This window comes from Zalophus californianus, chromosome 12 (genome assembly GCF_009762305.2).
Source record: "Zalophus californianus isolate mZalCal1 chromosome 12, mZalCal1.pri.v2, whole genome shotgun sequence".
Taxonomy (NCBI): Eukaryota; Metazoa; Chordata; class Mammalia; order Carnivora; family Otariidae; genus Zalophus; species Zalophus californianus.
In genome coordinates this window covers 4,377,685-4,483,562 of record NC_045606.1, presented here as the reverse complement: position 1 = coordinate 4,483,562, position 105,878 = coordinate 4,377,685, and the positions used below count along the sequence as shown (strand labels likewise).

Here is a 105,878-nt window from a genome sequence, read left to right as displayed (position 1 = left end):
ACAGATAAAGGCTGTCCATCATTTATCATTTCTTGAGCATACAGCCGCCATCTCCTATGACTCTGCCTTGGGCTGTCCCTGGTCACCGGCACTGGCTCTGCCTATGTTCATTCAGGGGAATGAACACTCCCCACCAGGGGAACGTTCTGTCCCAGCTCCCGGAGTCCTGAGGCCCTGTTCCTCCAGGTGCCCTCGGTGCAGACTGTCATAAAAATGTGCCCTGTGCTGGCTTCCTCCCATCTCTGTCTGACTTCCCCATCCCTCCCGAGTGTTCTGTGGTCACAAACAAAATAAACTATTTGTGTTTGAATCTTTGTCTCAGGACTAGCTCTGGAGGGAACCCAGACAAAAACGGGCACAGGACTCGAGTTAGGCAGCAACGTTCTGGACGGGAAGACTTCCTTTAACATTATGCGTTAATATTCTTCTAGCCCAAATCTCACCATGATTTTTTAATGTACCAGCAAATGATTTGAATGTTCCTCTTGAAACAGAAATATGTGAAAGTAGCAAGGATTTCTTTTTTTTCTTTTCTTTAAGAGAAAACTTCTACAGGAACTCTTGCCCTTCCAAGAATCCTAGCTCCTTATAAAGTGATAATGTGGGGCTCCTGGGTGGCTCAGTCGGTTAAGCGTCTGCCTTCGGCTCAGGTCATGATCCCGGGGTCCTGGGATGGAGCCCCGCATCGGGCTCCCTGCTCCGCGGGAAGCCTGCTTCTCCCTCTCCCACTCCCCCTGCTTGTGTTCCCTCTCTCGCTGTGTCTCTATCAAATAAATAAAATCTTAAAAAAAAATAAAGTGATAACGTTTACAGAATGAAGCACTGCCATAGACATGGATGGACGAGTCAGTAGACCAACCACAGGCTCAAGAAACAGCAAGATGAGAAGAGGTCTTTTCTCCCAAAGTAATGTTGGGAGAACTGGTTTACCAGTTGGGGGATACGTTAGAACCCTCCTCTCTGCGTCACTCTGATATAAATTCCAGGGGGAGTGAACATCTAAGAGTCAAAGATCTAAATGTATAAAAATACCACAGAGAAATAGGGGCCCATGTGTCTACAGTCCTGAGTGGGGGAGACACCAAACCCAACACGGAAGAGCCCAGAGGAGCGAAGTTGGGATCGCCAGATTGGAACACCCCCAGCGGGGAGACTCTGAACATCAAGAAACAGAAATCACGGGCAAGCCGGGAGAAGGATGGTGGTTGTGATGAAGCGTGATTGTGGTGCGTTGTCAAGTGGGGCAAAGCAGATGACAAATAGGATATGCGGTTTTCCTGCCCGATGGTTAACACATTTGCAGGCCCTGGAAACATCTCGAAGGTCTATGTTGACAACCAGTGTTGACAGCCATCTCTCCCAGATCGAATACGGAGGAACGTTTTGCTCTTCAGAAGCTTTATCATGTTTCCTCAAGGAAGATGTGTCAGTTTGGGGAGCACTCTTAGATGGGTTCTTCCCTGAGAGCTAGTGTGCCTTGTGCATCCAGAGACGGACATGTGCATGCATGCACGGAGAGCGGTAGGACATCCTTAGAACACAGAATGTTCTGCTGACTGGTTCAACTAAAACATACATCTGAAGAAAGGTGTCAATCAAGGGAAGGGACGGTGTTTCATGAAAGGCAAGTACAGGCAAGACAACCTCCGAAAGCCGAAGGAGCCATGAGACCGAAGGAAAACCAGTCCGGTCTGACAAGGGATGGTCTAAGAAGGAGACTTCCAGACAGAAGCGTGTCTTGGGCAGCCGGCTGCAAGGTGAGTGGATCTCTGCAGCCCACCTCCTGTAAGACCGGCTTTTATAGCCCTAGAGGCTAGGGTTCTGCTGGGGGACCCCCTGGGAGGAGATGTTGTAGGATAGGTGTGAGCGGTAGTCACATCTCCAGGGCAGCTCACAGATGTTATGTCCCAAGGGTGTCCTCAAGTGTTATTACCTGTGTGGTTATATAAAAGGAAGAATAAGGAGGGGTCTATGCTCAAGAAGACTTCAGGCAACAGAGCGGTGGGCATGGCATTTCTGTCCAAGATGGTGTCAGGCTGGTTGGCCCTGTTGGCCAGCAGGGCAGCACAGAGTAAACCCTCCAGGGGTGTATGTTGGCCGGCACACACCTGCAGGGAAGGGGGTGCCCTGATGTCATCCAGCTAAGACCCTGGGCGGACCCCACCTCCACAAGAATTTTCCACGAGTCCTTTAAATTCCTCTGTACCTTTGTCTACTGGCAGGGTAGTTGTTGGTCAAAATGACATTACCAGGTCTCTTTGTTTTTTTGTAAATTGGACACTCGTGCACTCCGTTCTCTCGAACACTCTATCTGGGTGATTCTATCCAGTCTTATTGCTTCGCACACCATCTAAACACTTGACACTCGTAACTTCATTTCCTGTCCCGACCTCTTTTGTGAGCTGCAGACTCCTATATGGAAAAGTCCACTGCACATCTCTACTGAATGGTATGTGCGTGTGATACCTATAATTTAATTCCCCAGCTCTTAGTCTCCTTCATCCCCTGACCCAGAGTAGCTCTTCTTTCTCAATCCATGATGATCGCCATCCCCCCAGTGGCCTCATGTCCCCTAAGTCATCATGATTCCCTGCTCATCCGCTTCCGGCAACCTCCTGACACCCGTGCACGCACAGGCACACGCACACACATAAGCACATATGCATGCACACACGCACGTGCACACACACAACTCCCTTCCCTCCCCCGGCCCATCCAAAACTCTCACCGTGTTCCTTGGATTGCTGCTCTTTCCTGCAAATCAGGAGAGTAGAGACATGTTTACTCTTGTCGCCCGCTGATCCATTTTCCAAGGGCCAGAGTGATCTTAATGAAGACACACGAAGCTCAGGTCGGGCTTTCTAAAATCATTTCAGTGCCTTGCACTGCAGTTGGAGCAAATAAAAATTAGGAACCATGGCTCAAAAGACCCCCTGCTTTGTACAGTCCTTACGGAGGGTAGGCTTCTTTCGGGGCTTGCAGTGGTCTTTCTAGCCTCGTTCCCCATAGGACGCCCTTCCCTTGCCCCTCTCCTATGAGGATAATCACTTCCTTGGGGTCAGCTGATTCAGGCGGCACATGGAACATTAGTATGTGGCCCTGACTTGCTCTTCCTTCTCCTTTCTTTCCTCTAATGGCTCTTGTAGAGGTTTAGAGTCTCCTCACTGTCACTCTGCTTCCATCCAGGGTCCCGGTCTTAGCCATGAATCCTGGGTCCCCACCCCACCTCCAGCCTCTCTAGGGCCCCGGGGGGGGGGGGGGCGGCAGAGCACAGAGAGCTCTTCCATCCTCCAGCCTGTGACAAGTGCCTCAGGCCAAGGCCATTCTGTCCTCCCTGTCTGTGCCCCGTCCTTCCATGAATGGCTGGAACACGGCCTCACGCCCCCTCGGCCCTCTGTACCTGCCGGGCCCCAAGCTCAGAGCAGCTGCAGGTGCGCTAAGGAGGCCAGGCCCCCCGCCCCACTCCCGGCAAACCTCTCTAGCATGTTCTTGGTGACCCCTCTCAGCTGTGTTTTATGTCCCAATAAAATTCTCTCAACTGTGTTTTTTCGGTGAATCTGTCACAACCTCGTCCACAGTATTGTTCCCTTAACCATCATTTCGGGAGTTGAGGAGGGAAGAGCTCAGGCGTGCAGGCTCAGTTCGGGGGCTGCGGAGAAGGCTTCCCATGGTGCGAGGTGGGAATTTATGGGGTGACCTAATGAGGCCGAAAAAATGAAACCGGGGCTATTTGGGGGAAAGGTGGGAACCTGGTGTCCGGCCAGGGGTAAGAAGGACCCACGCTGCCGGGACTGTGGATGAAACGAGCTGGCTTTGAAGAATGAGCTTTCCAGATAGGTTTCTCCAGATTTCCTTGACCTTTATCACCAGCAGAAATTAATGTTTAACCAGCCCAAGAGGCTGGAAAAGCAAGGAACAGGGAGCCATCTGGATCTCAAGCTACAAGAGTGACCTGTCTGAACACTGCTTGGCCACGTTTTCCTCAACCCCCAGAGCCAGCGAGTCTCCTGAGGGAAAATAGACTCAGAAGGAAGTAGGATTCCCAGCAAGTAAGTCCCTGGCTTCATACTTAATCCAATGGTTATTGTTGGAAACTGCAACCGTGACTCTCGGTCCCAAGGTACTGAATGTTTGCTTAATGTTAGATCACCTGAGGACTGGACATCACTATTGGTCAAGTGCTGTTAGGGCTGTTGGGGCCACGGACACTGACCCTAGGTGCTCACACGCACACAGTCCCATGTGCAGCTCGTGTGTGGCCGGGTAGGAGGTGCTGGGGAGGATTTCCTGCCTGTCAGTTGAAAGCAAAAACAGGACAGACACGGGCGCGTCTTATCCTTACCCCTCGCTCCCACTGTGCCCTTGGGTCCTTTGTTCCTCTGGGACTCTGTTTCTTCCTCTCTACAATGGGGATTTTTCTAGCAGCCACCCTGTCAGGTAATTGTGAGGATTCAATCTCGTAATGTCTGGAAAATAAGTGGCCCTTGAGCGGTGATGGAGAAATGGCGACTCTTCCCTTACCTGTAACATCTGGAGCATCAAATATAAATCAGAGTCTACCCGTGCAGTGTGATTTGAGGAGAACTGAAGGGTCTGCCCTGTCATTTTGCCGTGCTGATTACAGTCCCATCAGAAGATACCATTCTTGAGAGGATCATTGCTTCTCCACCAGGCTGGAGTTAAAGCAATGCTTCCGAGGGTTTCGTGTGTGCTGGGATTCACCTTCTTCGTCTTTAATGTATCCACATTGGACACACGAGAAACTGAGTCAGGAGAGGTGAGGAGGAGAGTCGTGCAAGACCTCCTGGCTCGTGACCGTGAAATTGGCACTTGGATATCATTATGGCACAGCCTGGCTCCTGCCCTTCTGGGAGAGCATTGCATCTTTAAGGCACTTACCGTGTCCTGGGCGCAAGAGTAATCCCACGAGCCCCTCAGAGGGCAGGGAGTGGGGTCTGGAGGGCAGGACCGGAGATGCAAGACTGTTGGCAGGAGGGGGACGGGAAGTGTGGAGGTGAGGCATGTCGAGGCACAACGGGAAGGTGGCAAGTGCAGGACTGGACACAGGGTCGAGGGCTCTGGGCTTCCAAGGTGGCCTGAGGGCACAGTAGGCATTATCTAGACATGTTTCCCCGTGGGCAGCTTTGGGGGCCCAGTGCTCTCAGTTCTGAGGGTCCCTTACCAGAGCACGCTGAACCGCTAAAGGTCGTCTGCCCTGCTCTCAGGCAGCCTAGCGATCCAGAGTGTTGGGTCCAGGAGGTGACAAGTGGCGCTCTTACTGCCGGGGTAAGTCATTCCAGGGTTCAGCCTTGCACTTGTTCTTAGGGCTCAGCTGCATGGAAATGTGGGAGAGAGCGGGGGCACCCTAAGAACTCTCGCTCTGGACCTCTCACAGAGTGGATAGATGACATTTTGGAACCAGGAATGTGTTGGTGCTGCTTGAAATTTAAATCATGACTTCCAGACTTTTAAAAGTGACTCAGTAGCACGTGAAGAAATACAGCCATCTGCACGGAGCTTCATCACACCCCAGCCTCCACCGGCAGGAGAGAGGCTCAAGGATGCCAATCGTAGCTAAGATTGAGGAGGAACAACGGTGTGTTCACATTTAACAAGGTCATCAACAAGTAATCTCTTAAAGGAGTTTATGGCTACATGAAATGAGAAAAGGTTCAGTCCACCAAGAAGATGACAAAGCTCTAGACACAGAGAAACCTGGTGGAAGAATATAGATATTATTTATATTTATATATATATAAGGTGTATACCTTAAATATATTAAGCAAATCTTGGCACAACTGTGGGGAGAGATCGACAAGCTCACCATCACAATGGAAATTTTCAACACATCATTGGCGATGATGGTCAACTGGATGATTGATCAAGGGAACAAAAATACGAGATTTGAGAAATTTCAGTAAGTCACCACCTTGGAGTATTGGACATAAATAGAACCCCTCACCAGATAGCTAGAAAATACGCTTTCTTCTCAAGTGCACGTGAAATGTGACAAAAATTGAGGATGTAACAGGCCATCGCCTAAATCTCAACACCTGTCAGAGAATCGCTATCATGCCAGCAAGTTCTCTCCCTCCAATTCAGGTCAATTCCATTCCATTCAATTCCGTTCAGTTCAGTTCAATTCAATTCTGTTCAGTTCAGTTCAATGCAGTGCAGTTCAGATTTTTTTTTTAAAGTAAAAATTGCTATTTATGTCTGGAGTTCTGTTTTTTGGTTTTGGTTTTTTTTTTTTTTTTGAAGAGCTACCACGTAACTGACACATCAAGGAAAAAATATAATATAAATGAAATACTACTCAGAAATAAATGCCTATTTTAAGCCTGAGATACGTATTGGAAGCGGTACATAGAAGAAAGCATGTAGTTTTAAAGGCTCATATTAGAAATTGAAAAAGGACAGAAATTGAGACCATCACTCAACTAAAGGTGCTAGAAAAATAACAGAATGAGGATAATTGAACACAGGCAATCATAAAGATTAAGAGGAAAAATTAATGAAAAAGAAAATAAAGGTAGACGAAGGCAGATCAACAAAGCCAAAAGTTTTTCTTTTTTAAAAGTAATAAAAGAGAAGTAGTTCTGGGGCATCTGGCTGGCTCAGTTGGTTGAGCATCCGACTCTTGATCTCAGCTCAGGTCTTGATTTCAATATTAACTAAAGACGAGAAGAGAGGAAAATAAATAATATCATAAGAAAAGGGGACATCATTAGAGGGGCGCCTGGGTGACTCAGTCGGTTCAGTGTCCAAACTCTTGGTTTCAGCTCAGGTCATGATCTCAGGGTTGTGAGAACCAGCCCCACATCAGGCTCCACACTCAGCGTGGAGTCTGCTTAGAAGATTCTCTCTCTAGCTCTCCGTCTGCCCCTCCCCGTGCTCATGTACTCTCTCTCGCTCTAAAATAAAACTAAAAAATAAATCTTAAAAAGAAAAGGGGACATCATTATAGATTCAACCAAGCAAAATGATAATGAGTATATTATTAAAACAGACAAACCCTCGTCATTAAATGTAAAAATTGTAAGTTATATTACATTTACATTTGAAATAACAGCAAGGAGAAATAGAAATCCTACTGAATAATCCTGAAAAATAAATAAATTGATTTGTTAAAAAATATTTCCTCAAACATGGCAGGAGGGGCAAATGATTTTTAGGTATGATTTGTCACACTCTCTCAGTGACTGGGTAATTCCAAATTTCCAAATTATACAAACTGCTTCAGAGAATTAAAAAAGAAGGGATTATCCCCGGTCTATGAGATTATAGAATCTGACTCTAAAACTAGAGAAAAGCCATATTAGCAAGAAAAATTACAGTTTTATTCATGAGAAGGAAGTAAAAATTCTGTGCAAATGTTTAGCACACCGTAGTTTTAACCAAAGAATAAAAGGGTATTTGAAAATTAGAAAATGTGCTAATGACATTTATCATATTAACCATTTAGAGAAGGAAAACTATCTGATTTTCTTCTCTTTTGATGCAGAAAATACTTTGATAAGATTAAACACCAATTTATTATAAAAGTGGGAATAGAAGAAAAACCCTGTTATTAATAGTGAAATGTTAGAAGCATTCTTTTTAAAACCAGCAAAATGAGGATGTTTACAATTGCTTCTGTTCAGTGTCACAGAGGCCCTAGAACAGTGCCAAGCACATATGGAATCTTTTTCTTTTTTTGTAAATATTTATTTATTTGAGAGAGAGAGAGCAGGGCAGGGGTGCGGGGGGTGGGGGAGAGGGATAAGAGAATCCCAAGCAGAACCTGTGCTGAGCATGGAACAGACATGGGGCTCGATCTCACGACCCTGAGATCATGACCTGAGCTGAAACCAAGAGCCGGACACTCAACCGACTAAACCACCCAGGCGCCCCAGAACAAATATATTTTTTTAACAAATATTTTTAATAGTAATGTAGTGACATTTGTCAGTCTCTTATGGTTAACTGATTGACTGAATCATTTAAGAAATCCTTCCTGCTCAACGTCCTAAAAATGCATTTCTGTTGTCCTAAAAAGTTTGCCTTTCACAGTGAAGCATTTAATCTATCAGAAATTTATTTTTGTATATGGATTAAGGAACAGGTTTAACTTCATTTTTTTCCCAAGTAGGGGACCAGGTTCCCAAGTAGGTGACCAGAACCGCTTAATAATCTATTCTTCCTCTATCGATCTGCCATTCCACATTTGTCAATTGTCCATATATTTGCAGGATTTTTTTCCAGGCTCTCTATTCTGTTTAATTGGTCAGGTGTCTGTCCTTGCATCAGAATCATGACATTTGTTTATAGCTTCATCTGTCTTGATAAGTGTAGAGCAAGTAATATCCTTCTTTCTCGAGAGTTATGCTGGCTCTTCTTAGACTTTGGCCTTGGCATTTATATTTTAGAGTCAAATAATCTGTGTTGGGGTTCAGATGAGAATGGCATTGAATCCACTAATCACTTTGAGGAAAATGGAAATATTTACAATATTGAGCAGGAATTTATTCCCATTTATTTAGATCCACTTTAATGGCTCGCATAAGCTTTTATAGATTTCTTCATCCAGGTCCTGCAAGTCTTTTGTTAGGTTTTGTTAGATTCACTCGGATTGTCTTGTTCCTAATGTAAGTCCTGTCTCGCCATGATTGCTGTGGGTGGGCAAATCAACCGGCCGCCGTCACCCCTCGCGGGTGGTGGAGGCCGATGCAAGCCCAGCCTCTGGAGCCTGAGGTCTTAACTCTGTGCTGTGTCTTCTCTTTGTTTTTTATTTTTCCTTTTAAATAATTGATTTATTTTAGAGAGAGAAAGCAGCAGGGGTGGGAGAGGGGCAGAGGGAGAAAGAGAATCCCAAGCAGACTCCCCACTGAGCACAGAGCCCAACAGGGGCTGGATCTCACAACTCCCGAGATTGTGACCTAAGCCGAAACCAAGAGTCAGACACTTAACCGACTGCGCCACCCAGGCACCCGCTGTGTCTTCTTTTAAAAACTGATGTTAGGCAGGGCAGTTCGTCGCCTCACACCTTTCAGTGACTTTGCTTTCTCTCCAAACACAGGCTTAGTCCCCGGCTTCAGGCCTCCTGCCTGGGCTGTCCCCTCTTAACCAGCTTTGCAGCACTGGTCACAGTGGACAGCTGTGGATTTCTCTCTCTGCTCATTCTTCCATGGTGTGCCTCCCCTCCTGGAATGCCACCCAGCAAGCTGATTTGCTGTGTCCAGCATGAGTGCAGCCTGGCCTGCTGGCAACGAATATGCTTACTATGTGACCTTACCCTGTTTCCTAACCTCCCTGGGCCTCAGCTTCCTCATCTGTACAAGTGGGATGAGAATATCTACCTTGTGAAGTAGTTAGGAGGGACTGAATGATTTTATGTGGAAATGCCTGCAATGAAACCTTTATAAATGTATTTTTTTTAAGATTTTATTGATTTGAGAGAGAGAGAGGCGAGAAAGAGCTTGAGCTGGGGGGAGGGGCAGAGGCAGAGGGAGAAGCAGACTCCCCTGCTGAGCTCCATCCCAGCACCCCGAAATCATGACCTGAGCTGAAGGCAGATGCTTAACCCACTGAGCCACCCAGGCGCCCCAAATGCTAGATATTGTTATAGTGACTCTTTATGGAATGGAGGATTTCACTTGATTCTCACACCCCGTTGTCCAGAGGTCCATGCTGGGGTCAGCCCCTCACCATACCTCTGTCTTTCTCTGCAGAGCCTCCCTGTCTTCATCCAGGGTTTACCAAGCAGTGTGCTGGGGGTGGGGGAGCTTGTCAGACCCCAGAGCCCTTGCCAGGGCCCTGTGCGTGCAGCCACCTGCTGCAGACCCAGCTACGTTTGTCTGTCTTCCCGCAGAGTGCCTGGTCCTGCCTGCCTCTTGTCTGCAGTAGCCCTTCTCAGGGCTGGGGGACAAGCAGCATCCCAGCCTCCTGCCCTCACCCAGCCACTGAGGGAGGGAGGGAGCCGCGCACCAGGCGCTGGGCTCCTCCACCAGCCCTCCATCAGCCCCACTGTCCCCCTGCTGCAGGCCCAGCCCCTCCCCTCCAAGGCCTCTGCCCCTGGCCAGCATGCTGCGTGTGTGTACGTGTGTGCATGCGTGTGGGGAGAGCAGAGGAACCTGCATGCCCCTCCTGACCTGGGTGGACTCTGCCAGGCCCCCTTTCCAGGTCCCCGGGGCTGTGTGCACACCTCAAAAGAGAAATGAACCCTGCCCTGCGTCCTGCACTGATCAGCCTGCTTGAGGGAGTGAAGGAGAAAGGAAGCCCAAGAAATTTTGCCATTTGCAATGCGCCTTGAGGCATTATGCTAAGTGAAATAAGTCAGAGAAAGACAAATACCATGTGACCTCACTCATATGTGGAATCTCAAACAGAGATCAAATAAAACAAAACCCAGACTCCTAGATACAGAGAACAGATTGGCAGTTGCCGGAGGGTACGGGGGCAGGGGATGGACGAAGGGGGTCAAGGAGTGCCAACTTCTAGCTATAAAAGAAGGAAGTCATGGGGTCGTAATGGGCAGCGTGGGGGTACAGTCGATCATATGCTATCAACTTGGAGCGGTGACAACGGGGTGCCTAGACTCAGGCTGATGATCATTTCACCACACTTACAAATGTCCAATCGCTATACCGTGTGCCTAAAAGTAACATAATATTGTATGTCAATTATACCTCAATTAAAAAAATAAAAAGCCAAGTGCATTACCGCACACCGGTTATAAACCACTGGAAAATCTATCTTCAATAGGTGTTTTTAAAAATGTTCTCCTCTAAAAACAAAACAAAACAAACAAAACAAAGAAATTTGTGTCTTGAATGCTGGTAGGCTTCGGGGTTAAAAGAACGGGATTTTGAATCACATGAATTGGGTCAAATTCTCACCTGCCTCTGCTGCTGTCTGATCTGGACTAATGGGCTTGGCCTCCGCGGTCTCCGCGGTCTCCACGGTCTCCGTGGTCCTGCTCTGCCCCCACCCGGCCCTCGAGTCTGGGGTGAGGAACAGGAGAGCGGGAGGTGGGAGATGCTGCGGGGGAAATAAGCAGAGCGAGCTGCTCTGATTGGCTTTGGGGAGGAGGACACTCTGTCTATATAAATGACAATCACATCCTCTGTGCCTTTTAACTGTCACGGAGGAGAAGAGAGAGGAGAGAGAGAGAGAGAGAGCAAGCACCTCGGGGCTGCCTGTGAGTACCGCTCTTTGTCCTTGTAGCCTGGGGGACCAACCCCACTGGAGAGTCCAGCTCCTGGATGGCTGTGACCCTGGGGTCTGGGGGCCAGAGGTTTGCCTGTTGCTTTCAGCCGGGTGGCTTTCCTCTGGCCGGCTTGGGATGGCTCGGCATCCAGCTGTGGGCTGGTGGGGCACACTACAGGAACTTTTTACAGACATAGGTGCCAACCGAAGTCACCTGCCTTTGTGTGTGTGTCTCTCAGCAACAGGTCAGGTAAAGAAGCAGAAACTTCGGATCGTTTTTTTTAGCCCATGTTCTCTGAGCCACGATAACAACATTACAAAGCAAGTGGAGATGAGCTTCCGGGCTGGTTCCTGGTGCATGTGGAGCCCCCGGAGGCCGGGAGATGGGGTGGGAAAGGAGGTGGCTAGGAACCAGGGGGACCCAGGCTGCATGGAGGACACAGAACGTCCCCTGCCCGGGCTCCTGCCCTCAGCGTGCAGGAGAGCTGACGGTCCTCCCGAAAGATGCTTGTAAACACCTGCTCTGATGTTTGTGAGGGGTGGGGCACACAGTAGGTGGTCAGTAATGGGAGCTGTAGGATTAACAAGCCAGTCACCTGCAGGTGGGGATGTGGGAGGGGGTTGAAATGCTGCTCAGAGCTTCCCCTGCCCCAGGGAGTATTGTTCTCTCCAGTTTCCAAGGGAAGTTCAAGCAGGTGATCTGGGCTCCACCCGCCCCCCCCAATCTTATTTCTCTCTTAAAGGCTCCAAGAGCTGGGCGCTCCCACTTGGTTTCTCATTAAACGGGCAGCATTTTTCCCTCTGAAAGAGAACCGAAAGCAAAGGTGCCCGTTGCAGCATCAAAGCCGGCCTCTTTGGGTTTCCCAGGCTACCGGAGAGAAACAGACCCTCTCTGCCGGGGTGGGAGAAGGGGCAGGCTGTGCAGTCCCGGGGCAAAGACAGAGGACATCCTGGAGTGGTTGAGACATAGGCAACACAAGGAGTGTCTGGGTGGTTCTGAAAGGGAGAAAATTGTGTCCTTTACCGCAGCCTCTTTCTCTTCTTCTGGACATGCGGTGGGGGCACCTCTGCGCATGGCCAATTTGATGAAAATGCTTAAAAACAACAACAATGCTGCCAAACCCTTACACATCGAGATAAGTAGCTGGGAGATTTATTTACATCTGTTTTCCCCTCTCGAGGATGTGGATCATTCTGAAGGTTTTACCCTGTAACCTTGGAAACTCAGTCTGGAGGCAAGTTTGGGGAAAGACCCCAGGAAAATTAGACTTCGTGCATAAGAGAGGTCCTGAAGTGTCTCAAGGTGCTCATCAGCATTTCTGGAGGAGGATGCTCAGGGCATAAGGGGGCAGAGCATAAGCACAAGGCCTCAGAGGAGCCGGTCTGGTCTTCCGAGTGCACAAACCCACCAGGGAAACTGCCTGTAGCCGTGTGGGCTGAGACCAGCCCCCTGCTTCCCTGAGCCCATTTCCTCATTTCTAGAGCGGGGATAGTATTGCTACCTGGCAAGGCTGACGTGGAGATTGGGAGGGACACCACTACCCTGTGTAGAGTGACTATTTAGCATTTGCTTGTGTTTGGAGGAGGTGCGGGAGGCACTTCTCCGGGCCATGGAGGACAGCGGAGTTGGTCTAGCCTCTGCCCGTTTCTGCCCAGGTGGGGGCTCCGGTCAGAACTTTCACCTATGCACCTGCTCTGCCGTGCGGCGAACCGGCAGCGCCCAGAGCACACTCTGGGTTGCAGGTGCTGCCTCCCCAGCCCAGAGCAGAGCCTCCTCTGGGTGGGCAGAGGCGGCAGGTGGCTCAGGAGTGCGTGGCCACCCGGGGCTGTCAGAGGAGGAGGGTGACTTCAGCATCCGAAACTCCGGCCCCCACTGCTCCCCATTACCGGTTGTATAGCCTTGGTCGGGGCAGCAGCCCCTCTGAACCTTGGTCAAACGGCGATAATAATACTCACAGGCAGGATTCTTGAGCTACGGCATACAACAAGCCTGGAAGTTAGGCATCTGGTTTTTCGAACAACGGGATATGGCAATCCTGAGTCAGTGTGTTCCTGAGCTTTGACCTGGGGAAGCCTCAAACACAGATTTCTTAGCAACACTGGGAATAGGCCAGCAACCACCTCCAAGGAGTAAGAGGGAGTCCACAGTCAATATTGACCACTGGCCTGATTTATGAAAAAAAACGGAGACTCCCCAAAGAGTGTGCCAAAGCCAACTAAACAGACTCATGATGGCAGGTGTTGTGTATTTGAAATAAATGATAAATCAATATGTGAGTTAACCACAGGACGTGACTGCTATTATGAAAAAAGCAACCAACTAGAACATAATTTAATAGTCTTGAGTCTATGGAAAAGGCAGAGATGATGGTGGCCTTTTGTGACCTACTAATATGACTACAAGAGAGCAAGAGAAAGGGGGTGAGAGTTTTAAAGGGAAGGAGAGGTGCTTTCCAAGCAAAGAAAGTGTCTTCTGGAAGAACATGAAATAAAAAGAAAACGGGGTGGGGGGGAACATTAAAAATCGGAATTACTGGATGGTTTCTTGTATAAAGTTGCAGAATAGCAATTACCATGAATGAAAGTGATAAAAATTTTTAAAATTTTAAATTTCAATTTAAAATAAGTTTAAATTTAAAATGTGAGCAAACGGTAACAGCCAGCAGAGATGGGGTGTTCGTGCTTGCCGGGCCGAGTGGCAGGTGACATGTTCGAATCATTCTGGTTCCTCTGGAAAGGAACTGACAGCGTGCGAAAGAATGGAAAATCTTACACCTCTTAATTCCATTCAGGAATTGACATCTTTGAGGGACAAATTCAATAGGAAAACAAAGTGACGTGCCTCGTGACAGCAGCAGCAGACGAGGGACAAGCACCCTGAGATGTCTGCCCGGCAGGTGTTAGTAAGGTACATGTGTGCCCTCTATGAACATAATGTTGCTTACTGTACTTGGGCAAATGGGAAACATAAGTGCAAAAAGAGGTACCAAATAACACCCATTCCTTGGTGACCACTGGCCAGATTGTCCGAGATCAGGCGTAAATCGGAATAATATCAACAAGTTGGTTGCCACCGTATTTTTCTTCTGAAATTGCTTAAAGTGTCAATTTCCCAGGCAGCTTCACGTATCAGGATGTGTTTGCAGGGATGCAGGTAGAAGCAGCAATCTGTTCCCATGGGAGTAAAAGAGAAATCGTGACACAGATTTCTCTATGGGTCCTGCCCGTGAGAATTGTCATCCCGGAAAACACTGAGGCTCGGTCTTTGTCCCGGGCGGGGATTTCCTCCTGTTTGCCCTGCACTACCCTGGGGTTCTGTCTCTGCCAGATGACCCAGCTGGGTCAGGACTGTGTTCTAACGTGATGATTTCCTAACATCAGTAGCAAAACAAATGTCAGATGCAGACAGCCTTAGAGTCCAGGGGGCCTTCTGTCTGCAACATCTCACTGCCTGGTCTACAGGGGAGGAAGCAGACAGCCTCTCGGAGCAGAGCCGGGACTCAAGCCCTTCTGTCTACTCTGAATCCAGAGGCACGTTCTTTCTCCTCCGTGAGGCTGCTAAGAGGAAGAGCACAGTGCTGTGCAACAGCAGGCTTGGATCCGATTCTGTTCAGTGTAGCAGGGAACCTCTCTAATGCTAGCCAAGCTGGTCAGACAGGAGGATGCTTCCTGGGTGTCCAGCGCGGACCGGGTAGAACCACCCCCCCACCCCCCCCGCCCATCAGCTCATGCCTTTGCAGGTTAATGATTATGCACCCTGTTTAGAATTTTTGGTGTAATGGCCATCTTCCAGGCTGGAGGTGGGGACGTGGAGAGGTCAGGTGGCTTGGCCACAGGCATGTCCAGCAAAGAGCTGGAACCAGCCCATTGTGTTCCCCTTGGTCGTGACCCCCAGTGAAGCAAGAGAGGCCTTGTGGAAGCTGCCTGGACCCGTATGGCCCCTCGGGGGCGTCTGGGAACTCGCCACTGGAGGCTCAGGGAGAGACCGGTTTCCTGAATTTGGTCCTGTCTTTCTCAGGGTTTGTCAACCCATACCCTGGCCATGGTTGTTGGGGATGTGCCAAACCTGTGCTTGAGTCCAGTACATTCAGGAGGGGCCAGGCCAGGGTGCAGGGTCCAGCTGTATCCCTAGCCTCTCGGTGCCCAGGGCCTTTCCGTTTGTTCGAGGGGATGGTAATGGTCCTAACAAGGTTATTACAAAGGTTAATAAGAATACAAGCCACGAGCTTCACCTGTGAGCTAATATAAATGCTGAGCGATGAGAGTTCCTATTTCAACAAGGTCACCCCAATGCACATGAAAGTAACTGGTAACTGAGTGGAAGACAGTGGTCCGTGTGCAATGTGAGGTACCAGCCTCAATTATCTGAGTTAGAGGGAAGGGCGCTTTGGCATGAAGGACAAAGTGCTAGGAAAGCTTTGCTATCACTTGCTTCACATCTGGGAAGCGTCGTGACATCTCTGGGTCCTTACATTTCCTATATCCTACCTGTAAAATTAGGGTGGTGAGCACTTGGGCATAACAAAGCTTTAAATGAGCTGGGAAGCCCATCCTGGGCTTGGGTCTCTAGTCCTGCCCCTTCCCTAATGACCCTGCTCCCAGGCACCTGGATCCTGTAAGTTTTGCCAGTGGGAGGCACTGGTGGGAGATTGGAGGACAGAGGTGTCCGCCTCCATTGTGACACTGGCTGAGGCTCTTCCCGGTGTCAGCTCTGCCTGGGCAAGCCTGACCAGGTCTCCACTTTGCACAATGACCTGGGTCCCACCTCGAGGAGAACAGTCTGCTCCCCACATCCCTCCGATCTGGGTGGGAAAGGGGCATGGAGGCTCCGAGGGGTTAACTGGCCTTCCTCTGTTACCGGAAGTCACCAAGTTAATAAGCAGTGAAGGTGAGGTGCAAACCCAGGACTCTGAATTCAGAGTCCACACTCTCTCCTGCGTGTGCCCCGCCTCCCGGGCACACCTTCTACCCTGGTTGCTTCTCCTCCCACCTGAGTGAGTCTATGGAGTTTCTTGGTAGCTTTTAGAACTTGTGTGTGGAGGGCCTTACTGACATAAGGTCTTCATGCAAGACTGACTTGTTAAGACATCTTTCTGGAGGAGTGTGGGGCTAAGCGTGTAGAGCAAAGTCTCCAAATCACAGGCTCCGAGAGGAGCAGTTGTAGGAAAGTAGGTCTGAGCCCTAAGCCCTGCCCCAGTCCCGTGCCCACCTCTCATTGTGCAGTCGGACGCGTCCGTGAGCACAGCCCAGAGTCCCAGGGGTTGAAAAGAAGCTGTGAGATTTTTGATTACTGCTTCAATTTCTTTGCTGGCTGTGGATCTGTTCGGGTTTTCTATTTCTTCCTGTTTTAGTTTTGGTAGTTTATATGTTTCCAGGAATGCATCCATTTCTTCCAGATTGCCTAATTCGTTGGCATATAGTTGCTCATAATATGTTCTTATAATTGTAATTGTTTGTATTTCTTTGGTGTTGGTGGTGATCTCTCCTCTTTCATTTGTGCTTTTATTTATTTGGGTCCTTTCTCTCTCTCTCTCTTTTTGATAAGTCTGGCCCAGGGTATATCTATCTTACTGATTTCAAAGACCCAGCTCCTAGTTTCACTGACATGTCCTACTGTTCTTTTGGTTTCTATTTCATTGATTTCTGCTCTGATCTTTATTATTTCTCTTCTCCTGCTGGATTTGGGCTTTATTTGCTGTTCTTCCTCTGCTCCTTTAGGTGTAGGGTTAGGTTGTTTATTGGAGACCTTTCTTGTTTCTTAAGAAAGTCCTGTATTGCTAAATACCTCCCTCTTAGGACCGCCTTTGCTGCATCCCAAAGGATCTGAACTGTTGTGTTTTCGTTTTCATTTGTTTCCATGAAATTTTTTTTTAATTACTCTTTAATTTCCTGGTTGACCCATTCATTCTTTAGTAGGATGCTCTTTAACCTCCATGTATTTGGGTTCCTTACAAATTTCCTCTGGTGGCCTTTAAGGAGGGTACTTGATGGAATGAGCGCTGGGTGTTATACGCAACTGATGAGTCACTGAACTCTACCTCTGAGGCTAACAATACACTCCATGTTAATTAATTGAATTTTTTAAAAAAAGAAAAAAGAAGCTGCGTTTGCAGTACAGTGGGATTTCCATTTTGTAAACAGATGAGCTTGAGAACCATAGATGGAGAAAAAGGTGAAATCATGTTTCACCAAAGGAGAAGGAGGAACTGTTGCTGCTGGTTCTCCTACCCCACAAAATGAGGTACTTTTGCTCAGTTAATATATTTATTTTGATTAAAAAAAAAATAGACTGGTTTTTAGAACAATTTTAGGGTTGCAGGAAAATTGAGGAGGGAGTTCTCATGTGTCTCCTCTGCCCTCGCCCTGCTGCCCCCATCCCCCACCACCATTTCCCCTAGTTTTTAAAAAAATTTTTAGAAGATTTTATTTATTTATTTGACAGAGAGAGACACAGCGAGAGAGGGAACAGAAGCAGAGGGAGAGGGAGAAACAGGCTTCCTGCTGAGCAGGGCGTCCAATGGGGGGCTCTATCCCAGGACCCTGGGATCATGGCCTGAGCTGAAGGCAGACGCTTAATGACTGAGCCACCCAGGTGCTCCTTCCCCAAGTTTTAATAAAAAGTTTTATCTGAATGCCAACTCTGAGGGGCACTTAACTCATTATCCCATGTAATCGCCCAAGAGTCCTTAGAGGTAAGCTTTTTTACCAGGAGCCTTTGTGCGGGGCTGGGAGAGAGTCAGAAAGGGCAAGGATGTGCCTGACTCTAGAGGTGGCCATGCCTCTGACTGTGGCCTTTTGGGGGCTTGTTGAGATTCTTCACACACACACTATATAGTCACTGAATGAAATGCTAATTTAAATGACGCACAGCTCCTGAACGACTTGTTAACTAGAGTCTTACACATTACAGAAGAGCGTAGAGGATTTCTTTCAAGGCGAGCTGAGAGCTGCACCCACAGAGGAAATGCTCACCAAGAAACCAGGTGATTCAGGGGAAAATTGGCCCAATTACTTTTGTGCCTAGATTGCGCCTGATGTGCTGGAGGGAAAGAGACAAGGCCCCAGTCCCCGGGGAGGGGCGGTGGGCGGGGGAGAAGCGTGTTTTGAATCCTAATTATGGTTCATTTTACCTGGAATAGTGTATTAAAAAATGTAAGCACTTTTCTTTTTACCAAGTTAGAAGAGGAAGGCCAGGAAAGGCTGCAGTGTCCAGTGTCCCAGGGTTTGAACAAGACCATGGCTGCCGAACCCTGGCAGGCAGGACCACAGACAGGGACAGGGCACTGCCTTGCCGTGGGTCCCCGGCCTTCCCAGAGGGACTGACTACTCACCCCTGCCCCCCGACGCCCAAACTGTGGACTTGGTCCGTCCAGCCAGTTCAGCTGTGTCATCACTGAGGTCCCACGGGCGCTCAGCCACATGACGACCATGACCTGTGAGATACCGTCCGAGGCCTGGCTTGGGTTCTGGCCAAACCACTGTGGTCAAGGTTGGTCCAGACTCTGGGGGTACTGCTGCAGCCAGAGGACAGGAAGCTCAAGTCCAAGGTGAACACTGAGGGCTAGGCTGGGCAAAGCGAGTCGTTAGTGAGGCTGGAGGGCCAGAGGCTCAGCATGAGCTGACATGAGGGGCCCCGGCAACGGTGGGTCAGGATTCCATAGGGCCCATTATCTCTTTTTTAAAAAATATTTTTCTTTATTTGAGGGAGAGAGACAGAGAGTGAGCATGAGCAGGGTGGGAGTGGGAGAGGGAGAAGCAGGCTTCCCGACAAGCAGGGGCTCGATCCCAGGACCCTGGGATCATGACCTGAGCTGAAGGCAGACGCTTCACCGACTGAGCCACCCAGGCGCCCCAGGACCATTGTCTCTTGTGGCTTTTCCTGTGGCAGATATGTGATGGGCTCGTGGTTATGGCTGTCTTAAAGGTAAAGAGTAGGGTATAACAGGGCATATTTCAGAAATGAAATGTTTACAGGGCCAGATATTCCATTCGTCCATTCATATATTCACTCATTCATCCCTCTCAGTCAGCAAGCATTCGAGGTGCGCAGTGTGGCCCCGGGTCAGTGCTTGGTCCTGAGAAAGCAAAAATCAACAGTTGAGGACTCAGCTCGGGGAAGCCCCAGTTGGCAGAGAATGTCAGTGGAATGATAAATCACAAAACCAAATAAGCCCTGGGCCAGGCAGGAGGGACGAGGGGGTGCAGGGCAATTCAGACCTGCCTGAGCTTGTGGGGTCAGAGCTGTGCCCTGCCCTGCACTGACTGAGAAGCCAGGGGGTATGTGGGGTGCAGAAGTCCAGAGACGAGACAGGGTCCCTGCACCCACGCAGCATGACAACGGTTGCACGTAGATCACCGGGACTGGCCTGCCCGGTGATCAGATTATGTCCACAGAAGCTCTTCGGAGGGCCTGGGGAGGCATCCGTCACACACTTTATCACTGTCTACATCTTCCAGCCAATATTTGCCCAGCTTGGGGGCATGAGATATCAAACAGCTACAAAATGAAGCATGAGATTCTCTGAGGCTTCGACCTTAAGAGCCTTCTGGAAAGGCCTTTGTGGGAAATAATAGGCAAATTAATGGCAGAACAGCTAGAACATAATAAGCCAGTCTTATCTTACAATTTGGGAATATTTCTTCGGAGGGTGAGTTGGTGTGTGTGTGTCTGGCCATTTTTCCTGAGGCATCCGATGTTGGCCATCCGTGTGATGTTGTTCCTGCTGGAAAGGAGCAGTCGATTCTCTGGGAGCCAAAGCATGTTTCTTTTTTTTTTTTTTTCCTAAAGATTTTATTTATTTATTTGAGAGAGAGAGACTGAGAGATAGAGAGCACGAGAGGGAAGAGGGTCAGAGGGAGAAGCAGACTCCCCGCTGAGCAGGGAGCCCGATGCGGGACTCGATCCCGGGACTCCAGGATCATGACCTGAGCCGAAGACAGTCGCTTAACCAACTGAGCCACCCAGGCGCCCACCAAAGCATGTTTCTTAATTGTGCCCAGCTCCTCATGCTGGATCTTCTGCGAGTTCCCTGTGCTAACCCACAGCAGGGCACATAGAGATCGCCCGAATGTTTACTCCACAGGGCATTTTTTTGAAGATTTACTTATTTATTTTAGAAAGAGAGTGCAATGGGGAGGGGCAGAGGGAAAGGGAGACAGAAACACAGCAGACTCTGTGCTGAACATGGAGCCCGACGCAGGGCTCAATCTCAGAACCCCAAGATCATGACCTCAGCCGAAACCAAGAACCGGACACCCAACTGACTGCCAGCCCAGTGCCCCATCCACAGGGCATTTTTAATAGTCATTCCCATGGTACAAATCATAAAGGAAAAGATCATGAGACTTGATTACATAAAAATTGAAATTCTTATAGGTCAGAAGAAAATTATCAGCAAAATTAGGTCAAATAAAAAATGAAGAAAATGTCTGCAAAATATATCACAGGCATAAGGGCAAACCTGTTACAGTAGAGTTTTCACAATTAAATAAAAGCAGTGGACGAGCACTTCATAAAAGTAATCCACATGGCAAAGAAGCAAGAGAAACCTATCGAACCTCATTAAACCTAGTAAAACAGGATCATCGATACCTGTGAGGCCGGTAAAGCTTAAAATGAGATTGCTCAAACCCGGTGTTGGCAACAGCATGGCAAACGGAGCATTGTTACACACTCCCGCTGGGAGAGCACTTTGGAATATTCAACGATTGAAGCGTACTGTGAATATAGCATGTGTGAGCTGTGAAATACGAACAACTGTGAGAAAGAACATGCTGGAAAAGTATTTATTAATGTGGGACATGCACGTAAAATTGCTTAGTTGAAAAGCAAGCTAGCAAAAAAAGACCTGCAAATCCCTACAGTTTTAGTTGCATTTGAATCGTGTCAACTTGAAATACTTTGATTTGGGGTTTTTAATAAGCAAGGTTTACTCTCCGTGCAAAATTCGAAATAATCAGTCACTCTGAATGAAAAATCAGTTTCGAAGCTTGCAGGCCCAGGGAATTATAAACCAGAAGTTATGCAGATAAAGCTTTGGGGCTTTGGGCTAAAAGCCTTTGGAAAGTCTGGCTGTGATATCCTGGATAAGAAGCAGAGCACTTCTTGGCCCTGAGCTTATAAGCATAAGTGGGGACTCCAGGCAATCACAGGTTTTTAGCATTCACTGTTGCTACAATTTAGAGTACTTTATGTTTCAGTTGCTGTGACTCATGCATTCACTAGATGCCAAATGTATCCCCAGACAATAACACGGAGTTGAGGGTTTGCTCTACCAATAGATCTTGAAGCAACCTGGAAACGTCTAACTCGTACCAGGGAGCACTCTGAAGAAAGCATCCTGGAGACTCGAGAGAGCACCGAGGCCTGGAAAGGCATCCTCAGACTGGCTCACCTCTGCCAAGATGCTCTCCTTGAGCAAACTTCAGTCTTGCTTCTGTGAGCCGTCTTCATTCGCACTCAATTTGGCATGCTGAGCCCGGGTTTGGCAAAGAATCCTGCCAGCCAGCTCATCAGGGAAGGCTCTACCCTTGATGTCCAGTCAAGCTCTTCTTTCCCTTCCCTGGACCCCCAACCAAGTTGCTCTGAGTCATGTTCCGTCTTCTCCCTATCCTACCTGTTGGCTCTGAATCCCCACCTTCCCCTGTTGCATTGGGAGCTAAATTCAGTCTCCCTCCCCTGTTGCAATAGTCTTGAATAAAATCTTCTTGTTGTGTTTAACAAGTGTCTGGTGAACCATTTCTCTTTCATACCTTTTACCTCATAAATATGGTTGAGAAAAATCCACAGAAACCCAGCACGGACAGTGGGAATCGATGGAAGATGTGCTGGCATTCCAACACCAAGTTCATCACCTGTGTTACATACAGAAGGTGTAGAATCACCCCCCACCTAGCACGTATCCTCATGGAAAAGTCCATCGTGAATTATGAACCTTTGAACTGTGGGGAGAATTCAAAAATGCACCCCTTGCTTAGCACCCAGTGGTCCCTTACAAATACAGGAAGCATTCTGGAAGGACATGCGTCAGAATTCTGAGTGGTGGGATTCCAGGTGAATACCTTTTCTTTGTGTTGTCCCAGTTCCCTGTTTCAAAAATACAGCTGGTTCTTATTATTCACAGGTCTCCCACATGCAAATTCACCTACTTGCTAAAATTCGTTTGTAATCCCGAAATCCATACTCGTGGTGCTTTCCTCACCATTCACAACAGGCACACATATATAACACGATGACACACGTGACCTCATTGTGCTTCTTCCCAGCTGAGGTGGCCCCAGCAGTCAGTTTGCTGGTAACTGCCCCAGTCCAGTTTAGAGGTTGTCATGTTTGCTAACTGATTTATTTTCTCTCACTGTGAAGGTTCTGCCACCATGAACTCCAGTGAATTCCGAAGGAGAGGGAAGGAGATGGTGGATTTTGTGGCTGACTACTTGGAAGGCATCGAGGGGCGCCAGGTCTACCCCGATGTGGAGCCCGGCTACCTGCGGCCCCTGATCCCCACCACTGCCCCCGAGGAGCCAGACACATTTGAGGACATCCTCAATGATGTTGAGAAGATAATCATGCCGGGGGTAAGTCTGGACCCAAGGCTGCAAAACAGAAGGGTTAGCATTAAGGTGGCACCTACTGGGCATTGGGCAGGTCACACGTGTTATGCTAGGTAGGGTCCTATGCTAGGCATGGGTCCTCACAGCCACCTTGCTGGTGAACCAACGGAGCCAACGGAGGCCCAGAGAGGTTAGGTGTTCAGCCTGAGGTCACACAGCTAGTAAGTGATGGAGCCAGGACTGCACCCTGGGTTGTGTGGACTCCCAGGGCAGTGAGTATGCTTTCCCCCATAGATCCCCAGGTCAGACCCCACCCTGAGCCCCTGGTACATGCATGAGCCCTCATAGGACCTTTGGGGGACACAGACCCCTGGTGGCTTGTTTCAGGTAAGTTCCTTGCTCCAAATAAAGCAGGCCCATTTCTAACATTCTTGTGTTTAGCAAGGCACATTGCATGCCTGGAAGAAATTATTTATTTTACTTGAGAATGGGGGGTGTGTGTGACCCTGCTTCTGTGCAGATTCTGTCCATGGAGGCAGACCTCTTTATCTGAAGCCACTGAGTCACAGGGCCACCGGCCCGGGGCAGGGCTGTTCCTCCAGACCAGAGTGCCTCTTTCAGACCTGCTGCTCACTTTTCCACCTCCCAGGGGTTCCCCTTGACATTTGGGCTTGGAGCGAAGCGCGGGATTCTCGTTCTCGCCTTTGAGATTGTGCAAACACACTGAGTCGCTCTGCACTAAGGCACTAAGCCCCTCCAGGGGAGATGTGGTTAAATGTCAGGCAGAGGGGGTGGCAAAACACTCCGGGGCTGGGTGGCTCAGACCACAGACATTTATTTGCTTCTCATAGTCCCGAGATTGGGAGTGCAAGATCAAGGTGCCAGCAGATTTGGTTCCTGGTAAGGATGCTCAGCCTGGCTTGCGGACGGCCACCTCTGGGCATCCCTCACATGGCCTCCTCCTTGCCAGGGCCCCCAGAGGCCCCACTCCTAATGTCATTACAGTGTGGGTTAAGGCTTCAACGTAGGAATTTGGGGAGCACAAACATGCCCTCAATAACGGGGGATGTGGGAGATGATAGAATTTGGAGTTTTCTGGCAGTGTGAGAAGCGGGCATTGCACATCCTGGGTCCCTGGCTCCCTGGATGGGTTGCAAGGGACAGTAGATGAGTCCTCGGGGCTCCTGTCTGCAGGTGTGTGGAGTGAGCACAGGAATATCCATCTCGAGTGTGGTGTGAGCATCAGCCCCTCCTCCCCCCATTTTCTCCCCTCCCCCATCTTCTTCCCAGACTCTGAGATGTTCCCAGCCAGTCCTGCTTTCCCATTCCCAGCGGGCTTGCCAGGCTCCAGCCTCCCTAACCGGGCATGTCCTTGTACATCTGCTCCCTGCCCCCTAGCCCCCCAGTGTGACCCCACTGCTGCCCCAGTCTGGACCCCCCCACAGCAAGTCTGGGGACAGAAGAGAGGAGGGATGTGGGGGGTGATGGAGCTAAGGTTGCTGGAGGGGCGCCTTGCATAGGAGATAGAGTTGGTGGCAGGAAGACCAGCTGAAGAATCCATGAAATCGGGTTTGGTTGTTGTTGTTTTTTTTTTTCTAATATGGATTTTACTTTTTTAGAGCAGTTTTAGGAAAAGGAGCCTTCTAACCAGGGAGATGGAGCCTCCGTTTTTGCTCTTTCTCTGACAAGTGCACCTAACCAGAATTTGATACAGTGTTGCTTTTTCGAGACCTCACCTGCCGTGGCGGCAAACAGAGGGGACCTGGGTCCTCCTCACGCGGGGCTGGGCTCCCTCACACCCCGATGTCTCCACACAGGTGACCCATTGGCACAACCCCTACTTCTTCGCCTACTTCCCCACGGCCAACTCTTACCCAGCCCTGCTTGCAGACATACTGTGTGGGGCCATCGGCTGCATCGGCTTCTCCTGGGTGAGCTTGGGGTGACCCTGGGGGATCCTGGCAATGGTGGGAGATGATGCCGTGGGGACAGGGCTCCTGTGCCTACAGGACCTGAGCAGGTGGCGGTGGCACCTGTGGGAAGGGAGAAGGACTCAGCCTTGGAGAGAGTGCCTCATAAGGGAACTTGGAATTCAGGGAGATAGAACAAGATCAAGTCTCCTTTCTGGAAAATAGCCCAATTCTGCATAGCAGCACTTCTTTTTTTTAGAGGTACTTGGTATGAATTAAAATCACAGCCGAGGCCCTGGAGTTTCTGCAGCCCACGCCTGGGCATCTGCATTCCTCCCGAGCATTCCGGAGGATTTCTATGTACTATACTCTGCAGCCGCCCGGGGCTCATTCCATCTGTAGCCAGGAGAGGCCCCCGCCCGTCACCCGCGTGGAGTGGTGCGGGGCAGGCGGCTCTGGAAATGGGGCCAACTCCTGCCCCCCATGCCAGCCGTCCCAGCACCACCTCATCTGGGGGTAAAATGCCAGAGGAGCGGCCAGGCTCGACTCCTCCTTGTGGCTCCCTGCTCCCAGACCCAGAGCTACTGGAGGGATTCCCTCCTCCCTAAATGCAGAGCTCTCAGAAGTAGAGCGGCGGCCTGCCAATGGCATCAGGGATCCCAGGGCCTCCTGGGTCCAGAGTGCCACGTGGCTCGTGCCTTGGAGCTGAGTGGACTCATGGGTGCTGCCTCGTGCTGCCCAAGGACCCAAGGCAGGTGGAGGAGGTGTTGGTTAATGAATGCTTAGTGCTGAGCAGCAGGGACCCAGCATCTCCCTGCTCCCCCCAACCTGCCTCGCTTGCTCTTTAGACTGAGACTGCCGTCTGTCTGTCTGTCTGTCCGGAGTTGCTGGGGGATGGAGTCAGCCTCCCAGGAAGGGTTGGGGGGGTGATCCCTGGCTCTCTGAACTGCTCTCTGCCGGGTACCAAGAGCGGCATGAACACGGACAGGGTGGCCTCGGTCACCTCTCTTTGTCTTTGCTGAGCACCCCTTTCTGAAGGACACTTTCTTTCACGAGCTACTGCAGCAGATTTCATTAGCTCGGCTAGTCCAGAGCCTTCCTGTCCCTTCGGGGTGACTCGGCTTCTATCCCACGATGTCTGTTCTTTCTGCGGACACTCTGATTTCTCTGGAGCCTGGGAGGGCTGCCTCCCTGCCCCACGGCTGTGCTGGCCAAGACATGGGTTCCTAATAGTCAGTGCAGTTCCCACGCCTGGAGCTGGTCTTGGCTAGGATGGGGTAGGACCCTCCCCCAGGGCAGACTAGCAGGGAGAACATTCTGCTCGTTCTTACCAGCCATGCATCATGAGCTGGTGTGCATCCTTGGGTGGGTACCAAGCCAACCTGTCCTCTCCCCTGTGCGACGACAGAGGAGCGTCCAATATTGCAGAGCACCATCTCGAGCCCAGAAAAGGCAAGGTCAGCGACCTGCCCCGGGGGCTTCCAGGGGATTCGGGCCACCTGGAACCCACCTCCCGGACTGCGTCCAGTCTCACTGCTGCACTCACTTGTGACTATAGGAGAATCCACCAGTTTGTCTTTCTGGATCCTTCTGTATATACACGGATGTGGCTGGACGGGGCTGCACGTGGTGCTGGTGGAGCGCAGCCCAGTGCACTGGGGTCATTCTGGGCTGTACCTTCCATCCCGGCCATTCTCCCGTGAGTCCTGGTGAAAGGGCACAGGTCTGAATCTCCTTTCAGCTCATTTCAGGCGTTTGAACAGCATCTGGGACTGGGAGATTTTAATCTGAGGTTCAGTGGAAGAGTAAACCCTCCTGCTGCTCCCCAAATCCTGCAAGACCTGGCCCTTGTTTTGACACCAGCCTCCAGGGATGTGTGGCAGAGAAGGGGGGGAGGGGAGGGGGAGGGTGACGTTCCCAGGGACCCAAGTTGGTGGGTGGGGGATGGGGAGGTCACCGTCCCTCCTGGGGCAGATCTGGGTACTGTGGTTCCCTCAGTTCTTCGAGGGTGAGAGAGAAGAGGGATGACATGTGTGCTAAGCGCTCTGCACAGCACATGCCCAGACTGGGCCCCCCGTATTGCTTCAGAGCTGCCAGAGCGAGGGGTCCTGCTGCTGCGCCCAGTTGGCGGGTAAGAGGGGAGTGGGGGGGACAAGTCTCAGCTGATGCTTCTCCCTGGGACCCCTGGGCGGGAGAGCATGCCACCACATTAACCCCACCCAGGGATGGGCCTTTTGAAAATGTTTAAGCCTTTTTACGAAACTGATGCTGAGATCCTAAGAGACAGAGCGTACCCGTCCATGACAAGCCGGCAGGTGGCTGATTCCGGTCTTCTCGCCCCGCTAGGCCGCGAGTCCGGCGTGCACAGAGCTGGAGACCGTGATGATGGACTGGCTGGGGAAGATGCTGAAGCTGCCAGAGGCATTTTTGGCGGGGCAAGTGGGAGAAGGGGGCGGAGTGATCCAGGTAAGCAGCAGGGGAGGGGTGTCCAGCTTCCCGGGATGCTGGGGGTGACGTCCCAGGGCCACAGCGGCAGGTGGAAAAAAAAGAGGTGCTTGAGCTTCCTGTGTGTCCTTCTGGGGAACAAGCAGCCGGGAAGCCTCTGGATCTGGATCTGGGTTCTGGCGCTGTCTGTCCTTCCCTCTCCCAGGCTCCGTAAATCAAAGTGGCACCTGAGCACTTTGCAGGCATTAATTCGTTTAATTCTACAGAAGACTAGGAATTAGGGGCCGTTTTAACACCATTTGACAGGCAAGGGTACTGAGGCACAGAGCCGTGGGGTGACTGGCCCACCAGCCCCCCCCCAACCCCCTCTGCTGGTAAGTTCTAGAGCTGGGCTCTGAGCCCACATCTGTCTGACTGCAGAGCCGTGACTGCCACCACCCTGATCACTGTCCCTCGAGCAGTGAGTGCAACTGTGGCAGAGTCCTTCCACAGCTTCTAGAAAGTTCTATGTCAGTGAGAACCAAGGTCACTTGACGTTGCTGCCTTTTCTACGCACTGTGTCATTCTCTTCTGTGGATGTGTGTTGTTGACAGCAATGATGTCCCAGGCAGCATCAGGGACAAGTCAGGAACCAGGGACAGTCACTTCCCCCCGGGGGCCTCTGGACAAATGCACCAAGGAGATGTGGGCTTTGTGCTCTTTTTATTTCGAAGCATGGACGATGGGCTCTGTTGAACCCACCACCCTCCTTGACATCATTTTCCTGGTGTCAAGTATATGTCATTGAAATTGGGGAAGCACCGTTGATTTTAAAGGCTCCGAGACTCAGTTAAAGCAACTGTTAATCTGCCCATGGGCCAGTGAAAGTGCTGCGGCCCAGATTGTGTGCCGTCACCTGGCGGGTGTGGCCAAAGTCAAGTAGGAAGCAAGCCCCCACTGCCCGGTGCTGGCCTGCTGCTCACCCAGACCGGGGCTTCTGACTTCCGTGCGTCCGTTTTCTGTTGCTGTTGCTGCAAATTTTGGTGGCTTAAAACAGCACAAACCTGGGGCGCCTGGGTGGCTCAGTCGGTTAAACGTCTGCCTCCAGTTCAGGTCATGATCCCAGGGTCCTGGGATCAAGCCCCACATCGGGCTCCCTGCTCAGCGACGAGTCTGCTTCTCCCTCTGCCTCTGCCCCTGCTTGTGCTCCCTCTCTCTCTTTCTCTGACAAATAAATAAATAAAATCAGAAAAACAAACGGCACAAACCTATCACCTTACAATTCTGTAGCTCAGGTGTCTGACACCCGGGAGGCTCCAGGTGAGCATCTTGCCTTGCCTTTTCTAGTTTCTGGAAGCTTCCCACAGTGCTGGGCCATGGCTGCTTCCCCATCTCCAAAGCCAGCAGCGTTCCATCCCTCTGACCCCTCTTTCTCGGTCACGTCTCCCTCTGACCACAGACGAGGAAGGTTCTCCACTTTCAAGGGCCCACTCAAATAATCTAAGATAATCCTGTGTCATGGCTCTTAATCACCTCGGCAAGATCCCTTTCTCCACGTAAATACTCACAGCTTTGGGATTAAGACCTGGACATCTTTGGGAGGCCTTATTCCGCCAACTGCACGCACTTTGCGTCAGAGTCACGGAGGGAGTCCTAGACCTGACGCCTCGAGGTTGGACCCGACAGGTCTTGGCTCAGGAAGGGGCATTCCCGTGTCCAGCTCGGGTCACTCTGAAGAGCCACGTGCCGGGACTGCTGGCTGACTTCTCTGTGGCCAGCAGGCCACCATGGCCAGGCTCGGAGCCCTTCCCTCTGTCCTCTCCTGCCTCCCCGTCTCTGATTCTCGAACCTTCCATCCTCCGACGCTGATTCTGAGCAGGTTTCAATTTGAGGCTGTGAGCCAGCCTTAAACGTGAACACAGTAGAACAAGGATTTCCTCACAAGGGCAAACCATCTCAGCTCCCTGGACACAGGGCGAGGCTGTCCTGTACCTGCTGGCCTCGGGGAGGGAGGCTGTCCCCTCCCCTGCTTCTCACCTTGGAGGAGGTTGGCGACTTTGCAAACTCCAGAACATCCAACCTGGCTCTCCAGAGGCCATCATGGCAGTCCTTCCTCTAAGGACGGGCAGAGTCCGGGTACTGACAGAAGAGCAGGTGGCCACAGGGGGGCAGAAGGAGAGCAGAGTTTCGAGGAGGGGACTTTGGCTTTGAGTCCTACTTGACTCAGTTTCAGGCCTGGGGAGAGCTCACACTCCCAACCGCCTGGATGCTGGCAGCAACTTTACTTTTCCTTTGTAATTCCACACGGTGTGCCCAGATCCACTTTTCTCCTCTGTCCCATTCACTCTGAGCCCTCCTCACACCCTTCCGCCCCCCGTTGGGTGAGCCCTATTAATCTGGGACTTAGCTCCTTCTTCCCCCCGGGGAAGTCTTGCTTCTGCTGCACCTGTCACTGTGGGCCGCCCTCCCAAAAGCCCTTTGTGGGTTTTCCAGGACCTTCCATTTTCCACAAGGAGGCCACCTCTCCTGTCATTTCCAGCTTTCTTGGGTTATTTCCCTTTTTTGGTCATTTTCTCCTCTCTATTTTGGAGGGAATTGCTCATCGTTGTCTCCAAACCACTGTTTCCGTTTTCCACATTGCCCATTTATCCCTTCAAGATCCACTTTGGTTCTGCTATTCCTCTTTACAAAAGTGTCGTCCCCTTTCCATTCATGAAAACCAGACCCCTGGGGCTCCTGGGGCGCTCAGCTGGTTAAGCATCTGCCTTCGGCTTGAGCCATGGTCCCGGGATCCTGGGATCGAGCCCCGCATCGGGCTCCCTGCTCAGCGGGGAGTCTGCTTCTCCCTCTCCCACTCCCTCTGCTTGTCCTCTTGCTCTCTCTGACAAAAGAGAGAGAGAGAGAGAAAAAAGCAGACCTTGACAGTAAAAATGGAAAAGATACAGGACTGTTTGGGGGCAGACTTCTGGTATTGTTTCAATCCTTGCGCGCGCGCGCGTGTGTGTGTGTGTGTGTGTGTGTGTGTGTGTGTACAAGGTTGGGATAATACAGTATTTTCTGGATGGTATTTTACCCACTATTTTGTTGGGAGCATTTCCCATCCTTTGAGGATATTATTGCATTATTTTCTACGATGGGTCACAGTTTATGTAAATAATACATGACATACATTGTATCAGATTTTCTCCTTTATAACATCTCAGAGGATACCATTTAGGGCAAGTGCAACAATCTTCTAAGGAAATTATCGCCTTCCTGCTGAGGCTCTCTGAATGAAGACTATATCCACCCTTCATGCTCCACAAAAAGTCAAAAAAAAAACCCAACAAAACCCCACAAAAATAAAAAGAGTGTTTCTGGGTCATTGGATCTTATGACTAAAACAGTTTCGCATTCGGCTCTTTTCAGCCAGCCGAGATGATTCTTCTAATTTGATGCTTCTCAAAAATCTTACAAATACCCGATAATCTCAGGCGTGCCCTTTATACCAACAGTGACTTTTTACTGAATGCCCTCTCCGGGCTAGGCTTATTCCTGGTGCCTTATGCGATTCTCTTTCAACCTGCAAATAGTTATGAGGGTTGACTGCATTATCAATGATTTTTCTCATCGCTGAGGAACCTGGAGCCAAGAAAGGGAGCATATCGTGCCCAAGAGTGCAAGCTGACTAGAGGCAAGGTGAGGACGAATTCCACCAGCTCATCTGTGACTCTTGGTTTGGGTTAGAGTATCCAGAGGTTCATCTTGCAATTATCCTTACTTTAAAGACAATCCAATTTTGCAGAGACACCGGCTGCCCCAGCATCGGTTGCGAATCATCCTGGCATCTCTCGGCCCCTGGGGGTCAAATCCTCCTTCGAGCCCAATTCCCTCAGTGTTGCTGTGTGAGCATGGGCAACTGTGTCTGTTTTCGGCAGGAAGCCCACCCTTCCCAGCTGACAAGGCTGATTGTCTGCAGTCAGCGAGGCCCCAGACAGCACCCCGGGTTGGTGACCGCCAGAGGGCCAGAGCTGTGGGGGGACGCTGCGCCCCTCCGGGCCATAGTCCCAGCTTCTAGACGTCAGCACGGTGACGGGCAACAGAGTCAAATGGCAAGTCATCCTCTGAGCTGGACAAACCGGGCCGGAAAATGGTCTCTTAATTGGGTTTGAAAGCTCTTGTGGAAGAAAAGCCAATTGCTCGCCGCGTGTGGGGTGACACTTGAAACAGCCAGAGGAGGAAAGGGCGGTTCTGGCCCCTGAGTCACTTGTCACCAGCATTCGCTTCTGCTTCGTAGCCGGCTTGCCATGGCAACCTTTGTCCCTGCTGCGGTAAAGCTAAGATGTCATTATACAGCCTCAGTTCCAGAACAGACCCCGGCTCCTCCCTCCCTGGCAAAGCTCAGCTCAGCTTTCCACAAAGGGCCAGAAATCTGCCTGAATTCTGACTTCAGGGCTGGAGCCCGTGGGCTGCCCGGGAGCCCCTGAGCTCCGGCGACTCCACTGAGGATTTCATTCTTTCATTGGGCATTGTATGGGTTCAATCACTTTTGGCTGCGTGAAGGAGCACGGACAGAGCGGAGAGGCAAACCCCGTGATGAATTAGCACGGCGATTCAAAGCCTTTCCTTAGCAAGTGGTTCAGGGGAGAACAGACCTTTGGGGGTCAAGGCCTCGGGCAGAGGGTGGGAGGTAGGGAGGGGGCTGCAATCCCACGTGGGTGTTGGGGACCGAACAAGGCAGATGATTTCAGCACTCAGAAGCTGTGTCTTCCGGGAAGCGTCTCCTGGTTCACTTCCAATGAGAAGGAAGGAGCCAGCGGATCCAGGACACACACGTGGGGCACAGGAGGAAGCCCAGGCCACTGGAGTGGGAGGTCCAATGCCTGCCCTCAGGGAGCTTGGATTCCCTGTGAGGGCCCATTTGGCCTTGTCAGCCCTGTTTCTTCACTTTGCTGTGTGAGCACAGGCAACCAAGTCTGATGGCAGCAGGAAGCCCACCCTTCCCAGCTGACAAGGCTGATTGTCTGCATTCTCTGAGGCCCCAGACTGCCCCGCGGCGGTCACCAAGCCCACGTCTATTCTAATACCACTTCTACAGTGATTGCTCAAGACAAGATGGCCTGAAGAAATGCAAAACCCACCTCACAGGCCAAATTAAGAAGATCATATCGTGTATACCTGAGGCCATGCATTTGAGCTACAGAACTCCCGAGTCAATGTATTTATGTTCAAACTTCACCCGCCTCCCCGAGGGATACGTGTTGGCTTAAAAGAATGAGTAAAAGCATCAAAATGGTAAAATAGAAGAGGAAATCAGGATCGCTGAAGGGAAAGGAAGATGAAATGTTAACAGGGGAGGTTGATCTAATGATTTCCTTGTATATTTCTCTGCAAAAACCCTAAAATCTTACAACTCTCTCATACTCGACCAAAATCTACCTTCTTTTATTTTTTTCCTTCCTAATGTTAATACTGTCCCGCTCCTGGATTTCTTCTAGGACTTACTTAAGATGCGGTGATCGTCAGTGGTGGTGATCATGAGCAGTGGGAAGCGGGGACATGGCCATACATGTGGGGGCCCCCTCCCCCTGCCTGGAAGGCAGCTGGGACTCCCTGCTATCTCTGCCCACTTGCTAGCTGCTCACCTGGACCAAGTCAGTCCCTCTCTTGCTGGGCATCCATTTCCCACCTGATGGTGACAGAATTAAAAAACACGGTTATTTCGCAAATTACGAGGGCAGGCAGAGTGCAGCGGAATCTGCTTCCTACGTGCAGGGCAGTCAGCTTTGCAGCTTCAGATTCCTCTTTTAAGAAAAATAGGGACGCTAATGTCTCCCAACAGTTTCAACATTGATTCCTTTGCTGCCCCTCGAAGCTCATCGCGACCTTTTCTTCGATCCAGGGAAGTGCCAGTGAGGCCACCCTGGTGGCCTTGCTGGCCGCTCGGACCAAGGTGGTGCGCCGCCTCCAGGCCGCCTCCCCGGGGCTGACGCAGGGCGCCATCATGGAGAAGCTAGTGGCCTACTCATCGGATCAGGTGAGTGCAAAGCCCCACTGAGCCTCTACGATCTGAATCCTTGTTTTGTGTCCAATCTGATCCAAACAAAACCACGTGGCGTTTCAGACATTTCCACAGCCGAGCTTGGACGTGGGTGTTTGGTATTCTGTCCGTGTGCACCTGAGTTCATGTAGGTCCACGGGGTTAACCCGCCAGGGTCCCGTGGGGGGCGCCTGGGGGGCTCGGAATCCTGCACCTCCTGTCGGCCATCGGGAGCCACAGCGGGAGCCAGACCCCAGGACAGAGTCAGAGAGGAGACAGTGATGGTGGGAGCCACGGGGCAGAGGGGGGCACCTTCGGTAAGAGCTGGCCTTCCTGGGAGGCCCCGAGACACAATGGATCCACCATCCCACAATGGTGCCGTGTCCTTGGCTTCTCTTTTCTCCAGACACCATGTGCTGAGCGTGGCCCCCAAGCGGCCCAAGGGCCCATGGTGAGAGGAGCCCCCAGATAAGAACCTGGATGTGCTCACTCTGCTCACTGCTTGCCCACTGAAAAGCGAGATTCCACAGAACCCGAGACAACACCGGGAATGAGGTGCAGGCGGGATGCAGAGGGCCCGCAGCACAGGGAGCTCTCTGCAGAGCCGGGGGCTCATGGCCACTGCCCGCGGCACGCACATGCAAGAATCTCACTCCAGGGGCGCCTGGGTGGCTCAGTCGTTAAGCGTCTGCCTTCGGCTCAGGTCATGATCCCGGGGTCCTGGGATCGAGCCCCGCATCGGGCTCCCTGCTCTGCCCGAAGCCTGCTTCTCCCTCTCCCACTCCCCCTGCTTGTGTTCCCTCTCTCACTGTGTCTCCCTCTGTGTCAAATAAATAAATAAAATCTTAAAAAAAAAAAAAAAAAGAATCTAACTCCGATGCCTTCCTTCCAGGCACACTCCTCGGTGGAAAGAGCTGGATTAATTGGAGGAGTGAAAATAAAAGCCATCCCTTCGGATGGCAAGTTTGCCATGCGTGCTTCTGCCCTGCAGGAGGCCCTGGAGAGAGACAAAGCAGAGGGCCTGATTCCTTTCTTTGTAAGTCAACCAGGCATGTTGGGTATGGGCCCCTGGGAGTCTCCGAGCCCTGCCTGGGCCTGGGGCAGGGCCTCGCGTGCCGTGCTGGTCATAGGCTATGCGGTACTCGTGTCGCCATCAGGGCACTCCTTGAGGGAGGCTGGAGCAACGCTCCATTTAATTTTCCGTCCGCCTGCCTAATCCCAGAAAGAAGGAAGCAGGGCACCCGGCCTGGAGGATCCTGATAAGCCAAGAAGTCTTGTTTCTGCTCCTGTTAAAAGTGACTCCAGGTGATCGTCCCTTGACCACCCTCTGTGCCAGTGTAGCTGCTCTGTCATGAGGAATGGATGATGGACCAGTAAACCAAATTAAAAATAAAGCCCAGAAGCCCTCGCCGCCTAGATCAGTATTCTTAGCAGATACCAAGGTGCGTCATTTGCAAGAGATGTGTTGCAAGCAATTATCGGTAAAATATCTAGCCAAATGGCACCAGGTTTCTGCCCATCTTGTGCACAGATGGGCATTTTCCCCTGGGGAAGAAATACTTGGTGTTGCAACTAGAGCAGTTACACATGGGAGTCGTCACAACCCATGAGACCATTGTAGCATGCAATGTCGTGTGTCATGACAATTAACAGTGATCTTGGCACTAGCCTCATGGTGTTCAACCTGGCTGCACCCCAGACATACCTGGGGAGTGTTGAAAATATACTGATGCCCAGGCCCTGCCCCAGTTACTCTTACCAGAATTTCTGGGGAGGGAGCCAGGCCTTAGAAGCTTTTCATAGTGCCTGGGTGGTTCCGTGGGTTAAGCGTCCGACTCTTGATTTTGGCTCAGGTCATGATCTCAGGGTCCTAGGATCGAGCCCGGAATTGGGCTCCGCACTGGGCATGGAGTCTGCTTGAGATTCCTCTCCCTCTGCCCTGCCCCCCCCAAATAAAAAAAATAAATAAATCTTAAAAAGAAACGGAAGCTTTACGTAACAATTTCAAGATGCCCATGTGCCTCCTGAACAGTCCTCGGGGTCTGAGCGTTTCCTAGCTGTTACAGCAATCTAGGTTTGGTAGACTTTTATGGGCCACGTGTTACTCATGCCCACTGTTTTCTTAATTTAAAGTTTAATCTTCGAGACAAGCTTTTTTTTTTTTCCTCCAAAAAATTGTTCCCATCAATGCAAATGAACTACCCCTCATTGAAAATCTAACTTGTGACTGGGGAAGGCATGGAGGGTTTGATACAAAATTTGATCCTGATTTATGGAGGCCCCAGGGGGAAGTCCAGAGCATCTACCAATAGTTACACTGTGGAAGGATGGAGAAGGTTCACATGTAGCTTGTGGGAGGAGCTGATGGCCACGGCCCGTGTCTGCCTGGGGTCAAGGCTGGGCCAGAGGTCATCTGAGTCACCCTGTCCTGCTTCGTTTCCCTGTGTTGCATGACACCCGTATTTATTTGTGTATTTGTTTACTGCCTCCTTCTTCCCATCGGACTGCAAACTATGTGAAGGGAGGGTCTGTGTAATCAGCCCGTTATCCCAGCTCCTGGAACCTGCCCCTGACACCTTAGCAGACGCTCAATAAATATTTGTCAAAGATTTGGCCAGGGAGATCATTCTTGTTAGAAAGACTACCTTTAAAATTCCCACGTACAATTTCAGGATAGTTTGAAAGGATTCTATTTAAACGAGGTAAATATTTTTGACGCTATACTGTCAATCTTCTAAGACTCATTAGAATATCCCACCTAAGGAAAAATAAATATATTAAGACCCACTCTTGCAGATTTGAAGAATGAAAGCAATGGAATAGACCACATAAAATGATGAGAAGATTTCATTTCATAAAACCTACAAAACTCATGGGACACCTGTGTGGCTCAGTAGGTTACGTGTCTGCCTTCAGCTCAGGTCATAATCCTAGGGTCCTGGGATCGAGTCCCGAATTGGTCTCCTTGCTCAGCGGAGAGTCTCCTTCTCCCTCTCCCTCTATCTGCCGCTCCCCCTGCTTGTGTGCGCTCTCTGTCTGACAAATAAAATCTTTAAAAAAAAAAAAAAACCCACAAAACTCATAAACAAAATAAAAAGACAAAGGTTGGCAGGAAACAGAATGTATATTATAAAGCAAATCTTAGAGGAGGCTCACATCTCAATAAGCAAAAAGGCAACATTCCAGTGGGAAAACAGACAAAATACAAAAACAGTTGGTTCCCCATTCAATCACAAGAAAGCAAGAACACAAATCAATTTCCATCTTCTAATAACCAAGGCCGTGCAAATCAGCTCTTGAGAGAGGCATGCAAGCATCCCAGCTGTGGATGTAGACACGCCCATGACTTCTTTTGTGGCTGGCCGGCTTTCTCTTACGTACTTTGAGGTTTTAATAGTCAGCCGCACTCACATCTAGAATTGTCCAAACTTCCTGCAGAATGACCCATGTATCCTTAAGAGATGCTCCCTTAGTCTTCTGCTTGAACTGACAGTCCCTGCAATGACATCTGGTTTCCATTGGTTAGTCAGTGGTCCCGGGATACATTGTTTCCTTTCCTGTCTACCTTTCTGTTCTCATACTTGTATCTCTTGCAGGCAATAGGCTGTTGTTGTTGGGTTATTGTTTTTGTCTTTTCATCTGTTTATAAATCCAACATGACAATTTTTCTTAATTTTCTCCATTTACCTAAGGAAATTATTGATACATTTAAATGCATTTCTACAATCTTACTATTTGTTTTCCATGGTCCGCCTCTCATATGATGGTTTTCCTAGGCTTTCTTGTCTTAGACAATCAACTGTTTTATGTTATTCCATTTTCTTCATTTTTAGCTTATGAGCTTTATCTTATTTTATTATTATGCCTCCCCTCCCCTTTTGTGCTATTATTGTCATATATTTTAATTCTACGTATATTTAAAACCCCATGAGACATTGTTATTTTATATAGCCAATATTTATTTATATAAATCTCATATTTCTCTTTCTGCTGATCTTTCTTTCCTGCATTTTCTTACTTTCATCTGGGATCATTTTTTTTTTCTGTCTGAAAACCTGCCTTGAGAACTTTGCACTTTGATACAATTGCCTCTGTTCTTGTTTTTCTGAAAATGTCTTTACTTTGCCTTCGCTTTCGAATGATATTTTTGCTGGGTCTGGAGTTCCAGGGTGGACGGTCTTTTCTTTCGGCGGATTAAATACATGAGCCCATTGGACGTCGGTTGTCAGTCTCAGAGTGGCTTTTACGCATGTAGTGTGGAAACGTCACTTTTTCCCTCTGGCGGCTTGTAGCATTTGCTTTTTGTCTTTGTGTCTGGGCAGTTTTAGTAGGATGCAAACCAGTTGTTTCTTTGTGCTGATTCTCCTTGGGTTTCACAGAACTTATCTGTGACTTGTCATTTCTTTGGGGAAATCGTCAGTTGGGGAAATTCTTTTTTTTTTTTTAGATTTATTTATTTATTTATTTGAGAGAGGGAGAGAGAGAGAGAGAAAGGGAGGGAGAGAACGAGTGGAGGGAGGGGCAGAGGGAGAGGGAGAGAATCTCAAGCAGACTCCCCGCTGAGTGTGGAGCCAGACGAGGGGCTCAGGCTCACGACCCTGAGATCATGACCTGAGCCAAAACCAAGAGTCAGTCGCTCAACCAAGCTACCCAGGTGCCCCTATAGCTCTCTTAAAAAAAAAAAAATCACTGAATAGTATTCCATTGTCTGGATGTACCTATCAAAGGACATTAAGATGCACCCATTTCTGACACAGGGGTTTTCCAGCACCACCAAGCGATTAACTCAGTTCTGATACTGTTTATCTGGGGACAACATTAGACCCCACAGACGAAGGGCTCAGTCCTACAAGACTGCCCCACTTCACTTGCAACTTGTAACTCCAGGTTGTCACCTGATCAACAGCTATAGATCAGAAATTCTAGGGAGCCCCATCCTTGGGTTTGATTACTGTGTTAGAGCAGCTCACAGAACTCAGATACACATTTGACTTGCTAAATCACTGGTTCGTTATAAAAGGATATAACTCAGAAACAACCAGATGAGAGAGATGCCTGAGGCAAGGTCTGGGGAAGGGGTACGGAGCTTCCATGCCCTCTCCTGGTGCCATTCTCTCCAAATCTCCACTTGTTCACCGGCCTTGAAGCTCTCCAAAGCCCCGTTGGGGTTTTTATGGAGGCTTCATTACATAGGCACAATTGATTGAATCACTGGTAACTGGTGATTGAACTCAATCTTCAGCCCCCTCCCCTCCCTGGAGGTCAGGGGTAGGGCTTAATAGTTCCAATACTCTAATAACAGGATTGGTTCCCTGGGCAGCTAGCCAGCATCCATAGGCAATGGAGCAGCTTTTCAAAAGTCACCTCATTAACATGACAGAAGATACCTTTGTGGCCTTCAGTGTTTAGGAAATTCCAAGGGTTTTAGGAGCTCTGTGTCAGAAATGGGGACAAGGACCAAATATATATTTCTTCTTATAAATCACAATATCACAGACATCTTGGTAGTTTCTAAGTTTTGGCAATTATTTAAAAAGTGCTATGAACACTCATGTGCAGATTTTTGTGTGGACAGAACTTTTCACCTTGTTTGGGTAAATAAACAGGAACACATGGAAATTGCTAGATCATATGGTAAGAGAGAGTTTAGTGTTATGAGAAACTGCCAGGCTCTCTTTCAAAGCAGTGGTACCATTTTGCATTTCTAAGAGCTATGAATCACAGAGTTCCTGTTTTCCCACATCTTCACCAGCATTTGGTGTTGTCAGTGTTTTTGATTTTAGCCATTCAAATGGATGTATGGTGGTATCTAAATGTTGCTTTCATTTCCGATCCCCTAATGATGTATGCTGTTGAATGTGTTCTCATAAGCTTATTTGACGTTTGAATATCTTCTTTGGTGAGCTTCAGACCTTTTGCCCACGTTTTAGTTGGATTGTGTATTCTATTACCGTTGGGTTTGGGGACTTCTTTTTATAATTTTGGATATCAGTCCTTTATCAAGAGTTGCATTTTGCAAATATTCTCTCAGCAGGTAACTTTTCATTCTCTGAAATGTCTTTCATAGAGCAGAAGTTTTTAATTTTACTCAAGTCCATCTTATCAATTTTGTTTGTTCATGGATCATGCCTTTGGTGTTGTGGCTACAAACTCATCCCCGCACCCAAGAGGATATAGATTTTCTCTTGTGTTACCTTTTAGGAGTTCTATAGTTTTACATTTTACAGTTAGGTCTGTGATCCACTTTGAGCTAATTGTTGTGAAGGGTGTAAGGTCTGTGTCCAGATTCAGTTTTTTGTGTTTTGTTGTTTTTTTTTTTTTTTTTGTATGTGAATGTCCAGTTGTTCCAACACCATTTGCTAATGGTAGTGATACTGGTAAGAGGGAGAAGGATGTATTATTTATTATTTACTGTTATTTATTATCCCTTTTGCCCATTTATGGGCTCCTTCGTTAGAATGTAAGACGTCATTTACATTAGAATTTATATTTTAATTAAAGTTAAATATGTACGCAGCTTCATAATCAATTAGTTCTGTGTGTCTTATAACCGCAATACTGAAAAACAAGGGTCTACTGAAAGATCTGATTGTCCTCACCGAGATGTCTCCTTACCAAAGTCAAAGCTCTAATGTCTCTTAGTGTTTTTTTCCCTTCATCTTTGAGATGGAAATCCAAATGTATGTATTAAGTAATACAATGATGTAGACAGTTTTAGGGATGAGAGAGAGAGAGAGAGGGAGATCGAATTTCATCTCTTCTTTCTGTATTATTTTACAAAGTGTAAACTTTTGTGGTCTTCCCTCAGGAATCCTTAGAAAATAAATTTTATTGTCTTTATTTAAGTATTTTTTATAGAATGTCATATTGAAAACACATACATATTCATCACATATTCATGCTTCTACACAAAGGAAGGACGATCAAAGCATGGGTTCATGATTTGGTGGTGGGATTTCAGAAGGCAGCAGAGCATTTCACGATGGCTCTGTGCCCGCCAGTTAGCGAGAACTTTGAAATGAAGCATCATTGGCGGGCATTTCAGAGTGGCCGGACGCTTTGTCGGGACATTTTATATATGTTATTGGGAGGCATCTACCCTAACTACATTTTATAATCCTTGTTAGTGGGCTCTCATGCAAATGGTGGACAAATTCGTGGGCTTAGCAGCAGATGCCAGATACCTCCACTTGTTATATTTCCAAACTTACCATGATGGGCTATGCAACAGTTCCAGGTTCATTCTCTTACTCATTCATTCACTTGGCAAACATTTATTGAGCACCTGCTGCATGCAGGGCCAGCGGGCCCTCCAGGGTCTTATTGGTTAGACAGAGACATGAAGTGAACAGTCATGTACAGCAGGTGCAGCGCGATCTATGATACAAGCAACCCAGCAGTTCCCACCGGAACGTGAGCATCAGGAAAGTGTTGCTGCAGGATCCACAATCTGGAAAGAGTAAGGGATGCAGGCCAAGGGAGGGGCTCGCGGGGCTGTTTGGGCAAAGCACTCCAGGGGGAAGGAAATAGCAATGAAAATGGATGGTATCCCAGGAATCTGAAGTGCTAAGCGGCTCAGAACTTGCTAGGGCCACGAAGCTGGCAGGTGCACCATGATGGGATCCCAAAGCTTCTGCTGCACGTGCCATGTTGCACTGCTGTCCACGGAAGGGCAGGGAGAGAGCAGATGGGAAGTCTTAGAAGCTTCGAGAGTGCCCAGAGCGTGAGTGAATGGAGGGGTGTCAGAGGCGGAGGTAGTGGTGAGGAGATCATGCAGGGACCATCGTGAGGAAGATGCGCTTCTTCCTGAGGGCAATTTGCAGTTAGTAAGGGAGTTTTAAATGGAAGAGAGACATGATCTGATTTGTATTTTCAAACACCCCTCTGGCAGCCGAGGGGCACAGGGTGGGGCTGTGAAGCCCAGCACACAGAGCCCGGTGGCAAAGCGTGCCTCCGGTGGTCTGTCCATTATAATACAGGCCTAAAACTGGGTGACTGTCTTCATTGTGCATCAATTCAAAGTTACCCTATAAAAATAACAGGGCACACTCGAGTGGCTTCACCGGGGCGGGGTGGTGGAGCTGCTGTCCTCACATCCTATCTTACTCATCCTTCAACCATGGCAAGTGATCATTAACAAGTAACCACCCACATGGGCAGCGATCATGACTTAGAAGTCACGTAGAAGATTCCGTATCTGGAAAATGGAGTCCCATTGAAATCTGGCCTGGCCCACAGGAGTGTATTTGGGGTGTAAAAGTTATTCTGCATGTGTCGGAGCAGAAAAACGTGATTAATGTTAATAATAACTGGCAGGTGGTTAGTGTGGCCAACGGGTGAGTGGGAGGCAAGACAAGAAGCAGGAAATGCAATATTCTGGCGATTGGTGGAGGATGATGATGGCAATGGGTATGGAAAGAAGGGACTGGATTTAAGAGGCATTCACTAAGGAACGGGGGCCAGCAAAGCAGCAAGTGAGGGACGAGCTCAGGAGGACTTCCCCAACTCAGATTGTCCACCCCCAAGCTCGGAGATCCAGAGGGCCCAGAAACGCGAGCAGCATGGCATGGGGGAGATGGTGCTGAGCTCATTTTTGCAGGAGTTGAAGGTTTACACATCTAAATAGGGATGCCCCCCAAGACAGCTGAGTTCACCTGGGAGGGGAGGTCTGAACAAGACACAGGTGTGGGTCCCATCTGAGTTTGGGTGGTCCCGACGTCGCTAGGAATACACAGGCAGCCCCCTACGGTCTGCTTGGGGGGAAAGAGGCCCCAGGAGAGAGCACCAACAGATAAAGCTGTGTGGAGAGAGAGGAAGGCGATGGGGGAGGGGGGTCACAGGGGAGCCACACCAGAAACCTGGGGGCCACACAGCCAGGAGGGACACGACCTGAAGGCTGGACATGCCCCGTGATCTCAGGATCCGGAGAGGCCTTGTGTGTTTTGCCAAGGGGGGCAATTTGGGACTTCGGTAGGAGTTGATTTTCTACCACTGGAGTGGCCAGTGGTAGAATTTGGATTCCCCTGGGCACCTGCGGGAATGAGGAATGTGGAAATGGATTCATGTGTAAGGGGGAAAGGGAAGCAAGGGCCAGTAGCTGTAATGCTGGGTGTGCAGAGATGAGCCCGAAGTGTGTTCACGTGCTCAGTAAAGAAGGACAGATGCAGGTATTGAAGAGAAGGCCACTCATCACCGGGAGGAACAAACCACCTTTTTTATTTTGGCAGATTGGGCACCCAACGGATATGCCGCTGTGGGAATGTCCTCCTAAAGACCGAGATTGCAGCGAATGTTTCAGGGCATGTGTGACATTCTGATAGAAGCCACGGGCGTGGGCCAATCCCGTGTGTCAGAACACGAGGAAGGCCCCTGGGGACCTGGGATGGCTCAGTCCCTTTCCCCGCGGGATGGTTCCTGGTGGGACGACACGTGTTTCCAGGTCTTCGCACTATTTGGTGAGCACTATGCCTGTGCAGGGCAGAGGGTGTGATTAACCCGCTGCAGGGGATCAGCGAAGGCTTTGGCTAAGAGGTAACACTGAGCTGTGTCCCAGAGGACACACAGGCCGCGCTCATGGGCTCAGCGCCTTTCTGGTTGAAGAACAGAGTGTGACAAAGGTACAGAGATGTGAGAGGTCACAGGAGGTTTGAGGACATGCAATAGGTTTGTTATCTTAACGCGAGTCCCTCAGCCAGGGGCCTCTCAAGCCAGAGGGAGGCCGGGCTCAGACCTAGAAGGGCGGCAGCTTGAACTTGGACGTACTGCCCACTTGTTCCCTTAAAACTATGTATCTAGTGGTTATAGTTCTGCATAATACCTGCATGCATAATTCCGAGATGCGGACCTTTATTATACTCATAAAGGGGTTACAGACATCTCAAATTCATCTCAAAATTCAAGGCCCTCTGCAGAGAGCGAGGGGCCCAAGTTTGAACCACGAAAGGTGAATCTCGGCCCCTCCCGGGACTTGTGTGGGGCTTCTGATAGTTCTTCTTTCTTCCCCGTGGTGGCTTGCCACCCTGAGAGCCAACCTGATAAGGTCAGGCCAGGCAGAGGGAGGTGCCTGCGAGGCGCTCATCAGAGAAGTGGCAAGGAAAGCAGGGTGAGGAGGGCAGCTCTGCCTCCAGAAAGGGCAAGGGGGACATGTGCCTGGGCCGCAGATGCCCTGCAGGCTCTCGGGCACAGGGCGCTGGCACCGTCCCCGCCCTCCCTCCCCCTGCACAAATGTGATTAGGACCCTGTAGCACAGCCCAAATCAGGTTAGCGTCAATGAGCTGAGCTGGTGTAATCAGACGCCGGAGTAGAGCAGGTGCTGGGCTTGAAAGAGGCTTTTGAGAATTAGAACAAGCTGACGGCCGCTGTCTAGAACACAGCATGCAGGGCCCGTCGGGCGTGTCCTCACTGCCAGGCAGAGGGGCCGCTGGCCTGGCCCAGGGCCCTGGGTTCTTTCCTCGACTAGCAAAACAAGAGTTCATCACACTGGGGTTCACATGATGGTCTGCTCCCCGCCCCTGCCCCCGTGTGTCCTCGACCCACCTGCAGGGTCTCACTCAAGTCAACTGCAAAGTCCGGATCATAAGAATATCCAGCTCATCCAGCTGTTGTGGCGGCCAAACAGTCTGCAAAGCCCCGGGCCCGGGCATGGTCCATGCTCAGAACACAGCACCTGCTCTGCTCTCCACTGAGCCCAGGACGACGAGGCAGGATTTTAGATCTTACAGAAATGCTCCGTGCTCAATATGAAAACATCGAGAATGGAGGTTTATCTGATGAGATCCAGAAATCTCGTCTTAAGAGATGAGCCGTATTACTACTCGGTGAACATCATCCTAGATACTCTCCGGTGCACACATTCATAGGTAGAAAATAATTTCAACAAGAGGATATTTAATATATGTGTTGTCTTTAAAACACAAGTTATTTGCCTTTATTTCAGTTAGAATTGGAGGAAAATCAAAGGAAATTGAAGGAATTGCTGAATAATAAATAGGTCATTCCTCAGAGATTCTTAAAATTGAGAAAATAAACTATAAGCCAATATTAAGATGGTTGAGGTATCCTGTAGTTTTTTATATACATTTTTGCTATTTTAATGACTTAGGAAAAGCATTCTAAGAGTCTTAGGCTCTACCTACCAAGCCAAGTGGCTTTGATGAAGCGTGTTACTATTCAGTTATAAATCAGGAAGAAATTGCAAGTACCAGAGAAAAATCGCATACTCACTTGGAGTCCTACTAAGTGAGTCATCTTGTCAGAATGAACCAATGCAGAGGGTGCAGGAGGCTGGCGAGGGGGAGGCATGCACAGCGGGGTTGGGAGGCAGGGGGCTAAGAGCATCGAGGATGCTGAGGTATGGGAGCATCTAGACCCGGTGGGACCTAGTAGGCTGGGCATTTGTGCTGTGAGTGGGAAAACAGAAGCCCGGCTAGCTGCTCGCCTCCAACCCAGGGATTTATGCCCCAAGTGCTGTGTGACTTTCATGTGGGTATATTCATCATGTGTTTGTGTTTCTGTATCTCTGTTTTCTGTATGTTTGACATCTTGGTGGCCTCGCTGACCCTGGAGGGACCGCTCCTCCCAGGAGCAGCTGATTCGAGAGACGGTAAAGGATTATCTTTCCCCAAACCAGCCAATCCAGAGCCTATACCCCGAACCACCTCCTCTATGGGGCTCCTACACTCCAGGCCAATAGCCCCTGCCCTCATCACCTCCCAGCCAGGGACACTAGGGACAGCCCCCTCTGCCCCAAAGCCCACTGAAATTATTCAAACCAGCCAACCCTCAGTCTGCTCGCCCTGCAGCCTGCTGTTTCCCGTGGAAACCATCGTAAAGGCTCTGGCCTTTGCTGGCCGCCTCCCTCGGCCTCCTGACTGTGCTTCCCCATGTGGCCCCCCCATGGCATAGCATGCCCCGCCTCTTGGGAACGGCCAGTAAGACAAGCTGTCTTTCCAATGGCAGTAAGCTCCCAATCTGGTGCCTTCGCTGTACCCGAATAATAGTAAAAAAATAGTAAAAAAAAAAGAGAAATAGTAAAAAAAAAAAAAGAAAAATAGTAAAACTAATAATAAAAAGTACTTGAATAAAAAGTAAAAAATAGTAAAAAAATAATCGTAAAATAGTAGAAAAATAGTAAAAAATAGTAAAAAAATAGTAAAAAAGTTCTTAGAAAATAGTTTAAAAAATCGAGAAAAGTAAAAATCGTAAAAAAAGTAAAAAAATAGAAAAAATAAAATAGTAAAAACATAGAGAAATAGTAAAAAATAGAAAATAGTAAAAATAATAGTAAAAATAGTACAAAAATAGTACTTGAATAAAAAGTAAAAAATATTAAAAAATAATAACAAAATAGTAGAAAAATAGTAAAAAGAGTAAAAAAATGGTAAAAAAAGTGCTTAGAAAATAGTTTTAAAAATAAAAAAATAAAAATAGTAAAAAAATAGTAAAATAGTAGAAAAATAGTAAAAATAATTTAAAAATAGTAAAAAGTGTACTTAGAAAACAGTTTTTAAAAAATAGAGAAAAGTAAAAATCATAAAAAAATAGTAAAAAAATAGAAAAAAGAAAATAGTAAAAAAATAGAAAAAAGAAAATAGTACAAAAATAGAGAAATAGTAAAAAAATAGAAAAATAGTAAAAATAATAATAAAAATAGTAAAAAATAGTACTTGAATAAAAAGTAAAAATATTAAAAAATAATAGAAAAATAGAAAAATAGTAAAAAAATAGTAAAAATAGTTTAAAAATAGTAAAACAAAGTAAAAAAATACTTAGAAAATAGTTTAATATAAAAAGTAAAAATAGTAAAAAAAAGTAGTAATTTCAAACACTCTGCTCCTGCCCCCTCAGGGGCCCAACTCCCCTGGGCACACCCCATTGCTATAGGGAGTCCTGCCAGAGTCTGGCCAGGACCTGCTTTGGAATCACTCTCTGCCCCTAGGCAGGGGACAGCACCGGTCCCCGGGGAAGCTGCTGTCTCACCCAGGTGACTGTGTGAGCAGAGAGCCAGGGCTTGTCAGCTGAGCCCTCCACGGGGCAGGCATGATGCCGCCCTGGCAAGAGCGCTTTGACTATGAGAGGTGCACTGGGGTCTCCGGTCAAACGCAGGTGGTCCTCCCACCAGGTTCTGGAGTTTACTAGACTGCGTGGGTCCCTGACCTTTTCTTCATCTCTATTCTTAGGGCACGTAGCGCTGCCGGGGCCTTCGTGGGGGCTCCATAAAGAACTGAATTGAATTTTCCACCCAGACAGAAGGAAAATTCACACTCTTGTCAGATTGAGGGAGAAATGGAAATGTCATTATCCAGAGGGTGCTGGCCTCGTAAATCAATTAGGCTCTTCGGTTTTGTAAACATAATGTGCTTTTTGATCACTTGGAGGGAGTCTGAATTTAGCAAATGGGTCTCAGCACCGATTCCATGTGGGGCAAAGTGCATATTCCCAGCAACACGAAGAGTTGTGGAGCCTGGTTTCAAGAGCTTCAGGAGTCCAGGGGGAGAGACAGCCCCGTGTGTGGGGATGACACCAGTCAGATGGTACCCATGCTGTCACCGCCTTACAAAGTGCTCCGGGAGCAGGAGGGGCCCAGAAATCCGGGCCACGTTTCCCGCTTGTGTGACCAAGCATGCTCAACGCTGTCTGGAAACGCACCTCTAAAAATCGTTTCCAGTGTCCATAGGGCTTTCTCGTGAATCTCCTTGGAGAAAAGCTTCATCTCTCAAGGACTGAAGTTCCCTTGGGAGCTGTGCTGCTCGGAGGGACGGGCAGCAGATGAGAGCAAGGCGTCCTCCCTGCCCCTCGGCACACGGGGAGTCAGTCTTGTGCAAGTGCTGTTTCCAACCTCACAGCCTGGTTTTCTGTGGGCGGATGTTTCTCTTGAAGCTTCCATGCAAAGACTGCATCTGCATCCACAGACTCACGTCTCCGGCTAGCAGACGCTGATCGAGCACTACCTCTGAGGCTCTGGGCTCGACCGGGGGCAGCCGTTGTGCGTGCGGAGGTTACAATAGTGACCAAAACATGGGGGCCTAAAAGAGGTCTGCTTTTTGCTCCCCAGGTGGTGGCTACGCTGGGGACCACGTCCTGCTGCTCATTTGACAATCTCCTAGAAGTGGGTCCTATCTGTGAGTATCTGATCGGATTTTCTTCTGGAAAACGCTCTCGGTATATGAAGACTTTAGTGGACCTTCTTCTTTGGGCTCTCCTTCTTCATAATATTAATAATATAGGTCAAGTTCATATTATAATATCATAATATGTTTAGATAGCATAAAACATAATATAATGGGATGTTCACATAATAACTTCATATTTCGATGGTTTGCTAGACTCTTCTATTTGCAATAGCATAAATCTCATTAGCTTGAAATGCACAAACGCAGAAATGTGGCCTAATTGGACCAGAGCTGAGCTTGGCTGAACCAACGTGCTATCGGTAAGAAAAAACTCTCGCATACCGTGCAGCAGGGCCACAAGACTGCGGGGCCGCGTCACCCAACCCGAGAGAACAAAGTCAAACTCTTCGAGCAAGCCCCACGAGGCTCGTGCATCTGCAGGACGTGAGAGTTACCCATCTTTGAATGAAGCCTGACCGGTCTTCAGCATTTCTGGAACGACTGAATGCAAATTACCTAATGCGATTAAGCAGATCCAAACCCTGGATTTCTCCAGAGAAAAACCTGCTTGCTGTGCTTTTCAGGGCCGCTCTCCCCCTCCAGGCTCCCTCACAGCACACGGGTGGTCTCCCCGGGGGGATGAGGAGTCAGAGAATCCCAACGGTGGAACGCGAGTAAGGACTGTGTTTCCAAAGTTACCCCTTCAACACGCGGCTCTGGACCCCCAGCAGGTCCAGGAGGGGTTTCTGTGACAGAGACCTTCTCTTGGGCAGGGGCACGGCTTCCTGACCCCCTTCCCCTGTCCTCGGGTCATACCCGCTGCCCCAGGAGCGCGGGGCTGCTCATCGGGACGGTCTGGGGTCCCATGGAGGCTGTTCAGGCCCTCAGATCACATCTCTGTGGCTTGTGCTGGACAGCACGCCCCCTGCGGGTACCGCTCCCCCCCCCCCCGCCCCGCGCCCGTGTGCGTTACCCCCGCCTCTCCTAACGGGGGCCCACCTGTGCACACACCCAGGCAGCGTGGCTGGGCCCAACCTGGTCACAGCCCACCCGTGCAGCGGCCAAGCCTCACCACTTCAGGCTGTGGGCCCTCCCGTCCCAAGCTCCGCGTCCCCATCTGTAAGGTGCGGTGGTCGAATGTCAGTCCTTCCCTCACAGGGCTCTTTAGAGGGTGAGTTCCTGCACAGAAATCATGGAGACCCAGGGTGGAGGCAGGCGTGCTGGGGACCGGCCGTGCCCAGGGGCTGTGGGCGTGGATGTGCCCGTTCACACAGGTTTGCCTGCGCCATGTGTGTCCGGCGGCAGACGTTTGTGTGAGCGGTGGGCTGAGGGTAGTGGTACAGAGCCCGGGGCTGGGACAAGGGGCGCAAGCGACTGGCTCAGGCCTGCGGCCATGGCGTTGGCCCCGTGAGCTGCGGACCCTGGTGTGCCAGGCCGAGCCCGCTGGTCACCCCTCTGGCTCAGACGTCAGGCTGGGAACTGGATGTCCCTGGCGGGGGCTGGCTGAGATCATGCCCGGGGCTCTCGGATTTATGGGGCCAGAGCTCCTCGGCAGGGCAGAGCCCCTGCGGCCCAGGAAGCTGACGGCCCAGGCAAGGCAGCTGGTGCTCACCGCGCCCTGGGGAGTGGGGGGCCCAGCTCAGGCTGTCCCGCAGTCCTGGAGCATCCCCTGCTCCCCGGATCTGGGGGTGGTGGGAACTGTGGGCTCCGTGACGGTTTGGTGCTGAGCACAGAGGCTGTTCTGGGGCTCGCCAGGGCCAGAAGCCTGCTGCTCCCTGCCACAGCGCATACGTGCGGGTGATTTTGACAATTATGTTTACTACTGATGACGCTGTTCCTGAGTGTCCGTAATCCCAGCCCCTTTCTGTTTCCTCCCGCTGCTCTGACACCATCTCCCTGACTGTCACCAGATACTTAGCATTCACCCAGGGCTGCTCTGGATCCCGGGCCGGCCTCGTTCTGTGGTATGATTGGAATAAACCACTAAAACAATTCATTCATCCACCGTGATTTGACAAAGACGGTATGTGTCGGAAGATCGTTTTCCCCAAACCGCTGCTTTAGGAAAGACCTTTTCTTCTTGGTTCCTTTTAAAACGACTCGCCGGAGAGAGACTCGGTCTCACGTGGCCCACTTGGCTGGATCAGTGGAGGTGTCCAGCAGGGTTTTTACTGGGGAGAGGAGGTGCAGGAAGCAGGGAGTTGAAGGTGATGGGTGGGAGGTGTGGCAGTGGGGAGCGGGGGTGGGGTCCAAGGGAGTGCAGAAGGGGAGCAGGGTGCACGGGGCAGCCAGAGCCCTGCCCAGGGGCACCGGGATGGTGTCGGGGGGGGCACTCCTGATGACACAGGAAGGATAGAGGGATCCCAGCCCCTCAAAGACTGTCCTCACTTCCAACACCTTTCAAAACCACCCGCAGCTTCAATAATCCATCAGAAAGACTTAGAGGACTCCCTGAAAGCCTCTCATGGGCATGGTTTGTTGCAGGGAGGAGAGGTGCAGGCCGAATGTGGGAAGGGACCAAACTCTTGTCTCCTCCCTCGAAATTGTGCGGATGGCTGTACCCCCCCCGAATTAGGATGACAACACACACAGAGTGGGACAGCCCCTGCCACGGAAGCGCCCCGAGCCTGTAGCACCGGAGTTTGGGGCTCAGTCACACACCACCCACTGGGCTCTCCTGCGGTCTCCAGCTCCTCCGGGGGGGTCCAGGTAATCCCTTCCGTCCCTAGTTCCTGCAGAAGTCAGAATGAATGTGGTGCAAAGGTGCCATCATAAATCATACTGATGCACCGTTTGGGGTCAAAGACCCAGGCGAGAAAGGGCTCCTATCAGGCAGGGCACTCCAGGCACTAGAGGCCACCTCCCTGGAGCTGAGGGCAAAGGTCAGTGCTCTTCTGGAGTAAAATTAAGTCCCCACTGCACACCTTCCCCTGGTGCATCTCCTTCCCTTCCCTCCTGGGTACCCCTCCCTGTCTTTGCTCCCCACTGCCCCTCTCCGGGTTTCCCATACATTCCGGGATGGGTTGTGGTTTTTACTCTTAGCAAACATTCCTCTCACAAGGATGACGGCTGAGTGAGGAAAAGAGAGCCCTGTCTGCTGCTTCTGGAACCTGCTCCCCTTGCTCCTGCCTTCATGGCTTGCGTCCTTCCTGACTCGTCTTCCTGTGCAGCCCCCCACCCCCCGGGGTCCTGCTCTGCCTCACCCCTTCCCTTGACAGTTCTGAACCGGACAGAGACATTGGAGCCCCAGACGCCTCCGATGTGCCTCTAACAGAAAATGAAGTTTCCTGACCGGCGGCCCCATGGAGAGGACAGCCTGGATCTGTGGTTTGCTGTCTGTCCTCGAAGTGCATCTGAGGGTTCTTCCTGCTGCATGGCATCGGGAGCCCGAGCAGGAGAGCTCTACAGGGGTGGGACCATGGGCAGGGACATGCGTGGGTGAGCTGTGGTCTCGAAGCAGAAATCCCACATCTTCCATAGGCTCTGTGCTTTCGCCAGCTCCCAGCTGCATCCGCGTGGGGCCCTGCGGTGCCCACACACCGTCTGCCCATGAAACCTGCTTCAGGGTGCTCAGACCCCAACCACACCCTGACCCTCCGGGGCCGTATTGCATGTGCTCGGAAGACATTTGGTCTGCATCCAACCGAGGGCTTTGATCCCCCAACCCTGAAGTTCAAACAGAATCAAGGCTTTGAAACGCCTCTTAGAGCTTTTATCAGCAGAGCTCAGAATGACTCGTCACTCCTCACGGCATCCTGTGTGATTAGCGAGCATCACGCGTGGAAAGCTGAAGCTTGCATCTGTCAGTTGTCACAAATGCACGGGCCAGGGGCTAACTGAGCCCTCCAGGTGCTTCCCTGACCCAGTTCGGGCAGGACAGGACATCTGCTCCCCATCAAGACGCCCCAGCCTTTCGTGGTTATGCATTGGGTGATGGGCCAAGTGCCCAGAACACAGGGAGGCACTCGTCACGATGCTCGCATGTATTTCTCACAAACCTTGGACCTGGTCTTTTCTCTCTGAGGTTCCAGGTGCTATTTTTATGTCCATTCGCCTCTGAGGAAGAATGAGCTTGAAGGGACATAAGGCCGTACAGCTGCTGGGTGCTTGGAGGCAGGGGATGAACCCAGATAGTCTCAATTGAGGGAGCGCATTTAATCAGGGCCCTCTTCCACCTGGCGAGGAAGACATGGTCCCTTCCTGCCAGGCGATTCTGGCGAGGTTGGAAAACAGAAATCATATTCACCAAGGAGCCTAGGACGATTGCAGGTAGCATAAAATCAACGAGTATGCTTTGTGTCCAGATGGTGTGGGGCAGGGGGGCATAGGGGTCCCTCGGGCTGCGAACCCTGCCGTTCCCCAAGGAGTTTGTGGGGAAGGACATTAGGATGGGTTAGCCAGGAGAATCGGGAGCAAATCCCCAGTGGATGAGATGGAGGGAGGGCGAGAAAGGTGGTAAAACTGGAAGGAGGTGTGTGTGTGAGGAGCCCCGAGGGATAGTGCACGCTGCCTCCTTCGGGCATGAGCATCGACCTTCAAATCGAGCAGGGCAGCTGATCCCATTTTCCTCATCTTCTACACAATCCCTGAGCACCTGGTCTGTGTTAGCTCTGTCTGGGGCCAGCTCATGACCTCTGCCCTCAGCTTCATTGCCTTCAGACCCAAGGAGCCTGTTAGGGTCCGGGACGGGGCCAAGAAATGCTGTTGATGGTCAGTATGCAGTAAGAGCCCTGGATGGGATGAGGTGGTTGTCAGGCTGCCGTGAGCGGGGCATCCACTGGGGAGCTTACCAGTCACCTCTGGATTTCAGGTACCAAGGAGGACGTGTGGCTGCACATCGATGCTGCTTACGCGGGTAGCTCCTTCATCTGCCCCGAGTTCCGGCATCTTCTGAATGGAGTAGAGGTGGGCGTGCTCTTTATCTTTAATAAGATCCTTCTTTTTTTTTTAAAGATGTATGATTTCTTTATTTTGGCAGGGGAGGGGCAGAGGCAGAGGGAGAGAGAATCCACAAGCAGACTCCTCGCTAAGTGTGGAGCCTGATGGGGCTCCCTCTCACGGTCCTGAGATCATGATCTGAGCCGACACGCAGTCGGCCACTTAACCCACTGAGCCATCCAGGCGCCCCTCTCTTTAATAAGATCACTGTTTAAAAGTGCTATGTGATCAGTGACTTCCTACAAGGCTGTGGCATTCCATTTGTCACTGCTGTGGTTTGTTTCAGTAACTTCTTTTCAAACAAATTTTGTGATTATCAGAAATCAGATTTCCTTACAAGGGGGGTTGAGAATCTGCCCAGTCATACGACCTGTCTTCTGGAAGTACACCTGACGTTTGCAGCTCTTTTTCTGTCTGCATGAATCTTGGGCAGAGTTCTCATGGTAGGATAAATTTTAGCTTCTGAAACTGTGGGGAAATCTTTAGGAAGAAAATAAAATCTTAATGCCTCTCAGATCAAGAGGTCATGGATAAATGCAACCTGCAATTTTATTTGATCTGGTTCAGTGTGATAGCATGGTCTGACCATGCCCCTGAGCAGGGTATTACTTTAACAGATATTGAACGAGCAGCCATGGGTGCATTTAAATGTCCTATACCGCTTTCGGAATTTGGAAACCGTGGCCTATAATGCCCATGGAAACACCTGCTGCTTTTGAGAAATAGTCATCAAAACTATCGATCAAATACTCTGCTTCCCCACAGGGCCACAGAGGGTAATGTGGTGCAGACTTAATGCAGAGAGAGGACACTATGGGGGTGCCCTGATGTGTCATTTCAGGCTCAAGTAGGATGTTCCTCCAGCCAGAACTTAGCTGCAGACCAATAAAGGGTCCAGAGAGACAGACTTGGTAGTGAGTCCAAGGGAAGGAGATAGTGAGTCAGGAGAGCCTCAGTCCTGACTCTATGCCCAGAGGCAAGGGTTTCGTGAGACCCCGGGCCACACGAGGTGCAGGGATTAAGGCCGTGGTCATTGGCATTTAGTGACTATTTGAATGCTCTACCGGGGGACTAGCTGTGTCCCTGGGGGTAGGGTGGTGGCATCTCCAAACCTCACAAAGTGGATTTAGTAACAGTATCTCCTTTATCTCCTTCGAGGGGTTGCTGTAAGTATCCGGAGTTAATCATGTTTAAAGCGCTTAAAAACAGTGTCAGGTACACAGTGAGTCCCGTGAATGAGCTGGATCCTTTTATTAACTTTCACCACGGCTGCAGAGCCTGTCCCTGAGAACCTCTCTCCGCTCCCCTGTCATGCTGCCAATTAATTTGCTAATTGCTAATTTGGATCCTCATTATGCCGTAATACCAGAAGAGTGGGTGTCGGGTGTAGAATACAAATATTCCCATCTTCGGAAAGAATACCCCCTGGTTGCTGATGAATGAAGTAGCATTCCGGTTCATATCTCCATCACGTCTGTGCATTCATTCACTCACTCACTCCATAATCACTTATGGATGTCCGAATATGCTCCAGACCTCAGCTCAGTTCTGGGGAGGGGCTGATTTGTGGGGCCTCCAAAGTCCCCCATAAATATGAGGGAAGGGGTTGTGGTGATGTGTGAGAAGTTCTGCTAAGCATGCTAGCACCCCACGTTGTGAAGTTCACTGCCAGTAGCTGGGCTTGTGGGTGTTATGGAAAAATAAATCTCTCTACCATATAAATGACTCCTGTCATTATGCATTATACGTTATACAGAGATGATGCATACGACTGGGTCTCCCCCTGCACCTCAGGGATGCAGGGCAAATCGTTCATCGGGGATTTGTGTGCCTGTCCCCAGGATCTGGTCTTTCTAAGTATCAGGTTAAGGATTGCACAATCTTTTGCCACTTTGACTTTCCTCCTTCCCGTGATCCCACGACCCGGGGTTTCGGCTTTCACAGGGGGTGACTGACTATCAGGCCACCGCAGCGCTGGGCACTGGAGCATGATGGTATCTGCAGCAGACAGGATTTTCATGCCTGCCACTGAGTCATTTCCATGTCTCCTGCATTGTTCCTTGCGGGGCGAGGGCCTTGCTGCTCAGCTGGTCTGATAAGGGGGCTGCAATATCCTGCCCCGTCCCTAGCCCAGAGATAAGAACTCTTTCTCTGCCAGCAGGAAAGAGCACACGGCAGTTGGGTAATGAAAGATGATTAAACACACCAACAGCCACCCCCGCCCCCCGGGGAGGGAGCTAATAAAATTCTTGGCGAACAAAACTCTTCTTTCACATTTTGTCTCCTTTTATCGACAAATGAAACGCGTTGTCACTTCCCGTCTCTTTCTCAAAATCACTTTTATTGAAACGTGGAAGGAAATGAATCTGCTCCCCCCAGAGCGGGTTGACACGCGAGGTTGCCGTCAGTCGAGCAGATGTCTCCCTGGTGGCTGGTGGTGGGGCGCCCATCCATGGCTGCACCCCTGGGCCTCCAGCGGGACCCAGCTCCTATGCAGCATTCAGAGGATAAACCTGGACATGCATTTTGAAGAACGCAAGAATGCACCACTCAGGATAGCGCAGTGAAAATGCCCAGGGCCCTCCTCTGCCGGTCTCAGTCGTTGAAATCCTATTTTCTGCTTGGAAATATGGCGGCCCCTCAAATCAATGAGCTAACGCCTGTTTTTGGCAGTTGCTTCCCATTGTCTTCCAGGAAGGGAGCCCGTTACTGATAGGCGGGCAATGAACTTGGATATGATCTTTAAAAATAAAGAAGAAAACGTTTAGGTAATGTGGGAAGAGTTGTTGATGATTGCATTAGCGTTAGTAAAAGAGCCAACCCATTAAATAAAAATTGGGGTGATCCCAATTACCGTAGGTTAGGTATGACATTTTCACCCTCCCACTGCTTAGGATGATACGTGTATTCTGAGAACTTTGCTAGTTCGTGAGTTTTGAGGAAGGTGCCGGCAGAAAGTATTTCATAGGCCAGATCAGTACAATTTCCTACACAGTACACGTAAATTCAAATTCGGATTATTCCAAAGAGTCTAATAGTTTGAAAGGTAGATACATGTTATGTGACTCCAGACTATGCAGATTTGAAAGTGTACGACCTAAAATACTGATGACGTCTCATTTTACGAGGAAAGGTAGAACTGTGAATTTTCCCAATTAAAAATGAGGAGGGGTGGGTTCTAGAGGGGAGAGGGGTGTGGGGATGGGTATTAAAGAGGGCACGTTCTACATGGAGCACTGGGTGTTATATGCAAACAATGGATCATGGAACACTACATCAAAAACTAATGATGTAATGTATGGGGATTATCATAACATAATAAAAAAATAAAGTAATAAAAAAAATGAGTAGGGGCTCATGTGGCTTCAGAGTAGGAGAGCCCCCAGAACCGTGAGCCGTGTCCCTGTTGCTGCTGGGAGCAGGCATCTCCTCAACTCTCTTTGTCTTCTCTTGGGGTCGCCCGTGGATTCTGTGTTGGGGTTCCGCATGTTTTGAATTATCCAAGGTCCTCAAAATGCATCCCCTTGCTTTGAATGTGATAGCCCTACACCCAAATCAGGATTCACCCAGAAATAAAAGGGAGCGTTAACAGGAAGTTTCTAGATTAGCTCATTCCAGTCCCTCATTTATAAATTCTCATAGAATCCTCCCACCGAGGGCCCTCAGCCAGGCAGTGGGAACCCTAAGGTCAAAATCTGGGGCTCTTAGTCCAAAGCCTATGCCTCTTTCCATCGTAAAAAAAAAAAAAAAAAAAAAAACGAGATTCTTCATTTCACTCTTCAGACGAACTTTCTGGACGTCTCCTAGGTGCCTGGCATTGCATCCCAAGACTGCCAGGGGGCCAGGTGGCCTGCATGCTCAACTTCTGCGGGGTGACCCTCTGCAGGCACCTCCAGCCCGACCCAGAGAGTCTACCTCCTCCTCTGAGCAGCGACCCAATGCTCGTTTTCACATTGCATCCTGACGACTGCTCTCTGGTCTGATCTTCCCACTTCAGCACAAGCTGCTGGGAGTCAGTAGCCATCACTGTGGTCCCTGGGACCACCCCCCTCCCCCCTGGCTGGCTTACCACCCGCAGATCTTAACCACCCCACATCAGCAATAGTCACGGCACAGCCTTCCAACCGGAGAGTGTACTGCATGTCAGGAGCTGGGCTGAGGGGTTCCTGGCTGTGATACCAGGATTTCTCCGTAAAGCAGCCATTCCCATTCTGGTCCACACTGAGTAAGCTGTTGAGCTGGGATCAAACCCTTGCCTTGTGCTTCAGCCCAGAATCAGCTGTTATCAGCTCCATGCATTCATGAACTACGACACGTTCTTCTCCCTTGAAAATGAGTACAAAGAGGTACGGAGGTCAGGTGGCTGCCCAAGGGAGTTCCAGAGCCCGGACCTTCCCAACTGCCGCTGCGCCCCAAGCCCCACGGCCTCAGGGACGTCCCCTCCACGTGGTCTTGCACTTGAGAAAACAAGTTGTTAACTACTGTGTGTGGAGTCTTGTTTTATGACTAGACGCTCATAACTGAAATATCTTCTTCTTGTCATTACTGTTCCTTGGCAGTTTGCAGATTCATTTAACTTCAATCCCCACAAATGGCTGTTGGTGAATTTTGACTGCTCTGCCATGTGGTGAGTTTCCCCGTTGGCTAGATGTCAATGACCCCGTGCCCCCACTGCACTTGACAAGAGCGGCTTTCTAGAGAAGAAGCCCGGCAGGGGAGGATGCCATCGCTGGAGGAGCCCGTATGTCCCCCGCATACTGCTCGCCTCCCTTCTGAGCCATGGGTGGGATTCTTGCTAGATCTTACCCTGGTAGTGCTCTGTTGACCAGAACATAGTACGCAACATAGCCGCACAAGAAGCCAAGGGTAATACAGAAATCTCACTCGCTGGCTCTAGCTAGCATTAGCAAAAACAACGCAAGGAAATTGCAGGGCATATTTCTAATCTGGTGGTTTCTGTGTTTCCATTCTTAGGTGTTTAACACATCTAACCCTCAGGGCTTAATAGCATTTGCTAAGGAAAAATAAGAGTAATCCTATTTCCCACGAAGTTCCTGAAAATTCTTAATAGCAGAGCCATAATTACTTGGTTGTATTTAGGGCAAGAAAAAGAATTCAGAAATTTAAGTGGATGATATTCCATTGCGTGGATGCTGGGAGTGGTGTGGGAAGAGTGGAAATTGGGTCTGCTACATTCATTACAGGAAGAAAGAGGTTAACCTTAAGACCGGGGCGCTTTGCATGAATTTTGTGCAAAATCGTTTAGCATGTAATTGAATGAATGGTTTTCCACCTTGGAAGGGTGAAGAAAGCAGTTCTCACCCACCCCACCCAAAGTCTGTTCTCCCAGTTTACTGAGTGATCCGGGCTCTCTTTAACTATTTTGTCCAAAGATAAAATCACAGTTTCAGTGCTTTACTAAAAAATAAGTTCAAATCAGTTCTTTTTTTGTCAGCCTTTGACCCAAACTTTGGTGTGTGATTTTAAAGCCCCTTTGGATACGAGCGTTCCAGACTCAGCTCTGTCCGAAGTACTAGTGAGGATCTATAAGCTATAGTTTTTATCAATGTCAGTATTCTTTTGTGTTCTCGGGGCTACGTTTGTCTATTTCATTTAAAGTGGAACGCTTGAAGAATAACTCATGCAGGGTGTCAGAAAGTCCCTTTTTTCGAGCTTTAACTGAGACTGAAATATAATTCTGTTCTGCTGGTGTACTTGGTCAGATTGTGGGTCCTGGGCACGGAGCTGGTGCAGAGCCTAGAAGGGGCTCTGCCGCCTCTGTTTGGGGAGGGGTAGTGGCCTCCGCGTGAGCTGACGGGGGAGCCCACAGGGTCCTTAGCGGCCAGTGAGGTGTCAGGCCAAGAAAGCCACCCAAACAGCCTGGAGGGTTGTCGGGGGTGAAGCGATGGGGACCAGGGGGGCTGCTGGGCGGTGGTGGCCAAAGGGGCTCATGGTGTGCCCAGACATCTCACTCCTTACCTGGGCAAAATACTCCTATCAGACACAGATGTTTAGGGGCACCTGGGGGGCTCAGTCAGTTAAGTGTCTTGACTCTTGATCTCAGCTCAGGTCTTGGTCTCAGGGTCAAGCATTTGGGGCCACGATCTGTGATCAGACATTGAGATATGATAAGGATGAATACAAAAACGCGGCCTCCTGTCCTTGGGTCCAAAACGCCAGTGCATCGGTTAAGGGCGAGAGAGGATGGCTGTGTCCGCGGCATGGAGAAGGGTCCCAGCCCGCCACAGTGCGTGGTGTGACCGGGGCTGCCGTGGAAGTGACCTGTGGGAGAGGCGCAGGGAGGCAGGGGTGATGCCATGTCACGGCGAGAAGGACAAAGGTGAGGCTTATTGCCTGCCGAATAAAATTCCATGTTAAATGTCAGGGCAAACCCCAGTGTTTGCAATTTTGCCCCTAGAGAAGGGCAATCAGTATGGGGGGACCGGGGGGAAATGGGGGGTCAGTGCTTGAAGAGCTGCCTGCCCACCTGCAGATTCAGAAGGCCGAAGGCATGAGTCGAAGTTTGAATTGGGATAGAGGATGTGCTTTCTGGGTCCTGAGCTGCTGGGGTCCTGGACAGAAAAGCTGTCCAAGATTTCGAGGTGATTTCATGCATGTGGGGAAATCCATCCTCCCCCAAACCCCAGGGTTCATCCCGCGATTTCATAAACACAGAATATTGGTTGACGGCATCTGGTGTTGAAGGGTTTGCATTTCAACATGAAAACGGCTGCTTGTCAGCTTCTTCAGGCACTGGGCTAAGGCCTCTGGGACAAAGACAGAGACTTATTTCCTCATGATTCTGGAGGCTGGATGCCACAGACCAAGGTGCGGGCAGTGCTGGCCTCTGCGGACGCCTCTGTGTGGTGTGCAGACAGCTGTGTCCCTTCTGGGTCCTCTTCTTGTAAGGACACCGGTCACACACCGGTCACATTGGATTAGGGCCCAGGCATTAACCTCCTTTTAAATCATTTTGCCTCTTTAAAGACCCCGTGTCCACAGGCAGTCGCATCCTGAGGTCCTGGGGGTTAGGGCTCCAGCCTATGAATTTTGGGAAGGGGACACAATTCAGTGCCTAATGGTGCTCCCAAGAAATCACGAGATAAAACCATAAGGCTGACATTTAGGGGATTTAAAGCGGGTCAGCTTGTTTTAAACCCTACATACAACCTTGATTATGCCATGTACTTCCTGATTAGCTTGTTTGATTCTTACCAAACTTCGGTTTTATTTTGATCTCACTATACCCAAGCCCCCCTCCCTGTTGTCGTTTTTTTTTTTTTTTTTTTTTTTTTGGTTTTTTGGGTCTTCGTTGTTGTTGTTGTTTCCTACAAAGAAGTTGCTCTCTCCTTTTGGCAGGGATGATGTTTAACATCGCCTTGCTTGCAGAGGACCCTTCCCCACAGTCATCTGCCCCCCACCAGGGAGGTGTGGGCAGAACAGCATCCAAGTTGGGGGCAGCCCCGTCCAAACCAAGAACACCAAGGAAGAGGAAAGGTCATGATTTTGTTGGGAAGCATTTGATTTTGAGCACCATGGAGCTGAGACCAGAGTGGTATTGTCCCTGGGCTCTCGGGGTCCCAGCCTTGGAACAGAGTTTCCAGTAAATGACATAGAGCCAAAGCAAAACAAAAAACTAAATAAAATCAAAAATAGACCAATGTAGATTGAGGTCCAGCAGGGGTCACATTGGATTAGGGCCAATGTAGAGGGCAGAGGTTCAGGTGAGAAGCTTGGGGGGGTGGCCAGGAGCTGGAAGGTAGAGGGGACTGTGTCGGGGAGGTGCCTCCATGGTCCCATTCATTCACTGCCTGGTCGCTGCCGATGGAGAGGTCACAGAAAGCCTATCTGGTGACAGGGCATTTGACAAAAGGTCACGTGAGGTGGTAGACCAAGCAGTCCACGTACCTGCGCTGGGGTTGGTGTGTGTGTTTTGGGGGGGAGGGCCATCCGTGCAAAGGCCCTGAGACCGATGTGTGCGCAATGGTGAACTCAGGTGGAAGCCACTGAAAACCTTTCAGATGGTCCACATGGAATTAATTTGTTTTAAATCAGCTCTCCACATTTAAAATGGGCGTTTTTACAGATACACGCAGCTCTTTAACGTCTCACTAAGTAATACGAGCCCTTACAGCACCATTTCTGTAGGTCGGTGGTGTGGGACTGAGCAGGCCTGGGTGGGGACACGTGTCTTCCTGCCCGGCACAGCCCCTCTGGCCTCCGCACTCAGTCCTGGGGCCAGCCTGGCCTCGTGCACAGGCGAGCGCCAGGCTCCTGAAGCACACACACTTTAAGGATTATACCTGCATGGCAGCTGAGCTGGTGCAGGAAGGGTCATCCCGATTTTATGGATGAAGCCACCGGTTCTGCTTATGGGTACACAGCCCTCCAGGCCAGAGCCACAGATGTTTAATGGCAGTGCGGTGAAGTTTTAAAAGCGAATGCTGAGTAGGGGCGCCTGAGTGGCGCAGTCAGTTGGGCATCCGACTCTTGATTTTTGGCTCAGGTCATGACCTCAGGGTTATGGGATCGAGCCCCATGTTGGGCTCCGTGCTAGGCGTGGAGCCTGCTTAGGACTCTCCTTCTCCCCCTCCCTCTGCCCCTCCCCCGATTCATGCTCACTCTCTCTCTCTCTCTCTCTCTCTCTAAAAAAACAACACACACACACACACACAAAAAAAAAACACCTCAATACTGAGTAAAAAGAATCATATAGAGAATTATGAATCTCACAGGATGCAAATTAAGAATACATGCACGAGGGCGCCTGGGTGGCTCGGTCGGTGAAGCGTCTGCCTTCAACCCAGGTCATGATCCTGGGGTCCTGGGATCCAGCCCCTTATCGGGCTCCTTGCTCAGCAGGGAGTCTGCTTCTCCCTCAGCCTGCCACTCCTCCTGGCTCTCTCTCTCAAATAAGTAAATAGAATCTTAAAAAAAAAAAATACATGCATGGAAATCGATACGCATTTTATAAACACATACACAAGAAAAAGCACGGAATGCATTAGAATTGTTCCAGATGGATGCAGAAGAAATTGGAGAACGGGAGCTGTTTTTTGGTGGGAATGAGGCAAAATCAGGCCCCAAAAGTGTTTTCACTGTTGTTCAAACTGTCAATTGGTTTCACTTTCTGACTCCTGAAAATCCTGGACTTGAGCCCAGGCATGGACAGCAACAGGCTAGAGAGGAAGGGAGGGATTGCAGCCTCCCTCCCCTGTTTGCCCGCCTGAGCTGTGGGTCCCCCCAGGCATGCTCAGTCCAGCTCCCGGGGTAGGGGGGGCTGGGAGGGGCCCTGCGTGTTCGCGGGCAACGTAAGAGAAGGCGATACCTTGAAACGTGGTGCCAGGCAGTGTGCAGAGAATGAGCATTGAGAATATACTCAGAGGCTCCTTTGCACTGTCCCAAATATCCATGGACTCAAATACATAGGTTTTGCTACTCTAGGAGGTTATTGTGGTAAAATGGGGTGTCAACACATTAGGATAAAGGTGATAAGACACTTCTAAAAACCAGATTTCAGAAAGAATAAGCATCCCTTTAGACCCGTAAGAGTTGAAAATAAACAAATAATCCTAAATTCCGAATTTTTTATAGATGTATTTAAATTTTTGCTGATACAACAAGACATAAATGTGTGTTTGCTTGTTTGTTTTTTAAATTGCTCTCACTGGCTGTTTTGTATTTCTCAAAGCCAGAAGGGTCTCTCTTTTGTGTAATGAAATTTTACCAATGGTTAGTCTGTAATTTAAAGTAAACATATTGGTTATTTTCTCTAAATATTGAAATGGACAAGATAATTGGAGTTTCAAAAACTTGCAATCATTGTAAGCACAGTAACTACATTTCATAATGATTTCATTATTCTGTTCATAAGTTTTTTATTGTTCATTTGAATCTTGTAAATATGAGCCATTCTGCTCAGACCTCAGTATCTGTTTAACATCAGATTTTCTCCAAAGAAAGCCTCAGATTCCACACGACGCCAAGGGCATGTTTTTACTCTACCTTTAAAAAGAGGCTCTTTGCTTTTTCCAAATAAAATTTAAATTTTATCCCAAGTAGTTTTATAGCTTTTGCACTTTTCTGTTACACTGGATTTCTTTTGAAGTTCAGTTTCTTGGGAAGATGGTTGACCACTCTATTATGGCAAGATCGGGTGCTAGAACTTGTTTTATAAGCATTAACGCACAGTTTTCTGTGTACCTTTTTGGTTTCTTTGCACTTTGGTCCCAGGGCTCTTTCCCATCCTGAATGCTTTTCTCTGTTGCCGGCACCAGGACGTAACACGAGCCCTCATTCTGTGAGCCTCACAGGCTATTGTGGGCTTAGAGAAAGACAATGTAGATTTCCCCAAAACGCAGGAGTCCCCTCCCCTCGGGCCCCAGGACCGTCCCTCAGGAGTGTGTCTGAAGTCAGGGAGACAACTGTCCTCACCACGAGGCCCATTCTGCGTGAGTTGACTCATGCCAATGCAGGCCGTTTCTGAGTGTGCCCGCACACACGTGTGTGCAGGTGTGTGTGCATGCCCGTGCACATCTGTTTAAATTGCCTTCCTTCTACAACCCTGTCAAACATCATGCCCAACATTGTCCACATGCAACAAAACTAGCTCCAGCATAAACAGACTAAACAAATAAACTGAAAAAATCTTACAGCTATTAAAGATGATTATGTACAGCTTTTTAAAATACAGCTGTATTCAATATACTCACTAACGAAATTATTATTCGCCAAAAGTTAAATTTTTCCCTCAATGGGAGGTTCCAGATTCTCCCAACAGCAAACTCTACCAAGTTGTCAAGGCATTTATCAGTCTGAGCATGAGTGTACTTCACAGAGAGCAGCAAGGAGGGCACACACCGGCTCTCATGTCATGAAGTTCGGGTACCTTGGATTCCAAAACCGGATGAGAAGCTGAGGGGAAAAAAGCCACGGAGAAAGAAAAGAAAAGAAAAGCAAGAAAGAAAAAGTTTGTTTTGCTCACAAATTTAAATACGGAATCTCTAAGTCACATATTAGCATATGAAATTCCATGATGTTTAAGGGAAGGAAAGACTGTGTATCATGACCCAGATGGGTTTATTCCAGGTGTGCGGGGTGTTTTAGAAATATTAGAAGGGTTTGAAATGTCATTTGCTGTGTGAAGAGTCAAGGGGAAGAGAATCATCATCACAGGAGATGCAGAAAAAGCGTCAGGTAAAATTCTACACCTGCACCAAAAAAAATTTTAGTAAAATAGGAACAGAGAGAACTTTCTTATTCTGATGAAAGATATCTACCAAAAAACTACAGTAAGCCTATTCTTAATGGTGACATATTAGAAGGACTCCCTTTAAGACCAGGGAAGAATAAGGGCTCTTATAATTCACGTTCTGTTCGGTGCTTGCTCTCCTGGCCTGTGGAGTAAGAGGCGTAAGGAAGTCCAAGTGTAAAGATTCGAATGGAAACCATAAAACTCTTACTATTCTCAGATGATGTGACTGTCTGCAATAAAAAGAAAATTTAATGAAAGTATTAAAAGAACACAACAATATCTCTAGATACGCATTTTTAAGGTTTTACATATACAATAAACGGTACATGTAATTTTTTTAGAGGGGGAGAGGCAGAAGGAGAGGGAACGAGAATCCCCAAGCGAACTCCGCGCTGAGGATGGAACCGATTCGAGAGCAAGACCTGAGCCAACATCAAGAGGGACGCTTAACTGACTGAGCCACCTAGGCATGTCAGCACATGTAATTTTTAAACTTTATGCAGTATTGTAAGTACTGTATTTTTTTACAGTATTGTAATTTTATTTTATTTTTTTAAAGATTTTATTTATTTATTTGACAGAGTCACACCAAGAGAGGGAACACAAGCAGGGGGAGTGGGAGAAACAGGCCTCCCGCGGAGCAGGGAGCCCGATGCGGGACTCGATCCCAGGACCCTGGGATCGTGACCTGAGCCGAAGGCAGACACGTAACGACTGAGCCACCCAGGCGCCCCTGTACTGTAATTTTATACAGTTTGTAATATGTGTACAATTTTACAGTATTGTAAACTGTAAATAAAGAAATACCCTTTACAATAGCAGAATAAGACATAAGGTTACAACAGATAAAGGTATCAAAAGTTGTGCAGAAGGGCACCTGGGTGGCTTAGTCGTTAAGTGTCTGCCTTCGGCTCAGGTCACGGTCCCAGGGTCCTGGGATCAGCCCCGCATCGGGCTCCCTTCTCGGCGGGAAGCCTGCTTCTCCCTCTCCCACTCCCCCTGCTTGTGTTCCCTCTCTCGCTGTGTCTCTCTCTGTCAAATAAAGAAATAAAATCTTAAAAAAAAAAAAAAGTTGTGCAGATTCTTGAGGGGAAAACAGACAATGTTTTGGAAGCCATTCCAGCAGTCCTCACTGAATGGAAGGGTATGCTGTGTTCGTGGAGAGGGAGACTGAGCATCAGAGCCCAGTGCCACCCTAATAAATATCCTGGTTGGGTATTTTTGTGGCACTTGCTGAAGCTGAGCCTAATACTTACATGGGCCCAGAATAGCCAAGGAAAAAAAATCGAAGAACAACACGGTGGGCTTGTGCCCCATCCAACATCGATGTGCAGGTGAAGTCAGTATAGCTCAAGCAGGATGCAGTGGAGCGGAGATCCAGAGAGGACAGCCTAGAAGCAGCCCACAATTACCCGGATTCCCACCACTGCTAGTTAGGTAACTGTCACGATCCAGGGCCGAGTACCAGAGGCAAACCAGCTAGCACAAAAATGAACAAAAATTTTTTCACCCGAAGGAAACAGCAGGGGGCGCTGGACAAATGCAGTGTTACTCCACATCGTTGGACATCAGAAACGCACATTGAAATCCCTCCAGGAACATTGTCGGTTGCGTCAGATAAAGACCCTCCGCACTGACTGCTGACCAGGACGTGGAGCCATAGGAGCTTGAGGGCCACACCGCCTCAGACGCTGCCTTGGCCCTGCCTGCCCTGTCCCCATTCCGTAACTGGACGTGCGTCCGAGGGGCCGTCCTCCAGGGCACCACGCGGCTCCGGGGCGGCGCGGTCTGTCTCACAATGAGCGACAAGCAAGAGGAGAGCGGACAGACTTCGGTCGGCTGGTGGGGCCGTCCAGCGCGGTGGCAAAGTGAACAAGACGTACGTGGAAGACCGGCTCGGAAGCCCAGGAGTATGGTTTGGAGAAAAATACAGAGAACGACGTCATTTAACTTTAAACAGCTTGTGTTTGTGTTATGTTTGGAAACGTTCGGGGGGCGCCTGTGCGGCTCCATCGGTGACTCTTGATCTCGGCTCAGGTCATGATCTCAGGGTCGTGAGATCGAGCCCCGCGTTGGGCTTCACGCTGAGCCTGGAGTCTGCGCGAGGATTCTCTCTCTCCCTCTGGCCCTTCCCGTGCTCTCTCTCTTTTCTCCCTCTCAGTGCTCTCTCTGTGTGTGTCTCTAAAATAAATAAATAAATCTCAAAAAAAAAAAAAAAAAGGAAAAAAAGGAAAGAAAGAAACCTGCAAAACAATACCATAGATTATGTAGGAATTTGTAGGGCAGATTCTGTAGGACTCCGTGGGACTGGTAGAGCCAAATGTGGCCGCATGGCCTCCTCCGGGTGTGGCGAGGGGGTGGACACACCGATTTAACTGTATGCGGCTCTGTTTCTTCAACAGTGAGGTGGATATATTATAATGTATACCCTTTTGCGGGACTTCAGCATTGCACAAATGTTTGGATTACAAAGACACGCACTTTGGGAAGGGGAATGCGGTCTTCATTTATGAAGGACGGAGTTCTACTTGGAGTCAGAAGTATTTCTACCCTGTTCTTTCTGTCTCTCTCTAAGGCTACGTGCAGAGCCTTCCCCAGTTCAGGGAGACAAAAGGAGTCTCCTACAGGGCCTCCTCATATGCTGCCTGGGATGCACCCGAATTCCTGCGTTCGCATGCATGAGGTCAGGTGTGATCCAATTTTTTTGCCCGAGGTCAAAGGCACAGCATGCACCAGACCCCTCACTACTGCTTACTGACAGAGTCTGTCTTTTAACCCTTTGTAGAAATAGCACTTAAATTACTTTTCCTGAATAAATCCGGGCTTTCTCCTGCCCCCTCGCTGGTGAGCCACATCCTGCCACACTATTTCGGTCCCCCTGGTTTTACCTTGCAGAGACTCATTCACGTAATATTTGCTTTCAAGCCTAAGCTGCTGTCAGACTGACATTTCTTCTCCAGTTTGCCCTTAGGATAGTCTATTGGCCATAAAATTGCTTTGAGATGGTGTCCCTGCTCGCCAAATGAGGCAGAGAGGCAATTATCCTAAAGCTCAGACCTCAAATCCCAGCCCAAATGTGAGTTTTGGCCTGGGCTATCCCGGACCATCACTGCGTACTGGGTCTGAGGGCGGCTCGCGGTGGGACCACCTTCGTATCTTTAGCTTCTGTTCATCCCACGCGCACCAGTGATGCCTGTCAGTGGCCAGGTGCCAGGCCTGGCCGACAGAAGGGATATATGCTCACCTGCTGGGTTTCCTCTTCTGACATCCGTTCACTAGCTCTGCAGATACCCACCGGGCATCCCATAATGGGATTCCATTCTGACGCTGAATATCTGGAGTTAGCGCAAGCCCCACAGGTAGACGGGCTCCGTCCCACAAGTCGTGGGTCCAAGGGTATCCGTGCGTCTGTCCGACTTCCTGTAAAGTGGGGGGCTCCCATGAACCCCCTGCTCCTTCAGATTTGGTAATTTGCTTGAATAGCTCATAGCACTCCGGAAAGCAACTCTCTTACATTTACTGGTTTATTTCTTTATTTTTTTTTTAAAAAAAAGATTGATTGATTTATTTGGGAGAGAGAGCATGAGCAGGAAGAACAGCGGCAGAGGGACAAGCAGACTCCCCGCTGAGTGTGGAGCCCGGGGCGGGGCTCGATCTCACGACCCTGAGATCATGACCTGAGCCGAAACCAAGAGTCGGAGGCTTAACTGACTGCACCACCCAGGCGCCCCGTCTACTGATTTATTATAAAGGAAACAAATCGTTGGCCGTCGGTCATTAACTCAATCTCAGTCCTTCCCCCTCCCCCCGATTTCCCAGAGACTGGAGGTAGGGCTCAGAGTCCCCACCCTCAAGTCGACTTGGGTTTCCTGGCAACCAGCCCCCATCCTGCATCTCCCCAAGGGGCCCCCCGTCACATCGGCCTACAAGAGCAGTTCTTACCCCTCCAGGGATTCCAAGGGTTTTAGCTGCTGTATGCCCGGAACCAGGGATGAAAAGCGAGTATTTGTTTTTTTGTTAGACGGCCCCCTTGAGTGGGCTTGGAGTCCTGGAGATTAATGCTGTGCTGCAGTGGGGCCGGGGGGGAGGGGTGGTGGGCACACAGATGAGGGACGTCTGCTGACGGAGTGGGGTCCAGGGAAGGGTCTCAAAGCAGGTGGGCCTGATCTGAGCCAGCCGGGAGAGGGACCGGAGGGAAGGGCCGCGGGGGCCCATCTGGGGGCTTCCTCATTAAACCCCATCATTTGTTCTCTCAAACCAGGGTGAAAAAGAGAACAGACCTGATAGGAGCCTTTAAACTGGACCCTCTCTACCTGAAGCACGGCCATCAGGACTCAGGTACACCGGGGTCCTTGCTTTCTGCGATGTTCTGGTTTTGTTTTCATCAGAGCTGCATTTCTGCTGGGAGCCAGGAGGAAGGTTCGTGTCCACAGGGACCAGCTCCTGGGAGCCGCTTCCCCCGGGGGAAGGGTGCTGACGGGGCCTTGGGGACTGCCTCAGTGCAGGAGCCGGGGAGGGGCCCATGGGCCTGGAGGGGTCACAGCACAGCTCTCAGGGCGGGTGTGGGCATGTCCTGTGTAGGACCTTTAAAAGCATGACTTCCCTACTGTCTCTCTGAGTGCGCATCTGCTCACGCCAATGCCACCAGGGGGACACGGGGTGGGGCTGGGGGCCCCGGGGAGCGAAGCGAAAACCCAATGACGCCCGGGCAGGATCGGCGTGTCCATGCACATCTCACCCGGTGGGTCCATAGACCTGCCCTCTGTGCCCGTCCCTGCTGGCGGGACCGGAGCCACCCCAGGCCTGCATTCTGGCTGTGTGCTTCTCGATGACCGGGGCCAAGAGAGGACACGGCCAGGTGCTCGAGTTGAGGTGAGGAGCAGAACGTTCCCTGGCACAGAGAGATGCTGGAGCGGTTCCTAGAAAGCACAGAATAGCTCATTTCGTATGGCTACTGTCCTAGGCCACAGCCAAACGTTAAACCCTAAGTTAGGACAGTCCAGGCTCCAAGCGGGTGGTGAGGGGGCGGAAATGTAGGTCCTTCTGAGATTCTTTTTTTTTTTTAAAGATTTTATTTATTGATTTGAGAGAGAGAGAGCAAACACAAGCACGGAGGAGGGGCAGAGGGAGAGGGAGAAGCAGGCTTCCCGCTGAGCAAGGTGCCCGATGTGGGGCTCGATCCCAGGACCCTGAGATCATGACCTGAGCTGAAGCCAGACGCTTAACCGACTGAGCCACCCAGGCGCCCCTCTGAGATTCTTACCAAAGAAATAAGAATTGGATATTTAGAAGAATGATCCCAGCAATACAAATTTTTTTTTTCTTTTGAAAAGCGTGCAATGAAAATTTTCCAAACGCGAATAGTACTTACAGCTGGATGGTGTAATTATTTGTGAATTTTCTTAATTTGCTCTATATTTTTACAGTTTTAAAAACATACTTAGGACTATTTAAGTATTGTTGTTCTCAGGTATAGTGCAGACACGCGTCCCCGTTGATGTTCGCAGACCCCACATGCCGGCTCAGATTTGCTCAGGACCTAAAACTGCCCTAAAAAATAAAGTCTACTTTGGAAAAAAGGAATTGGCATGAAACACTGTGAAATTCTGAAGCGACTGCCAAGCTCTCCTATTACAAAAAAAAAAGTATTTCATGTTCAGATAATAAAAATCTTTGCAATCACGACAGTTAAAACGCAAAATGTTGCCCTTAAGCAATGAAGGGATTCTTGGAATGAGTGTAAGCGAAGGGCATCTGAGGGCTTCTTGCTCGAGGCATACAAAAATGTATTTTATGTTGCTTTTATAGGAAGGCTGTTTCTTACTGAAATATTTGCTATGGCTGTTAGAGATGAAAGATATTAGTTATTTGTTTTTGCCCCTACAAAAAAACAAAAAAACCCTGCAAACCTCTATAAGTCAACAAAGATGGTGGCCCATTTTGTGCTTCACAGCAAAAATCAGCTTCACGTTCTTGTGGCCAGTGGATGTAAGGGCATTTTTTTTATCCACACGGATTCAGCCCCAGTGCCACTAAGCCTTCTGCTCCTTGAAACCGTGTTTAGAGTGTTCTACAGGGTTTTTTTTTGAAGATCCTTTCTATGCAATAAAGAAGACTCCTCAATGACTGCCCCATGGCCCCCTCATGTTCGCTAGGCTGTTGCAGCCCCCTGTCCCGCCTGGGGGTCATTAAGACACCCCCTGCTCGTCACTGGGTCCAGGGCAAAAGCCTCCCACTCAGTGAGGTCTTCCCAGATCTCTCCACTGAAGCCAATGCCCCCCACCCCCAGCACCCCTTCACGGCACATGAGTCCGGCCACGAAGCCCTCTCACTCACTGGCTTCTTGTCTGTTGTCCCTCTGTCCTGGAGGCTCAGACCCAGTCGTCCTGCTGTTGGAACACCGCTGGACCCAGGGGATGGCGGCCAGCAGCTGCAGTGGGGACAGCAATGTGGGAGAGGTCGCCGTCCCAAGACGTCCCCGAGTTTGCCTTGCGCTTTTATGCATTCGTCTCCTTGGACACCTGTCAGCTGGGGGGAGACAAGGAACCGGGACCCAAAATAAGCGGGATTTGTGTTTTTTATATATAATAGAAAATTCTGTCTCAGGGCTGGTGATAGGGAAAAGTGGCCACACCTGCTGCATAGACTTTTCCAGATAAGCTCTTTCATTGTAAAAACTGCACCTTTGGAAACAAGAAGCAGGAAGGGTGAGTCAGGAAGTCCCCATGAGCCTACCACCCCAGTGCAGGTGCTTTTGTCCCATGATGGTGTTTCTTGCCAGTCCTGTCTGACGCATTGTTTCTAGTGTGTTTACTGCATACTGTTTGCATGGAGGAGCTGCTCACCCCACATACCTCATATGTAGTTGGAAAGACTGCCTAGGCACATAACACTTATTAAGAAGTCTGCACCGTAAGTTCAACTGTGGTCGTAGCAAGCTGTTGGCAGGAGGGCTTGGGCATTCCTCGTGTTCACAGCAGACCTGTGTCAGCACCGTTCCTAACTGGACCGGGTCTTCAGCTGGTCCTTGAGGATGTAGGGTCATGGAGAAGCAGGCTCCACCTTTCACTGACCGTGTTGTTTAGCCACAGAAGCTTCTGCATCTGAAACCTACTTCAAGCTTTAGTCGCGCGTCCGGTAGAAACTTGCACAATGAAGTGTCCTCTAATTCTGCACTCTCTGTGTGGTAGCCCACTAGCGCCACGTGGCTCCTGAGCACTGGAAATGTGGCTAGTCTGACCGAAGAGCTCCGTGTTCAAGTTGATTTCATTTTAATTAAATGTAAATGGCCACACGTGGCTCATGGCCACGGGGGTGGCACAGGGATGCGAAGTAAACAGGAGGGTCATTCATTCATCTTCACTCACGACATCATCTGCGTTTTTAACAGACTCTCGCTGAGTGCTCATTCCATGCCACGTAGGAATTTGGCATCTCTGCATCCCCGTCGGGTCATTTCTGGCGACCCTGCTGTTGATGTTTGCTTAATAACTTTAGATTTCCTTGTACGTGTTAAGTCAGACCCCTCTGCAGAGTGGGTGAGGGGCAGTCTGTGAGGGTGGGGGTGGATTGCATTAGGTGGACGCCCAGTCCCAGCTGCCCGTGGGGTGGGCCTGCTATGGCCAGGCCACCGTTGCTCTGACTTGGGAAATGGGGGACAGTGATGAGCCCCGGCGCGCCTCATCTGGACCTACACTAGAGGACCAGATACCCGAAACACAGGACTGCAGCTCAGGTTCATAATTCCCAGCTGATTGCTTGCCTAAGATCACCATGGAGCAACTACCATCGGTGAGGCTCTTTGTCCAGCGTTCTGTCCTCCATTAGGTCCTTGGCTCTGTTGCTTTAGGCAACAAGGGGAGACTGAAGGCAAACCAGACACGTTTTGTATCCACTATGAAGCTATTTGAATCCAGGTTGGTGATATCGATCCAACGGTTCCTCACCGGTGTCTGCTCCATGCCAGACTCTGGACTAAGATCCGAGAACGCAGACATGAACACCCAACAAAAGTTTGATTCTTGTCTCATGATCTAATCCCTCTGTTTATCGGAAATCCACCTTCCCGTGCATGAATCAGTGCACAATGAAGGTTTTACATGATCTGAATGCCAAGTTACTACTGGGCAATAGAAGAAAGCTTAGATTTTTGTGCTTACGGGAGCATAGAAAGCGAAGCAAATGGGAATCCACTCGTAATCCAGCATTTCCAATTTGTTCTGGGCACCCTGCCCTCTGGAAAGCCCCTTGGGTCTGTTACCCTGAGAAGTGCCACAAAGATCACCCAGCCCGGCCCTCCGTGGTCGCACATCCAGTGCAGGAGATGACAGATGGGACACAAGACATTTAATCTTGAAAATGAGAAGGATGAGGCATGTAATCAACCGATGTGTCTAATGGCTTCTTTTTGCTTTCTTTCTCTTTTCCAGGGCTTATCACTGACTATAGGGTAAGTGGGAGAATTCTCTGGCCGAGTCCAGGTCTCAGGGTAATGGAAAATGTGAATGCAGTGCTGGGTGCTGTCATGGGCTGTCATTCCTGCTGTCCCTGTCCCCCCGCCCCATTCCGCTCAGGATCAGAGTCGCGCTAGAGGACATGATCTCACTGGGTCCTAAGTAGCAAAGCAAGCCAGGCAGCGGACAGCTCGGCTCAGCACCCCCAACTCCGGGTCTCGGGTTAGGAGGAAATGATCTTGCCTGCCCCCTCGGAAGGAGGCAGGAACTTCTGTGCTCAGCTTCCTCTGTGAGGATGGGCACTATCCTTAAGACCACACGGCCCCTCCGTTCTGTGCTGTCGCTGAGCTCCCCGGGCTGGCCCCCTGAGGGCAGGGGCGAGAACAGGGTCAGAGACCACAGCGGTGGTCTGATGGCCAGCCTCCTTTCTCGCCCGGGAACCGTATGCTGCGCTGAGCTTCTCACAGATGAGCGAGGCCCCCTTCCTTCCTCCCTCCTGGACCCCCAGGCTACTGAGGGAGACAGGGCACAGATGGTCCCAGACGCCAGGATCACCATTCCGCACACCGCTGGGAGCTGCCGTTCTGAGACGGATCTCAAACACTCCGCTCCTTTCTGATGGCTCTTTCTGGCCCAAGGGAAAATGTTCCAAGTCCTCAGCTAGTCCTCTGGTAGTTCAGCTTCTCCTTATGCCATTTCGAATACCCTGTGGTAACGAAGTCCCAGGCATTAAGTGGCAGCAGCTTATGGATTGTATGTCACATGTGGACAGTTTTCAGTGGGTCCACCTGCTGATTTTGAAGACCCTCACGATGTCCACCTGGCTCAGGAGGTCCTCCTGGATAATTGGGTGTTCTGTGCTGCTGAGCCCCCGAAAAAGAGCCAGGGAAAGGCACATAGAGCATTCTCAGCAGATTGAACCCCCGAACAAGAGCCAGGGAAAGGCACATAGAGCATTCTCAGCGGATTGAGCCTCCGAACAAGAGCCAGGGAAAAGCACATAGAGCATTCTCAGCTGATATTTCAGACAGATGAAATATATGGAGGATCAAATTAGAAGGATGGGGGATATTATTTTGGAGCCGAGAGTCTTCTAAAAACTGATGCACATAAGTTAGCCCTTAGGATACCATCTCCGTGAAGTAGGAGAGGTTACATGGGGCAAACACAGGGCAGTCCCACCAGGAAAGAACACGCAAGTCAGTGGGAGCCTGTGTCTGGGCTCCCGGCCGTGCAAAGGGCCTGGGGCACCAGTCTTGCACTATGAGTGTTGTTCCTTCCATCCCCTCATCACAGGCACGAGTGTCACCTGCCTCCCACCTGACCCTCTCCCTGTGCCATAGCCCTACAGGGCCCCTGACCAATTTTACTGCTATCCTAGCTGGGACGTCTTTCCTTTTCAATGTACTTATAGACACCTTTGGAGCTCTTTTATGGCTTCTTCCTTTAGAGTGAATTCTGGGCAAATGCCCTGGGGCCCAGGCTCTTCCTTGATGAGGGAGTGCTGGGCTCAGCAGACAAAGAAAAAGAATATCACAGACATCGTCATCATTTTGTTCAAAGACGTTGGAAGCCCCAGCCTGAGGTGGTCGCAGCCTCCAGGCTGCAGAGGAGACCCTGGGATTCTGGGCCGTCTACCAGGCTCGTTCGGGAAGTATGGGATGAAAGGGGTGAGCAGCCCTTTGTCAGGACGGTCAGCCCTCAAGGGATGGGGGCATTAGGACAGTCTCAGCACCAAGGGGAGGGGGCTGGGAACACCTTGGCCAAGGGCTTTTACGCCGTGTCTGCTAGTGAACGGCATGAGCCGAAGATGGAAAAGTAGCGTCATTTGCCTACAATGTACCTGGTCTTGGGCAAAGTGGGCATCACTATACCCATTTCACAGACTTGGAGACAGAGGTTCAGAGAAGTCAAAGATTTTGCTGAACCTAGCTAAAAGAGAACCAAGAACTTAGGTCAAAAGCTCCCCGTCTGAGCCTCACAATCCCCATGCCACTTGGGTGGGGAAAGTACATTTTCTGGTCCCTTTTAGTGGCTTATCAAGAGTGAGACAACTGAAGATAGGGTTTTAAAAATTTCAATTGTGGAGGGAAAAGTACCTGGAAATAGCTCCTCTGGTGTCCAAGAAACCTCTAATTGGTTTCTACCTGCAGAATCATTTTAGGTGATCCGTGTGCAAGGCTAGAATGGATTTTCCTCCTGACTATATAAGCGCAGTGGGCAGCAATAGTCCCTAAAACAGTATAGGATGGCCTCTCTGAGCTGGGTGTGGAGCTGGGAATAAAATGGCAAACAACACAGCGTCCTTTCCCCTCTGAACTTCCAGGCTGAGTGCACGGGGAATTTCTGCTCTGGGAGCGTCTACCCCAGTCCTGCCGCAGGCTCAGAACAGGTCACGACAGCATTTTAGGGGCCATATTCAAATGAGCACTCCATTAAACTGTGTGCATTTTTACTCCGGGACCGTAGAAATGAAGTTTACCCTGCTCATTCGTCCCAGTGTTAGATATAAATCACATTTTGATGTCCCAGACATCGACTTGGCGAGGAATGATTTTGGAATGCAGCCTCCATGCGCAACAATGACAGGAAACCATCGCTTACTGCTTACTAGTTAGTTAGTGGGGATGGTAAAGAATCCTCTTTTTGATTTTCCAAAGAGGCAGGTTAGTTCCATTTTTACTGAAGATCCCCCAACAGCTTGCAGATGCACTGCTAAATAAGATGGCATGTGTCAGCAGGTGATTCTGAGGCACTGTACGTTTCTCCCCAGCCTCTGTACACCTGCTCTTCTCCCTTAAGACTCTGGCTTCACAGTGCTAAGAAGATAAAGTGATAGGATGTGTGAGCCCACTGAGCACCGTGCCTGGCGCGCACACAGCGGCACTATGTTGGATGGCTTTGAGTGTAAATATCGGGCCCCCTTTTCTCTTTCCAACTTGAGAGCCTTCCACGAAACCCTTGCCGGGAGCCCCAGGTTCAGAAGCAGCATGCCATGAGTGTGCCCAGCACACAGTTTAAAACCCGAGCTGCCCGCGTGCTACGGAGCAGCGCTGCCCCGAGAGCCCCCTGTGCCCATCACAGATGCCCTGGGGGAGGGTCCAGGCTGTGCCCTCCCTCCCCTGCAGCCCTGCATTCCCCAGGCCCTTCTGGAAGTGCTGCCCTGCAAGGAAGGTCCAGGGAACAGAGAGGGAGACTGAGTCGCCCTCAGCATCTTCTGTGTAAGTGCCAGAACGTGACTATTTGGAAAGCCACAAGGAAGTGCCCCTGCTTTATCATCCTAGATGGCCCCCTTGCCCTTCCTCCGCTCTGGGTCCCTTCTTGCTTACGTGTCCACCCATTGGAGATGGTAGAGTTCTGGCCAGCTGCAAACTGAGGACAAGCTAAGGGGAGATTATCTGAGGACCAGCCTGTTGGGGTTGCATTTTCTAGTGACCGTCCTGCAGGTCATTCTGTGGTGGCTGGTGGACAGGAAGAGAATCGCTCTTGCTCTGGCAAAGGGCGCCAGGACATCTCAGGGAATACACTGAGCAGGAAGTGTGGGTTTTGGCTTCCTCCTTCCTAACCTCCCGCAGATGGAGTGACCAGTGAGCGAGCACCCCCACCCCCACCCCCGCTCATGCCCCTGCCGGATGGTGAGCTCCATGAGCTCAGTGCACACGGTGCCTCCCCAGTAGCAGCCTGTTGCATCCTCATCTGTCTCGGAGCTTTGCAAAGAGAGCCTCTGGCTGCAGGCTCTGCTCACCCCACCGTCGGCTTTGGGGTCCACAGTGGGGCATGGCGCCAGCCAGGGCACGTCCAGGGAATTAGCTGCCTCCAAGAGAAGCAGGTGCCCCGGGAGCCAGAGGAAAGCAGCTCTCGGCACTTTGCGTCCTGATGCAGAGTTTTCTGTTCTGTTTCAGCACTGGCAGCTGCCACTGGGCCGGAGATTTCGCTCTTTGAAGATGTGGTTTGTTTTTAGGATGTACGGAGTCAAGGGACTGCAGGCCTACATCCGCAAGGTGACGGTGCTTTCATTACGTATCTGGGTAATTAATATCGGGAGGCCTGTAGGAGTTTAGAAACGAAGGAAGATGTCTGAAGCAGCAAATATCTGATGCAGGTTGGTTTGGGTACTGAGGTTAGGCTTCTTATTTGTATTATTTATTTATTTATTTTTTAAGGTTTTTATTTATTTGTCAGAGAGAGAGAGAACACAAGCAGGGGGAGTGGCATGCAGAGGGAGAGGCAGGCTTCCCGCGGAGCAGGGAGCCCGATGCGGGACTTGATCCCAGGACCCCAGGATCACGACCCGAGCCGAAGGTGGACACTTAACTGCGCCCCCCCAGGCATCCCGAGGTTAGGCTTTTTAGAAGACAGGGCAGAATTACGGACCTTCTGGACACTTCCATGATGACTACGGCCGTCAGGTCCAGGAGACTGCAAAGTGAACCCTCCCCACCGCCCGTCCTGTAGCGACATCTCAGCTGCAGCCGGTCCGGACAACAGTGGTGGAGAAGTGCAGAGAACACAGGATGTTTGGCTCCAAGGACTGCCAGCACGGGAGAGTCTCGGAGCTGCTGGGGGTGGATAGCCTCTGTGAGCCCCCGAGTAGCAACCCACGCATGGCCTTGGACCCTCGGGGTGGGTCCCAGCAACCTCTGCCTGAATGAGTGAACCAGGCAGCCGTGATGAGCGCTACAAAGTGAGAACCACTGGTCGACTTCAAGCCCCATCACCCTGCCTTTTATTTTTATTTTATACAACCGAGGAAACTGAGGCCAGAGTATGTGCTGGGACACCCCCCGCCCCCACCGCCCAGAGCCCACCCATTTAGCTGGTTGCAGAAGGCTGCTGATTTCCAGCTGGTTCCTCCCATACTGGTGTCCCTTCCTCAGCCATGGCCCCATCTTGATGGACAGAGGTCCGTAGGCTTCATGGGAGCGGGGAACCTGTGGTCTCTGTGGGGTAAGGAACTAGGCAGGAATGTGTATGTGAGGTTTTGAGAACATGTTCTCAAATAGAATGAGGATTCAGCTGCTTTGGGGAAGGAAGAGAAGTGGTTTCTCTCGCCAGTTGATTCCAGCTTTAAGCTCAGGGGTACTGGGTGTGATTGGGCTGCTTCCTGTAAAAACACTCCATGCCTGCCTCTCAGCGGGCTCCGGTCCGGCCTTACAGGGAGGGAGGGGATGATCAAAGCCTGTCCCTAGGCCCGTGTAGCTCCTCGGGACCCAGCGGCGGAGGTGGGCCACACCTGCCAGCACAAAGTCTTTGGTGCCCTCTAGTGGCCCCGGATTTATTCTCTACCCGGGAGCTGCACAGACGAAGGAGGCTTCAGTCCCAGGGACATTCAGCCGCTGTGCTTCTGCTGAGTCCCTGAGCACTGTCGTGAGAGCACCGAGCTGCGCACCCGGTGGGGGCAGGGAATGAGCAACAGGTGCACAGATCGTGGCGGGCTTGTTCTCAGTTCACATACTATTTGAATCCCCTTTGGGGCTCCACGAACACCTGGGCGTCAAATAAGGGGGTGAATTCAGCAAGAGGAAGGCATTTGTTGAACGTGGCTGGGACTGTCATTCTCATCTCTTGGTGACAAGTGCTGTTGGGTGACAGCTAGCCAGAGCACCGCAGAAACTGGAGCTTTGGTGGGCCTCTGCGTTAGAATCACCCCCTCAGTTTCCTTATCTGCAGAGTGGGCACAACCGTGGTGTTGCCTGTGCCGCGGGCGGCTTGGGGACAGAGTGGTCGCAGGGCACCTGGCCCTCAGCACAAGGGGCTGCTCAGCAGGGGCTGGCCCCTCTCTCTTCACTCGAATGTTTAAATACTTCTTCACGGTGTTCCTTCTGAAATTCTAACGGATTGTGTTGGTGGAATTAAGAGTCCCCTGAACAGAAGAAAATGTTAGTTGGTGTTTTTCTTTCTTGTTTTTTTATTTTAAAGATTATTTATTGGTTTATTTGAGAGAGAGAGAGAGAGAGAGAGAGAGAGAGAGATTGAGAGAATGAATGGGAGGAGGGGCAGAGGGAGAAACAGACTCTAGCTGAGCAGGGAGCCTGACGCAGGACTCGATCCCAGGACCCTGGGACCATGACTTGAGCCGAAGGCAGACGCATCACCGACTGAGCCACCCAGGTGCCCAGTTGGTGTTCTTCTGAAGACACTAGTCCTTCTGTCATGGTAGTGAGCTTCTTCCTAGCCTGTGTGGGAACAGCTAGCATGTGGGTGGCATCCACGCTTGAGGAAAACGGCTAAGAGCTTGTACATGAATCATAGACGTGCCGTCTGGGAAGGTTTTCTGGGTGGCTGAGTCCAGAGCTGGGCGGTGTTAAGAAACTCAGACAGATGCTCTTCCCTTTCCAGCATGTCCGGCTGGCTCACGAGTTTGAGCATTTGGTGCACCAGGATCCCCGCTTTGAAATCTGTGCAGAAGTCACTCTGGGGCTGGTCTGTTTTCGGCTAAAGGTATGTGTGTCTACTTTAGTCTTCGTTCTCTTTGACGGTGACAGAGGAGAGAGGATCATTCATCACCTCCATCTCCAAACCGGCATGCTAGCTCCCCGGAGACCACAGAAGTCAGCATGCATTTTCCCATCTGGAGTTCACGCCTCCTGGCCCTGACCCAGCCTGACTGCCCACAGGGCCCTGGGCACCCTCCTCCAGGAGCCGTCTGCCCCTCCTCAATCAGACTGAGACTTCTTGCTTGTGTAGATGCTTGGCCCCAGAATCCTCTCCACTTTCTCCATCCACACATCTCTGCTGCTGGAATGCTCTGAGCACTAAGCTGGGCACAGGCTCTTCCCTGGACCAGCTCCGGACCCCAGCCCAGACCTGCGGATCCTGGCATCTTAAGGAGCCCCTCCAGGTTGCTGGGTGTGCACGGGGCTTTGAGAAATGCCGGTCTGCAGCGCTCTGTTGTTCTGCTTCCTGAGGATGAGTGTGTTTACTGTGTGAGGGGAAGCTGGCCCAGAGGGCGGAGGGCACAAGCCATCTCTGCTGGGGAATCATGACCACATTTCTGAAAAAGTCTCTGAAAGGTGCTGCACCCACAGGCACCTTATTATTCTATTTTGTGTGAGTGAGACCAGGTGGCAGCCTCCCTCTGACCACTCTGGAGCTGGCTATGCATTTTGCAATCTACCTTTTCCATTGGCTTCCTTGTTTGCATGCCCGGAGGCCATCAGGAGGAAGAGGGCTGAGCCCCGCTGCATTGTCAAGGTGCCGTCATCAAGATGTGGCCCTCCGCTTACCATATCTTTCCCCTCCCTGATTCATGGAGCTTCAAGGTGGTAATGAGAACCAGTCACGAGAAAGCCTGGACTCTACAGAGATAGTGGGGTGCTGGTGGGCCTGTGCTGGGCTCGGTGAGGGGTGCCGTGAGCTCTGTGCAGAGTGCACAGTGGTGGGACCCGACCGTGTGCAAGGCACAGGGGGCCCTTCTGTCCTGGTAGGACGTGGGGGAAGCCTCAGAGCACTGGTGTCCCAGCTGGGTCCCCAGAGTGGCCACGGGCTGCAGTTCGGTTGGCACCTGTGTTGACGGCATCCTTCGATGCGTTTGCCATGGAGCAGACCTTATGTTTTGTTTTGCCTGCCAGTGTTCTGATAGGACTTTTATTTTATTTTTTTTAATTTTCAGTTTTATTGGGATGTAATCCATACACCACACACTTTGTCCATTTAAAGTACAGTTAGGGGGTGAGCGGCACTGACCCCCCTGCCCCCCGAAGCTGAAAATCTGCATACAATGTTTGACCCCCAGACTGAACTTCTAACAGCCTACTGTTGACCAGAAGTCTTACCCATAACACAGGGGTGGGAGATCACATATTTTGTATGTTCTGTGGATTATATGCTGCGTTCTTAGCATAAAGCGAACCAGAGAAGAGAAAATGTTAGGAAGGAAACCACGAGGAAGAGAAAATACATTTGCTCTGTCGCGCGGGATTTCTTGAAAAAAGTCCACCTGTCAGCGTGGGGTCTGCAAGGGTCTGCTGCACACGTGTTGATTTTAGCATAAGCGCTGGGTCGGGCAGCCATCACCTCCCCGGGGCGGGAGCCCCAGCGCCATCCTTCGGTGCCCCGGATCAGCTGTCCGGCCCCATGGCCCCCAAACCCGCCTGTGTGTGGTCCCGGCCCCTTTTCTCCTGTGCAGCACGGCAAGTCCCGCCCCCCCGCCCCCCCGCCCCCCGCCCCCCGCCGCCACAATTCCAGAAGCCCAGGGCGCTTGGCAGCCAACGGAAGCGCCCTTCTGCGCATCTGCTTGTCCCTTCCGTTGCGCGGACGCGTATTGTTCAGGCGCGCGGTTCATGTTTCTGTCTCCGTCCCCAGGCGCACCCTTATCTCCCGGTGCTGGTCCGCTGCAGTGTGGATTCCCAGGCCTCCACATCATCCCAGGCTGCAAATACACAGTGTGGTTCCCCCTCCGCCCCCTCCCCGGCTCCCCTTCTCCTTCCTCCCGTCCTCCCCCCTCCACTCCCCCTCCTCTCCTTCTTCTGGTCCTGCCCCCCCCCCCCCCCCGGTGTCCCCTCCCCCCCGCCCTCTTCTTCTCTTAGACCGTTCTCTCTGCTTGGCTTCTTCCTCTATTGAATAGAAGACATACCTTGCCTAATCCATTTGAAAATCACATTTTCCTACATAATGTGTTTTTAATGTCTGTTTTCATTTCTTCAAACAACCCTTCAGATGTTTGCCCTTGTGCTGAGTCTTTCTGGTAAAATTCCACTGCTTTGTCTCATACGTTCTTCCTTCTCTAGCCTCATCCTTGAACAGGACAGGCTTTGTCTAGACATGGCACGCCAGCGGTTTCTGAACTGCCGCTGGCCCGATCCCTGTCCACTGGGCGCCAGCAGGAGCCCCAGCAGGAGCCCCAGGAGGCCCGCAGCTGGCGGCTGAGAGGGTCTGCATGGGTCCAGAGGCTGGTCCCCAGCATCCGGCAGGTGTCTGAGCAGAACTGGACTATTCTCCTCCCACTGTTCTCCCTGATTCTCGACTCTCAAGCCAGAGTGAGAAGGCAAATGAGAGAGCCCTGGGAGGGTCACAGACCAGGGACATGAGGCCCCACTTCTATCCCCCTTTTACCTTTGATGATGGGGCTTAGGGAACCGGGGGCGCTGCCTGGAAGCAGAAGGAAGGTGACAGGAGCCGGGAAGGAGGATGCACAAATGGGAGATGGGCTCCGTGGGCAGGGGCACCCAGCAGGGCAAGGGATCCCCGCTCCTGATGGCTTCAGTGTCTGGCTGCCTGTCCCAGGAGTGGGGGGGGCTGCTCCTTTCCAGAGAGGGGAGTCCAGCAACGGCCCCTTGGTCCTCTAGTTCACCTGCAGTTCTCCCGGATTCTAAGTTGACTGTGTTCTGTGTTCTATGTTGCTGAGATTTCTTCTATATGTTCTGGTGGGAGCCCCTCACTGGTGCCATTTGAAGCCTCAGTTCTACCATTTAAGCTAGTCAGTGTGTAGATCGTGTACCTATGAAACTCCATTTTCCTTAAAAAGGCTGGCCCGTTGAAGGGTCACCTTTTGACAGTAGGTCGACCCTGAAGAACCTGTCTTGTAGGAGAGGCTAGAGGCTTTCACTGCCACGGAAGTCGCACTGAGCTGAATTTCTTACCCTGATAAACGAAAGGCTAGTGGGAAGGCGGCCTCTCTCACGGATATATAGTGGTGTTGCCAAATGCCGGCCTTCCTGGGTGACCAGTTGAAGTCTGAGTCCTCAGGGACCTGAGCACGGCCCCTCTCTCCATCTCTGCAGGGTTCCAACAAACTGAACGAAGATCTTCTGGAAAGAATCAACAGTGCCAAGAAAATCCACCTGGTCCCCTGTCACCTCCGAGACAAGTTCGTGCTGCGATTGGCCATCTGCGCCCGCACCGTGGAGTCTGCCCATGTGCGGCAGGCCTGGGAGCACATCCAACAGCTGGCCACCGACGTGCTGAGAGCCGAGAAGGACTAGAAGGCCCAGCTGCAGGGAAGCTGCTGCAGGTAAGCTGTCCCCCCAGCTCCGCCACTCCACACTGCTGGGCCCGGATTTCCTCCACCGCCAGAAGAGGAAGGACCCCCACAGCACAATGATCCTTTAGGAACAGAGATACATTTCTACTTTGTATTCTTTTTTTTTTTCTTTTTAAGACTTTATTTACTTGAGAGAGAGAGAGAGCACAAGCAGGGGCAGAGGGTGAGGGAGAAGCAGACTCCCTGCTGAGCGGGGAGCCCGATGCAGGACTCCATCCCAGGACCTCCCCACCGATTATGACCTGAGCCAACTGAGCCACCCAGGTGCCCCATTTTGTATTCTTTTATATGAGACTATCCATCCTGCATCTCTCTGATTTCCCCTCACATTTCTTCCGTGTTTACAGACGCCGCTTACTAATATCGCATGCCTTTATATTAAACTGGACAACAGCAGATAAATGAAAATTAAACATTACAACAGGAGTTTGATGTGACTGATGATTTATGTTTCTCTGTCTCTCTCTCAATCTTCACTGCCCCGTTACTCACTTACTAAAACCCATGGGGGGTGTGGAACCTAAGTGTATTATATACTTTATTTTATTGATTGCATACAATTTTATCTTGTTTGCTCTTGATTTTCACTGTGAATACGTGAAGCCATGCTCAAAAAATCAAAAGTTCAAAAGCACATTTCATACATGGCTCCCAGCTGTGAGGTCCAAGATGCAACTTCTCAGCCAAAGCCTGCCCAGGAATACCAGATCCTTTTCCTGGTATGACAAGAACCTCTCTTAAAGGAGCCCAGCCTGCCCAGAGCAACACCAGACATCTAGCTTGAGTATGTCTGGAAGGTACTGGAGAGAAATCACGGTTTCAAATATTTCCATTGCTCTCAGATAAGAATGTGTACATCTGTGTGTGTGTTGGGGGGGATGCATAAGTGCTGTAAGATACATACAAAACAAAACCGTCCCAGGCAAACACTCCTGGTTAACATTTCCACAGCCCTATGTTTGCACAAATCTCATCAGGATCTATCATATCAGGATTTTATTCCCATGTGCCCATAACAACAGAGTGTCTATAGCTCTGAAATGTGAGCAGACACAAAGTCTCATTTCTGATAGAAGTCAAGACGACTGGGGCGCCTGGGTGGCTCCGTTGTTTAAGCGTCTGCCTTCGGCTCAGGTCATGATCTCAGGGTCCTGGGATCGAGTCCTCTGTCAGGCTCCCTGCTCAGCGGGGAGTCTGCTTCTCCCTCTCCCTCTGCCCCTCCCCCTGCCCGTGTTCTCTCTCTCGCTCTCAAATAAATAAATAAAATCTTTACAAAAATAGTCATGATGACTGTGAAATCATACACATTATCAATTCAAAAGGTTACAAATGGGGGGTTCCTCGGTGGCTCAGTCGATTAAGCCTCTGACTCTTGATCTGGGGTCGGGTCGTGATCTCAGGGTCATGAGGTTGAGCCCCATGTCGGGCTCTGTGCTGGGCGTGGAGCCTGCTTAAGATTCTCTCCTTCTCCCTCTGCCCCATGCCTCCTGGTCATGCTCCTTCTCTCTCTCTAAAAAAAAAAAAAAGTACAAATGGGATTAAAATTTTTAAAAATATAGGATATAATAGTGAATCGTAACACATGTACTTTGGGGGCCAGGTTAATTCAAGCAACGAGAATCTGAATACCCGGGCTTTACTTGTGCTTGCCTGAGATTATCATATCAAATTCACGTGGTTGTAATTCTGACGGAGAGAAGGAACTATCCCCATTTCATGGAGGGTAGAAACTGGCACAGATGCTGGCTGGTATTGGTAAAATGTGTCTGAGAGAGGCCAGATCAGCTGCTTGATCTCGTGGTTCACAGTTCCTATTCGTCTACGATGCACGGTTCCCTCCAGCTCACTGGAGAACTAGCATATTCTTTCTCTGTATTCTAACGAGAAGTATACAAAATGCTGATTCTTTAATTTTTTTTAATGTAGCCATATGTTCATGTATATGTTTTCCCCTGTAGAGATCAAAAGTTGAAAAGGAGTATATCTGAAAGCTGTGGAATGAGAAGACAACAAACATTATTCTGGATCCGAGGACCCAAGCCTGCATGAGGCCTCACGCATCTTTCTATGAAGTTCTCCAGAAGCTTAGTGATTATGTCTGCTCACTCTCTTACCAATGAAGAAACTACTTACTGCAATCCCGGTGCATGGAGCTTTTATTCATTATTCAACTGTGACTTTTGTTGATTAAGAAATCATAGGTTGTCATGCTCTTGAAGTCGTCAGTGGTGGGAGAGGCTTACTGAAATATTTTCCAGGATATCCTAGGATCGAGGGACTTGAGATTATACCCGTGGTCTTTAAATTGTTCTGTCGTGTGGCTTAATGCTTAATAAACAATTTGAAGTGCAGTGGTGATTGTGTCTGGTAAGCATCCTTTGGTTCTGCGTTGTACCCAACTGATTGTTGTAATGCGCACTTAACCTTTCAAAACAGCCGAAGATATGGCATCCTTGGATATTTTTTTTTAAGATTTTTATTTATTTATTTGAGAGAGAGAGCGAGAGAAGGAGCACAAGTAGGGGGAGCAGCAGAGGGAAAAACAGGCGCCCCACTGAGCAGGGAGCCCGAGGCAGGGCTCGATCCCAGGACCCTGAGATCATGACCTGAGCCGAAGGCAGACACTTAACAACTGAGCCACCCAGGTGCCCCCATCCTTGGATATTTTTCAATGGTATTCATTGCTCCAACAGATGTTTATGGAGTACCTAGTACATGTCAGGCACTGTTCTAGATGCATTAGCAACATATAAGTTTTACTTAGAAGTGACTCTAACTCTTGAAGAAATAAACCCAGAGCCAGGACGCAATCACAGACCAAGTTCTACTGGCATGATGGGAAAGATTACCTTCTAGGACCTTGGTTTCCTGGTCCAAGGACCAGTGATGAGTCCATCTGCCCTATGGTCTCATGACTGATAAACAACCAGAGTGCTCTTGTAAACGTAAATACCAATAAGCTGCAGTATTTACTCTAATAGCCTATCTTTGTTTGAAACCATTTTTGCTGGCAGAAACACTTAAATTTTAATCCCAAGATGAGTTCTTGTCCTTTAGAGACGATTTAACTATTGAAAGCAAAGCGTTCTCGGAAAGGGTCCTTGGACTATTAATAAGTCTATTGGAATTTCAAAGACCTCTGATAGCTAAATGTAATTAAATGGTCTGTTTTCCAGGAATCTGGAAATACATCAGAGGCTATGTAGTTCCCCATCTTACACATAAGATCGTTGGTTCTCTGCCCATCAGTGAACCAGACCTGCCTTCCATTAAGGTGTGAGGACATGGGATGGGCCACTGGGGCCACTGGGACCACATGTTAAGAGCTGTAGGGTGTTGAGCACTCAGATCATTGAGTTGAGGCGGAGGTGACTCTGTTCTACAATGAGACGGTTTGCACCTGAGTGTGCTCTTGAGCTAAGTTTGCTACAAGATCTCCAAAATGAGCCACTAAAGTCGCTGAGACCAGCTCTCAGCTTTTGTGGAGCTGCCTACCCAGCCCCATCTATAAGCCTACTTTGGGAAGATGGCGGAGGCTGGAGTCCCAGGCAAGAGCTTGGGTGGCAGGTGACAACAGGGACGCTGCTGAGAGCCATGTACAGACAGGAGGCCCGAAGCCAGCTGAGTGACTGAGAGGCTCCTCTCTCTGAGCTTGGCTAGGTCTTTCTGGTGGAGATTCCTAGACATCTGCTTAGATGTAGACCCAGCAGAGACGAAAGCTTGTCTGACTTCTGGCTCCTTTCTCCGTAAATCATCACTGTTCATCCCACCTCCTGATCTCTCCAGGTATCTCGGGGACAGAGCCATCGGGCCCCAAACCACCCAGCCTAGACCCAGCAAGAAGCACTGCTTCCTTGTGTATTAAACACACACGCACACTCATAGCATGTGATCCATGCCAGGCACCGTTAACAATATTTTTAAAATATTAACTTTATACGTATTTTTAAATTTTCAGTTATTACTCCCAATTTACAGATGAGAAAATGGGGTTTGTCAAGAGGGTTTTTCAAGAGGTTTAGTGACTTGTCCCAGGTCATGCTGCCAATCGGTGACTGAGCTAGGACTAGAACTCAGGCAGCCTGGGACTAGAATGCACACCCTTTGCCCACTCAACTGGGTGGCCAAATATGCTGTCTGCTCTTCAGGGTGAACCATGTCTCAGAATAAGTGGCAGTCAAGCCATTCATTCCCTTCTGGGAAAAACCCATTTTCACCTCCCAGGTCGAGTCTTGGCTCCCGACCCCAATCTGACAATCCCCAAATAGTCCCATAGTTTATAAAAGTCTGGACTACTCAGCCTAATCTTTGATCCACCGCATAGCATCTTTACGTAAATATACATTCCGTTTGGTGTCACAACATGTCGTAGACCCCTGATGGCACCGGAAGTCGATGCAAAGCCTATTGCCTCCTGGCCTTTGATAATGGCGCCTCCTGCTTGGTGTTGGAAAAATCCCTGATGGATGTGGACACAACCAGATCCGGATACCCAAACCGTATTTAGTCATACATAACACTTCTGACACCAAATGAGATTTTTCCCTCCTGGCACCAAATAGCAGCACCTCTTCTAACACTACCTCTCCAACTCTCTGACACTATCTAACGGGAGTTAGATATGAGCTCATAGTTAGGGCTCCGAACCATAAGTTGCCCGGCACCTGTTGCCCGTCACAATCCCAGGGCCTCCCATACTTCTGACCGACTGGCTATAAAGCAGGGGTTCCCTTGACCCTCTCTTTAGATTCAATGCCTTGCTAGAACCGCTCACAGACTCAAGACGCCATTTTACTTGGGTTTACCACTTTAATTATAAAGGGTAAGGCTCAGGAACAGCCAACCAGAAGAGCTGCGCAGGGCAAGGTATGGGGAAGGCGGATGGAGCTTCCACACCCTCTGAGTGCCCTCTCCTAGTACCTACATGTGTTCCCCAGCTTGGAAACTCTCCCAACCCTGTCATTTAGGGGTTTTTATGGTGGATCCATGACATGGGCATGGTTGATTAAATCACTGGCCACGGGTGATGAGCTCAGTCTCTGGCCCCCCTCCACTCCCCAAAAGTCAGGAGGCAGGACTGAAAGTTACAACCCTCTAATCACACCTTGGTCTTCTTGGTGTCCAGCCCCCATCTTGGTTCTGTCTAGGGGCAACAAAGAGTGACCCTGTTTTGAGCAAAAGAGGCTCCTGTCACCCACACATTCCCAGGGGTTTCGGAGCTCTGCTGTCAGGTATCAAGGACAAAACCCAAGAATATATTGTTCTTATTGTATTACACTAAGAAAATCTCCTGGAATCATACGCCCCTTCTCCAAAATGTGACAAACAACAAAACTTTGTGGGACCAAAGACGCTCACTCAGGCTGACTACGTGCCAGTGTTGAACGGAACCTGTGGAAGTGCCCAAGACAGACTGGAGACGTGGGATGTCACCGGGCATTCCCTTGTTCATCATAAGGGGAGAAGACCCAGAGGGAAGGCAGGTTTAAAGTATCCGTTAACTTCATCCCTGTGCCCCTAACTCGTGAGTCCCTTGGACTTAGTACATTAGAAACTGCTGATATTTTATCCAGAAAGCCTGTGTTTGAGAGCAGGAATGGAGATTGCCTGGCGGCCTTTTGCTCTAACGATTGTTTTATTGCTTTTCCGACTCGCGTAAATCCCCAAGGATCAAATATTAGAAACTTTTGCTTTTTCTTTTTTACTGCACTCGATACCAAAATCTTTTTCTTCAGCACCTCTCTGCTGCCTCCTATCACCTCTACTTGGCATAAATAATAGAAACAAATTATTAAGAAAGCACTGTGAGAATAGGTCGCTTGCATAAACTGGGTCAATCTGGAGCTACTATTTTCGAGAAACTTGCGTGTTTCTGCTCTAAGCAGAGATGTGACACAGATGGTCAAGGGAAGGGAGAAGAAGAAGAAACAGGGTGGGCTCACTTATACGAGACCACGTGGGTCCAAGGCGTCTAAAATGCAGACCCCAGACCTCACCATTTATGATGATAGCCCCTGGTGCCATCAGAGGGAAACCGAGTCACGTGAGGAGGTTTATAAACGGAAGGCTATCCAGGGGGAAAGACTCAGAGAGAGGACTTGGTTCCTGTCTTTAAATGTACACTCCCTTTTGCACGAAGAGTCTTTGTGCCTCCAAAGAGTGACACGGAGGGAGGCAGGTTTTGTTTCAACGTGGAGAACTCAAAAGACGGGCTGTGAGCACACAGGATCTGCTTTCTCACCGGGCAGTAGGTTCGCCACCCCTGCAGGCATTCAAGTGGTAAAGGAAACTCCTCAATGGGACAGAAAACCTGACCACCTTTGAGCCCTCTCCTACAGCTGAGATTCAAGGGTCTATGAAGACCAGAGAAGCTGGGCTGATTGATCAAACAGCAAGGTTAGGGAGCACAGAAATTGGAAGCACCGCCCCAGGATGGGTTCTTCTTGCGTAAAAAGCACTAGCCAGCTCCCCCCCTCGCCCGCCCCACCACCACCACACATACTCCTCTGCTGAGCTGAAGGCTTACCTGACCATAATAATTCTACACTTGGGTGGTGCTTACTGGGATCATTCTCATCCAAACGCTCTTCAGCGATCAACTGGGTTTACAACCCCCTCCAGACTCCCGGATGTAGCTTGTGTGTAGTGGGGCTGGGATTTGAACCCTGAAAAGCTGGGTCCATGGGCCATGATCTTAATTACTGCACCAGCCTGCCCCTAGACCATCAGAATACAGTCTATTACTTTCCTAGGGTCGTTGGAACAAAGCACCAAAAACTATGAGACTTAACAGAAATTTATTCTCTCAGAGTGCTGGAGGCCAGAATCCCGAAATGAAGGTGTCCGCAGGGACACTTTGCCTCCACAGCCTCCAGGGGAGGGTCCCTCCTTGCAGCTCCAGCTCTGGTGGCCCGAGATGCTCCCTGGCTTATGAGTGCATATTACACTCCAATCTCCACCTCCCCTCTGTAACTCTCTTCTTTATAAATCATCAGTCACACTGGATTAAGGCCCACCCTGGTCCACTATGACCTCACCTTAACTCGACTGCATCTGCAAAGACTCTGTATCCAAAAACCATCACATTCCCAGATACCAGAGTTATGATTTCAGTGTATCTTTTGGGAACACAATTCAACCCACACCCTATATAGTAGCAGACAAGAAGCAGCTAGAAGTGCCGACTCAGGCTGGCGGTGATGTTCTAGGAAAAATGACCAAAGCAGATTGTCCTTACTGCTCTGCCTGCCCCATTTCTGTTTACTCTGTGATGCCACAGGATCCTCCCCACCGCCGCTGTGATTCATTCAGTGCGGCCAATGAAAGCTTTTACTGGGACTGTGCATGCGTTCCGTCCAGATGCACACAGGTCTTGCTCCTCTGACGGAGGGCAGGAATACTGCCTTGTCACGGAGCTAGGGAGTTGCCTACTTTGAAGTCAATGAGAATCCAGCCACACACAGGAATCCAGCCATGAAGGAACTGAGCTTGGGTTTGGCTGTTTCACCTGACTCCTGTCCTGTCTGCTTATGTCCTCAAATCATCCACCTCCCTACCACCTCCCCCACACACCGACAAAACACATCTCTTTTAAACTTATAGAAAGTAACTTTCCTGGCACCCAGGGATGCACAGTATTTGGGGCCATAGTCTCTGCTCAAAAACAAACGAGATCACTGAAGTGTACTGCGGGCATTTATTTGAGACCGTGTTTATAATATTCATGAATACAGAAATGAGCAGCCATCTCCCAAAATCCCTCACGCAAAGAACTGGCACTCTCTTTGCTGTGGGTGGAAACTGTTTCTCTTGCAGTTTCAAAAAAAAAAAAAAAAAAATCCTACCCAGAAGAAAGAACATAGTCTATGGTCTCGGAAGGAAAGTTTATCTGCATAGCTCAAGTACTAAACTCTTCCATACTAGGCTAAAGTGTTAGATGGTATTCCAAAACATCCCATTTGTAAAAGAGGAAACGTCTCGATACGGTGTAAGGGTTTGAATCCCAATAATAGTGTTCATACAGCAGTAAGTACAGGACAACATCACAGCTTCCGTTCAATGTCTGCATCGTGCCAGCCAATGTTCTGAGGATTTATGATATCGCGTATTAATCGCAAGTCTTAGAAGAGCTTCTGAGTTAGAGAAGTTTACTCCCCTTACATAGATGTGGAGGAGGCTGAGTTCGGGGAGAGTACGGAAGTGACTTATACTTCCGCCAGCAATGCAGGAAGATGGAAACTGCTGGATTGGGAAATGCTTTTGTATCAAAGGCACAAAAGTGAAATGGCAATGCTCGTGTCACTTGTTGAAAAACAGCTCTGGAGACCATAAATGTAATTCAGTATTTGAACAAAACTCTTAGGATGGTAAGACAGCGGTTTGTGTGAATTCTCCAAATGCTATCATTAAAACATAAGTGATGAAAGTCACCAAAAACTGCTAACTATCCTAATAATATTTATTTAAATTTACTAAATTTATTGCCAATTACCCTAACAGCATATGGTGATTTCTAAATATACAAGTGGAAAAACAGCTAGTAAACGCACAACTGAGTCAGCCTGGAGATAAGTTTCCATTTAAATTTCTTTTATTTTTATTCTCTATATTTTGAGTAATTATGATAATTAGACAATTAGCTAATAAATTATGAGCCTTTAGAATAAAAAGTCTGTTATTCCTACTTAAGCCAAGAAATGAATTGTGAGCGGTTTCACTTGTGATCGCCTGTTTAAAAAAATATATTGTCCAATCCCTTTTATTTTGTGCCCATTTAAAAGCTGCTAGAAGAAAGGTCTTTGAAATATTTTTTGCCTCCCACTTCTTCAGGCCTTGCATTTAAATGTCACGTGCTGTTATTTTCCGCTCTCAGGATGGATAACCCAAGATCGGTGAGCCAAGGAGAGGAAGACGCAGGCTACTGGGGCTTCCTGGGAAAAACAAAAACAAAAACAAAACACTCCTTCCTTTTGCCGAAAGAGAAGTATTCAGGGGTGAAAGGTCTTTCCTAGTTTGGCCCCTTCTTCCCGCTTTAAATGGGGCAGTGTGAGGCTGCGTTCCTTGGATCGTGGGGGCCTTCTCGGAACAGTGAGGTGACAAACCTGGAGGGAAAAGTCACGGGAGATGGTGGGGGGAGGGGGGACATGGCAGAGTGGAAATGTGTACCCTCAGGACATCCTTAGGGCGCGTGATCAGGCCCGGAATTGCCTCCAGAGTTATGTGACACGATGACATTAATGACAGCACAGGTCGTTGCCAGTGGCTATTCTGTTTCTTGGTCTGAAAACGCAATTCACTAATCTGAGCATGCTACTGTCCTCTGAAGCCTTGCTCCAAAACAAAGTCCAAGGCAGCAATGGAGTGTTTTCCAAAGGCTTCCTTCCACGAAAGTGTCCCTAAAGAGCGCGGGGCGGGGGCGGGGGCGGGGTGTTCTGGCTGAGGGATAGATCTGAGCTGCCAGACTCAGGCCGAGCAGGCGTTCGGAGTCCCTTATTCTGTCTTAAAGATGCATGTCGATTTGCACGCTCCTCTACTCCGTCCTCATGGCCAGTGGGTAAGCTTTGTCCAGCACCCACCTGCTAACGTAGAGAACAGACAGGGCGGAAGAGGGGCACCGCCACGGGCTCGCGGGGACCCGGCCTCCACTTGCTCCGAGGAGGGGTACCGCTCCCCCCCCCCCACGCCCCCCGTGTCAAGTCGACCTGACCGCGCCGCCACCTGCCTGGCCCGGCCTGCGGCTGCACCGCGCTCCCTGAGCTGCCCAGGGCCGCGCAGGTAAGGCGCCTTCTGCGGGGGTCCTCTGAACTGGGCTCTACCCTCAGCGTCTCCGAGTCTTTATTTCGGACGGCCAACAGGAGGCACAGGTGCAACGAAACGATGTTCATCACTTTCTGTGAACCCCCCGTTGCTAACCAGCTTCAGAACCTCCGCAGTCAGCCTCCGTCAGCCAGCCCGGACTGGTCCTGCCGCGCGCCCCCGCCGTCTCTCCGGTCAGGCCCCGCCCCGCCCCGCGCGCCCCCGCCGTCTCTCCGGTCAGGCCCCCGCCCCGCCCCGCGCGCCCCCGCATCCCCCCCGCGCACGCCCCCACCCTCGCCAACATTCCCGCGCGCCCCCGCCGTCCCGCCGGTCAGGCCCCGCCCCGCCCCGCGCGCCCCCGCATCCCCCCCCCCCCGCGCACGCCCCCACCCTCGCCAACATTCCCGCGCGCTCTCGCCGCGTCTCCCTTCACCATCAACCTCCTGAGCCCCAGGCTGATGCCCGCGCCGCCAGCCGCTGCCCGGATCCTCACCAGGCACCGCCCCCACCTCCGGCGCGCCCCACGCACGCACGCACGGCGCGGGCCCGAGCCCGTAAGCAGCGCGCAGGCGCACATCCGGCCCCGCGCTTTTCGGAGGCTGCAGGTAGGCTGGGAGGCGGGGAAGCGCGGGAGGGCCCGGACCGGGACCGTGGCGGGGGTTGGGGGTCGGGATGGGGGCCAGGGGCCGGGGCCAGGCCAGGGGTGGGGGCCGCAGAGGGGACGGGGCGTGTGGAGGAGCCTGGCCCCGGCCAGGGGTGCTGCGGAGCAGGCGGGCGGGCGGGAGGGAGTGGGGGTCGCGGAGGGCCCGGCGGCCGGGGCGGGCAGAGCCTGGGCAGGGGGTCTACGGGGCCCGCTGAGGGAAGGCGGGCCGCTCGGAGCAGGTCTCGCAGGCTCCGTGCCCGCGGCGCCGGCCGGTTTGGGGAGGTGGTCCCCTGGGGGGCGGGCGGCTGCTGCTGCGGCGGGGCGCCCACCTCCGTGGAGGGGTCCTTGCGAGGACTGGGGACGCCTAACGATTGTTCTAGTATTTTCTAAGTGCGGAGGACTGTGGTGAGTGCTTTGCAGACCTTTCAGCCCCCGGGAGCTGAGTCGTGTAACTGTGCTCCTGACGCACAACTTCAGGAGTTGTGCTCGGGGTCCTGGCTGGTGGGCGGGTCCTGAGGCCGGTCTGCTTCTGGGAGTTAGAAATTCCTGCAAAGGGCTGCCGGCTCGCTGTCTGGCGGGATTTTAGTAGTTTTTATTGCAGTGGATACCCTGTTCTAGATACTGGGAGAGGACAGATGAATAGAAAACGGGTCCTGCTTGCAGAAGCCAACTGTCCAGATAGATTCCATATCCTCACAATAAGCAGAAAATTATCAAAATAATAATAAAAAAAAGATTGAAATGCAGTTCATATGTGTTAATGAGCCGCAAATTTTAGGTGGAAGAAATGCCGTATGAAAGTGACTGATGGTAATGGGGACAGCGGCTGTGCCCTTGGCCAGGGCTGGCCACACAGGTGTTTGCCTGTCCCTGTCCGCGTTTGTGGGGTAAATGATTGAGTTGACAGGAAGTAGACTTGGGAGGTGAATTTCCGAGAAAAGGATGAAGGTGGAGAGGGAAGGAGGGTGTCTTGGGAACAGAGACAGAGCACTGAGCTGATGGAGGAATCCCAGGATTGCCGGCGACAAAGGGGGATGAAGCCATGCAGAGGAAGAGGGTGTTCCTCCTGATGAGAAAGGTGGTAAATGTTTTCCAAGTCACCTCTCAGTTCCTCACTTCCAGCATTGCCTAAAAGTCTTAAAAGCTAAAATGGTAGAGTGGAAAGAGGGATGAAGGGCTTGTCAGAAGTCAGTTCTACGTTTGACTAGTTTAATTTTAGCTTTTTTGCAGAAGCAAATTAGAATCTCACCGGGCCTTTCAGATTTGTAGGGTCTTAAGGGAGACACAGCTGTATTGTGTACTAAAAGAACCTACAGATTATTAAGCTATATTTATAGGCAATTTGGGAGGTAGATTTTAAAATACAGGAGTTCTTGGTTTTTACAACACTCCTTTATTGTAATACTCCTAGGGAGCTTAGAAGTTTTCTTACACGTTTTTCTTGTGGATGGAGTGATAAATTCCACACGTCTAGCAATATGATTACAGTCACCTGTAATCCTGGTAAAATAATTTGACTGTGAGGAGGCTTATAAAAATAACTTGAGAGAAGAATCCTAAAGTAAAAGCACTTTACTAGCACACTGTTTAGACTTAGAGTGTTTATACTTAAGCAGACTTGTTCTCCTATTTCATTTACAAGGTCAGTTTCACTTTTTAATACTTCACGTGAAACTGGAAAATTGCGAGATTCTGGGGCATCCTGTTTTCGGTGCTCATTGAGGAGGAAGTCCTTAAAAACATTTGATAATGTGGCAGTTGTTGAGGATTTTGATCCGTGCTGATGTGACCTTCGGTGAAAGCACCAAGGAGCGGCTCATGTGTGGTGACTTGCACATTCCCTGTGTGAACGTCCCCGAGTGTGAATCGCAGCCCTGTTGCTTGCTGGCTTTGTGATCTCCAGTGAGCTCCCAGCCTTAGTTTATACATTTGTGTAACAGGCATGAGAATGGTACTTTTCACAATATTTGCATACTCATTATTTGACTCGATTCTTGTGATGATTTCTCTCACTTTACAGATCAAACTGAGGGCCCAGCGATAGAGGCTCGGCAGAGGTCATTCATCTGGGGTTTTTCTTAGAGACGGAGCTGAACCCCCAGGCTTGGTGTGTCCTGCTTTGTCTGTAGTTCCATTGCTCTAACGTGTTGCCTTAATTTTGCTGATTAATTTGAAACCCTTTCCATCTAAGCCTTAGCAGTGTTTTCCCCATTTGCGGGGAAAATGAAAAAACTCAAACCTTTTAACCCATAACAAAGTATTATTAATTAAGTCTTTATCTTGAATGCCTGAAATCTGTGCTTACCTAGCTATCTCTTGTGTAAGTGTTCTATCCTTATATGTGAGCAGTCCACGATACCTTCCTTCAGATGAGCAGAGATTTAGAAAATATGCTTACGGGATTGAGTCCCGCATCAGGCTCCCTGCTCGGCGGGGAGTCTGCTTCTCCCTCTGACCCTCCCCCTGTCATGTGCTCTCTCTCTCTCTCGCTCTCTCTCTCAAATAAATAAATAAAATCTTAAAAAAAAAAAAAAGAAAATATGCTTACAATATTATATCTTTGTTTCTTTCTTCTTGGTACTGACTGTTTTTCATTTTTGTCATTTGTTAGCAAACCTCCAGCATGCAGGCCTCCAGCTCCAGGTCTGTGCACCTGAGTGAATGGCAGAAGAATTACTTTGCAATTACGTCTGGCACATGTACCCCAGGACAGAAGGCAGATGCGTACCGAGCACAGATACTACGCATTCAGTATGCATGGGCAAACGCTGAGCTCTCCCAAGGCTGCGCCACCAAACTGTTCAGAAAATATGCAGAGAAATACTCTGCAGTTATTGATTCTGACAGCGTTGAGACTGGCTTGAATAACTACGCAGAAAGCATTTCAACTTTAGCAAGATCTCAGCAGACTGACAGTGACAAGTGGCAGTCTGGATTGTCAATAAATAATGTTTTCAAAATGAGTAATGTACAGGAGATGATGCAAGCTGGCAAAAAATCCAGAGACTCTCTGTTGGCACCTGCCAGTGCATCGGTAGTAATCCATAAAGAGGCTCTTGTCCTTGATCCTCCTAAACTTAGTGTTTGTGGGGGTTCTGGGGAGAGTGGCCCATTAACTAACGCAACTCCTCATACGAACAGGACCCAAGACATCCCAGAGAGCAGTCCTTCAGAGTGTCCTCAGGATGCTCAGCCACCTGTGCTGACTAACACCAGAAAGACCTGTCCTTCATCCTTAACACCGTTTGGTGACTTTGCCACTGCAAAAATCCATGCCACACCATTATTTGGAAATGTCAAGAAGGAAAATAACAGCTCTCCAAAGGCCAATGTAGGACTCAGTATGTTCTCATCTAATCAGTCTTGTTTGCCTTCTGCCTTTGAAAATCCACAGGAGAGAAAAACTTTTTATGGTTCTGGCACCACTGATGCCCTTTCTGCCCCAATAGTGAATAAGGCTTTTAGTAAAACAGAGGATAATGGCCAAAGGGAAGAGAGTAGCCTGCCTACTTTTAAAACTGCAAAAGAACAGTTATGGATAGATCAGCAAAAAAAGTACCACCAACCCCAGCGTGCATCCGGGTCTTCCTACGGTGGTGTAAAGAAGTCTCTGGGAGCTAGTAGGTCCCGAGGAATATTTGGGAAGTTCGTTCCTCCTCTACCTAAGCCAGATGGGGGAGATCAGAATGGGGGAATGCAGTATAAGGCTTACGGCGCAGGACCTGCAGAGCCAACACATCCAATTGATGAGCGGCTGAAGAACTTGGAGCCAAAGATGATTGAACTTATCATGAATGAGATTATGGATCATGGACCGCCCATAAGCTGGGACGATATTGCAGGAGTAGAATTTGCCAAAGCCACAATAAAGGAGATAGTCGTGTGGCCAATGATGAGGCCAGACATCTTTACGGGTTTACGAGGACCCCCTAAAGGAATTCTGCTCTTCGGGCCCCCCGGGACTGGTAAAACTCTAATTGGCAAGTGCATTGCTAGTCAGTCTGGGGCAACGTTCTTCAGTATCTCTGCTGCTTCTTTGACGTCTAAGTGGGTAGGTGAGGGGGAGAAAATGGTCCGTGCATTGTTTGCCGTGGCAAGGTGTCAGCAGCCGGCTGTGATATTCATTGATGAAATCGATTCCCTGTTATCTCAACGAGGAGATGGTGAGCATGAATCTTCTAGAAGGATAAAAACGGAATTTCTAGTGCAGTTAGATGGAGCAACCACATCTTCTGAAGATCGGCTTCTAGTGGTGGGAGCAACCAATCGGCCCCAAGAAATTGATGAGGCTGCCCGGAGAAGGTTGGTCAAAAGGCTTTATATTCCACTCCCAGAAGCTGCGGCTAGGAAACAGATCGTGATTAATCTGATGTCCAAGGAGCAGTGCTGCCTCAGTGAGGAGGAAATTGCCCTGGTTGTAAGGCAGACCGATGGGTTCTCGGGAGCTGACATGACACAGCTTTGCAGAGAGGCGTCTCTCGGGCCTATTCGCAGTTTACAAACTGTTGACATCGCCACAGTAACACCCGATCAAGTTCGGCCAATAGCTTATATTGATTTTGAGAACGCCTTCAGAACCGTGCGACCTAGCGTGTCTCCTAAAGATTTAGAGGTCTATGAGAACTGGAACAGAACTTTTGGTTGTGGGAAGTGAAGGGGACACACGGGACACTTGAAATCTAAAGATGGCATCTTTGTAATGCAGCCTTTCCCACTTTTTAGCATGGGAAACTGGGAATTTATTAATTGTAATTTATAGTGTATATTTTGAATTCTATACCTCAAATAAAATAGTAACAGCTTAAATTTTACAATTGATTGACTTAGCCTATGTTAATAGAAGCTTGAGCTTTCTTCCAGGTGTTACCTGATTGGGAGCCTGTTCCTACAAAACATGAGTGAACGTTTTTCTCGGGTTTCAAAGCGGTCTTTGTTTTCAAGATGTACAATAGGATGACTAGTGAGCTCAGATTGAAACCCAAAAATCTCATTTGTGTCTGAGGTGGCATCTGATCGGTACGCATCTTCCGTTGAAGAAAGGGTCTTTTCTGAAGACCCATGTAACTCTTAGCATTGGCCAGTGTCGTGGCTTATGCTGGAGGCAGCTTACTGGCCGTTGAATGGATTTACGATCTCCCCAGACGCCAGAATGAAGGTGCCAGTGGTTTGTTCTGGTTTGTAGCTGCTTACAGCTTTCTTCTATTACTTCTGTGCTCAGAAGTAGCCAGGTGTAATCCGATACCAGACACATATCCACAGAATCGAGAGATGAAGAATGCTGTGTTTTGCCAGGGGGTAGATGATGTTTAAAATTAATATTTTATTTGACACTACTTCACAGCCCTAGCATTGCTGTCTCAAACATAAGTGTTTTCAGATTTTCATAATGGATCATTGTGTTTTATAATGTAACAGGTGTTCATTGTAGAAGAGTTGGGGAAGAGAGACGAACAGCAAGAAAGTAAGAACCACTGCCGCCCCACCACTTTGGAGAACACAGTGTCATTTCTTCCAGGCCTTTTGCACAGCAGAGGGATTGCACCATGTTCTCCCCTGTAGCCTGCTTTTTCCTTTACATCACCATCGCTCCCCGTGGGAACGTGCTGTGTTACCACATCTTCCCTCAGGATCCTACCATGTAGATGGACCGTAATTTAGCCAGTCCTCTTGGGGGCACTTAGGGCAGCACATTAGGTTTCCCTTTTGTTCATTGTACACAAAAACACTGAATGCCTTTGTGATCTTTTTAAAAAATAAACACACATTTCTTGAGTAAAATTCTTGCATTAAAGATGCACAGTTTTGAGGCCTTTGGCATGTGTTCTGAACTGTCCCCTGGAAAAGTCATGCATATGTAGAATTCCCACCCGCACTGAGCCACAGTCCCCGTTTTCTGTGTCACCGGGAGCCATCACGCAGTTTTATTAGCATTCCTCTTTCATTCATTCAAACAGTACTGGATTCTGGATGGTGTTCCAAGGGCTGAAGGCAGAACAGTGAACAGCAGACTGAAATCCTGGGTCTCATGTAGGCGACATTCAAGTTCTCAGGTTTTCTCTTGACCATGCTCTTGAAGAGAGGGTGTTTGACGCTTTGGATAGAGTGAGTTGAGACCGTTGTCTTAACTTTTATTCTTGGCCCGCCTTCTAGATTTGTGCTCCTTGAACAGCTTTGCTTTTGCCACTGTTACCTCTTCCCTTTGAAACATGTCATTGCCTTTTGTTAGAATTTGGACGTCTCTAGTTTTTAGTTAAATCTTTTAAAATTGTAAAGCATTTCATACATTACTTTGTCCTGTTTCATTTCTGCATAAACAGCACTATAAGTAACCTTGGATTCCTAAGTATTTCTACATTTTCTTCCCTGATACTTACTAATTCTCTTCCAGTGCCCGCCCCCCCCGCTTGGATGTTAGAGTTATGGCAGCTGACCAGATAGATCATCAGCAGTTGTGTAGGAGGTGTTTGTGTCTTAGTTCACTCTGTAGCTTGGTCTCACTGTTTACTGCGGGTATTTTCTTGGCAGCCGCTCCCGACGCTCAGCTCTGACGCTCAGCTCCACTGGTCACCAGCCACGGGGCCACTTTCCTTGAGCGGAATTTAGCTTAGCTTTTGTCCCAGAGGAAATACCCAGGGTGGCCCAGCTCACCTTGGATCAGGCAGAGCCCGTGTCTCTGTGAACTCACTTCTGAGGTGAGGTCTGCACTGTTCATGTGGGAATCTGATCTTGACAGGAAGGATACAGCAGATATTTTGAAGCTAGAAAGAAAGTTTGAGCTGGAAAGTCACTTGGGGGTTGTTTCTGCCTGCTCCTTCATGGAAGCATTCTTCCTCTCAGCCTTCTGTGACTTGGAGAATGTTTCTGAGGCCTCTGGCTGGGAAACTTCCAGAAACTTAGATGAGATTTCTTTTTATCTCCACATTCTGATTGGGTATGAAAATCTGGGATCAGATTCTCTCCTCCTGAGGGTTTTCTTGGGGCTGCTCTGTCTCCACCATTGTGTCACTAGAGAAGTGGGCTCTAACTTGGTTTGTCGTTTCTTCGGGGGATCCATTTACTTCGTAGACACACACACCTTGTGCCAATGCATGAGCTCACTTGTGTATCCATGCCTAAAAGTGTTGGCGGGAAAACAGTAGAGTCTTTAATATCAGTCCTTTTAAAATGTATATCATAGGGCGCCTGGGTGGCTCAGATGGTTAAGCTTCTGCCTTCAGCTCAGGTCATGATCCCAGAGTCCTGGAATTGGGTCCTGCATTGGGCTCCCTGCTGCTTGGGAGCCTGCTTCTCCCTCTGTCTCTCTCTCTCTCTGTCTCTCATGAATAAATAAATTTAAAAAAAAATGTATGTATCATACAGCTGATTTCATTTCATGTGTATTTGGGAAATTGTCTTCCACTCTGTGGTCTCCTCCCATTTTGAAATTCTAATTCATTTCCTCAATTCTAAACCTCTGTAAAGTCCGTCTCCACACTGACCCCTGATGAGCGGCGTCCTGGTAAAGTTTGCACCTGGGCTTTGGGTCCCGGCTCTGCAGGCCATGGACATGTTCAGCATCACTTCTAACGGGAGGATGTCTGCACCTGCCTTGTTGGAGAGTGAGGGTAAGATGCAGGTGTAGAACGCCTGGCTCGTGATGGCTCAAACATGGTGCATCCTTCTGTCTGCCTTGACTCTGCTTTAATTGCCTTGAAGGATCATTTTCTTTTCAGCTACTTTATGTTGCTGTGTACTATAGCTTTTTCTGCTTACTATTTGTGATATTTGCCTTTGATTACAGATACTGTGTCATCTAAACTTAATGCAGTAAATCTAATTAAAAGATATCTTTTAGTTTTGTTTCTCTTCGAGACTGAAGAACTTTTCGGTAGATCCCAGATTATGATTTTCCACTTACTCCTCTTTAAGTCTTATTTATTGGTTTCCAGAATTTTTAAGGGACATTTATTGGTCCCCAGTGTTTTTAAGAGACATTTTAAAACCCACCTGCAGACATCTGATTGGAAGACAGGATTCTGTCCAAGTCCATGGCAAAAGGGCAGGTCAGATAAGGGTACTTTTTTTTTTTGAAGTTTTTATTTAAATTCTAAACTTCCAGTCAGTTTACATGCAGTGTAATCTTAGTCCCAGGTGTACAATACAGTGATTCAACACTTCCCTACATCACCCGGTGCTCACCACAGGTGCGCTCCTTCCTCCCCATCACCTCTCTCCCCATCCCCCACCCACCTCCCCTCTGGTGACCAGCAGTGTGTTCTCGAGAGTCAAGAGTCTGTTTCTTGGTCTGTGTCTCTTAAAGATACATTTTTTAACTTCACAGATTCCTGGCCCCTGACCTCAAATCTGGAGTTGGTGGTGAGCAGGCCAGTGTGGAACAACTGTTTAAAGTTTGCCTCAGGTGCCTGGCTGAAGGAGGCATCTTATGAGAATAGATGAGTCACCCCTTCCAACTCTTGTCCCTAAATAAAACTTACCAGTGGGCTTTATAAAACAGCAATGACTAATCGTGGACAGTTGGTAGTGCCCCCTCAGGCGACTGCTTTCTTAGCTGTAAGAGTCAGGATGTTGTATTCGATGATCCTGAAGACAAGCCCAGATTTGCTATTCTGTTATCAGTTACCAAGTAGTTATCAATTTGACGAGTGCTTGCAGAGTACCAGGTGCTGGCACTGTGCTAAATACAAAAAAATATATAGTTCGCTAAATGTTACCTGTTTCAAGGTTACTAATTTGGCTCATGATAGAAACACATTCTTTACAGGAAGGAGCGCCTGGGTGGCTCAGTCAGTTGGGTGTCCGACTCTTGCTTTCAGCTTAGGACGTGATCTCAGGGTCATGAGATCGAGCCCCGTGCTGGGCTCCATGCTCAGCTCGGAGTCGGCTTGAGATTCTCTTTCCCTCTCCCTCTGTCCCTCTCATTTGTGCTCTTTCTCTCTCTCACAAAATAAATCTAAAAAAAAGAAAAAAAAAAAAAAAACCAAACAAACTAGGAAGACATGAAGGGAGAGCTTTGGTGAAAGTAAGCATAATGTACCAATGTACCACTGAATATATGAATCATGTAAGAAAGGGGAGAAATTTTAAAACTAGGAATTCCACGTAGGGTGGCATTCCAGCTGTGGTTCAGGGTGCACCAGACCCTGAGTGCTTGGCCAGCTGGGGAGTCTTGGCAACCAGCAGGGTACCTGGGACTGAGGGGGCCTGCCCAGCCTGAGAAGATCCTAGAGCTCTCCTCATCCATTCTTCCCAGAAAGAGACTCAGGCTAAAAATAGAGGAGTCTCCTCTTCCTGGGACACGGCCAGAGCGGGCATCCTGAAGAGCAGAGCCCATCGCCCCTTGTCTGCCCCGGACGAGTGGCAGGTGTGCAGCCCCAGAGAGGGACTCATTCACTTGGGGTCCCATCCTTTAGGGTCAGAGTTGCTCCTTATGTTTGTATCTAAGATGTGCTGCCCACTTGCTTCTAGGAAAAACAACAACAACAAAAAACTACACCAGCTTCTTTTTCTCCCAGAGCAGAATATCAGCTTAATAAGAAAAGGTCTAATATGAAGCTTTTCATTTACAATAGTGGACTAAGCCACACATTAACCTTTTCCACTTACATGTGCAGAATCTTCACTGAAAGGAAGAAATAAAGAGTGACTCCATCACAGGGGTGCAGGGGAGGGGAGACACCGTTTTCAAATAAGACATCTGTGGTGTTTCTAGTAGTTATGGGGCAAATGGCGTTGAGTTGTCGAGACCCCTGAGCTGAGACCAGTGATCTAACAAGGGCACGGGAGACCTGCTGAGGCTGGTTTCCTGGTGCCCTGGTGGTTCTGGAGCTCAGATGGCAAAACCAGCTGTGGGCCAGAGGGCTGGACATGGCAAGGATGCGGGGACCAGCGGAGAGCTGTACTGCACCACGTTCACACAGAGCCGCGGGCAAGACAGTTCCCTGAATCAGAGAGCGATGGGCCCTGTGGCCTGAGTCGTGGGGCGGAGTGGCAGGTCACTTCCGGTTGCCACGTTCGACAAAAGCACAGCTGAGAGAGCTTCTAGCCTCCTCACCCCATCACACTGTGAGGCTTGTTGCCTACTTGCTTAGTTTGTGGGTGTCGGCCTCCCTACAGTCCTCGGAGTGAGGCCCCCTCCCTCCCACTGACACGCGCACATGCATGAATGTGCACACACACGCGCTGCAGGGTCACGCAGGAGGCCACGCGCACACCAGGCTGACACGGCCTGTCTCCACAGGCCCCCCTGCACGGTGTAAGACACAGGATTGCTAGAGAAGCGTTCCCCACTCGCCCTGCTGGGCAAATTTCAAGTATGAGTTAGTTTCTGATGCACTCTCCTGTAAAAATCCCATAACAGATTCCCACTGAAATCAAACATCCAAATTCCTTTCTAGAGCGAAATGTCACCTGTCTTCACTCTTACTTTGCTCCATCCCACTGGTCACCGAAGATGCAGCAACATTCCCCCCGGCCCCGGTGCAGGAGGTGGGGGCAGGATTCTGATGACGTTCCTGCAAGCTTCCTGTCCTCCGGTTATTCGATCAAATGTGAATCCAGGCACTTCTGGAAGGGACTTGACAGCTGCAGGATAGCTGTGGACCAAGACGGTGAGGTTATCCTGGATTAAGACAATGATTTCAGACCTTAAGAGCAGAGAATGTTCTCTGCGTGGTTACAGAACAGAAAGCAGAAGCAGGCTGTGGTGGAAGTGGAAGTCAGAGATGCCAGGCGTGGGAAGGACTTGACATGGCATCACAGTGTTTGGATGCAGGGCCACAGAGCTAGCAGAGAAACAGACAGCCTGGCCTTAGAACCACATGGAACTGAATTCTGCCAATGACCTGAATGAACCTGGACGTGGTTTCCCCCCAGAGATCCCCAGTGAGAGCCCAGGCAAGCCGGCACCTTGATTTCAGCCTCGCGGGGTTCGGGCAGAGAGCCTAGCCAGGGCCACGCCAGATGTGCACCTGCCCGATGGCCAGACAGTAAGTGTGCGTTGTTCTTGCTAAGTTGGTGGTGATGTGCTACGGCAGCCGTTGCACACGAATGCGGTGACTGAGGGCCTTTCTACTCCCCGTTCCTGAGTTTTGAAATCTGTTCTCCATCTCCTCTCGTGGTTGTTGCCTCACATCCAGTTTCTTCAGAAAGGTCGTCCCTGACCACTGAGTAGGGTGCGTCCACGCATCACTGTCACACCACCCGTTTTCAATTGGCGAATACAGCTAACTGGAATATTTATGCTTACTGCCCTTTAGTCCCTAACACCTCCCTGCCTCCCTGTCACACCCACCAGGGAGTTCCTAATGGCCGAGCACTTTCTCGTTCACGTTGGAACCATGCAAAATTCACCAGACATCTCAGAAAACCCAACAGCTGGGGAGACGCCCAGAGAAGAAGCACAGCTCATCTTGGAGAAACCTGTAAGTCCAGGAGACCGAGCACAGTCCTGAAAATCCCTGATCCCAGAAAACGCAGGGGCCACAAAATAAAAATCGGCAGCTGTGATAGGAGTTACTACCCTGGGGCAACAATCTCAGCACAAACACAGTGGCATAGAATGATCTATGATCACGTGAATGATCTCCCAGAGTCTGTGGGCCAGGCGTGGCTGGGCCTCTGTGTCGGGGACTCCCACGGCTGCCCTGGAGGTGTCGGCTGGAGCTGAGTCTCAGCTGAGGTTCGACTGGGGAAGGGGCCACCTTCAGGCTCACGTGGCTGCCGGCAGTGGGTAGGACCTCGGAACTCGGGGTCTGCTGCCCACCACTCCTTGTCATGAAGGCCTTCCGAAGCGGCCCCTTGCTCCCTGAAAGCCAGCAAGGGAGAGAGTCTGCCAGCAAGACTGGCATTAGAAGTGTCCCCGGCGTGGTGACACAGGGGGCCCGCCACCCCTCTGCTGTATCCTGCTGGGTCACGGACACCACAGCCACAAAATTCAGACTCAGGAAGCAGGAAAGAGTCCTAACTGTCAAAAATCTTAGTGGAAGGACTGAAACGTAACTGGAAAATGTGGAAACCAACCTAGTGATATGGAGGAATGGCCTGTGGGACGATTTCAGACCATCAAGCAGGAGGACGAAGAGAAGGAAGGGGCGAGTTCAGTGGTATGAAGGATAGATTCCAGGAAATTTATCTCGGTGTAACGGGAATCTTCCAGAAAAGGAAGAGGAGAAGGGAAACAATAGTCACATTAATAAGAGCAGATGATTTCCTGAGTAAATATCTGAGACTTCACATAAAACAAAAAGTCCATTGAGTGTCTGGCAGGAATTGAGGATGGAGAAGAAATACCGAGAAATCTCCTGGTGTATTAGGGCTCTCCAGAGACACGGGCCAAGAGCATACACAGAGTGCATAAGAGGAGATTTATTATAGGAACTGGCTCCTGGCTGGGCAGGCTGAGACAGCCCGTGATCTGGAGGACTTCACAGGTCAGCGTTCACAAAGTTATGGGGGCAAATGATCTCGAGATTACTGCTCTAAACCCTGGCTGTTAAATGTAGGCCTGTAGGAAAATCGTATTTAGACACAACAGATCCGAAATTATCCCACATTCTTGGGGCACCTGGCTGGCTCAGTTGGTTAAGTATCCACTCAGATAATGATCTTAGGATCGTGAGATCCAGCCCTGTGTCGGGCTCCAAGCTCAGTGTGGAGTCTGCTGGAGAGTCTCGCTCTCTTCTCCCTCTTCCCCTCCCACCCCCTGCTGCTCCCTCTCTCTCAAATAAATAAATTAAAAAATATATATCACTCACACATTCTTTACAGGAAGAGAAGAAACCATCAAGGTTGAGTGATGCAGAATGAAGAAATAATCAGGACAGGGAAGTTGACAAAAGGAAATGCATAGGATATAACCAACAGCCGTGAGCAGGGGAACCAACGAGATCACGTTTGAAAAAGGAGTTGTAAAGTTTAATGAAACTGTTAAAAAGGATTCCTAAAAATAAAAGCGTGACGTTAAAAATAACGTTTAAAATAAGTTAAAGCTAACTTGCCAGCTGAGTTCATCAATCGGGTGAGGGGAAACAGAAGTAGAACACACCTGCTGATTTTTTATTGTGTGCTTTGTTCTGTTTGAGGAAAGGAGGTATGTATTCTGGTTAAGTTTTAAAGTTAATTGACAGTATGTGGGTTTAGGGCCAGGGTCCAGGGACATTGAGGCTGAACTCGGACCCCATGGCAGGCATATGGGGAGCGATTTGAGGAACAGGCATGGTGGACTAGGAGGTGGGGGTGGCAGCAAGGGGCTGGAGGGAGCCACCCAGGCCATGGGGTGAGGATGTCTCCAGGAACTTCATCCACTAAGCTTTTAGGATGGTGGAAAAAAACAGTAGGACCACATTTCTTTCTTAAAAGGATAATATTGTCAGGACACTGGAATATTACTTTTCAAATTAGAGGACTAAAAAAAAAAGAAAGAAAGAAAAAAGTCAGGCTGTTAGAAAAACACACGTGTAGAGAGTGGGGAGTTTTAGGGCAAGTTGTTATAAACTACTAAGGTCCCAAGCACTCAGAAGATGGGATCTGTGTTCAGTGCAAGAACAAAGGGAATCCAGAGTCAGAGACTCCACCCCTGGTTCCATTCCTGAGTCTTTTGATGAATCTGGAACCT

At 49.7% G+C, this 105,878-nt stretch overlaps 2 protein-coding genes across 6 annotated transcripts; both read left to right on the top strand.

Annotated features, from left to right (window-relative positions):
• The first annotated feature begins 3,918 nt into the window (after nucleotides 1-3,918).
• DDC (dopa decarboxylase) lies at nucleotides 3,919-84,179 on the top strand. 3 transcript variants are annotated; one of them, XM_027574166.2, is made up of 15 exons: nucleotides 3,919-4,049; nucleotides 22,550-22,761; nucleotides 24,555-24,668; nucleotides 26,994-27,113; nucleotides 32,953-33,087; nucleotides 33,983-34,126; nucleotides 47,144-47,210; nucleotides 52,012-52,106; nucleotides 56,699-56,766; nucleotides 67,655-67,731; nucleotides 71,823-71,842; nucleotides 75,749-75,847; nucleotides 78,186-78,287; nucleotides 81,569-81,798; nucleotides 83,787-84,179. In XM_027574166.2, exons 2-14 carry the CDS (start codon nucleotides 22,561-22,563, stop codon nucleotides 81,767-81,769), a joined length of 1,443 nt encoding a protein of 480 aa, XP_027429967.1. In that variant the 5' UTR covers nucleotides 3,919-4,049; nucleotides 22,550-22,560; the 3' UTR covers nucleotides 81,770-81,798; nucleotides 83,787-84,179. The 3 variants fall into 3 exon arrangements, with proteins under 3 accessions (XP_027429967.1, XP_027429966.1, XP_027429968.1); XM_027574165.2 differs by lacking the exon at nucleotides 3,919-4,049 and adding an exon at nucleotides 11,134-11,179; XM_027574167.2 differs by lacking the exons at nucleotides 3,919-4,049; nucleotides 24,555-24,668 and adding an exon at nucleotides 11,134-11,179.
• Nucleotides 84,180-92,096: 7,917 nt separating this feature from the next.
• On the top strand, nucleotides 92,097-97,065 carry FIGNL1 (fidgetin like 1). Of its 3 annotated transcripts, none has more exons than XM_027572957.1 (3): nucleotides 92,097-92,228; nucleotides 94,287-94,373; nucleotides 94,878-97,065. In XM_027572957.1, the coding sequence occupies exon 3, from the start codon at nucleotides 94,890-94,892 to the stop codon at nucleotides 96,918-96,920; it is 2,031 nt and encodes a 676-aa protein (XP_027428758.1). In that variant the 5' UTR covers nucleotides 92,097-92,228; nucleotides 94,287-94,373; nucleotides 94,878-94,889; the 3' UTR covers nucleotides 96,921-97,065. The 3 variants fall into 3 exon arrangements, with proteins under 3 accessions (XP_027428758.1, XP_027428759.1, XP_027428760.1); XM_027572959.2 differs by lacking the exon at nucleotides 92,097-92,228 and adding an exon at nucleotides 92,475-93,344; XM_027572958.2 differs by lacking the exon at nucleotides 94,287-94,373 and having other exon boundaries at nucleotides 92,178-92,228.
• Nucleotides 97,066-105,878: the final 8,813 nt, after the last annotated feature.

What these genes read in the sequence shown, in the direction of transcription:
- DDC (XM_027574166.2), top strand. Translation starts at nt 22,561, where the DNA reads ATGAACTCCAGTGAATTCCGAAGGAGAGGGAAGGAGATGGTGGATTTT. An exon ending in CCTAGAAGTGGGTCCTATCT is followed by an intron (nt 47,211 to 52,011) that starts GTGAGTATCTGA and finishes TCTGGATTTCAG; the next exon opens with GTACCAAGGAGGACGTGTGG. An exon ending in GCACGGCCATCAGGACTCAG is followed by an intron (nt 67,732 to 71,822) that starts GTACACCGGGGT and finishes TCTCTTTTCCAG; the next exon opens with GGCTTATCACTGACTATAGG.
- FIGNL1 (XM_027572957.1), top strand. Translation starts at nt 94,890, where the DNA reads ATGCAGGCCTCCAGCTCCAGGTCTGTGCACCTGAGTGAATGGCAGAAG.